Source organism: Carica papaya, chromosome 2 (assembly GCF_054855325.1).
Source record: "Carica papaya isolate Zhongbai chromosome 2, ASM5485532v1, whole genome shotgun sequence".
In the NCBI taxonomy this organism is placed as follows: Eukaryota; Viridiplantae; Streptophyta; class Magnoliopsida; order Brassicales; family Caricaceae; genus Carica; species Carica papaya.
In genome coordinates, this window is record NC_142310.1 from 6,127,332 (window position 1) to 6,232,928 (window position 105,597).

The 105,597-nt window shown below is 36.4% G+C and overlaps 9 protein-coding genes and 3 pseudogenes across 25 annotated transcripts; 3 read left to right on the plus strand and 9 right to left on the minus strand.

The window, feature by feature from the left end:
• Window positions 1–15,482: 15,482 nt before the first annotated feature.
• Window positions 15,483–20,300, plus strand: PPL1 (PsbP-like protein 1). 3 transcript variants are annotated; one of them, XR_015816876.1, is made up of 10 exons: window positions 15,483–15,676; window positions 15,760–15,871; window positions 16,611–16,691; window positions 16,869–16,951; window positions 17,078–17,200; window positions 17,299–17,370; window positions 17,643–17,739; window positions 18,132–18,318; window positions 19,651–19,932; window positions 20,055–20,300. XR_015816876.1 is itself a non-coding variant. In XM_022054878.2 (8 exons), the coding sequence occupies exons 1-8, from the start codon at window positions 15,614–15,616 to the stop codon at window positions 18,233–18,235; spliced, it is 735 nt and encodes a 244-aa protein (XP_021910570.2). In that variant the 5' UTR covers window positions 15,483–15,613; the 3' UTR covers window positions 18,236–18,488. The 3 variants fall into 3 exon arrangements, 1 of the variants encoding a protein (XP_021910570.2); XR_015816877.1 differs by lacking the exons at window positions 19,651–19,932; window positions 20,055–20,300 and adding an exon at window positions 18,611–19,451; XM_022054878.2 differs by lacking the exons at window positions 19,651–19,932; window positions 20,055–20,300 and having other exon boundaries at window positions 18,132–18,488.
• Window positions 18,588–20,048, minus strand: LOC110824033 (ankyrin repeat-containing protein BDA1-like). The gene is made up of 2 exons (XM_022054540.2): window positions 19,439–20,048; window positions 18,588–19,328 (listed from the first exon to the last, which is right to left on the minus strand). Exons 1-2 carry the CDS (start codon window positions 20,033–20,035, stop codon window positions 18,588–18,590), a joined length of 1,338 nt encoding a protein of 445 aa, XP_021910232.2. The 5' UTR covers window positions 20,036–20,048.
• A 292-nt stretch (window positions 20,301–20,592) lies between the features above and the next one.
• On the minus strand, window positions 20,593–22,669 carry RPL23AB (ribosomal protein L23AB). The gene is made up of 4 exons (XM_022054879.2): window positions 22,562–22,669; window positions 22,228–22,269; window positions 21,058–21,421; window positions 20,593–20,874 (listed from the first exon to the last, which is right to left on the minus strand). Exons 2-4 carry the CDS (start codon window positions 22,238–22,240, stop codon window positions 20,790–20,792), a joined length of 462 nt encoding a protein of 153 aa, XP_021910571.1. The 5' UTR covers window positions 22,241–22,269; window positions 22,562–22,669; the 3' UTR covers window positions 20,593–20,789.
• A 16,112-nt stretch (window positions 22,670–38,781) lies between these two features.
• On the plus strand, window positions 38,782–39,532 carry LOC148268699 (LOB domain-containing protein 23 pseudogene; annotated as a pseudogene).
• Window positions 39,533–39,558: 26 nt separating this feature from the next.
• Window positions 39,559–50,443, minus strand: LOC110824292 (pentatricopeptide repeat-containing protein At1g03100, mitochondrial-like; annotated as a pseudogene). The gene is made up of 6 exons (XR_015816878.1): window positions 49,865–50,443; window positions 40,995–43,338; window positions 40,793–40,852; window positions 40,473–40,513; window positions 39,884–40,313; window positions 39,559–39,779 (listed from the first exon to the last, which is right to left on the minus strand). The product of XR_015816878.1 is annotated as a pentatricopeptide repeat-containing protein At1g03100, mitochondrial-like (transcript).
• Window positions 50,444–51,144: 701 nt separating this feature from the next.
• Window positions 51,145–53,659, minus strand: LOC110824290 (mitochondrial ATP-independent inner membrane protease subunit 1a pseudogene; annotated as a pseudogene). Of its 5 annotated transcripts, none has more exons than XR_015816879.1 (3): window positions 53,545–53,659; window positions 53,210–53,251; window positions 51,145–51,807 (listed from the first exon to the last, which is right to left on the minus strand). The product of XR_015816879.1 is annotated as a mitochondrial ATP-independent inner membrane protease subunit 1a pseudogene, transcript variant X1 (transcript). The 5 variants fall into 5 exon arrangements; XR_015816883.1 differs by having other exon boundaries at window positions 51,145–51,814; window positions 53,545–53,646; XR_015816880.1 differs by having other exon boundaries at window positions 53,497–53,581.
• Window positions 53,660–54,390: 731 nt separating this feature from the next.
• LOC110824289 (uncharacterized) lies at window positions 54,391–57,086 on the minus strand. Of its 2 annotated transcripts, none has more exons than XM_022054876.2 (2): window positions 56,375–57,080; window positions 54,391–54,707 (listed from the first exon to the last, which is right to left on the minus strand). In XM_022054876.2, exon 1 carries the CDS (start codon window positions 56,759–56,761, stop codon window positions 56,384–56,386), a length of 378 nt encoding a protein of 125 aa, XP_021910568.1. In that variant the 5' UTR covers window positions 56,762–57,080; the 3' UTR covers window positions 54,391–54,707; window positions 56,375–56,383. The 2 variants fall into 2 exon arrangements, with proteins under 2 accessions (XP_021910568.1, XP_088069075.1); XM_088212949.1 differs by lacking the exon at window positions 54,391–54,707 and adding an exon at window positions 55,523–55,678 and having other exon boundaries at window positions 56,375–57,086.
• A 1,283-nt stretch (window positions 57,087–58,369) lies between these two features.
• On the plus strand, window positions 58,370–59,120 carry LOC110823911 (LOB domain-containing protein 23-like). Its single transcript, XM_022054408.2, has 2 exons — window positions 58,370–58,522; window positions 58,788–59,120. The coding sequence occupies exons 1-2, from the start codon at window positions 58,370–58,372 to the stop codon at window positions 59,118–59,120; spliced, it is 486 nt and encodes a 161-aa protein (XP_021910100.2).
• On the minus strand, window positions 58,524–67,182 carry LOC110823912 (Pentatricopeptide repeat (PPR) superfamily protein). Of its 2 annotated transcripts, none has more exons than XM_088212954.1 (5): window positions 66,653–67,182; window positions 60,362–62,889; window positions 60,059–60,099; window positions 59,472–59,901; window positions 58,524–59,367 (listed from the first exon to the last, which is right to left on the minus strand). In XM_088212954.1, the coding sequence occupies exon 2, from the start codon at window positions 62,861–62,863 to the stop codon at window positions 60,548–60,550; it is 2,316 nt and encodes a 771-aa protein (XP_088069080.1). In that variant the 5' UTR covers window positions 62,864–62,889; window positions 66,653–67,182; the 3' UTR covers window positions 58,524–59,367; window positions 59,472–59,901; window positions 60,059–60,099; window positions 60,362–60,547. The 2 variants fall into 2 exon arrangements, with proteins under 2 accessions (XP_088069080.1, XP_088069079.1); XM_088212953.1 differs by having other exon boundaries at window positions 66,665–67,181.
• Window positions 67,183–68,482: 1,300 nt separating this feature from the next.
• LOC110806646 (Pentatricopeptide repeat (PPR) superfamily protein) lies at window positions 68,483–76,025 on the minus strand. 5 transcript variants are annotated; one of them, XM_088212958.1, is made up of 5 exons: window positions 75,888–76,017; window positions 75,153–75,219; window positions 74,668–75,018; window positions 71,283–73,183; window positions 68,483–68,591 (listed from the first exon to the last, which is right to left on the minus strand). In XM_088212958.1, exons 3-4 carry the CDS (start codon window positions 74,968–74,970, stop codon window positions 71,930–71,932), a joined length of 1,557 nt encoding a protein of 518 aa, XP_088069084.1. In that variant the 5' UTR covers window positions 74,971–75,018; window positions 75,153–75,219; window positions 75,888–76,017; the 3' UTR covers window positions 68,483–68,591; window positions 71,283–71,929. The 5 variants fall into 5 exon arrangements, with proteins under 5 accessions (XP_088069084.1, XP_088069085.1, XP_088069082.1 ...); XM_088212959.1 differs by lacking the exon at window positions 75,153–75,219 and having other exon boundaries at window positions 75,888–76,025; XM_088212956.1 differs by lacking the exon at window positions 75,888–76,017 and having other exon boundaries at window positions 75,215–75,373.
• A 54-nt stretch (window positions 76,026–76,079) lies between these two features.
• MKP1 (mitogen-activated protein kinase phosphatase 1) lies at window positions 76,080–80,773 on the minus strand. 3 transcript variants are annotated; one of them, XM_088212952.1, is made up of 4 exons: window positions 80,587–80,773; window positions 77,396–80,083; window positions 76,592–76,766; window positions 76,080–76,283 (listed from the first exon to the last, which is right to left on the minus strand). In XM_088212952.1, exons 2-3 carry the CDS (start codon window positions 79,817–79,819, stop codon window positions 76,710–76,712), a joined length of 2,481 nt encoding a protein of 826 aa, XP_088069078.1. In that variant the 5' UTR covers window positions 79,820–80,083; window positions 80,587–80,773; the 3' UTR covers window positions 76,080–76,283; window positions 76,592–76,709. The 3 variants fall into 3 exon arrangements, with proteins under 3 accessions (XP_088069078.1, XP_088069077.1, XP_088069076.1); XM_088212951.1 differs by having other exon boundaries at window positions 77,396–80,118; XM_088212950.1 differs by having other exon boundaries at window positions 77,396–80,208.
• A 2,942-nt stretch (window positions 80,774–83,715) lies between these two features.
• On the minus strand, window positions 83,716–105,184 carry HEXO1 (beta-hexosaminidase 1). Its single transcript, XM_088212960.1, has 15 exons — window positions 104,527–105,184; window positions 104,353–104,436; window positions 104,193–104,228; window positions 103,450–103,561; window positions 103,276–103,346; window positions 103,004–103,134; window positions 102,248–102,264; window positions 101,942–101,990; window positions 101,110–101,210; window positions 86,930–86,989; window positions 85,925–85,958; window positions 84,996–85,094; window positions 84,861–84,920; window positions 84,498–84,748; window positions 83,716–84,102 (listed from the first exon to the last, which is right to left on the minus strand). The coding sequence occupies exons 1-15, from the start codon at window positions 104,893–104,895 to the stop codon at window positions 83,927–83,929; spliced, it is 1,650 nt and encodes a 549-aa protein (XP_088069086.1). The 5' UTR covers window positions 104,896–105,184; the 3' UTR covers window positions 83,716–83,926.
• Window positions 105,185–105,597: the final 413 nt, after the last annotated feature.

Below are 105,597 nucleotides of genomic sequence, written 5' to 3' on the forward strand. Positions count from 1 at the left end.
ATAGTAATTCACATTAAATATTTTAAATGACCAACAATAATCAACCTTTACCTTTTTTACTTATTTACTGGTACTGCTGGAGGTCCATAGGGGTTCTCACTACATGTAGACCAAGTATCTATTCTATTAATCAACCAACCATCCTCATAACCCATCTGGTAATGGATGTCAAACACACTACCGCTTTAATACCCGTCTGGTAATGAGCATAAACAAATAACTCCCAACCCCTACCAGTATGGGATTCTTCAGAGTAATGTCCACGATAGAGTTTACCCTATGTAACATGTTTGTCCACCATTTTCCATGACACCCAGTAAGCCCTTTTAATTTTTAACAACGTTGCATACACAGACAAGTTCCCATTAGCATCTAGCCACCAAATACATGTAACACTTACATTTCATAATTACAGAAAAATAAAACGGTCATTTAATAGGCGACATATATTAAGACTCAATTATTCAAAAAAATGTAATTAAGACATTCATTTCAAACTGAATTAATGGATAATGATGGAAATGGTTGAGTAAACTAAATAAACAAGAAAAATAATTAAAATCAATAAATTAATATACACGAAGTAATAATAGAAAATTAAAGCAATATAATAACAAATAGGCAACATAGATGAGATAGAGGCAATTATACACTGATATATTACTGCCTCAATTGGTGGCCTGTATTTAATTAATAAAGGGGTTGCCAACATTTATAATTTTTTGTTTATTATTTATTTATCTTTAATTTAATCATAATAGGAGAAAATGTGAGGAATTCTTATCCCAAGTCAGTGTTTGGAACATCGTCTTTTCTATTACGCTTTCTGGCGATTTTTGGTTATCGAATTTCTCAGATTTTTCTGCGAAGACAGGAAATATACATCAAATATCATGGAAATATGCAAAAACGAATGGCCAAAAAGGGTTAAAATTATCTCATAAGCTAATTTAGGGTTGACGCACAACGACACCGCCATGCTCCAACGCCGGTTCCATTGTCTATAGCGGCTCCTCCTCTCGGTCAGGCCCTTTTCGACCGGTTCTGGGTAAAAACCTGCTCAATTCGGGGTTAGGTGATCTTTGTTGGTGGAAAAAAGAGGAGAACCGAAACTTACCGGCGATTCTAGTGCGACAGCTCCACCGCTTCTTCCTCGCGGTTGCGTCCTTCCTTTAGTTGCCCTGTAGCAAAAACTTGTTATATAGCCTAAGGTCGAGAAATGAAAGGAAACAGGAAAAGGATTCGGACTCACCAGAGGGGTTTTTTTAATTTCGGGTGTGGCGACTCAATTGAGATTTGCCCTTCGTTTATGGCTTTCCCTTTGGTTTTTCAGTGTCAATAAGGGTTTTGGGTGTTTAGAATGGAAAAAACGGAACGAACGAGTGAAAAAATCACTTACTAGCATCGGTTTGGGTCTTCAATGCGGCGGTAATGATGGCCGATCTTTTTCTCTAGTGACTGGTTCACTTTCCGGCTGCCCTTCTTCTTCTCTAATGATCTCTAGCAGCTAGGGTTTTGGGGAGTCCGGGTAGAGAGGTTTAAATACCTCTCCGTGTACAGTCTGGGTCGTCCATTCGGGCTTGCGTAGACCGATCTCAACCGTTGGATCTCACCTATTTAGGAAGTAAGTCAGGACCATCCAATTGAAAGTACATGGGTCGTTCGATCACACATAATGGGAAAACAAATCTGGGTCATTCGTGCACACAAGTAAATGTAGAGGTTCGGAACTTAAAAAAAAATAAATTCATAAATTAAATGTAGAAGTGATTAATAGAGTTATATTTATATTCTTTACATAATAATTTTGAATGCTCAATAGATTTACGAGAATGTCTCTTATAAAAGATAAACGAAAATTAAAGAAATAAAACAAAAAGCGAATAATTAAGTATCTTAGGATAACCTTCACTAACACTTGAAGGGAGTCCAGATAATGAACTACTCAACCCTCTTGCTGATTGGGATTTAGATCTTGATCCTCTTGATCTGAAATAGTTAATGAAAGGATGAGTTATACTAGTCTAGTAAGAATATTACACTAATCATATATACAAAAAATTGAAGATTGGTCAAAAAAATCAGAAAAATAACTAATAAAGTCCTTACTTTATTTAAATACATTTAAAACTTAAAGAAATTTGTTTAATACTTACCATAACGAGTTTTTCAAAGACAATATATAAAGACCCATATCCGTATCACTTTTCACTTTCACGCATAAGAGAATGAGAAACAATAGTTTTTCTTTCTTACCTGCTTACTGGTAACTCTGGGGGTCTATAGGGGTATTCTCCCTACTCGTGAACCCAATATCCAATTTTACAATTGACTGGCATACCCCGTCCAGTAATGGGTGCCAAAAATTTTATTGCTTCGATACCCCATTCAGTATGAAGGTGAACTATATCTCCCAAACCGTTCTAGTAAGAGACTTCCCAATCCAATCCGACTGAGATAATGTTACGGTAGGGTTCCCTATGTACTGGGCTCGTCTGCCATTTCCCTAGGTAACCATCAAGTCTTTCACATACAAATTTTCATCAACAAACAATCAACAAACTCATACTAATATCTTATATCACATTCACATATCAATTAAATTACATTCATGTTAACGGTATATAACCAAAATAACCAGATAAGTTGATAATATTATTTAACTATAAATTAAAACATGTACTTTATAAAAATCAAGTAAGTAGGACAGTATAAAAAAATAAACAGAAAATCAAGATAATTGTGAACTAACTAGTTTTGACTCCACTATTAACCTGTAATTATTTTTGAAGTTTTCTAATGTTTTATAAAAATATAAAATTATGCATCGTTAAACCTCAATTTATCGTAACAGAGAATAAGGTGAAGGATTTTTACTCATATTGGTGTTTCGAGACGTCGAACTGTCTATTACGCCTCTTAATGGGCATTGAGTTCTCTGAATTTTTCCTATAGAATTTAAAACACTTGTCACATACCTAAAAATACCCTAAAAAATTCAAAATCGGTGTCCAAAATACATTCCAGCCAATTTTGGGGTTTCGACACGGTGGTGGTTCACCTCGGCCTGGCTTGTTTTGGCTGATTTTAGCTAGTTTTGGTGTATCCCTGTAGAAAAAACACGTTAAGGGCCTCGGTTGGCCAGGAAATCACAAAAAAACTTATCCTACCGGTGGGGGAGACCTCTGGGTATGGCGGCTCCGCTAGTCCTCATTCGCAGCTGAGGTTCTTTCTTCGGCTACCCTGCACAGAAAAGAACGGTGAACACAATAATAAAAAAATACATGAAACAGAAATAAAAAAGGGGCTCATTGGAGGGATTTTGGAGTTTTAGATACGACGGCTCCGTCGGACTTTGCCCGCGATTTTCGGCTCACCATCCCTCCTGCTCTAATTTAGCCATAGGAGTACTCGGAATCAAATTTCGAGTGGGTATGGGGAATTTTTTCTTTTTTTGGCAGTTAGCAATGGCTCTGGTGCGGCAGCAGCTAGCAGTTAACCTCCTTCTCCAGCGTCTAGTTCTTCTTCTCCGACGAGGGCTGGTGGTTAGGGTTCAAGTTCCTGTTTGATGTAAAGTATTTATAACCATCCCCCATTGATCTGAACCATCCATCGCGATCAATCTTGTCCATCTGATCGCACCTAAGGAGGAAATGAACCTAAACTGTTCATCGCGATTGATCTCGACCGTTCGATCGTGCCTAAGGGAGAAACGAATCCAAGTCATCTACACGCGCAGGATCGATCCTAAACCGTCCAATCGTGGGGCACGCGGATTGCTAGCGTGGCCTCCCGCGTGGCACCAACATCAATGCGTCTTGCCACGTAGCGTGATATGGTTCGTCGAGATTGCTGATTGGACGGTCCTACATAACCGAACTTTTTTTATTTGAACTTTAACCCCCTATTTTTAATTTTTCTTATAAAAACATTCCCATAACCCAAATTTTTACCCTTTTTTTTAAATTATTTTTAATCTCGTCCTTAATTCACTTTTTCTCAAAATTTTACTTAAATAAAAATAAAATAAATAAATTAATTACTTTAAATTAATAATTAAAAGATAAAAATTTTATCTCGGGTCATTCTTTGGACCCTGTATTATAACTCTATCTCCCTTAAGAAAATTTGATCCCTCAAATTGGTCACTCTCTTACTCAGTCAAACAGCTTGGGGTAGTGGGCCCTAAAGGTTGATTCCAGTTCCCAAGTGGCCTCTTCCTGCGTATGGTTTTACCATGAATGGTATTCTCGATTGTAGAGTACTCTACTCTTCCAGTCTACAATGCTTACCAGTACCTCCTCATAGGATAGATCCTCCTTGAGTAAAAGAGGCTCGTGGGATAGGTTTTGTGAGGGATCTAGGTTGTACTTGCGTAACATAGATCCATGAAACACATTATAAACCCTAGATTCTTCAGGCCTTGTATTACAACTCTATCTCCCTTAAGAAAATTTGATCCATCAAATTGGTCACTCTCTCACTCAGTCAAACAGCTTGGAGTACTGGGCCCTGAAGCTTGATTCCAGTTCCCAAGTGACCTCTTCTTGCGTATGGTTTTACTATGAATGGAATTTCTCGATTACAGAGTACTCTATTCTTTCAGTCTATAATGCTTACCAGTACCTCCTCATAGGATAGATCCTCATTAAGTAAAAAAGGCTCGTGGGATAGGTTTTGTGAGGGATATGGATTGTACTAGCGTAACATAGATATGTGGAACACATTATAAACCCTATATAGCTCTGGAGGTAGTGCTAGTCTGTAGGCAGTTGTACCAATCCAGTCTAAGATTTTAAATGGTCCGATGAAGGAGAAATTCAATTTTCCCATCTTATCAAACCTACTGATCCCTTTGAAATGAGTTATCTTAAGAAACACTCGGTCACCTTTCTCAAGTTTTAAATCCCTCCTTCAGGAGTCCGCATAACTTTTACGTCTGCTTTGAGCTATCTAAATGTTCTTCCTGATCTTAACTATCTTGGTTGTAGTCTTCTCTACAAGATCTGGGCCAAATAATTTTCTATCACCCATATCTTCTTAACAGATCGGTGATCTGCATGGGTGGTCATACAATGCCTCGTATGGAGCTATTCCAATACTTATCTTGTAGTTGTTATTATAGGTGAACTCTATCAGAGGTAGGTGATCATCCTAATGGCCCCCAAAGTCTATAACACAAGCTTGGAGTATATTATTTAGTGTGTGAATCATCCACTCTGATTATCCATCAATTTGAGGGTAGAATGCTGTGTTAAGGGATAGTTTTGTTCCCATGATTTGCTGAAAACTAGACCAAAATCAAGAAGTGAACCTGGGGTCTTTGTCGGATACCACTGACACTGAAACTCCATGTAACCTTACTATCTCTCATATATATATTCTTACTAACTTATCCAAGGGGTCGATCATCTTAATAGCTAAAAAGTGAGAAGACTTGGTTAGTCGGTTGACAATTATCCAAATGACATTATATCCTGAGCGTGCCTTAGGCAACCCTATTACGAAATCCGGTGTGATATGTTTCCACTTCCACTCTGAGATCGGTAATGGCTGAAGTAACCCGTCTAGGCATTGATACTTTGCCTTAACATGTTGGCATACTAGACACTTGAAAATAAAGTTAGTTATCTTTTTTTCATCCCACTCCACCAAATTCGGAGTTGTATGCTTTGATACATTTTAATACTTCCAGAATGTATGGCGAACTTGGAGCTGTGAGCGTCTATCATGATGTTCCTTTTTAGTTCACTGCCATCTAGAACACACACCCTATCTTGAAACCTGAGTAATCCATCGGCAGAGACTCAAAATTCTGAATATACTCCCTGTTCTGCATCTTTCTTAATGGCAGCTATGGTACAATCGGTTAATTGGACTTCTCTTATTATTTGGATCAATTCGAGTTGGACAGTCAAGTGGGTCAAGCGAATAACTCTCTTTAAGTCTTGAAGTCATATTTATTGTGCGGCCCCTATTAACCTGTATTCAGAAACCATTATGTGAGCTAACATACCTGCACTTTTTTCGCTGAGCGTGTCAGCTACTACATTGCTCTTACCCAAGTGATACAACATATTACAATCATAATTCTTGAGGAGCTCTATCCAACACCTCTAACGCATGTTCAGATCCTTCTGAGTGAATATGTGCTTCAAGCTCTTATGGTGAGTAAAAATTTCAAAAATCTCCCTATATAGGTAGTGGTGCTATATTTTCAAGGAATGGATAATGGTAGCAAGTTCCAAGTCGTGGGTGGGGTAATTTTTCTCATGACTCTTCAACTACCTGAACCCACAGACTATGATCTTGTCATGCTACATCAGAACACAACCTAACCACAGGTAGGAGGCATCACTGTACACTGTATATCAACTTGTCCCACTCGGTAAGGCCAACATGGGTGCAATAGTCAACCACTTTTTGAGTTCTGTGAAGCTCCTTTTGTAGTCCATATTCTATTCAAACTTAAGATTTTTCTTTGTGAGTCGGGTCAAGGGAGCGACTAGGCTGAAAAATCCTCCTACAAACCTGCGGTAATAACCTATCATTCCTATAAAACTACGAATCTCCTTAATCGAAGTTAATTTCTCTCATTAAAGTACTATCTCAACTTTTTTGGGATTCACTGATACTCCATCCCTTGATATAATGTATCTTAGAAATGTAGTATGCTCGAGTCAGAACCCACATTTACTCAATTTTGCATATAGTTTCTTCTCCCTGAGAACTTATAAAATCTAATTTAGATTTTGAGCGTGTTCCTATCTACTTTTTGAATAGACCAAAATATCATCGATAAACACAATGACAAACCGATCCAAAAATTGTCTGAAAATCCTGTTCATCAAGTCCATAAAAATAGATGGTGTTTTAGTTAGTTTAAAGGGCATGACTAGGAATTCATAATATTTGTACCTGATTCCGAAAGTTGTCTTGGGAATGTCTTCTGCCTTGATCTTTATATGGTGATAACCTGAACGCAAATCTATTTTGGAGAAGACCTGAACATCCTGCAACTAGTAAAAAAGGTCATCAATTTTGGAGAGGGGGTATTTGTTATTGATTGTAACTCGGTTCAATCTTCTGTAGTCAATACACAATCATAACGTCTCATCCATTTTTCTTGCAAATGTGACTCCAGCACCCCAAAGAGATACGCTATGTCGGATGAATCCACTATCTTACAATTCATTGATCTGTTTTCTTCGTTCTTCCATCTCAACACGGCTCATGCAGTAAGGGGCAACAGAGATAGCTTGGGTGTCAAACTGAAGATCTATGGTGAACTCAACTTCCATATTTATTGGTAGTCCGGGTAGTTTGTTAGGATAAATTCGGAAAGTCTCGAACTACTGAAAATTACCATGAAAAAATAACATTTAAAATTTTCATTAACCTGTAAATGGTTCTTTGTTAAAAGGGTTGAATACAAATTTTTTGTGAAAATAATATACAGTGGTTTGGTATGTAGCTAACCAGTTCATTTTCAAGATTACATCAAAGTCTGTCGTGTCAATCTCTATCAGATCCATACTCAATTTCCTGCTTGTTATGTATAGGATACAAACTTTGTATATAACATTTCCTAGTATTATCCTACTTCTAGAAGTAGATACAAACAATATAAAATTAAGTCTTTCGGTGATACATTTAAGTTTTATGTAAAAGTGTATGATACAAACGAATGTGAAGTACCAGTATCAATCAAAATATATACAAGATGATTACAGATAGTGTACGTACTCTGTATCACATCCGGGTTGGCTTCAGCATCCTGCTGAGTTAGGTTGTAAGTTCTGCCCTATATAGGAGGTCTGACTTGCTTCTAATTCTGCGGGCACTCTCTCGTGTAATGTTGGGTACTTTCACATATACAACAAGTATTATTGAGACGATAGCAAAGTTGGTCCCCATGATCTTTGCCACAATGCTGGCAAGTTCTACCACGTCCTGTTACCGGAGCCTAAGGAGGAGCCTAAGTCACTAGCCTAGACCTCTTATTCTGCTGAACTGGTGTAGTGGGTGCTGGTCTACGATGTGAAATCAAGGGTTTAGGATTCTCCACTGCTGGAGGAAAGATGAAAAGGTTCCTTTCCACTAACTGTGCCTTGGCCAGAACGGCTGAGTAGGTATTAAGCTCAAATACGTATAGCTGTTGTCTAATCTTAGGACGAATGCCTCACTCGAACTTCTTTATCTTCCTGCTTTCATCCATCATTCTTTTAGGAGAATATTGGCCCAACTCTACGAACCTTCGAGCATACTTTGACACAGTCATCCCACACTTAACTAGGTGTGTAAACTCTATCTCCTTCAAATGTTAGAGGTGTTCTAGGAGATACTTTACATTAAAGGCCATCAGAAACTGTTCCCAAGTGACTGGATCGAACAGGGTGGCTTGCTTGAGCTGCCACCAGCGGCCTGCCTGTCCCACAAGCATGTAGGTGACAAGTACAACCTTCTATTCGAGAACCACCCCAAGAGTCGCCAAAGCCTTCTCTGTCTCAACTAACCAATACTCAGTCTCTTCAAAATAGGATGAACCTACAAAGATAGATGGGTTTAGTCTTTGTATATTTCAATGTAGCCTGGGTCCATCATGAGTAGAACTGGATCCTGTGGAAGAGGAACTGGATTGTGTTGGAGAGGGACCGAGTGGCCCTATGTTGGTGCCAGATGATATGGTGGAGCACCAAATTGTACTGTAGCGGTACTGGATGATGCGGTAGATGCATCAGATTGTACTGTGGTGGTGCCGGATAGTACGGTGGAGGAGCAAGGTTGTACCGGGGTGGCTCCGAATCTTTCCGCTGCAAGGGTGGCTCAAATTATGGCAGCGGGGGAGGGTCAGACAGCTCCCTCCTTTCCTCCCAGGCCTGCTGAACAGAGATGAATCTCTCTAACACATCAAAGAGCCAGTCAACATCCTCTTAAAGTGAGCCATCCCAGACTGCTCGATTTAGTGGGGGTCTTCCTCTCCTCATTTTCTTGTACCTATATTTAACAAGAAAAGATTGAATGATAGTTTGTATTTGGTATTTTTAAGTCTTTGTGCAAGGAATATTTTCGAGGAATGCGACTCTAATACCAACTGTAGAGGCCTAGAACTTAAAGAAAAATAAATTCATAAATTAAATACAAAAGAGATTAATAGAGTTAGGGTTTACATTCTTTACATAATAATTTTAAATGCCCAATAGGGCTATAAGAATGTCTCTTCTAAAAGACAAATGGAAATTAAAGAAATAAAATGAAAAGCGAATAACTAAGTATCATAAGACAACCTTCACTAGCACTTAAAGGAAGTCCAGATAATGAACTACTCATAACCCTCTTATTGATCAGAATCTGAATATTGGTCATTTTGATCTAAAATAGTTAATGAAAGGGTGAGCTACATTAACCCAGTAAAAATATCATACTAATTACAGATACGGAAAACTGAATATTGATAAAAAAATCAGAAAAATAATTAATGGAGTCATTACTTTATTTAAATACATTTAAAACTTGAAGACCCATATCCATATAACTTTTCACTTTCATGTATATGAAAACGAGAAGCAATAGCTTTCCTTTCTTACCTACTTATTGATACCCTTGGGGGTCCATAAGGGTGTTCTTCCTACTCGTGAATCCAATATCCAATTTTATAATTAACTAGTTGTCCCCATACCCCGTCCGGTAATGAGCGCCAAATATTTTATCACCTTGATATCCTGTCCGATATGAAGGTGAACCATATCTCCAAAATTTTTCTGATAAGGGACTTATCAGCCCCGTCTGACTGAGGTAACATTCATTGTAGGGTTCCCTATATACCGGGCTCATCCGCCCTTTTTCTAAGTAATCAGTAAGTCTTTCATATACAGATTTTTATCAACAAACAACCAATAAACTCATACCAATATCTCATATCATATTCATATATCAATTAAACTACATTCATGCTGATGATATATAACCAAAATAACTAAATAAGTTGATAAAACTATTGAACTATAAATTCATAATATATACTATATGAAAATCAAACAAGTAAGACAGTACAAGAAAATAAATAGGAAATCAAGACAATTGTGAACTAACCGGTTCTGACTCCACTAGTAATCTGTAATTATTTTTAGGACTTTTTAATTTTTTACAAAAATACAAAATCATACATCGTTAAGCCTCAATTTACTGTAACAGAGAATATGGTGAGGGACTCTTACTCGGATCGGTGTTTTGAGATGTCGAACTGTCTACTATGCCTCCTAACGGGTATTGGGTTCCCTGAATTTTTTCTATAAAATTCAAAACACTCGTCACATACTTAAAAATATCCAAAAAAATTCAAAATCGATGTCCAAAACTCATTCCGACTAATTTTGGGGTTTCGGCACGAGGGCGCCGCCGTGCTCTTGCATCAACTTCGTAGCCCATGGCAGCGGTTCGCATCAACCTAGCCTGTTTTTGGTCGGTTTTGACCGTATTCCTACAAAAAAATACGTTAGGGGCCTCGATTGGCTAGGAAATCACAAAAAACCAAACCTATCAGCGGGGGGGGGGGGGGGGGGGGGGGGGGGGGGTGACCTCAGGATATGGCTGCTTTGTCAGTCCTCCTTCACGACTAAGCTTCTTTCTTCAGCTACCATGCACAAAAAAGGACAATGAACACAATGATCGAAAAATTACGTGAAACGAGAATCGAATAAAGGCTCATCGGAGAAATTTTGGAGTTTTAGCCACAACAACTCCGCCGGACTTTCTCCGCAATTTCAGCTCATCCGCTGTCCCTTTTGCTCTGATTTGGCCACAAGCGCACTCGAAATCAAATTCTGAGCTGGTAAGGAGAATTTTTCCCTTTTTTAGCGGTCGGTGGTGGTTCTGGTGCAGCGGCAGTTGGCGGTCGGCCTCCTTATCTAGAGTCTGGTTCTTTTTCTCCGGCGGGGACTAGCGGTTAGGATTCAGGTTTTCGTGTGATACGAAGTATTTATAACCATCCTGCATTAATCTAAGCCATCCATCATGATCGATCTCGTTCGTTCGATTGCACCTAAGGAAGAAATGAATATAGACCGTTCATTGCGATTAATCTTAACCGTTCAATTGCACTTAAAGAGAAAATGAATTCGGACCGTTCATGTACGCGAGATCGATCCTAAGTCGTTCGATCGCGGAGCACGCGGATTGCCAGCGTGGCTTCTCGCGTGGCACCGACGTCAGCACGTCTTGCCACGTGGCGCACTCCGGTTCGTCAGAACTGCTGACTAGGCAGTCATACGTGGTCGAACTTTCTTTATTTGCACTTTAACTCCCTGTTTCTATTTTTTTTTTCAAAAACATCACCAGAACCTAAATTTTCACCATTTTTTTCCAAAATTATTTTCAGTCTCGTCCCCTGATTCATTTTTTTTTTCAAAATTCTACTTAGATAAAAATAAAATAAATTAATAAATAATTTTTAAATTAATAATTAAAAAATAAAAATTTTGTCTTGGGTCATTCTTTCGATCCAGATATTACAGTAAATCTAGGTCGTTGAATTGATTGGCACGCGGATTACCCGCGTGGAATGCTTACTGACATGTCTTCCATGCGGTGCACGACGACTAGTCATGCTGCTGACGTGGGTCCTATATGACCATTTTTTTTTTAATTTTGCACTTTAGCCCCAGTTTTCAAAATTTCATTTTAAACGGGTCATTTCTTATTTTCAGTATGACTAATTCTTTTTAAATTATTTTCAAATACATTCAAAATGCATATTTGTTCAAAAATTCTAAAAAAAAATTAAAACTAAAAATTTCTAAAATTATTATTAATATAAATTTTATCGTCCCGAGCTTAAATCCTGACTCCAGGTGTTACAATTTATATATTTATTATTTTAATTTTTAGTATTAAAAATTAAAGACTAAATAAGATATTATTCAATGCTCACTCATAATTTAAACTCATGGTTAATAATTTTTTTTATGAGACATATACTATCATAATATTTGATCATATACTCTTTTAAATATAATTTGTAATTATGATTAACAAAAATATTAAAGATTTGAATGATAAGAATTGTGATATCTTACTATGTGAAGATAACAAAAAATAATAATTTAAGCAATGTAGATTCTACCACATTATTTCATACAAAACAAAAATGTATTAACATATAAACTTACTAATTACTAATAAATTGAATTGAAAAAAGAAATAAATGTTTTGGATTAAAAAAGAGATTGTTGGGTCAATAACGCATGACGTTGCAGCGTTGCAATTTCTAAGTATTTCCAAAAATAATAAATAGAAAATTAATCCATTTTTTCTTTACAATTTTTAACAATCTTGATAAATTAGCCTGAGTTTTATATGTTTTTATTATCGTATTTTTTTATTTCTTTTTCAAAGATTTTGATATTTACATTATTAAGTATTTCAAAAATGATAAACAGAAAATTCACCAAAATTATTTTAAAATTTATTTATTTTTTACAATTTTTAACAATCTTATAAATTAAGTCTAAGTTTTACATTTTTTAACACAATTTAATCATTACATTTTATATACATTTCAAAGATCAAATTTACACATATTTTATGGTTTAAAAAATTAAACTAATTAAATAACCATTGGATATTTTAAAAAATAACTCATTTTAAATTTGAAGATAATTAAAAAATTCAAAAAAAAAAATAGTTCATATTTGTTAGAAATCGAGTCAAACTAGATCTGAAAAATAATAAGTAAACTCGTACTGAATTAAAGAGTATAAACACGAAAGTATACATGAATTCATAACGAAAAAAATCTTTGTATCATGCAGTAGATTTTTCAAATCAACATGTAATTGTAAATGTGGTAGTTTGAAAATATATCCGAGTTAATTATGATGTTTGATATATTTAATTTAGCATTTATATATGTTTGGAAATATATAATAAAGTTAAGAATATAGTTTAAAGTTAGATGAAAAAATGATAGATAATGATGAATGAGTTAGAATAAGCATGAAAATACATGAAAAAATGTGAGAACCTTTTAAATGAAGTTGTATAATGAAAAATGATAATTTTTAGATAAAATAATATAACAGAAAGTGACAATTTTTAGATGAAATGACATGTGAAAATTGATAACCTTTTAAATGAAATGACATGTGAAAATTAGTAACATTTTAAATGAAGTGACATGTGAAAAGTGGTAACTTTTTAGATGAAATGACATGATGAAAGGTGACAACTTTTGAATAAAGTGACATGATAGAATAGTGACAACCTTTCTCTCGTGAGTTCTCACTCCTATAAATAGGGGATGAGAGAAGGGAGAAAGAAATATTTGAGATAAGAGAAAAATAGTAAGAAGCATATATGTAAAAGAAGAAGAGAAAGTACAAAATATGTGATTTTTAAGAGTATTTTGATATTTTAAATAAAAATTTTGGAAAAACTCTACTAAATTAGTGAAAGTAAAAAAAGAGTAAGAAAACTCACGATCAAAAGGAGGTTATAAACTATTAAAAATATAAGCTTTTTCTTAAGTTTTGAAGTTCAGTTTCTCTTTAATTTTTGTTATTAGTTTTTTAGTATTGTATTGATATTTTTGAGTCAAGAAAGTGACAAAAAATCATCTTGAAACTCTGTCGAATTTTTAAGAGAAAATAACGTAAATAAAACCGGAACTCTGCTGAAATTAAGATTACGACTGCTAAGAAGTTAAGGTAAGTGGATATTATGTATTCATAGTTTGTGTAGTTTTGAAGTATTTTACGTATTTTCAGTATAAAAATGTGCAAATATTTAATTTATTTTTCGTATTTACTAAGTAAATATTCATTAAAATTTTACTTTGATATAAGTATTATTTGGTTTTGTATTTTTGAAATGTGATTTTGATATATATGCATAACTTATTATGAAAAGAAGTTGTTCTGGAAGTACCTGCATTATGTTAGACTTCAATATGGGCATACATAATGTTTCGTGTTTGCGTGTATTAGCAAAGTGATAAGTGTGTACCTATATATAACTGTTCTGTATTTGGGTGTATGAGAAAATAATCTTATCCGTGTGCCCTAACTATTTCGTGTTCGGGGGTAGCAATGTTTTAAGGTACTAATGTATGTCATTTCGTGTTTGGTTACATGGGCAATCAATGATAAGTATCTGTGTCTACAGATAATGTATGATAACTAATTGATTCTCCATAATAGTAATAAAGTATACAACGAAACAATTGTAAATATGTTTTTTGATTTATGCATTCGTCTTTTGATTCATATATATTTAAAAAAAATTATATGATATATATTTTGTTGTGTGGAAAAAAATTATATATTGCATGCACTACACTGTAATTTTATAATATCATTTATTAGATATTTTATCTCACCCCCCTCTATCACTCTCCAAATATTCTGTAGCGGTGATTCAGCAGAAAATTTTAAAACTAGATTCTAAAATTAAGGTTATTGTTTCGTACTTTTATTTAATAATATAAGTAAGAAAATTTAGAGTCTCATACATATATTTATGCTTTACATTTAAGGGATATAATGCATCTGCGACTCTGTTATGATTAATAAAGTTAAGTTATTTTACTTAACTTGAATATATGTGATTTAAGTAAGTATACTTCAGTCATTATCCTATAAAACGGGGTATGGTTCATGACAGTAAAACACTGATTTTCACTGCTGACGGAATATTATTGACTTTTATTATTTTCTATTTTACCAATAATAAAATGAGAAAATATAAATATGGTATCTGTACATGTTATAAGTTTATATTTAAATCCGATGCATTAAAACTCATAATCGTTTAACCGTAATTGATCACTTTTAAACGAGTCAAATAAACTAATAGTCTGTTATGCGCACTGAGACTCACATTAAGTTTATTTATTAATAAAAATCTAATAATATTTATATAAAATAAGTTATTTTTAAATTCTTTTTTATTTTTTTAATTATGTTAAATTTAAAAATGGATTTTTTTTATATCTCTAAACATAACTTAGTTATTTTCGTTTTCTCATTTATGATATAAATAGATATTTAACTTTTGAGAATTAAATTGTAACAAAAAATATTAGGAAAAAAATTTCAGCAAGTTCAAATTTCAGGAACTAATTTTTTAATTTACTTTTTTTTATTATACATATTTAGCACAAAATAATAAAAATTAATGGACATTAAAAAATAATAATAAAGAAATATTTTTTAAATATTATTTATAACAATTTTATAAAATCATTTTATTTATATTTTAATTATTATAAAAATGTAACTTTTCTCTACTTTTTATTTCTAAAAACATGTATACGTATATATGTGTGTGTGAGAAAAAAGATTTAGGAAAATATTTCTCAAAACTAACTTGGATTTTGCCAAGGGGTTTCATCCTCCATTCAAAAAAATAAAGAAAATATTATATGATAAAATAATTATTTATCAATTTTAAAAAATAATTATTTCTCTTCAAATGGATAAACAGAAGGAAAAAGATAAACTGCTGATCGATATCAGCTCTCCACCACAGAGCTCATACGCATACACCACTCTGTTTTCCTATACTCTTCCTTCGTTTTCACCTTCACTAGCTGCCATTAAAGACACAAACAACGCAAATGGCTTCTCTGCAACGCACGCCTTCAGCTAATCAAACACTTCTGCTCAACTCCTTCCCGCGGGTTATCTCTCAATCTCTCAATTTCTCTGTGTACATGTTTGCATTTCTCATATGTATTTGTGATGTGCGGATTTGATGTATCAGGTGGGAGGGCAACAAAGACATGGTGGATTTCTTCCTTGCAGTAAAAGAAGCATTTCGTTTCTTGTACGAGCTGAGCAATCATCACCTCCTTCAACTACTTCTCATTTTCAAGGTTACCGTCTCAATTGGATAATGATAGTTCTGCGCATTGCTTGTATATTCTATTCATAATGATATTGCAATCGGCTTGATTCTTTCTCCATTGTTTTCTTTAATTACATTGAACAGAGAAGCAAGTTATTAGTTAACTTATCGTTGTGCACAACATAATGTGTAGGAAGAGTTAGAGTTTTGGAAATTGTAAGAATTTCTTTTTGAAGTGAGCTGGAATATGACTACTCTTCTTTAGGTTTAGCGAGATAAATTAGTTTTCCATTTTGTTTGTTGAGTCAAGGGGTCCTTCTCTATATTTTCTTTTTGAAGTTCTTTTTCTCCCAAACATTTCAATCTGAGAGTCAAATTCCTAATCTGGAATTGACCTGCTAAATTACATTGTCTCCACATGCGGATTTTATTTTGCAATATAACTTAAACATGTACTCAACAGTTTTAGAAATTATGAGATCACAAATGAATCATTCCTGAAGATACTACGTTAGTTTATATGATTACTCACCTGCCCAGATGTTGAAATATGTAAAATGTCCATGGAGTACTTAACCTCATAATATTAGCCACCTTTTCTACTAGATGTTACCGTCTGCTTACATGCATACTGTGTGATCGTGTTTCGCTTTCTTTGTCTATCAACGCAGTGAATGATAATATTTGCTCCTAGTTTTCATGTGACTAGATGAAAAGCTGACATTGAGTAACTCATCTTCTTTCAACCTGCTTTATTTTTGTTGCAGATAGGTGTGGGAGACGTCAAATGATATCTCTTGGTGTCATTGCCCCTTGGATCTCAGTGGTTAACCAAACTCCTGTCTCATGTAAGTAATAGTTTTGCCGCATATAAAGGGAGCAAGGCGTTTTACCTGAGTTTCAATACCCTAGTTTGATTATGTGGTCAAGTTACAATAAAAGCAAACTGCCACCTGCTAAGCATACGGTGAATTTGTTTCTTGGATTATGGTTGCTGATATCCTAAGAGGATTGATATGGTTCAGTTGCTGCAGAAACTAAGAAGGGATTTCTGTCAGTGATGGACAAAAAGGATGGCTATTCATTTCTATATCCATTTGGGTGGCAGGTAATGTTGCTATATTCTAGTTCCATTTTTGATTTCGTTACCTGTAATTTTCCAGTAGTCAATGGATAAACATTATAAAAAATGAGTTGTTATAATATTAACAGTTTTGCTTCTTGAAAAGGTCAGGAAGTAATCATTGAAGGTCAAGACAAGGTTTTCAAAGATGTCATCGAACCTCTAGAAAGTGTCAGTGTAAATATGATCCCCACTAGCAAAGGGAGTATTCAAGAATTTGGACCTCCTCAACAGGTTTGCCTTCAGATCCAGTGACATAGAAATGAGGACTTCGAATTTTTCCATGTTCTTCATATGTTTGCTACATATTACTCATGATTCAATGATCACAGGTTGCTGAAACATTAATTAAGAAGGTTCTCGCCCCTCCAACCCAGAAAACAAAGCTAATTGAGGTGTCGGAGGTTTGTAATTTTCTCCAAAACTTGATTAATTAAAGCACATCCTGGTGGTGATTGACTTCAAGATACAGAATGTACTGGCTACAGGTTTCGTAATTAGTCACTATTAATACTATATTCAGCAATCTTTAGATTTTGTAATAGCAAGTAGTTCTATCAAAATTCACCAGTTTCCAATTTCCTTATTGTTGTATGAAAAGCCAGCTCTCTTGTTCTTTCAAAATCAATTGCAGTCTGTATTGTTAATCAATTTATTTCTTTTACGCATGCTACAGCATGAAGATGATGGGAAAACTTATTATACATTTGAATTTGTTGCCCAAGCTCCCAACTACACTCGCCACGCTCTAAGCACAATATCTATTGGCAATGGTATGAATCTAATCCGAGATATGCTGTTGGGAGGTGCTATGAGCCTATAGGTCATTGCTCATGGTGCCTGCTCCATTATTTAGTTCCATGGCTAGTGCCTCTTTGTACCATTTCGGAGCCAGTAGTTAGGCCATACATTGAGAAGATTTATGTGTTGATTAGGCATAGTTTGAGCTACATCATCAATTATTTCGACTTTGGATCAGATCAGCCTACTTTCCTCTCTGCAAAATCGCATAATGATAAAAAAAAGTTGGTTAATTATTTGGATTTCAAATGATAGATACCAGAGAGGACTATAACAGTAGAAAATATGCATTAAACTTCATTTGTCATATAATTCTGGTATATGATTCTGCTTTTTCATTGAGATTAGCATTGTGTTTTGGCAGGTAAATTCTATACTTTGACAACTGGGGCTAATGAAAGAAGGTGGGAAAAGATGAAAGATAAACTGCACACTGTCATCGACTCCTTCAAGATTTTCAATGTTTGACTTGCTTAATCAATTTTTTGGTTCATTAGATTAGGGACAACCAAGTTCTAAATTGAAGGCACCATTTTGAAATTTCCAGATTTGTAAGTGGCCTGTTTCTCTGTCCATTGTGTCTCTCATTTTCCTTTTCCTTCTTTTACTCTAACAAGAGAATCTCTGTGAAATCATACTCCATTATTCCATGGAGCATTCTTGTTCTTTTTTTGTTTTTCAATATGACAAAGATCAATAGTGAGTTTATAATTGTTTTAAATTATAATCTGTTAATTTATAATCACACTCCTGCATGTTACACTTGACAAAACTCATTCAAACTACTTCCCAATTATAACTTTAATTTTTCAAAACTTATTCAATCTGAAACTTTGTAAGCAGAGTACAATACCTGGTTCTTACCCATCCTCTGCTCAAGACGCTGGAGTGGTCCAGTTAACTGGAGGAATGGAAGAGTAATTCCAAAGCAACCTAAAAGCAGATATGAAGGAATAAAAAGCCAACCAGTCTCGGATATGACTGTGATAGATACAGTATAGGATACAGACAATAATGATAGAGCCGAAAGTAGTAGTCTACTGTAGAGACTGGTAGGAAGCAGGATTGCTGTAAACAATATCGACACCCAGAGAGCAAACGAGTTCGAAAGCCAGAGATATGGAAACCAACCAGCCATGACTACGCTCCCCGGACTATGCAGTAAGGTAGTGTTATTCTCCGGAGACGGAGTGCTGGAAATAGCTGGATTATTACCTTGCCATACACCTCCGGGAGGGCTAAGAGCTGTTTGATATGTAGCTGTTATAATCAGAGCTGCCACTACGAGTAGCGCACTGCGTTTCTCACTTGATATATTGTTTCTCTTCCGGGTTAAGACTGTGGCCACGGACTCAGTAGGTGAAATTTTTGATCTAAAATACTCAGCCTGTCTTGAAACTTTAGGAAGATTAAGACCACCAGCCTTGCGAACCATAAACCTAATTTCTCTGCTATTCTCTTGGCCTCCGCTTTGGCTTTGCAAAATGTCCATAGCTGTCAAGCCTCTTCGATTCTTGATGTTTCTATTAACAGCTCTGCAACCTAGTAGGACGCTTAGCAACTATGTGATACACAGGAAATATAAGTTTTATTCAGTCTCTAAACCAGTATGTTTAGAAAATTATATACTGTGAATACAGATGTAATGATTTATAAATTCAGAAAACATGCCTGTTGTTGATTACGTTCTGCTGCAAGATGCAAAGCAGTGTTGCCATCATTGTTCTGCCAATTCACAACTTCATGTTCCATATATTTAGCACCTTTACGAGCAGTCCTTTGGATCCATCCAACGAGAACTTCAAGAGCTTCCAACCTATTGTTTACCACGGCAACGTGTAAGGCAGTCTCATTTCTAACAGTAACTTCCTTGATTGATTCAGGACAAGCAACAAGAAAATCAGACAAAAGTTCAGTGTCTCCTTCTCCAGTTACATGGTGCAAAGGAGTTATGCCCTTCTTCCCTTTGACACGAACAAGACATTGATTGATTTTCAAGAGTTGAAGAACCATATGGAACTGCCTATTTTGCAAAGCAAGATGCATTGGAGTAAATCCACTTGGACTAAGCTTTCTGGCAAACGATGGTTTTAAGTTGATAACTTCCAGTGCAAATTCCACATGCCCTGCAGATGCAGCTATGTGTAGCGGAGTGTCAATAAAAGGTATCTGATCAATTCTCTCCAGAAGATATCCATTCTCTTCAAGTAATCCATATAATTCATCAGTATTCCCTTGTTGAGAAGCACGTATTAATCTTTGATCCATATTGAAATCAATGATGCAGGAAAGCAAGCAAAAGCTCAACATAAGAACCGAAATGCTGAGAATTTGCAGGCGTTGCAAACTATGCACTGGGTGCCGGCCATTAGATTTTAGTAGATGGAAACTTCCCGGTCTAAAACTGGGTTTCCCACCATATGCATATTAATAATTTGAATATGTAGAGTGAGCATTTTCAAGACAGAAAATTGCAAAGGCTTCATTTAATTTTAAGATAAAAAAATATATTCATCCTTGTAATTATCAATGAGCCCTTACATTTTGTTCTTACCGATCTACAAATATGAACACGTAACCACTGTTGCATCTTATACACACCTATTATTGATATCCACAAAGCTCAATTTCAACAGCTAATACTATTTTCCGTGACACATTAATTTCCTCAAATGAGATCGACCCAAATTACCACCATCTCAATCAAGTTTATAAACTGCTTCTGCAGTACTCTTTGCAATCCTATGCTAGATTTAAGGGTGTTACCAATAGTGTTCCAATAGAAAAACAATGGCAGAACGTATAAACTCCACAACTAATGAATGTACTGGGAAGACAAGACTTGAAACCATTCATAAAAAATCTTGGATAATGTAAATAATAAAACAAAAGTAGGAAAAGAAAAGGTTCTCAATACAAACTACTGAAAACTTGAACACCCAAGGGTGAATCATTCCTAACAGAACTGTCTTGGTATAGATGACATTAATTTGTTCATGAAAAGTAACAGCAAAATTTTAACTTAGATGATTCCAATTTTGTTGGCCACATCCAAAGCATCGTAATCAGGAGTCAACCTAACATAAGCTTTCTTGGTTCCATCAGGCCTGCATAAAAACGAGTTTGATTAAACTTCACCTGATAAAACATTTTAAAGTTCCAGCTGGGAAAATAAAATTAAACAAGCAGAGAAAGTAACCAATAATCTGTTACCAGTCATGAAGCTATCATTTTAATATAATACAAGTTATTGCATAAACTCAGAATGGTTGTTGTGGTTCTCAGCTTACCTGATCAGAGTATTCACCTTCTTGGTCTGAATGTCATACATCTTCTTCACTGCATCCTTAATCTTCTTCTTGTCAGCACGGATGTCAACAATGAAAACTAGGGTGTTATTATCCTCAATCTTCTTCATTGCAGACTCAGTAGTCAAAGGGTATTTGAGAATTTGGTAATGGTCCAACTTATTCCTGCCAGGAGCACTGATACGAGGGTACTTTGGGTTCCTTTCCTTTGTCAATGTCTTCGGCCTGTGAAAAGTGACCTTAGTCCTGATCTTCTTAGCTTTCTTCTTGAATGTTGGGCCTGATTTCACAACCTTGGCAGCTTTCACTGCTTGTGCCTTTGGGTCGGCCTTTTTCGTACCGTCAGCTGCAAGGGGCAAAGGAGTAAGTCTTCTAAGACAAGAAATATAAAAATATGTGGATACCATTCAACATTATGCTTCAAATCTACTCTTCTATATTCTAATTGCAAAAGGAACAAATACAGAAACAATCCACAAGATAGAGGTACAGCAAAGGTACATGACAGAAAACACTTTGCAGGAGCAGGTCTACATAAACATACTTCACATTACAATAAAAAAAAGAAAAAACTTATTAATGCCATAATCTCAAGGCATTATAGAACAAATTAGCTAGAAGAGAAAGACATCAATCAATTCTTACTGACCAAATAAAGCTTCAAGCAACAATTCAATATTTAAACTTACTGTTAACATTTCCTTTTGAAAAATCCATATCACTAGATCAATCTCTAATTTCACATATTAAAATAAGAAGTCCTGGGTATGATACACATCTCTTCATCAAATTAATACTGTTTGTAATAGCAAATGGCAATAAGGATAAAAGTAACATGAAAGGTAGCTCATAAAATATGGAGTATACTCCATTTTCATCTTTCATTGCAGAATAAAAACTAAAGAATATATTTTAATAGGTTGATGGCTAACAACACTAATGAATATCCCATTTATATGTATATAGATATAAAGATTATATGTTTGCATATATAATTCACGTTCAAGATTTTAACTAAAACTACTAGTAGTAAATACACATACTTTACAACAAAATATGAAAGTTAGAAACCAACAGATGCAGTTAAATCGTAAGCCACATTAGAAAAGCAAAAGCAATCTGTAACAACAAATAAAAAATGAAGAATCTTACCCTTTGGAGCCATCTCAACCCTGCCTCACGAAAAACCCTTACCTGGTAAATAACCAAAAACGAAAAGCGCAAATGAACAACTTAAGTTAAAAACCGACAGAAAACCAAAAAAGATAATGAGGTCATTGAACACCCAGTAACTTCAGTTCATTTGGACCTAGAAACACACTGAGAAAAACATTGAAAATATACATACAAGCCTAAACAAGAACTACAAATCTCGTAATTAGGTCATGCTACAAACAAGATTATTACTTGACCAAGAGACAGATTTACATTAACGGACCAGCAGAGGAAAACAGTGGCTGCCAAGAGAACAGCGAGAAATACTGACCTGGAGAGCTGCGGCTGGTGAATTAGGGTTTTGCTGCCAAGCGAAGATGATAAATGCTCTTTCTTATAGGCCCCAAATTACGAATAGCTTGTTTCGGGTCGGGCTTAATTTTACAATTAGGACCAAATTTGGGCCTCCAAATCGGACCTTGATTGGATCAGGTCAAAGTTGAAACTAATGAAGTTCTTTTATTTCATTTTCCAATATTAGCAATAACGTCATTTTAATTAATTTTCAAAGTTTTTTATTCAAATAATTACAGTTTTTCTTAATTATTGTATCTGTATGTCATTTTACACATAAAAATATTTTCAATTTTTTATTTTTTTAAATTTATTATATTTCATTCAAAAAAATTAATTAACAATGAAAAAGTAATAATAAAATTGATCATGATGTTTAAACATTTTTAAAATATTATCTTTTATATTTTCTAAAAAATTATTTTTTATATTTATTATATCATTTTTATATAATTTTATAAATATATAAACTTTTTTTGAACAATAAATATATATAAATGCACAACTCAATACCAATTTAAAACTGATACTTTATCCTTTATAAGAGTTATCGAATTTAAATCAAACTGGCATTCTTTAGTGTTGGCAATAAGAGATTGTGTAATGATGTATGTGTATATATCAAATAATTATAAAATATATGTAGTTATACTTATAAAAAATCTTGTGCTAATACAAATATTATAAAGATCATATCATTGCATGTAGACTCTATACACTGATTATAAAAATTATAAAGATTATAACGATTATAAATTTTACTTCATGGTGATATCAAATTGAGTTTAGTAAGAATATTTGTAATAACCGGGTTCAAAGTTTGGTTTGAGATAATATTTCTCATTTACAAAATATATATAAATAATCAAAATATTTATTTTAATTTTAATTTTGTTAAATTTTTGAGAAAAAATAAGTTATGGACGAAATTAAAAGCAATTTTGGGTAAAATATGTGAAATTGAGAATAAGAGATGTGTTTTTGAAAAAATTTGAAAACATGAGATAAAATCACAAAAAATAAAAGTTTGGTCACATGAGACGGTCCAGTCAACAGCCACGGCGAATTAGAGCATGCCACGTGGCAAATACGCTAACATCGGCACCACGCGGGCGATCTGTATGCATGCTTTACGATCTGATGGTCTGGTTCACATCACGTGCGCACGGACGACCCAGATGCATTTTCTCTTCAGGCGCCATCGAATGGATGGGGTAGCGTCAGTGGTCGGGGAAAGAACCAAATACCAGAGAAGGAGGCCAACCACCATCGCCACCATACTGGAGCCACCACTGATGCCAAAACGGGTGTTTTGTTTTCCATTCCCACTCGGAATTCAATCATGAGCCTCCCTATACCCATATCGGAGATAAATGATCGACGAGTGAGCCAAAAACTGCCGAATAAGCTTGGTCGAGCTGCTGCTGCCAAAATTCAAAACCCTCTCTGATAAACCCTTCCTGTTTTCCATTTCATGTAATTTTTTGACCACCGTGTTCATCATCTTTTTTTGGTGCAGGTTAATCGAAGAAGAATCCCAGCCATGAAGGAGAATCAGCAGAGTCGCTGCACACGGACACCCCCCTGCTGGTAAGTTTCAATTTTTTTGCATTTTTCGATCAACCGAGGCTTCCTAACCCAGTCAACCCCCTAGGACATTTATTTACTATTTTCAGTTATTTATTTTGTTTCTTTTTACGAATTGCTTTAAAAGATGTATTTTCATAACCTTATTAGGCATCCATATTTACTGTATAAGGAATGAAACCCTAATTATTGTTTGCTTCCACATTTAAAGTATGAATACATTTCCTTTAAGTTCAGGGCCTTTACAGTTGATATCAGAGCCGCGTTCCTCAGAACTATTCCTTACATAGAGATATAAAAACACTGGAATGCAACCCAACACTCAACCCTCTCTTATAAAATACAGGTACAAGGATATGAGGAGAGGAAGACTCCCACTAAACCGAGCAGCCCGAGATGGGTCGCTTTTAGAGAATGTCAATCGACTCTTTGAGATGCTAGAGATACTTATCTTTAGCTAGCAACTCGGGAAGAAATGAAGGAGCTGCCTGATCCTCAATTCCTATCACATTTTGAGTCACCCCTATAATGAGAAGATCCAGTGCCACCCTGATACATCCCTATTCATCCACCATATCATTCGATACCGCAACAGTACAATCCAGTGCTCCCACCGTACAACCAGGTGCCACCACAATGTCGCTCGACCCCTCTCCAGCATAATTTAGTCCATTTTCCACGTGACTTAGTTCCACCCTTGATGGACCCATGTTACATTGAGAGGTATAAGAGACTAAACTCATCTACCTTTGTAGGGGTATCCTCCTTCGAAGAGACTAAGTATTGGTTATCAAAGATAGAGAAGGCCTTCGTAACTCTTAAGGTGGTTCCCGAACAGAAGGTTGTACTTACCACCTACATGCTCGTGGGTGAGGCAGGTCACTAGTGGTAGTTAAAACAGGCCACCCTGTCCGTTCTAATCACTTAGAACAGTTCTTGGTAGCCTTCAATGCAGAGTACCTTTTAGAGCATCTTCGGCATTTGAAAGGAATGAAGTTTACACACCTGGTCTAGGGCAATATGACAGTATTAGAGTATATCCGAAGGTTCCTAGAATTGAGTTGGTATTCCCCTGAGAGTTTGATGGATGAAGGCAAAAAGGCATATAAGTTTGAGTGGGGCCTCCATCTTGAGATAAGACAATAGTTGTATGTGTTTGAGCTCAACACTTATTCAGTAGTTCTGGCCAAGACACAACTAGTAGAGAGAAACCTTCGTATCTTCTCTTCAGCAGTAGGCAATTTCAGACCCCCGGTTTCACATTGCAGACCAGCATCTACTGCACCAGTTCAACAGAAAAAAAGACTTAGGCTTGTGGCTCAAGCTCCTTCTCAAGCTCCAGCAATTGGACGTGGTAGGATTCGTCAGCACTGTGGCAAGGATCATGGAGACTGACCCTGTTATCGCCTCTACAATATATGCCGCATATCTGAAAGTGCCTAACACTATGCGAGAAAGTGCCCATGAAATCATAATCAAGCCAAACCTCCTATCCAAGGCAGAGCTTACACTCTCACCCAGCAGGATGCTGAAGCCAACTATGATATAAAGCAAAATTAAGAAAGAAATTTGCATTCAAGAGATCACTGTAGTTCGAGAATTTTGTCCCTTACCGCATGAGTCGAGTAGAGATGGAAGAGCTGAGAAAAAAATAGAAGAATTGCATGATAGTGGGTTCATCCGACACAGTATATATCCTTTGAGTGCTGGAGTTATGTTTACAAGGAAAATGAATGGGTCTCTAAGGTTGTATATTGACTACAGAAAATTGAACAGAGTCATAATAAAAAATAAGTACCCCTTCCCTCAGATTGGTAATCTTTTTTATCAGTTATAGGGTGCTCAAATTTTCTTCAAGATAGACTTGCGTTCTGGTTAGCATCAGGTAAGGATCAGGGCAGAGGACATTCCCAAGACAGCCTTCACAATTAGGTATGAGCACTATGAGTTCCTAGTCATGCCATTTGGACTAACAAATACGCCAACCATTTTTATGAACTTGATGAACAGGGTTTTTAGGCAATTCCTGAATCAGTTCGTTATCATACTCATTGATGATATCCTGGTCTATTCAAAGAACAGAAAGGAACACGCTCATCACATGACTTATGTTTTACAAGTTCTTAGGGAAAAGAAGCTGGATGCAAAATTAAGCAAGTGTGAATTTTGGCATGAACAGACTACCTTTCTAGGGCATATAATATCAAAGGATAGGGTGTCAATGAATCTTGATAAAGTTGAGGCAATATTCGGTTGAAAAAAATTGACTTCGGTTAAGGAGATTCGTAACTTTCTAGGAATGACAGAATATTACAGCATATTTGTAGAAGGATTTTCTAGTCTTGCCGCTCCATTGACCCGACTTATAAAGTAGAACGTCAAGTTTAAGTGGAACAATGATTGCAAAAGGAGCTTTACAGAACTCAAGAAGCGGTTGACTACTGCACCCATGTTGGCTTTACTGAGTGGGATAGGTGGATATACGGTGTATAGTGATGCCTCTTACTTGAGGTTGAGTTGTGTTCTAATGCAGTATGAGAATGTTATAGCCTATGGGTCTAGGCAGTTGAAGAGTCATGAGAATAATTACCCTACCAGTGACTTGGAACTCACCACTGTTATTCACACCCTGAAGATATAGTGCCATTACTTGTATGGGGAGACTTTTGATATTTATATAGAACATAAAAATTTGAAATATATATTCACTCAAAAAGATCTCAACATGCGTCAAAGGCGTTAGATAGAGCTCCTCAATGACTACAATTGCAAGATTTTGTATCACCCGAGCAAGAGCAATGTGGTAGCCGACACGCTCAGCAGAAACAGTACAGGTATGTAAGCGTACTTAATGGTTTCCGAATGCAGAGTAATAGGGTTGCACAATAAATACGGCTTTAGGACTTGAAGAGGGTTACATGTCTTACCCATCTAACTATCAAACTCGAACTGATTTAAAGAATAAAGAAAGCTTAATTGACCGATTCTACTCTAGCAGCTCTTAGGAATAATATAGAATAGAGAGTTAATCTAAAACTTTGAGTATCTGCCGATGGGTTACTTAGGTTCCAGGATAGGATGTGTATTCCAAATGATAGTGAATTAAAAAGGGATATCATATCAGAGACCCATAACTCAAAGTTCACCATGTATCTTAGAAGTATTAAGATGTACCAAAGTATGCGATCCTATTTTTGGTGGAGCAGGATGAAGAAAAATTATCGATTTCGTCTCCAAGTGCCTTATATGTCAACAGATTAAGGCAAAAGATCAACATCCAAGCGGACTACTTCAGCCATTACCGATCCCGGAGTGAAAATTGGAACATATCACCATAGATTTTGTGATTGGGTTGACTAAGACACGTTCAGGACATGATGCTATTTGAGTAATTATCGACCGGATCACCAAGTTCTCTCACTTCTTGGTTGTTAAAATGACCGACCCGTTAGACAAGTTAGGAAGAATTTATATATGAGAGATAGTCAGGTTACATGGAATTCTGGTGACAGTGATATCCGACAGAGACTTCAGGTTCACTTTTCAGTTTTGGTTTAGTTTTCAACAAGTAATGGGAATGAAACTATCCATCAGCACCGTATTCCACCCTTAAACTGATAGATAATTAGAACGGACAATTCGCATACTTGAGGGTATACTCTGAGCTTGTGTTCTAAATTTTGGAGGCCATTGAGATGATTACCTACCATTGATAGAATTCGCTTACAATAACAGATACCAAATAAGTATCGACACGGTCCTGTATAAGGCATTGTATGGCTGACCCTATAGGTTGCCGATCTATTGGGAAGAGGTGGGTGATAAAAAATTATTTGGCCTAGATCTTGTAGAGGAGATCGCAACCAAGATAGTTAAGATTAAGAAGAACATTTAGACAGCTCAGAGTAGACAAAAGAGTTATGCAGACATCCGGATGAGAGATTTGAAATTTGAAAAAAGCGATCGGGTATTTCTTAAAGTCACCCCTTTCAAGGGGATCAGCAAGTTTAGCAAGATGGGGAAATTAAATCCCCAGTTTGGACCGTTTGAAATCTTGGATAGGATTGGTACGTCCGCCTACAGACTAGCACTACCTCCAGAGCTATCTAGAGTGTATAATGTATTTCGCATGTCTATGCTATGCAAGTACAATCTGGACTCCTTATATATCTTATCTCACGAACCCCTCTCACTTCAGGAAGATCTATCCTATGAAGAGGTACCAGTAGGCATTGTGGACTGGAAGAGCAGAGTACTTTGCAACAGATGGTCCAATGATAGAATCACACATAGGAAGAGACCACTTGGGAATTATAATCGGACTTCAGAGCTTTGTACCCCCAACTATTTGACTAAGTAAGAGGGTGACAAATTTAAAGGACCAAATTTTTTCTTAAGGAGGGGAGAGTTTTAATGCCCGGACCCAGAATTTGGCTTAAGATAATTTTTCTCATTTATAAAAGATATATAAATAATTAAAATATTTATTTTAATTTAAGTTTTATTAAATTTTTGATAAAAAATAAATTAGAGACGAAATTGAAAGTAATTTTAGAAAAAATGAGTGAAATTGAGAATAAGATAGATGTTTTTGAAATGAAATTTAAAAGCAAGGGATAAAATTGTAAAAAAAAGTTTGGCAATATGGGACGGTCCAGTCAAAAGCCACGGCGAACTAGAGCATGCTGCATGGCAAATACGCTGACATTGACACTATGCAGGAGGCCACACGAGCGATCCGTGTGCTTGGCAATCCGACGGTCCAGATCACATCTCGTGCACACGAACGGCCCAGATGCATTTCCTCTTCACGTGTGATCAGACGGATGGGGTTGATCACAATGGACGACCCAGATTTGTCCACTAATCAGCCTAAATAAAAAATCATCAAACAATCCTCCTCACTCCACATCGATTAAAACGAGCGGTTTGGATTGACTGGAGAGGAGTATTTAAACTCCTCTTCGCATGGAATCAAAATCCTAGCTGACAGAGGGGTGACCGAAGAAGAAGAAGAATGGCGGCTGGAAAAAGAATCAGATGCCGAAGAAGAAGGCCGACCACCATTGTCTACGCACCGGAGCCACCACTGATGCCAAAACAAATATATTTTTCCCTTATCCTTTAGAATTCAATCCCGAGCCTCTCTATACCCATATTAGCTAAAGAAAAAAATGGGTGAGCCAAAAATTACGAGCAAAGCTCGACTGAGTCGCCACAGCCAAAACTCGAACCCTCTCTGATGACCCCCTTCTCGTTTCCCGTTTCACATGATTTTTTAACCATCATGTTCACCGTATTTTTTTGGTGCAGGTTAGCCGAAGAAGAACTCTAGCCGCGAAGGAGAACTGGTGGAGACACTGCACCCGAAGACCTCCTCGTCGGTAGGTTTCAATTTTTTTGCATTTTTCGGCCAACCAAGGCTTCCAAACCCATTTTTTCGTAGGTTTACATGTAAAACTGGCCAAAATTAGCCAAAATCGACCAGATTGAGGCTAACCGCCCCCGTAGGCGATGGGACCAGTACCGGAACACAACGGCGTTGCTGTGCCGGAACTCTAAAATTTGCCAGAAATGTTTTAAAATACCTATTCTAGCCTTTTGATGTATTTTTGTATACTTGACGGGTGTTTTAATTTTCACATAAAAAATCTAAAAAACTCAATGACTGCTAGGAGGCGCAGTAGATAGTATGATGTTTCAAACACTAATCTGAGACAAAGATAGCTCACTCCATTCCCTGTTACGGTAAATTAATGCTTAATAATCAATAATACTATCTTTTGTGAAAATTAAAAAATCTTAAGAATAATTACAGGTAACTAATGGAGACAGAACCAGTCAGTTCATATTTGCCCTAGTTTATTATTTATTTTTTCTGTATTGCTTAAAATGCTCACTATTATGTTGTGTGTACTAAATTAATAATTTTAATTGCTTTCTCAGTTATTTGGTTTATTTTACTGCATATCTCCCATTTATTGGTTTGTTTTGCAATAAATATCTCAATTATATTTCTTGATATAAGTATTGTCTATTTGCATGACTTACTATTGATCTGTAAATATAAGATGTTGGTATATAACTGGTAATCAATTTGTGGTGTGATTCTATGTAAGAAAAGCTTACTTGGTATCTTGGAAAAGGGTGGACAGACCCAATACATAGGGAATACGGTGGACATTACCTCAGTTGGAAGGGGACTAATAAGTCCCATACCAGAAGGGTTTGGAAGACATAGTTCACCCACATACCGGATGGTGTATCGAGGCGATAGTGTGTTTGGTGCCCATTACCGGACGGGGTATATTGGATGACCGAGTTAATTGACAAATCTGATATTGGGTTCATGAGTAGGGAAATATCCCTATGGACCCCTAAAGGTTATAGTAAGTAGGTAAAAAAGAAAATTGTCGTTGTTGCTCACTTGTAAATGAAATTATAATATTATCTTGTAATTGTCTTTATAGGTTGATTTTAGAAAACTCGTAACGGTAAGTAAGGAATAAACGATTTTTTTTATGTTAAATGAATTTATTAAAATTAAGGGCTTCCTTAGTTATTTTATGTTTTTTATCAACCTTCAGTTTTCTATCAGTGGTTAGTGTGATATTTTTATTGGGGTAGTGTAGCTCACTCTCCTATTAATCATTTCAGATCAAGAAGACCAAGATGCAGATTCAAAAGGAAGGTAGTGAGTAGGTTTTCCTCCTGGACCCCATCAAGTGCTAATGAAGGTTAATCCCCTAGAACATTTATTTACTATTTTTAATTATTTATTTTGTTTTTCTACGAATCACTATAAAATGGATATTCTCGTAACCCTATTGGGATCATAATTACTGTGTAAAGAATATAAATCATAATTATTGTTTGCTTCCGTATTTAAAGTATAAATTTATTTTATTTAAGTTTCAAGCCTCTACAATATTTTAATTAGTATTTTTAAATTTTATTTAGTATTGTATTTACTCATATAGGAGAATTTTCAAATTAGAGATAATAGGTTAAAATTAGTATTTTGTATTTATAATTGTTGTGTATATCTTTCAATAAATTCATTTTAAAGGGCAATTGGCAATGATTAGAATCAAATAGGAGTTTTGATTTTTTGAAAACACTACCAAATTTAAGCTAAAAAATTGATTGAGTTAAAGGAATATAAAATTCTAATTAATTTTTTTTGAAAAATATTCAATAAAAATAAGTTATAAAGAGTTCAAATATTTTATAAAATTCATTTTCAGTATTTTATTTAATTTTTATTATATAATTAAATTATAGTTATTTTCAAATTATATCATGTTAATAAATAAATAAATATGTTTATAAAATAACCTGGTGGTCCTTCCCATAATTTTTAAGCACACCAATTTTGCACGTGAAAAGAATTAAGATAATTATGGATTCATTAAATTTCAATGATGATCATCACTCAAAAATGGCGACTAACAAAAAATAAAGGGTAGACTATAATATCTTTGAAGACCCTAAACTGTCTTCTTCTTCTCTAAGTCGTTGCTCCTAAACCATCGAAACCCTAAATCGCCAATCTTAATATGCTACTCTCTCTCGATGTCGCCTTAACAGAAAAAGTGGATGCACTACCTTGTTCGAAAATAAACCGGTCCACGAAGAAGGTTAAGATAAGGCCGGAAAAAAATCACTCTCCATTTCCTGTTGAGCAAAAGAGTATGGAGGAAGGGATGACGGACAGAGCGATGGAAGTAGAAGAGATGCTGCCCGACCTGAAAGCGAGCTGAAAATAGTGGAACGACGCGACTCGTGCTGGGGCTGACCACCTCGCGTCGATGGTAGCCGAACAGGGCCTAGTCCCAATGCTAATGGGAGGAGATGCAAAATCACAGGCGGTGGAACATTCTAGTGCGACCCGCCCTGCGTGTTCGAATGAGACCCAGCCACTCACGATCCAAGGGCTGTTTGTGGAGGATGAGCCGATGGTGGAGGCAACGATGGTTGTCAGTAAGCTGACAACAACGGTGGCTCTCTTCTGTCCTGGTGTAACTCGACTGGCAGCCCCAACCTTGCTCCAATATGGTGTGAAAAATTTGGGTGTGGGACATATGTATATTGTGGATACTATGACTGGGGATGTGACTTATGGAATGGGCAGAGAGGCGGTAAATTTTAGGCAACTTACAGGCGAGAAACCGCAAATTATGCACCTTGAGGAATCGCCTTCGCTGCAGAAAACACCGAATGTAAAACTCTCCTTTGGAGATAAACTCATCAATAGTCATCAGGTTGCTAACGATTGAGAAGAAATTGAGATCACGGACAAGGATGTTAGTTTTGGCATAGAGAATGGAATACTGAGAATCAATTTTTCAAATAAGGTGCATAACCTCCTAGCACATAATATGAAACTTACAGTGATTACTCGACTACTTGGGAAGCCGATTGGGTATAAAGCACTATAGGCAAAACTTCATAGCTTGTGGAAGCCCATTGATCGATTACACCTAATTGACCTCGATAATGATTACTATATAGTCAAGTTCCACTTGACAGAGGACTACCTGCATGTTCTGACGAATGGCTCATGGGTTATATATGGCCATTACCTCACAGTGCAGCCTTGGTCCCCCAGTTTCTCTACTGTTAACCCTAATGTAACTAATATGGTGGCCTGGGTGTGTTTTCCTGGCATCCCCATCCATTATTATCATAATAGCATGCTCAGAGCTATCTCTAGAGTGATAGGGAAGGTATTTCACATTGACTATAATATTAAATCCACAGAACGAGGCAAGTTTGCTCGATTGACGGTTGGAATTAACCTGACCAAACCACTCATTTCTAAGTTCAAGCTGGATGGGCGCCTACAGAGAGTGGAATATGAGGGTTTGCCTCTATATGTTTCAATTACAGAGTTTATGGGCACCTTAAAGGCCAATGCAAGAAAAATACTGAGACAAAGATTGAGTTAGGCAATAGTGGAAGCACAGGCCCCAGGAAACAGGATAATGTGGCGGTGCTAGATGAAAACTATGCTCCCTGGATGCAAGTCCAACATAAAGGGAGGAAAGTTGAAAGTAAAGGCTCCTACCAGGCAAAGGACCAGATATCCCAAAAGGGAATAATAAAAATGGGTCAAGATTTAGTATGATTGTGAACATGGAGGAAGCCCTAGAAGGACCAAACTGGCTGGTGGTTAAAACCCCTAAAACTGGGGGTCTCAAGTGAGAGACAATCCCCAAGGAGCAAAGGGAAAGTGTTGCCCACAATTGGATGTATGATGCCCATGACTAATATGGTTGGAGAATTTAGCGGGATAAAAGTACACATCAGTCCCCTGTGGCGCAGGAATGACTCATAATTAGAAGTTTGTAATAAGTCAGGGTACTACACTGGAACCTTCACAGAATATCGTTGTAATAATTAAAGATAGGGCAGACCAAGATCACAAACTCAATCTATCCTCCTCCCATAGCTCCATGCCACCAACAATCTCATTGAGAGATCGCATCAGGCCAGCAGTCAAACCTCCTTATAGACTTGGTATCAGTAAAGACATAAAAATTAATAAAACTTTTAAAAAACAAGGTAAGGCTAAGAAAGGCGATGAAACAACTACGTCCACTGATTTCACTGCGATCAACCTTCTTCTATCCAAAATTTAAGAGCTTGTCAATAAGGATGTAAGCCTCGTTTCGAGCGTTGTCGATGCCCTTCAGAAGGAGCAAACATAGTCCCTCTCCTGAGCATCGGTTCCTCTTTCCCTTACCCTTACCCTATGGATTTGTTCATTTCTTATATAGAATTGTCAAGGCATTGCAAAAACTAGTCTCTGGCACACCTTAAAGTCATTTGTTAATATCCACAACCCTGCCTTGGTTGCGTTATTAGAGCTTAGGATGATAGGCAAGAAAGCAGATAAAATGATCAAGAGCTTGGGCTTCGACTACTCCCATAGAGTTGAGGAGGTTGTTTTTTCAGGGGGCATTTGGATGATGTGGAGAGAGTCTGTACTGTGGACTACAACCATCGTCAGTTTATCCATTACAGGATACGTAGGAATGATGGTCGGAAAGATTTTTTTCTCTATATTGTTTATGGGAGCTCAAATCTCCATAAATGAAAAGACCTTTGAGAGGAGCTCACCATTATCGGGCATAACTTGGATCGCCCTTGACTCCTTGTTGGGGATTTTAATGCCATCCTAGAGTTGGATGACCGAAGTGGGGGGTGGCTAAACGGTTTAAAGGTTGCACTCTTTTTAACTAGTTTATTGATGTTAATTCTTTGTAATAGCTTGATTATATAGGGACGAACTTTACATGGCGACGTGGGACCCCTTTTTCAACAGCTTGATAGAGCTATTTGTAACCAGAGATGGTTCAATTACTTCTCGAAGGGCATCGTTCACCACCTTTCAAAAGTGCAATTTAATCATAGGCCTATCCTAATTATCCCTTACACCTATCACTCTCACAATAAGGACCTTAAAATTTTTCATTTTTTAACTGCATGGCTATCCCACCACGATTTTCCTAACTTGGTTAGGAGAAATTAACAAAACTATCTTCTTATCCAGAAGAACATTAATAACTTCAGCGAGACTGTGCAGGACTAGAATAGAAATGTGTTTGACCATATTACTAAGAGAAAACGTATCCTCTTGGTAAGATTGGATGGGATCCAACAGGCATTGGAGAGACACCACTCTGTTTGGCTTCAAGAGCTGGAAAATTCCTTGAAAGAGGAATTAGAGTGGGTGTTACTGCAAGAAGAGATGCTCTGAAAACAAAAATCTCGATGTAATTAGATTTCTATAGGGGACAGAAATACTAAATACTTTCATGCCCAAACCATCTCTAAAAGAAAAAATAATGGCCTTCACATTCTTTGAGAACCTTTATACGACCGAAGAGGGACCCATACCACAAGACCCTGTTAAAGGCTTGTTCTTGAAGTTAACAGCGACTATGGTCGCTCAGTTGGACTCTGAGATTACGAACCATGAAATTTACGACGCTTTATTTAGCATGCACCCATTGAAGGCCCCCGGAGTGGATGACCTTCATGTGGCGTTCTTCTGGAACCAATGTGAGATTTTAGGTGAGTCAATATGTGCAATGAGCAAGGGTATCTTCCATGGCAAACAACTACCTACTGAGATCAACAAGACCCTTATTATCCTCATCCCTAAAGTTGCTAAACCAGAGATTATTAAATAATTTCGTCCGATAAGCTTATTAACAGTGTTATATAAAATTGTTACTAAACTCATTACCAATAGACTCAAATACCTAATACTTTTTTTGGTTGACCCTACCCAAATTAGCTTCATAGCCGGCAGGAATATCACGGATAACATTGTTATTTCCCAAGAAGTGGTCCACTCTATACGACATCTGCGGGGGGAAAGATAAGTGGATGACCATTAAGGTGGACTTAGAAAAAGCTTATGATAACATACGTTGGGAATATGTGGAGGATACTCTACTTGATATTGGTCTCCCTCCTAACCTTATCAGAATCATCATGCAGTGTATCTCCTCTTGTTTCGTGCAATTATTGTGGAATGCTTGTCTCACCCATGAGTTCCGGCCTATTAAAGGCATTCGACAAGAGGATCCACTTTCACCCTACATATTTGTGTTATACATGGAACAGCTATCTCATTGCATCAACCCTGGGTAAGAAATAGTACGTGAAAACCGATCTACCTTAGTAAGAAAGGTCCTGTCTTCTTACACCTCTTATTTACAGATGACTTAGTACTCCTTAGGAAAGCCACTGTGGACCAGACTCAGGTTATAAAGGAAGTCTTAGAGGATTTCTATGCCAGCTCGGGCCACAAGGTAAGTGTAACCAAAACATTTACTTTTTTTTCTCGTAATGTTACCATGAATGAGGCTAGTCATCTTAGCAAGATATTTGGGTTTTAAGTCTCTAATAATCTTGGTAAGTATTTAGGAGTTCCCTTGCTACATGAAAGAGTAAACAAAGATACTTATCATTACATCCTTGAGAAAATTAACCAAAAACTATCTAGTTGGGATGTTCACCTTCTTTCCTTTGCAGGACATTTAACTTTGACCAAGTCTGTCCTCATGATTATCCCTACTTATGCTATGCAGACCATGACCTTGCCTAAATCCCTATGTGATCAGATTGAAGCGGTGGTCAGGAAGTTTATCTGGGGTCAGGGGAGTGACAACTGAAAAATCAGCCTTGTCAGTTGGATTGACATGTGCATGCCTTACAACGCTGGAGGAGCGAACTTTGGTCTATCCACAAGCAAAACCAAACTTTCTTAATAAAATTAGGTTTTTCTATAGTTGCAAAGCCCGATTTACTATGGGTCCAGGTCCTCACCCACAAGTACAGATGGTTTGGCTTATCGCAGAATTACAAGCCGATAGGACCAATCTCCCATCTTTGGCGCAACCTTAACTATCTTTGGAAAGACCTTCGTATGGGCATCAAATGGTCAATTGGATCGGGAAAATGTTCAATTTTGGGAAGACTGCTGGTTAGGGGACCTGGGGCTGCTTAAGTTTTTGGCTTTTACACTTATTGCTGAACACGATCTCCATAGAGGTGTCAGGGATTATGTGGTGTCGTCCGGCTAATGGAACTGAGAGGCCCTACGCCGGTGTTGTCAATGGACACATTGCTCCAAATGGTTGCAGTACCGACCCCTAGAGATGACAATATCTCAGACTTCTACTTTTGTGGTATGACGAACTCTAGGTGTTTCTTGGTTAGCTTGGCTTACGCCCCCTTGGAGAGTAATCATTAGCACCCGGAGGATAGAAATTAGAGAGACAATTAGCATTGGCTAGGTGCTCAACGGGTGCGTATGTTCCTCTGGTTGACTGCTAAGAGGAAGATCTTAACGAATTGGGAGAGATACCGACATCACATGTCCTCTACTACAGAGTGCAGTAGGTGTGACGACCCTATTGAGAATATGGATCATGTCCTCCATAATTGCAGCATAGCTAAACTGCTGTGGTTGAAGATCATACCTGCTGAAGCCCATTCAACTTTTTTCTGTGGTACTGTTGACGAGTGATTCGTGCTGAACCTCAAAAACAACTAGCCCTCGTGCAAGACAGTTCAGAATTGGAGAGTGACATTTGACCTTACTTACTGGAGCTTGTGGAACCATAAAAATAAGTTTGTTTTCCAAGAAAGTAAGAGTACTATCGATGAGCTTGTTAAGGATGTGTCCCTCATGATTGATTATACTCTTATGGCTAATAATATGAATATTTACTTTTTTTCAGCTATGGTGCACAGGTCAGAAGAACTTATAGCTTGGCAAAAACCTCCCAGGGGTTGGTGAAAGGTGAACACTGATGGTGTTTATCGTGCAGCTACTAACCTCGCTTGTTGTGGTGGACTTATTAGGAATGAGGATGATGCTTGCTTGAGAAGCTTCAACAGGAAGATTGACATATGTTCTATACTTCAGGCCTAGCTTTGGGGTGCTCTCGATGGCCTTCAACTCACTTGGCATGCTGGGTTCCGTAATATTATCCTAAAAATAGATAGTGTCTTGGCGGTACAGTTACTTCTAAGGAGGATTACGACACTAATACGCATGTCTTCCTTGTTTGTGAGATCAAACACTAGTTATTGCAGGACTGCTAGGTCAAAGTCCAACATATCTATCACAAAAGAAATAGATGCGTTGATTAGTTGTCAAATACTGGCTTCTCTCTAATGATGGGCCTCCAGTCTCTTATTCAGGTGTCGAATGATCTCAAACAGCTCTTTATTGACAATATCATGGGTGTCTCCGGGTCCCGAATGTACATGATGATTTCTTAATTTTCTTTTGAGTTTTGTGTGTTCTCGTAAAAAAAAATAATAATAATAATGGCGACTAACAATCTTTTTAATATGTATCATGTTTTCCTCTAATTAATGCAAGATATTTTTGTAAATACAACTTTAACTTTATACTTTATAAAAAAATATTTTATTTATTATTTAATTATTTAATAAATATATCATTTTAATACAATGCTAAAATATCTTGTAAATATAATATATATATATATATATAAATCTCCTCCTAAATATTCAACAACGTCGGCCCTTCAGTCTAAATAGTCATACGCTCATATGTGTGTGTTTGTTTTATTCTTTAATAATTTTTCCAAAATTTTTCTTTTAATTTTTAATTTATAAAGTAAATTTAAAATTAAAAAGGTGTAAAATAAATATTTCTTGCAATTTTGATGAAGATCTCCCATAAATATGTGTGTGTGTATATATATATATATGTACGTCCTTTGACTTTGGAAAACATCGGTGATTAATTCTTCTAATCATCCCCTTAAATATAGGGAACTAAATTAATAAACCAAAAAAAAAAGAGAAATTAATTTTGAGTATTAGAAATAATTCATTGCAAATTTCTTTCCAAATAACAGAATTTTAAAAAATATAGCCGTTGTAAATTTTCTCTAAACCTAAAATAGGGTCTTTCAAATCCAACCAATATAAAATGAAAGAGATTTCAAAATCGAAAATATATGATACAGTATATCTATTAGATTTTTCCTTCTATTTTTTCTGTCTCCAGAAAGATTGAGAGTTTGATTTTTATCAAGATTTTTGGAAGACATGGCTTCTGGTCGTTGTGCAGCTTGTAAATATTTGAGAAGAAGATGTCCTCAAGATTGTATTTTCTCTCCTTATTTTCCTTCAAATAATCCTCAAAGATTTGCTTTTGTCCACAAAATTTATGGTGCCAGCAATGTTGCAAAGATGCTTCAGGTAAACAAATATATCAAACATACGCATATATGAAAATAAATTTACATTGTAACATTTTTTTTCGCATGCTTAAATAAAAAATATGGATCAAACACAGATAATAACTCAATATAATACGAAAAATAAAGCAACTACGATTTCAAGCCAAATGTCCAGGTAAATGAATTACCTTCGCAAAAGTGGAACAAAGTCACGAATTTGGACCTCCACGTAAACTGAGAAGAGACTGATCGATTATTTGCGAATTCCTTTGTTTTGTATGCAGCAACTCCCAAGTCATCTAAGAGGTCAAGCAGCAGATTCATTGTATTTTGAGGCACAATGTAGGATTGAAGATCCTGTGTACGGTTGTGTTGGGATCATCTCTGTATTACATAACCAGATCCAGAAGGCAGAGAATCAGCTTGCCAGGACTCAGGCTGAGATTGCTGTGTACAGCTCCCGTGCAAATCCACTTCAACTTCCTCAACAACAACAATTTGAAGCAAACCCAATTTTCATCAACAGTTCCTGGACGAAGCTAGAACAATATGGCACTGGCACTAGTAGTTTTGCAGCTGCTAATTTCAACTATCAATCTCCATATGGGTTTAATTAGATTTTCTTGCATGACACGAGAAAAGATTAGCTGCTTTTGTAAGATAAGGTGTTCGAATAAGATTTGAGCGTATTAACCTATTGTTGTCAGTTCCTCTACAATAGATAATTTGTTTTTGCTCTTCAAACATACGGTAATTAACAGTAAAATTAACCAATTTAATTACATTGTTAGCTTCTTTCTTGGCGAGGAAGGCATCTGTTAAACCCATCTTTGAAGGCGGAGAAGCCTCCAACAGCGCTGAATCCTAAAGCATACACACAAGAACCGAGTAAGGCAACATAATCACCATGGATCCGTACTCCTATCGTAGCATGTTTAATTAATCTAAAACAGTTTTAAATTAGTTACCTCTTGATCACTTAAGGATCTAGATAAATCATTAATCACCATGAATTTAATCATGGATTTCACATAACCTCCATCGCTGCTGCTGTATTTCATAAGTCATCAAGAGAGTACAAGAAAGATGATCGGTGCCTCGCAGATCAGCCACACATCCATAACTGTTTGGCAGCTGCCCATCAATGACCTTTGTTGCAGTTATAGCATATTACTTGCACCAGCGGCAGCTGTTCAGTACTGGCAATCTCATTGTCAGTCAACAAGAGAAGAAAAAGTCGCGGAGTTTGGCACATAAGGATTCAAGAGTATGTCTTTTTTTTATTTGTCTACAAGTAATCTTCCTTCATTTTTCCAAGGCTTTGGTAAAGATTCCCTGTGCTGCCACAATCACCGTTGTCAGGTTCCTGAGGAGCTCGGTGTTTATTTTATCATTGACCTTTTTCAAAAAAAAAAAAATTCATTATGAAATGAAATTCCAATAGGTTAATCAATAAGAATTCTAGCAAACAAATATAAGAGAATGTTAAGAATTCCAGTAAACAAATATTAAGAGAATAAAAATAATAAAATACTAATCACAGAAATTAAAAAGTACCTCATCATTTTTTTTTGAGGTTCTTCTATTCCAGATAGCCTCTGAAAATTAAAGAAAGACAAAAGGGTAGCATTAAGTGATTATTCAATGCCTATTAAAAGAAATATTGAGTTACTAGTTAAAGAACAGCAGATACAACATCAAATATAGTTCGTGTTAAACTTTGGCTGAGGCCAGAGAGTAAACAGATAACATGCATTCAGTCAAACATTAGGCTAATTAATATTAGGGGTACAAACCAAATACATTAAGGCGTTACTACTAGGTTTAAACGATCCGGTATGAGAAAATGAGGGAAGGTGGTAAACAGGATAACGTACCTAGCTAGTGATGATGACGACCAACATATCAGAGCAGCTGCTGCTCAAGACACGTGCAGTCTACAACGAGAGAAGGCAGAGTGCAAGGAGAACAGATGGCATTTTTCAGTACTTCAAAAAAACTCAAATGTGACAAAAGAAGAAAAGATATGGATAGAGTATAGCAAGCTGATTCTAGAAAACTCAGCACAAACAAACCCACTTCTTTAAGGCTAATGCTGCTTCCCTCTTTTTCAGCTGTGGTTCTGTCTGGAATTTGGGCGCCTTCCCCTTGTAGAGGGTTTTATGGTACTTCAAGAAGAGGGTTCGATACTTGTATTTATCAACGAACATCTTCCCTTTCTCCATCATGTCTACAACTTCATTAGCTCGAATGAAAAATCCACCCCTGACGAACGTATAAAGCACAGAGTCAAGGAGTTCTTGGTCAAATTTCATTGAGGTTGCAGAGGCAAAAGATTTCATTTCCCCCCATAATTCTGTTACCTCGACATATTTACCCCCAATAGCAGCATAGCCGGTCACCATAGAATGGAAAGTCTGAGCATTTGGGGCATGCCCTAGAGCCCTCATCTTCTTTAGGGCCTTCTCTGCATCTTGCATCAACCTCTTCTTGCAGAAAAAATGAATCACATTGTTCCAATCATGAACTCCGCAATCTAGCTCTGCCTGTCTTTGATTTCGTGCAAGAGTTTTGCCATTAAACCCACTTCACCATTCCCTGCACACCCCTCCACTAACATCTTAAATTCTTCATATCCAGCTCTCGGAATTTTTCCCTCTTTCATTTCTCTGAACAAATGAAGAGCACCATCGGTATCTTTTTGAAGCACACGGGATTTCATCAAAGCCTCGTAACAGCTTGAATCTAGCTGGATCCCTGCCTTCTGAGCATCCCGTAAAAGTGATGTAACCTCAGCTGGTCGATTCGCTTCACAATATGCTTTTAAGAGGGAGGAATATACGGAAGAACCAGTCCTTACACCAGCAAAACACATTTCGTCAAGAAGGTCATGTGCCTGATCTAGCCACCCCATTGACATACATGCATTGATAACATGAACCGGCGTTGAATCATCATGAGAGACTGGGGAATCTTATTTCTCCGCCTTAATAAGGAACTCAACTAAATTCTTGATCTTGCCAGCTTCCAGAAAAGCCATAACTAATTTCACATAAATTATCCCGGTCGGCTGCAGAATACCACGTTCTGATGTAATCAGTTCAACTTGTGTCCGTAACTTATCCAACAACGTATCCAACATTTTTTTTGCCTCAGTGTCCAAGCTTATGGAATTTTTGTCTCTACAGAACTCTTCATATGGTATTAAACCATCTGATGTTTTCTGATTCAAGCTATGCACAATAGCCTTTCCAGGGGGAAGTTCATTGCTGACAGTTACAAAGTTAAGTATAGCTGTACCAAGGGAATTTCGTGCTACTTTTGCTATCCTAAGCATTTCCAACACCATGTTAGAAGCAGAATCAAGGTCCCCAAATTTCAGATGGCAATTAAGCAAGCAATTATAGAACTGTCTAAACTGGATATCAGTCAGGTTACAAGCTTCATCAAAATGTCTCTGAAGATTCTTTAATTCTCCTCGTCGCCCATTTCTCTCATATATCTGTGCCATTATGATCAACGGGTTTGCATCAGCTCTGACACCAGTTCGAGGCATCATTTCAAGGAGCTGCTCAGCTTTTCTGGTTGTGCCAAACAGCAGGCACCCAGCCAAAACAATGTTTAAAGCAGTCGTACTAGGTTTCATGGCAATTAAAGGTGCATTACTCTTTTTACATGGATCCACTCTGCCATCTTGGAAGAAGTAGCCTATCTCAAGAATCAACTCAGCAGCAAGGTAAGCTCCTGGTCCTGTGAATGACATATGAGCCAATATTGCGGACCAGGCTGTCACAGAGGGATATTGCTCCATCTCTACCAACTTTCTTAAAACAGTGGATGCAGGCACGGGTAGACTGCATTTGGAAAGAACAAGAGAGAGATAAATAAGGGTCTCCTTCCCCAGCAAGTTCTGTTTACCCTCCTCAAAAGCACGTTCAACCAACATGTAAGCCTTCTCAAGCCACTGAACATCAAGGCTCTGGAGAACCCTGTTAGAACATTGTTCACAACAGATTTTCAAGGAAAGCCATCCATTCCCATATGCTGTTCAAACAGCTTCCATGTTAGCATCATATCTACCTCCATTAATAGCATCTTGAATTTCCATGTTCAGTTTAGCCCGGTCGCGAGCTTGGACCAAAATGGTCCCAGCCATGGCTGAAAAATATTGCATTTGATGAATAACTCTCCTCCAGACTCCTAAGCCAAAAGTGATCTTATTTAAATTTACTGATGAGAAGCCAGTGATCTCATACATCATATTATTTCCAAGATCCTGAATTTGCCACCTGGAGACTCGAGCACTGAGTAAGGGAAACAACATTGAGGGGCAAATGGATGGTGCACAATGCCTTATTATCCTCATAGGTATCATTTTCTTCATCAAATAACAGCAAAATGCTGAGTCGAAAAGTGTCAAAATCTGATATTATAAGAGCACTACTTAAGAAAACAAACAGATAAATAAACACCCATAAGTTAAAATGGTACAACAATATCATCATTCAATAGGTTTTTCCCACATGCTAGACTTTCTACTTGAAAAACATAGAATATAGTTTGATGTTCAGTCAAATTTTTGGTTGCTGCAAAAGAATAAGCAGGTCCTGTGCATGCAGTCAAAAACTAAGATCATAAACTAAGAGTAAAAATGAGACTAAATACGGTAATGAATCAGTACCATGTTGTCTCAAAAGATCCAACATGACATAATGAGGAAGGTGGTGAAGGGGTACATTTCCATGCCAAAACCCAATGCAACGGACTCCAGGAAAAATAAATTCATAAAATACTTGAATGAGCTGCCACTTATCCAACTAGAAATGAGGTCAGACGCTAAATCATGCATTGGCCAATGCAAAAATAAATAATCCTCTTAAGCAATATGCAAAAAGAGAAAGTAGCAGATAAACAATACATGCAGTATTAATTTCATAACCATATCAACATAATCCTCGAGTAATATATAAAAGGAGAAAGTAGCAGAAAAACAAATACATGCAGTATTAATTTCATAACCACTTCAACATTATCCTTATCCTGAAAATGCCCCAATTCCGACCCCATCTCAAGTAAGCAAATATAAACTAGTCAATACAAAACATTGAGATTTTTGCAATTCCAAATACCAAAAAAGAAAAAAAAAACAATTAGACTGCATATTATCTCTGAAACTGGATTGTAAAAAAATCCGGACAGCAAGGATAACTCCCAAATAATCAAAAAAAAAATGTTCATTTTCACAACTCAATGATCCAGAAATATTAAACTCTCGCAACCCAAAAGTACAAAATGCAATACCACCGTGTAGGCAGTAATCATGCATGTAAAGAATACCAAGACAAAAGGGAAAGATATAAACCATAGGCTCATATTTCCTCTCATGTTAACTCATATCCAAACCATAACTTCATCTGTTAAATATTTACATCATTGATCACAATATATTTTGAATGGGCAGTAAACTTAAGTATTAGAATATATAGTTAGGGATATAATTGTAATTATGTACAAAGTTAGTGTTAAATTTGTAATTTACTTTTCTTGTATAAATACCCTGTTGTTATTCATCAATAAAATCATCTTCTCATTTCCAGACACCTGAGCTCTCCTCTTCTCTCAGTTCTGCAATTTCTTCTCTTCTCTTCTCTTCAACCATTAATTTCCAATTTATACAGAAATTAAATAGTGATTATTATCAAAATCAACATGGTGTCAGAGCAGACATGTTTTTTTCTTCTAAATCGCTGTTTGTAAGATTGATTTTGAAGCCGTAGAATCTGTTCGTCGGTCGCCAACAGTTATGGATGTTGTTCTAGCTTCAGAATTGTCAAAGCAAGAAGAATCCGTGTCGAGTCCATATTATCTTCATCCGAACGAGAATCTAGGAAGCTATCTCACCACTAATATCCTTACAGGTAAGAACTATCATTCATGGTCTCGTTCTGTAAGATTAGCATTGAATTACAAGAATAAGGAAGGCTTCATGGAAGAGATGTAATACTCTCGTTCTATCATGGATTATAAGGTTTGCATCTCCCTCAATAGCTCAAAGTATCATGTGCATTGACTCTACTAAGGATCTTTGGAAGGATTTATCTGACCGGTATGCACAAAGTGATTTGATTAGAATTTTAAATTTATCTGATAAAATCAACTCTCTGAAACAAGAAAATAATTCAGTCACTGAATATTTTATTTAGCTAAAAATTTTGTGGGACGAATTGTCCAACATGCGGCCTGCTTGTGAATGTCAGTTGGAATGTGTAAGTAGAAAATATTATGAAGAAGACAGAATTATAAAATTTCCCAAAGGATTGACTGAATCCTTTAATGTTGTTAGATCACAAATACTGCTTATGGAACCATTACCATCCTTGAACAAGGTATTTGCCCTGGTAATTCAGCATAAAAACAGCCTCGATATTGGAGTATGCTCACAACAGTATGAGTCAAACATTTTTTATACCAATAAAATTTCTAAATCTCAACAAAATGCAGTGAATATTTACAATTCAGGAAATTTGAGGAAAACTAGTGGAATCAATAATAAGCGGCCTACTTGTATTCACTGTGAGTTTATTGGTCACACAGTAGATAAATATTACAAAAAACATGGATATCCACCAGGCTATAAACCAATACAGAAAAGTGTCTCCAACATCAATCAAGTCAGTTCTCATGCACTGGATACAAATTCAAAGTCCAGAAATTCACAAGTGAGGCTTAATTCTCAGGGTCAAATTTCAGAGAGCATGTCTTTCCTTTTTATTAAAGAACAATGCCAGCAACTATTAGCTTTGATTCAACCTCAAGCACTTGCACCAAACAGAAATCCAGCACCACTTAATACACTTTCTACAAATTTTCAGACTTCACCAGGTATTGCCTCTACCTTACCCTTCCATACTTCACTGAATGAATGGATAATTGATTTAGGAGCTACGGACCATGTAGTTACTTCAGTAGAAATGTTTACTTTGTGTAGACCGGTGACCAATATGTTTGTAAAATTACCTAACTCTCAACCAGTTCTTATTACCCATATAAGTGATGTATATATTTTGCCTATGTTAACCCTTCATAATGCACTATACACACCGAACTTTACCCTCAATTTAATTTCTGTAAGCAGATTGTTAGCCAATTCCTCATATTGCTTAACCTTTCAAGATCTTTTTTGTGAAATACAGGATGCACAAACCAAAGAGAGGATTGGTTTAGCTAAAGAGAGGCAAGAATTGTATTACCTTGAGACAGCAAATACAAAACCAGCAAACACTGTCAATGTTATAAAGTCGTGTTCCTTTGGTTGGTCCTTTGCAAACTCTAGTTCTTTTCATTGTAATAATGTTGTTAACACTCATAACCTTTGGCATTATCGTCTTGGTCACCCTTCCACACCAAGACTTCATATAATTCATCAATTAGATAAATCAATTTCTTCTTGTACTTCCTTTGTTTGTGACATTTGTCATCTTACTAAATAAAGAAGACTTTCATTTCATGTGAGTAAATCTTGCTTTGATATTGTACATATTGATATTTGGGGTCCTTTATCTGTTTCTTCTTTATATGGTCATCGTTATTTTCTCACTATTGTTGATGATAAGAGTCGGTACACATGGTTGTATCCTATAAAGGCAAAAGGAAAAGTCAGAACAATCATTATTCAATTTTTTGCATATGTTGAAACCCAACACAATGTAAAGATCAAATGTGCTCGTATTGATAATGGTCAAGAGTTTAAGATGAATGATTTCTTTGCCGCTAAAAGAGTGGTACACTAATTTTCTTACTCATATACACCACAGCAGAATGGTGTGGTTGAAAGAAAACATCAACATATTTTAAATATGACAAAATCTTTGATGTTTCAGGCTCATCTACCAAAACAATTTTGGGTTGATTGTGTGCTACACACAACTTATTTGATCAACCTGTTGCCACCTCCAGTCATCAACAATAAGTCTCTTTTTGAAATTTTATTTCATTCAATCCCGAAATATGAACATTTGAAAGTGTTTGGATGTTTATGTTACACATCCAACCTTAGTCCTGACAAGTCTAAGTTTGATCATAAATCCGTTAAATGTATTTTTCTTGGTTTTCCTTCCCACGTAAAGGGGTATAGAGTATTTGATCCACAATCTAAAAAGATCTTTGTTTCCCTGGATGTCTATTTTGTTGAGCATAATTTTCCTTTTTTCTCTTCTGTCAATAACAGTTCAAATAATTTTGTGCTTCCTTGTGCTGATGAATTGATAGCATAAAACAGAGACTTAATTCAAGCTGCGCGAGATCAAGGTAATGCAATCTCAAGCCACTCCAGCGAGCCAACTTCTTCTGGTAACGTTTCCTTACCTTCCTCAGCTGATACTTTTATTCATTCTGCATCTTTACCATTAGATGTTCCCGAAATAAAGCCTACTTGTTCACAAAATTCCAGCCCCACAGAATCCATGCATGATGAACCTAATCCTTTTCAAACAAGGCGACCTACTAAACACACAAAGCAACCATTTTATTTACATGATTACTATCTATATAGTCTTAGATCTTACATCAATTCCATTTCTATCCCATATTGTATTTCACATATACTCTCTTACAACAACTTGGACCTAGTACAAAAGCGTTTTGTTTTTACTATATCCCAAGATGTAGAACCTAACTCCTACAACCAAACAGTTCAATTTACATTCTGGAAAGATGTTATGCTAGCTGAAATTAGGGCCCTGGAAGAGAATAAGACTTGGGAATTAGTTGATTTACCTCATGGTAAGAAACTCATTGGTTGCAAGTGGGTATATAAGATAAAAAGAAAAGCTGATGGCCCGATTGATAGATATAAGGTCATGTTGGTTGCTAAAGGTTATACTTAGCAATCTGGTATTGATTTTTTAGATAATTTTTCTCCAGTTGCAAAGTTAACGATCATTTGTACTATGTTGGCTGTGGCTGCGGTTAAAAGATGACATTTACATCAACTTGATATTAATAATGCGTTTCTTCATGGTGATTTACATGAAGAAGTGTACATAACTCTACCTCCTAGCTTTCATGGTTCGGGTAATAAGGTATGCAGGCTTACTAAAAGTCTCTATGGTCTTAAACATGAAGAAGTGTACATAACTCTACCTCCTAGCTTTCATGGTTCGGGTAATGCGTTTCTTCATGGTGATTTACATGAAGAAGTGTACATAACTCTACCTCCTAGCTTTCATGGTTCGGGTAATAAGGTATGCAGGCTTACTAAAAGTCTCTATGGTCTTAAACAAGCAAGTAGGCAATGGCATTTCAAGTTGACTGACGCCTTAAGAAAATTTGGTTTTGTGCAATCCAATTCAGATTCTTCATTATTTCTTCAGTGTTCAGAATTTAATTTTATTGCTCTTCTTGTATATGTTGATGAAGTGATATTGGTAAGTGATTGCATGGTTGAAATTCATATGGTGGAGGATTTTCTTCATAATGAGTTCAAAATTAAAGATCTTGGTGAACTCAAATATTTCCTAGAACTTGAGGTCATTCGTTCTTCTGAAGGTATTAATGTGAATCAAAGAAAATATACTTTGGATTTACTTCGAGATATTGGTTTCTTAGGTTGTAAACCGGTCTCATCGCCCATGGCTTCACCAACAAAGTTAGTTCAACATGATGGTTCCCCTATTGTTGATGTTACCTCATACAGGAAGCTTGTTGGTAAACTTTTGTATCTCACCAACACTCGGTCTGATATTAGTTATTCAGTTCAATAACTCTTACAGTTTCTTAATGCCCCTATTAAGATTCATTTGCAAGCTGCACATCGGGTATTGAGGTATTTGAAGGGAACACCAGGACACAGAATCTTTTATTCAGCTAACTTCAGTGCATCTTAAGGTCTTCAGCAATTCTGATTAAGCTTCTTGTGCAGATTTTCGTAAATCTTTTACGGGATTTTGTATATTTTTTGGTGATTCTCTTGTTTCTTGAAAAACTAAAAAACAATTCACTGTTTCTCGGTCTTCTTCTAAGACTGAATATTGAGCTTTAGCCATGGTTACTTGTGAGATATAATGTTTATCTTTTCTACTTACTGAACTGCGTATTACTTCTCCAACTACTAGTTTATATTGTGATAACTTGTCAGCTATTAAAATTGCAGAAAATCCTGTATTTCATGAGCTCATCAAGCATATTGAAATCGATTGTCATATTATTGGACAAAAAATTTCAGAAGTTCTCATTCGCTTTTTACCGATTTCTTCTTCATATCAACTTGCAAATTGTTTCTGAAATGCGCTTCCCTCTTCTAAGTTTCAGAACCTTATTGTCAAGTTTAGTATACAGAATTTGTATACTCCAGTTTGAGGGGGGCTATTAGAATATATAGTTAAAGATATAATTGTAATTATGTACAAAGTTAGTGTTAAATTTGTCATTTATTTTTCTTGTATAAATACCCTCTTGCTATTCATCAATAAAATCATCTCCTCATTTCCAGACACCCGAGCTCTCCTCTTCTCTCAGTTCTGCAATTTCTTCTCTTCTCTTGAACTACTAATTTCCAGTTTATACAGAGATTAAATGGTGATTATTATCAAAATCAACATTAAGCACCAACACATATTTCATATCAAATTCAGTCTTCAAAAGAAATAAAGGAGCATCATAATCCAAGGCCAGAGAAGTACTGATATTATTCTAACTCCGGTAGACTCAAAGCAAATTACCACAAATAAACACTAAATATTAAACTCGATTAATTATTGAAATTCAAAACTCGATTAATTATGAAATTCCATCTGAGAAGCAAAAGGTGAAGTAAACTAAACTGAAGAAACATATTCATATAACTTAATCAAATGAGTCAAACAAAAGTATTTCTATTATCTCCTATTCAAACAGCCACTATATAGAATGAATTCAATACAGAGAACTAAGAGGCTTACATGGAAAATTACCTAGGTGGAATACCGACTTGCTGTCGAGGTACCTTCAAATCAGCTTCAAGGTCTTGTGCATCCTGTTTCCTCACCGATTCTTCCTTTTCTCCGTTAATTTTTTCGAACTCTTCTTTTTCTCAACTCTTTTCCCCTCTAGTCTCAGTCAATATCTCAGCCTCTCGCCTGGCTCTCCGTCTCTCTTTCTTCTCCCTCTGTACCAGCTCTTGGGTCTCTCTCTCATTTACTGCAAACCAGGCCCCTTATGTTTTTTCTCAATCTCCCTTCCTACTTGCTCTTGTTCCTCACAGCGAATATCCCTCCGTTATCCCCTCTCCATTCTTTCTCTCTTTCTCTACTTCACTCTCAAAAAACCCCTCCTTCTCAAATCACTTCTCTTTTGGCTTGCCATCTTCCTCTTTTTTCGTCCAAAAACGAAAACCCTTTGCATCTGTACGTTTCTCCTCTTTGTCGTTCACCGGACACAGGCGGAAGAGATCAGAGAAACGGCCAAAACGTCGACGTTTGGAAGGAAGAAAACTGGTTCATGGGCTGGGATTTTTGGGTTTGTTTTTGGGTATTAAAGTAGGCTTATGGGCTTTGAGCTGAATAAAAAAATCAATCAGGAATATTAAAGACCATATTACATTGTACATTAATAACAAATTGAAGAAAACAGAGTAGGATTATCAAGATTATAGCTGAGAAGATAATAAAAAGGAGAGAAAAAAACTACTGCAACAAAGCTTCTTAAACATCTTTAACAGTTTTGAATTATAATCTCTCACTTTTGGTGCATATCTAACAATGACTTCATATTGTTGTTATTAGCTTCCACATGGTGGTATATATGTGTGTATTGGTGCATATATGAAGTTTTTGAATCCATCATGAATATTAAACACTTCCGGCTGTTCTGATCGCAGAGGACCGAGCGAAGGGAACAGCTTCGATTTCAGCACAAGACTCTGCAACTCTACGGTTAAACTGTTGTGAAATCCAGTTCTCGAGCTGCAATAAATGCAGAATCAACTCTTTTTCCCTGCTAAACTGTCCTTGCTTGAGAGCCTCTGTCAGCGTCTCGACGCTCTCCCAATCAATACATGCTTGAATGTTTAATAACATTTACTTGCATATATTCCAACCAAAAAGGGCCAAATATTGTTAAATTTAACATGTAATACCATACTTAACAGCATTAACCGCTAATTAAAGAGAGTAATTAAATTCAAAAAATTTCAAAAATACAGAAATTAATTTGATAAAAAATTAATACAAAAACTAATTTTAATAAAAATCAATAGTACAAAGATTAAATTATTATTTTAGCATATTTGAGAAAAGTAGAAACTCTACAACAGTCACTGAATGAAAAATGGGGGGAAAGAAATGGAGAGAAAAAAAAAAAAAGTCAGAAAGAAACAATGGAGAAATTGTGATTATCCTATTTACAAGGATCCAAAGTGTTCAGGTGGCCAGATCCTCCAAAACACTTTGGCTTGAAGAAGGGAATAAGGAACAGGTCCAAAATTTCTGGAATCGTGAGAATTGTAAATGTAGTCTCCCTGTATCCAAACATGGCCTTTAGGAACCACAACAGTAGTCTCACCTCCATCACTGTTTTGATTGTAGGTGATATGATCACCCTCCATACTAATCACGCGCTTCGTAATTATCCTGGTAGGAAGCTCAGGAGATCTTACGAGCACAATATCTCCAGGGCCCACTTTTCCAAGTGCAGTTGATATCCGCTCCGCCAAGACTAGATCCCCCCACACGTTTAGGGTGGGCACCATGCTGGGACCATAAGTGAGAGCAGCAGTACATACATAAGTGTTGGTCACATGGAGCCAACAAAATAATTTTCCTACCCATAAACTCTTTTCAAAGCCTTCCTTTACCAAACTGCTCCATGCTCTCAGATTCCTCACACCCATATCTCTATCTACTTTGTTTGCTTGCACCTGGAAACCGGAAATTTAAGATCAAATTTTAAGAACTGTTAACAACGCCTTACTTCTAACACTAATCCCAAACATTAAGACATACATGCTTCCCATGCAACCCAGTAAATCAACACAAACTCTACTTCATGGAATTGTTTCAATAAGGTTTCCTACAGACACTTTTCATACTCATATTTGGAAAGCAACCAAGCCCATTTAAAATATGTTTGGCCATTCAATATCATCCCTATATTGTTTGATCTACTGAAAGAAAATCCATGATCTTCATTTCATCCATCATCTAAATTGATGTATATTACAAACTGCAAAGTCAGGAAGGTTAAGAGAAAAAGAAAAGAAAGGGAGAAACAAGGTATGCTGTCCTAGCAAATCATCAAAAACCCGATATGTCTATGTTCTCTCCACACTGTTCAAAACTTCATTACTACCGCTTTCTCTTCACTCTATTCTCTCTTCCACCCAAATACTACAGCCGAATTTTCCCCGGTTCTCTCTCCCTCTCTCCATTTCCCTTACACAAGAACCCCAGAACCTGAAATTCTTTCCCCTCCTGATCTCTCTATTTTTCTCACTTCTTTCACAGAATACCTAGTGTCACAACACGGGTGACAAGGCGTGGCAAAAGACACCACAAAAAAGAAATGTTGAAATAATTTCAAATTTTAGTTATCACTAATCCATTTAGGGTGGGGCTAGAAACCAAAATACTTACTGATCCCATGTGGAAATGTCTAAGGCACCCACCTAGTAGCATAGTTTCATTGATTTTGATTAAAATTTTCTAATATTTTTTCTGAGTGTAAAGGATCATGGAACTAACTAAAGCTCTTGTATACGAGTTAGGTTGAACCACAACAAAAACACAAAGACCATAACTACATGAATAAGGTTAATGCCACGGTAGCTTCAAGCAACAATTCAATATTTAAACTAACTGTTAACATTTGCTTTTGCAAAATCCATATCACTAGATCAATCTCGAATTTCACATATTAAAATAAGAAGTCCTGGGTATGATACACATCTCTTCATCAAATTGATACTGTTTGTAATAGCAAATGGCAATAAGGATAAAAGAAAAACATGAAAGGTAGCTCATAAAATACGGAGTATACTCCATTTTCATCTTTTATTGCAGAATAAAAACTAAAGAATATATTTTGATAGGTTGATAGCTAACCACACTAATGAATATCCCATTTATATGTATATAGATATAAAGATTATATTTTTGCATATAATTCACGTTCAAGATTTAAACTAAAACAACTAGTACTAAATACACATACTTTACAACAAAATATGAAAGTTAGAAACCAACAGATGCAGTTAAATCGTAAGCCACATTAGAAAAGCAAAAGCAATTTGTAACAATAAAATAAAAAATGAAGAATCTTACCCTTTGGAGCCATCTCAACCCTGCCTCACGAAAATCCCTAACCTGGTAAATAACCAAAAACCAAAAGCGCAAATGAACAACTTAAGTTAAAAACCGACAGAAAACCAGAAAAAGATAATGAAGTCATTGAACACCCAGTAGCTTCAGTTCATTTGGATCTAGAAACACACTGAGAAAAACATTGAAAATATACATACAAGCCTAAACAAGAACTACAAATCTCGTAATTAGGTCATGCTACAAACAAGATTATTACTTGACCAAGAGACAGATTTACATTAACGGACCAGCAGAAGAAAACAGTGGCAGCCAAGAGAACAGCGAGAAATACTGACCAGGAGAGCTGCTGCTGGTGAATTAGGGTTTTGCCGCCAAGCGAAGGTGATAAATGCTCCTTCTTATAGGCCCCAAATTACGAATAGCTTGTTTCGGGTCGGGCTTAATTTTACAATTAGGACGCAATTTGGGCCTGCAAATCGGACCATGATTGGATCAGGTCAAAGTTGAAACTAATGAAGTTCTTTTATTTCATTTTTCAATATTAGCAATAACGTCATTTTAATTAATTTTCAAAGTTTTTTATTCAAATAATTACAGTTTTTCTTAATTATTGAAGTTGTACGTCGTTTTACACATAAAAATATTTTCAAATTTTTATTTTTTTAAATTTATTATACTTCATTCAGAAAAATTAATTAACAATGAAAAAGTAATAATAAAATTGATGTATTTAAATATTTTTAAAATATTATCTTTTATATTTTTTAAAAAATTACTTTTTATATTTATTATTAAATAATTATTATATCTTTTTTATATAATTTTATAAATATATATAAATTTTTTTTGAATAATAAATATATATAAATGCACAACTCAATACTAATTTAAAACTGATAGTTTATCTCTTATAAGAATTACCGAATTTAAATCAAACTGGCATTCTTTAGTGTTGGCAATAAGAAATTATGTAATGATGTGTGTATATATCAAGTAATTATAAAATATATGTAGTTATACTTATAAAAAATCGGGTGCTAATACAAAGATTATAAAGATCATATCGATGCACGTAGATTCTATACACTTGCTGCAAAACCATGAATTATAGGATTGCTGTCAAAATTATGGTGAAGAAACTGCTAAAAGGCTGGAAAATAATTTTCTTGAAACAATGGAAATAAGTAGCAAAAAGAATCTGCTTATATAAATTTGAAAAGAAATCTTTTCTCATTACAGTATCTTCTGCACAAACAAATAGGCAAAGTACATATAATTCAGACAGTTCCCTAAGTTCATATCAATCAAATAACAATTTGGGTACACAGAATAGGGGGTGAAAAAAAAATTATCATATCAGATCATGATATATTTCATATAACATCAATAGATTGCGGGTTAATATATCAAGAAGATTTTGAAACCTCTCTCTGTTCTTCCTCAATGAAGACTGCCTCCGAATTAATAAAACCTTCCAACTGTTCCAGCTTTCCGGGCCCTATGTAAAGTGAAAGATATAATGATTGAAAATCAATACAGATCTCACCTCAGAACTCAGATAATGCGAGCAATCAAGTAAAGATTTACCATTTAAAACATTCAAGGAAGTAAGCTTCTAACCAAGATTGAGAAATATGACATAGTTTATGTCCAGTTGAATGGCAAAAACAATCATTTCACAAGAAATTTATCGAAGCAGCAATTATAAATGATACAAGAGACTTCTGTTGTGTGTTGGAAACAGTTTCAGTGTACCTAGATTTTTCTCGTTGATTAATGTATAAGGCTACAGGAGAGGAACCCAGGAAAAATCGAAGCTGGATGGAACTTCAAAAGTGAGTTCAAAGTAATGCATTTAAGAACTGATAAAGATTCTGTATGCAGTCAAACCATTTGTTTTGTTCCGAAGAAGAGCCTGGTGAGTGTAACAACAGTAAAATAAAATATGTTGTCTAAGAACTCAACAAAAGACTTCCTACTTTCTGGAATTAGAACTCTTTTGACTCAACAATAAACAGCTTGGCCCAACTTGGTACCAGCCATAGCCAGTTCTGCCACGGAAAATCTTCAGTAGTTGTGTGCAGAATTCACAAAAAGAAACTCTGCATGGCCATGAATTTCAAATACAAAGATTAGCCATAACATGTGATGAAAAAATTTTCAAGTGACCTGTCGCTACGCTGATCCCATGACAGTTTGATTTTCTAATTGATCTAACTAGCTAAAGCTGAAGGAGCAATAAACTTTTTTGTGATAGCCTAAAGAACTTGTGCCTCCTCCCCTCCCCCTCCCCCTTCCTCTCCCCCCTCAAAAAATGGAAAGGATTATCGAATTTGAATAGCAAGTAAACTTGCTCTTGCATTTACCTTTTGGAAGAAATTGAATGCTGATTTTTTATGATCATCTTCTGACTTCTCCACCTTGATGATTTGTCTATATAAAGGTCAAAATGGCAGAAGTGCAAAGTTGCTGAGAAAATGGAGAGGAAGAAAACAAAGTTCAACAAAATGATGAATCTTCTTCTCTCATTTATGAATTTTCGCAATTGGCTATCTGGTAGAAGATACAAGAACTGAATCCAAAAAACAAAATGATCTTAAAATTTCATAAGTAGTTCATTGGATTAAGATAGTTACTTCCCAAAAAAATGTGACCAAAAGCTAACATCTGGAATATGATTGAACCTGAGTTATGCTCCTTGGATTTATTAGCAGTTCCGGTCAAAGAACTCTTAACGGCCTACCACGAAAAGCTGAATCATTTTCTTCTTGCTTAACCGTCTATACTTATATTCTGAATTAATCAGTGTGGAAGTAGAAGCCTAAATCAAATTTCTCTAAGATGATAGATTCCATTATATATCAACAAGCAAACAGGGTAGTTCTGAAAACCAACCAGTTTCTTCTTATTAATATTCCTCAAAAACTTTACAGTAACATCCAATACAATGGAGCAAACAAAAATATACATGTATTTCGACCAGAATTTACCACTCTTGAACTCATTTGCAAGCAAACCAGTTGCTAAAATTACCCAAATCAGCTTTTCTGAAAACAACTTTCAGTAACTCATAAACAAAAATCAACATTCATAAATGCCCACCAACAGAAATTAACAAAAAAAAAAAAGAAAAAAGGAAGAGAAGATGAAAGAACAAAGACCCACCAATCAGAATCACCACCAGCCATAAACAACCTGCGAGTACCTATCCTTGAGCCACCGGAAACTCTTCCTGAAAGATCCTTTGACCTTCCCCTCAACACTGTACATTTTATAGCTAGCAACCCTCTTCTTCCTCTGAAACTCCGGGTCAGCAAAGCTCCAAGATTTGGAAAAAGACCCAGAACCAGAAGCGGCGTCTTTTCCTTTCTTGAACTTAAAATCCTTGGTGTTGAAGTTGTTATTATTAGCCATCTGGGTCTGCGCATAAGATGCACTGTAGCACCTTAGATCATAAGAAGTGTGGGGCGGCGGTCTCGGCGGCCCGTAGTAGCTCTCAATCTGCATATTGTTTCCGTTACCATATGACCTCGATCTGTTGTAATCCTCCATGGACTGTTCTGGCAGAACAGCAGAGATTGATAAGATTGGTTTGATTCTTTGTTGGGAGAGTTTTTCTTTTTCTTGAGTTGAGGATTATGACAGGCGAGGAAGATGAGAAATGATGGGGATATGGGGTCCCATGAAGCACGTCAAAACAAAAGGTTGAAGATGGAGTGAGGCTGGTTATAATTGATATCTAGGAAAATAAGGAAGAAAAAAAGAGAGAGAAATTATTCTGAGTGGCGTGTTTAGCGGGGAATCATGTTGTCTACTGCAATTATAAATATGTCTGATGGGGTTTTTGTTTATTGGGATTGACTGGTTCATAGTCTTGAGAGCAGACATTTGAGGACCATGAATATTTAAAAGCTTAAATTTTACTTTCATGGTGATATCAGGTTGAGTTTGGTGAGTATATTTTAATTAATATTTTTTAATTTTATTTAGTATTATATTTATTCATATAGGGGAATATGTATATTGATGATTGTATAAAAGTTAGTACTTTGTATTTATAGTTGTTGTGTGTATCTTTCAATAAATTCATTTTAAAGTACAATTGACAATTATTAGAATCAAATGCAGAGTTTTGATTTTTTGAAAACACTACCAAATTTGAGCTAAAAAAATTGATTGGGTTAAAGGAATATAAAATTCTAATTACTTTTTTTAAAAAAAAAAATATTCAATGAAAATAAGTTATAAAGATTTCAAATATGTTTATAAAATTTAAAATTAAATATTTTTAAACGTAAAAATAAATAACTTTAAGCAGACTAACTTTACACGTGAAAAGAATTAAAATAATTATAAATTAATTAAATTTCAATGATGATCATCACTCAATAATGGCGACTAACAATCTTTTTAATATCTATTATGTTTTACTCTAATTAATACAAAATATTTTTGTAAAAACAGCTTTAACTTTATACTTTATAGAAAAATATTTTATTTATTATTTAATTATTTAATAAATATATCATTTTAATACACTTGTAAATATAATATATATATATATGTATATAAATCTCCTCCTAAACCTGACTTGTGCGTTCAACAACGTCGGCCCTTCAGTCTAAATAGTCATACGCTCATATGTCTGCGTTTGTTTTATTCTTTAATAATTTTTCCAAAATTTTTCTTTTAAGTTTTTAATTTACAAAATAAATTTAAAATTAAAAAGGTGTAATAAATTTTAGAACAATAAATATTTCTTGCAATTTTGATGAAGATCTCCCATAAATATGTGTGTGTGTATATATATATATATGTACGTCCTTTGACTTTGGAAAACATCGGTGATTAATTCTTCTAATCATCCCCTTAAATATAGGGAACTAAATTAATAAACCAAAAAAAAAAAGAGAAATTAATTTTGAGTATTAGAAATAATTCATTGCAAATTTCTTTCCAAATAACAGAATTTTAAAAAATATAGCCGTTGTAAATTTTCTCTAAACCTAAAATAGGGTCTTTCAAATCCAACCAATATAAAATGAAGGAGATTTCAAAATCGAAAATATATGACACAGTATATCTATTAGATTTTTCCTTCTATTTTTTCTGTCTCCAGAAAGATTGAGAGTTTGATTTTTATCAAGATTTTTGGAAGACATGGCTTCTGGTCGTTGTGCAGCTTGTAAATATTTGAGAAGAAGATGTCCTCAAGATTGTATTTTCTCTCCTTATTTTCCTTCAAATAATCCTCAAAGATTTGCTTTTGTCCACAAAATTTATGGTGCCAGCAATGTTGCAAAGATGCTTCAGGTAAACAAATATATCAAACATATGCATATATGAAAATAAATTTACATTGTAACATTTTTTTCTGCATGCTTAAATAAAAAATATGGATCAAACACAGATAATAACTCAATATAATACGAAAAATAAAGCAACTACGATTTCAAGCCAAATGTCCAGGTAAATGAATTACCTTCACAAAAGTGGAACAAAGTCACGAATTTGGACCTCCACGTAAACTGAGAAGAGACTGATCGATTATTTGCGAATTCCTTTGTTTTGTATGCAGCAACTGCCAAGTCATCTAAGAGGTCAAGCAGTAGATTCATTGTATTTTGAGGCACAATGTAGGATTGAAGATCCTGTGTACGGCTGTGTTGGGATCATCTCTGTATTACATAACCAGATCCAGAAGGCAGAGAATCAGCTTGCCAGGACTCAGGCTGAGATTGCTGTGTACAGCTCCCGTGCAAATCCACTTCAACTTCCTCAACAACAACAATTTGAAGCAAACCCAATTTTCATCAACAGTTCCTGGCCGAAGCTAGAACAATATGGCACTGGCACTAGTAGTTTTGCAGCTGCTAATTTCAACTATCAATCTCCATATGGGTTTAATTAGATTTTCTTGCATGACACGAGAAAAGATTAGCTGCTTTTGTAAAATAAGGTGTTCGAATAAGATTTGAGCGTATTAACCTATTGTTGTCAGTTCCTCTACAATAGATAATTTGTTTTTGCTCTTCAAACATACGGTAATTAACAGTAAAATTAACCAATTTAATTACATTGTTAGCTTCTTTCTTGGCGAGGAAGGCATCTGTTAAACCCGTCTTTGAAGGCAGAGAAGCCTCCAACAGCGCTGAATCCTAAAGCATACACACAAGAACCGAGTAAGGCAACATAATCACCATGGATCCGTACTCCTATCGTAGCATGTTTAATTAATCTAAAACAGTTTTAAATTAGTTACCTCTTGATCACTTAAGGATCTAGATAAATCATTAATCACCATGAATTTAATCATGGATTTCACATAACCTCCATCGCTGCTGCTGTACTTCATAAGTCATCAAGAGAGTACAAGAAAGACGATCGGTGCCTCGCAGATCAGCCACACATCCATAACTGTTTGGCAGCTGCCCATCAATGACCTTTGTTGCAGTTATAGCATATTACTTGCACCAGCGGCAGCTGTTCAGTACTGGCAATCTCATTGTCAGTCAACAAGAGAAGAAAAAGTCGCGGAGTTTGGCACATAAGGATTCAAGAGTATGTCTTTTTTTTATTTGTCTACAAGTAATCTTCCTTCATTTTTCCAAGGCTTTGGTAAAGATTCCCTGTGCTGCCACAATCACCGTTGTCAGGTTCCTGAGGAGCTCGGTGTTTATTTTATCATTGACCTTTTTCAAAAAAAAAAATTCATTATGAAATGAAATTCCAATAGGTTAATCATTAAGAATTCTAGTAAACAAATCTAAGAGAATGTTAAGAATTCCAGTAAACAAATATTAAGAGAATAAAAATAATAAAATACTAATCACAGAAAGTAAAAAGTACCTCATCATTTTTTTCTGAGGTTCTTCCATTCCAGATAGCCTCTGAAAATTAAAGAAAGACAAAAGAGTAGCATTAAGTGATTATTCAATGCCTATTAACAGAAATATGGAGTTACTACTTAAAGAACAGCAGATACAACATCAAATATAGAAAAAGGCCAGAGAGTAAACAGATAACATGCATTCAGTCAAACATTAGGCTAATTAATATTAGGGGTACAAACCAAATACAGTAAGGCGTTACTACTAGGTTTAAAAGATCCGGTATTAGAAAATGAGGGAAGGTGCTAAACAGATAATGTACCTAGCTAGTGATGATGACGACCAACATATCAGAGCAGCTGCTGCACAAGACACGTGCAGTATACAATGAGAGAACGCAAAGTGCAAGGAGAACAGACGGTATTTTTCAGTACTCCAAAAAAACTCAAATGTGACAAAAGAAGATAAGATATGAATAGAGTATAGCAAGCTGATTCTAGAAAACTCCTCAGCACAAACCAACCCACTTCTTGAATGCTAATGCTGCTTCCCTCTTTTTCAGCTGTGGTTCTGTCTGGAATTTGGGCGCCTTCCCCTTGTAGAGGGTTTTATGGTACTTCAAGAAGAGGGTTCGATACTTGTATTTATCAACGAACATCTTCCCTTTCTCCATCATGTCCACAACTTCATTAGCTCGAATGAAAAATCCACCCCTGACGAACGTATAAAGCACAGAGTCAAGGAGTTCTTGGTCAAATTTCATTGAGGTTGCAGAGGCAAAAGATTTCATTTCGCCCCACAATTCTGTTACCTCGACATATTTACCCCCAATAGCAGCATAGCCGGTCACCATAGAATGGAAAGTCTGAGCATTTGGGGCATGCCCTAGAGCCCTCATCTTCTTTAGGGCCTTCTCTGCATCTTGCATCAACCTCTTCTTGCAGAAAAAATGAATCACATTGTTCCAATCATGAACTCCGCAATCTAAGCTCTGCCTGTCTTTAATTTCGTGCAAGAGTTTTGCCATTAAACCCACTTCACCATTCCCTGCACACCCTTCCACTAACATCTTAAATTCTTCATGTCCAGCTCTAGGAATTTTTCCCTCTTTCATTTCTCTGAACAAATGAAGAGCACCATCTGCATCTTTTTGAAGCACACGGGATTTCATCAAAGCCTCGTAACAGCTTGAATCTAGCTGGATCCCTGCCTTCTGAGCATCCCGTAAAAGTAATGTAACCTCAGCCGGTCGATTCGCTTCACAATATGCTTTTAAGAGGGAGGAATATACCGAAGAACCAGTCCTTACACCAGCTAAACAAATTTCATCAAGAAGGTCATGTGCCTGATCTAGCCACCCCATTGAAATACATGCATTGATAACATGAACCAGCATTGAATCATCATGAGAGACTGGGGAATCTTCTTTCTCCGCTTTAATAAGGAACTCAGCTAAATTCTTGATCTTGCCAGCTTCCAGAAAAGCCTTAACTAATTTCACATAAATTATCCCGGTCGGCTGCAGAATACCACGTTCTGATGTAATCAGTTCAACTTGTATCTGTAACTTATCCAACAACGTACCTAACATTTTTTTTGCCTCCACGTCCAAGCTTATGAAATTTTTGTCTCTACGGAACTCTTCATATGGTATTAAACCATCTGATGTTTTCTGATTCAAGCTATGCATAAAAGCCTTTCTAGGGGGAAGTTTATTGTTGACAGTTACAAAGTTAAGTGTAGCTGTACCAAGGGAATTTCGTGCTACATTTGCTTTCCTAAGCATTTTCAACACCATGTTAGAAGCAGAATCAAGGTCCCCAAATTTCAGATGGCAATTAAGCAAGCAATTATAGAACTGTCTAAACTGGATATCAGTCAGGTTACAAGCTTCATCAACATGTCTCTGAAGATTCTTTAATTCTCCTCTTCGCCCATTTCTCTCATATATCTGTGCCATTATGATCAACAGGTTTGCATCAGCTCTGACACCAATTCGAGGCATCATGTCAAGGAGCTGCTCAGCTTTTCTGGTTGTTCCAAACAGCAGGCACCCAGCCAAAACAATGTTTAAAGCAGTCGTACTAGGTTTCATGGCAATTAAAGGTGCATTACTCTTTTTACGTGGATCCACTCTGCCATCTTGGAAGAAGTAGCCTATCTCAAGAATCAACTCAGCAGCAAGGTAAGCTCCTGGTCCTGTGAATGACATATGAGCCAATATTGCGGACCAGGCTGTCACAGGAGGATATTGCTCCATCTCTACCAACTTTCTTAAAACAGTGGATGAAGGAACGGGTAGACTGCATTTGGAAAGAGCAAGAGAGAGATAAAGAAGGGCCTCCTTCTCCAGCAAGTTCTGTTTACCCTCCTCAAAAGCACGTTCAACCAACATGTAAGCCTTCTCAAGCCACTGAACATCAAGGCTCTGGGAGAACCCTGTTAGAACATTGTTCACAACAGATTTTCGAGGAAAGCCATCCATTCCCATATGCTGTTCAAACAGCTTCCATGTAGCATCATATCTACCTCCATTAATAGCATCTTGAATTTCCATGTTCAGTTTAGCCGGGTCGCGAGCTTGGACCAAAATGGTCCCAGCCACGGCTGAAAAAGATTGCATTTGATGAATAACTCTCCTCCAGACTCCTAAGCCAAAAGTGATCTTATTTAAATTTACTGATGAGAAGCCAGTGATCTCATACATCATATTATTTCCAAGATCCTGAATTTGCCACCTGGAGACTCGAGCACTGAGTAAGGGAAACAACATTGAGGGGCAAATGGGTGGTGCGCGATGCCTTATTATCCTCATAGGTATCATTTTCTTCACCAAATAACAGCAAAATGCTGAGTCGAAAACAAACAGATAAATAAACACCCATAAGTTAAAATGGTACAACAATATCATCATTCAATAGGTTTTCCCCAAATGCTAGACTTTCTACTTGAAAAACATAGAATATAGTTTGATGTTCAGTCAAATTTTTGGTTGCCGCAAAAGAATAAGTAGGTCCTGTGCATGCAGTCAAAAACTAAGATCATAAACTAAGAGTAAAAATGAGACTAAATACGGTAATGAATCAGTACCATGTTGTCTCAAAAGATCCAACATGACATAATGAGGGAGGTGGTGAAGGGGTACATTTCCGTGCCACAACCCAATGCAACGGACTCCAGGAAAAATAAATTCATAAAATACTTGAATGAGCTGCCACTTATCCAACTAGAAATGAGGTCAGACGCTAAATCATGCATTGGCCAATGCAAAAATAAATAATCCTCTTAAGCAATATGCAAAAAGAGAAAGTAGCAGATAAACAATACATGCAGTATTAACTTCATAACCATATCAACATTATCCTCGAGTAATATGTAAAAGCAGAAAGTAGCAGAAAAACAAATAAATGCAGTATTAACTTCATAACCACGTCAACATTATCTTTATCCTGAAAATGCCCCAATTCCGACCCCATCTCAAGTAAGCAAATATAAACTAGTCAATACAAAACATTGAGATTTTTGCAATTCCAAATACCAAAAAAGAAAAAAAAAAAAATTAGACTGCCTATTATCTCTGAGACTGGATTGTAAAAAAATCTGGACAGCAAGGATAACTCCCAAATTGTAACACCCAAATTTAATTTTAATGTAATTTAAAATTAATTTATAAATGTAATTTTTTAATTTTAATTTAGTGTAAAAATGGACAAAATTTGATGGAGGATGAAATTGAAAACGATTTTGGGAAACATTAGTAAAAATTTGGGTTCTGTGAGTATTTTTGAAAGAAAAATCGGAAACCGATGGTCAAAATGCAATTTAGAAAACTTGTGTCATGTAGGATGCCCGATCAGCAGCCCCAGCGAAGCAGAACGCGCCGCGTGGCAACGGACGCTGATAGGGTGCCACGCGGGCGATCCACATGTCCGCGATCTAACTGCTCAGATTTGTTCCCGCACGCACAGACGGCCTGGATGTGTTCCCTTCCCAAACACGATCAGACGGCTTAGATTAGATCGTGATGAACTGTCCATATTCACTCCCTATTTAATTGCAATCGGACAATGCAGATCAAACGCGATAGACGGTCCAGATCAGATGGGGACGGATATAAATAATCCTCTTTACACTAAACTCTAACTCTAGCTGCCAGATGCCCTCGCCGGAGAAGAAAACCCGGCCGCCCAGAAGGAGAGCCGCCGCCATCCGCCGCTACGTTGGAGCTACTTCCGACCGCCAAAAGAGGTAAAAATTTATCATTTTGCTTGAAATTCAATTTTAAACACCCCCATGGCCAAATAAGAGCAAAAGGACCGACTGATTGGCTAGAAAACGCGGGCAAAGCCCGATAGCGCCGCCACAGAGAATTTCACAAAATGCCTCCAATGAGGCCCTTTCCGATTCCCATTCTGCGTAATTTTTCCACCGTTGTGATCACCGTTTCCTTCTCTATAGGTTAACCGGAGCAAAACACCCAACTGCAACATGAGTCAGAGGAGCTGCTGCACCGGAAAGTCCAGCCTCTAGTGAGTTTCGATTTTTTATATTTTTTCAGTCAATCGAGACCCCTTAACGTATTTTCTTGTAGGGATTGATGCAAAATCGGCCAAAAAGAACCGACCCGAAGCGGACTGTCACCGTGAGTGGCGGCGCCGTCGCCGGAGCATGGCGGAGCCACTATGCCAGAATTCCGAAATTGGTTAAAATTGGGTCATGAGACTGATTTTGGGTTTTTTGGGACCTTTGTAGGTACTTATAGCGCGTTTTAATTTAAAAAAAAAAAACATTTAGGGAATTCGGGGACAGTCAGTAGGCGCAGTCAATAATTTAGCTTTTTGGGCATCAAATTGAGTAAAAATCTCTCACCTTATTCTCTGTTATAAAATTAAAGTCTAATTAACGATAAATACGGTATTTTGTTACAATTTAGAAAATGTTCATAATTAATTACAGATTACTAATAGAGATAGAACCGAAAATTATCTATTATTGTTCTGTTGATTGTTTTTATAGTTTAAATGCATGATAGTACCTTATTGATTGATTTTATAATTTTAAATGCGTGTATTGTTTATTTTATGTGTTTACAGCTGAATTGGAAAAAATTGAGGTTAAAGGTAAACAAAAAAATGTGTAATTAAGTGAATGGATGAAACGGCAGCCTTACTGAATATTCTGAGAGATGGTGGACAGATCGGATACATAGGAAACCCTACCGCGAACGTTGTCTCATACCGGACGGAGTATCGAGATTTGGTAATTTGACACTCATACCAGACAGGGTATGAGGACGGCCCGCTTCACCCTCATACCGGACGGGGTATTGAGGTTTAGTAATTTGGTGTTCATACCGGACGAGATATGGAGACGGTTCCTTAATTAAGAATATTAAAAGAAATGGTTCACGCGTAATGGGGACATCCCTATGAACCCCCATAGATACCAGCAGGTTGATAAAAATGGATAGTTATTGTTTTGGTTATTTGAATATGAAAGTATAATATGTAATATGTTGCCGATTACATATGAAATTATGATATGTATAATGTTTTGTTTCTATAGGTTATTTTTGTAAATCTCGTTATGGTAAGTGAACGGTAACTAGTTTTATTGTCAATAAATGAATTTGTTTAATTAAGAACTCCATTAGTTGTTTTGATTTTCTACCAACCTTCATTTCTGTGTCGGTGAGTGGCGTGATATTCTTACTGAATTAGTGTACCTCATTTCTTATTTAACTATTTCATATCAAAAGAACTAGCATCCGGAACCCGATTCACAAGAAGGTTGCGAATAGAATGATAATTTTATTTAATTTTTGTTTATTTCCTTAATTTTTTTATTTCTTTCCAAATGATAATTCTTTTATCACTATTTGATACTTTAAGTTATTGTATAAGAAATATAAAACTTAACTATTTATTCTGCTTCCACACTTAATTCGTAATTTATTTTTTTTAAAATTTTTGGAATCGTTACACAAATAATCATAAAAAAAATGTTCATTTTCGCAACTCAATGATCCAGAAATATTAAACTCTCGCAACCCAAAAGTACAAAATGCAAAATCACCACATAGGCAGTAATCATGCATGTAAAGAATACCAAGACGAAAGGGAAAGATATAAACCACAGACTCACATTTCTTCTCATGTTAACTCATATCCAAACCATAACTTCATCTGTTAAATATTTACATCATTGATCACAATACATTCTGAATGGACAGTACACTTTATATTTCAAAAAAAAAAAAAATGGACAGTACACTTGAGCACCAACACATATTTCATGTCAAATTCAGTCTTCAAAAGAAATGAAGGAGCATCATAATCCAAGGCCAGAGAAATACTGATATTATTCTAACTCCGGTAGACTCAAAGCAAATTACCACAAATAAACACTAAATATTAAATTTGATTAATTCTTGAAATCCAAAACTCGATTAATTATGAAATTCCATCTGAGAAGCAAAAGGTGAAGTAAACTAAACTGAAGAAACATATTCATATAACTTAATCAAATGAGTCAAACAAAAGTATTTTTATTATCTCCTATTCAAACAGCCACCATATAGAATGAATTCAATACAGAGAACTAAGAGGCTTACATGGAAAATTACCTAGGTGGAATACCGACTTGCTGTCGAGGTACCTTCAAATCAGCTTCAAGGCCTTGTGCATCCTGTTTCCTCACCGATTCTTCCTTTTCTCCGTTAATTTTTTCGAACTCTTCTTTTTCTTTCACTCTTTTCCCCTCTAGTCTCAGTCAATATCTCAGCCTCTCGCCTGGCTCTCCGTCTCTCTTTCTTCTCCCTCTGTACCAGCTCTTGGGTCTCTCTCTCATTTACTGCAAACCAGGCCCCTTATGTTTTTTTCTCAATCTCCCTTCCTACTTGCTCTTGTTCCTCACAGCGAATATCCCTCCGTTATCCCCTCTCTATTCTTTCTCTCTTTCTCTACTTCACTCTCAAAAAACCCCTCCTTCTCAAATCACTTCTCTTTTGGCTTGCCATCCTCCTCTTTTTTCGTCCAAAAATGAAAACCCTTTGCATCTGTACGTTTCTCCTCTTTGTCGTTCACCGGACACAGGCGGAAGAGATCAGAGAAACGGCCAAAACGTCGACGTTTGGAAGGAAGAGAACTGGTTCATGGGCTGGGATTTTTGGGTTTGTTTTTGGGCATTAAAGTAGGCTTATGGGCTTTGGGCTGAATAAAAAATCAATCATGAATGTTAAAGACCATATTAAATTGTCCATTAATAACAAATTGAATAAAACAGAGTAGGATTATCAAGATTATAGCTGAGAAGATAATAAAAAGGAGAGAAGAAAACTACTGCAACAAAGCTTCTTAAACATCTTTAATAGCATTGAATTATAATCTCTCACTTTTGGTGCATATCTAACAATGACTTTATATTGTTGTTATTAGCTTCCACATGTTGGTATATATGTGTGTTTTGGTGCATATATGAAGTTTTTGAATCAATCATGAATATTAAAGACTTCCGGCTGTTCTGATAGCAGAGAACCGAGCCAAGGGAACAGCTTCAATTTCAGCACAAGACTCTGCAACTCTACGGTTAAACTCTTGTGAAATCAAGTTCTCGAGCTGCAATAAGTGCATAATCAACTCTTTTTCCCTGCTGAACTGTCCTTGCTTGAGAGCCTCTGTCAATGCTCTTTTTCCCTGCTAACATTTACCTCCATGTATTCCCACCAAAAATGCCAAATACCATTAAATTTAACATGTAATATCATATTAACAGCATTAACCACCGCTAGTTAAAGAGAAGAATTAAATTCAAAAATTTTCTAAAATACAGAAATTAATTTGATAAAAAATTAATACAGAAACTAATTTTAATAAAAATTAATAGTACATAGATTAAATTATTATTTTAGCATATTTGAGAAAAGTAGAAACTCTACAACAGAGTCACTGAATGAAAAATGGGGGGAAAGAGATTGAAAAAAAAAAAAAAGAAGTCAGAAAGAAACAATGGAGAAATTGTGATTATCATATTTACAAGGATCCAAAGTGTTCAGGTGGCCAGATCCTCCAAAACACTTTGGCTTGAAGAGGGAATAAGGAACAGGTCCAAAATTTCTGGAATCGTGAGAATTGTAAATGTAGTCCCCCTGTATCCAAACATGGCCTTTAGGAACCACAACAGTAGTCTAACCTCCATCACTGTTTTGATTGTAGGTGATACGATCACCCTCCATACTAATCACGCGCTTTGTAATTATCCTGGTAGGAAGCTCGGGAGATCTTACGAGCACAATATCTCCAGGGCCCACTTTTCCAAGTGCAGTCGATATCCGCTCCGCCAAGACTAGATCGCCCCACACGTTTAGGGTGGGCACCATGCTGGGACCATAAGTGAGAGCAGCAGTACATACATAAGTGTTGGTCACATGGAGCCAACAAAATAATTTTCCTACCCATAAACTCTTTTCAAAGCCTTCCTTTACCAAACTGCTCCATGCTCTCAGATTCCTCACACCCATATCTCTATCTACTTTGTTTGCTTGCACCTGGAAACTGGAAATTTAAGATCCAATTTTAAGAACTGCTAACAATGCCTTACTTCTAACACTAATCCCAAACATTAAGACATACATGCTTCCCATGCAACCCAGTAAATCAACACAAACTCTACTTCATGGAATTGTTTCAATAAGGTTTCCTACAGACACTTTTCATGCTCATATTTGGAAAGCAACCAAATCCATTTAAAATATGTTTGGCCATTCAATATCATCCCTATATTGTTTGATCTACTGAAAGAAAATCCATGATCTTCATTTCATCCATCATCTAAATTGATGTATATTACAAACTGCAAAGTCATGAAGGTGAAGAGAAAAAGAAAAGAAAGGGAGAAACAAGGTATGCTGTCCTAGCAAATCATCAAAAACCCGATATGTCTATGTTCTCTCCACAATGTTCAAAACTTCATTACTACCACTTTCTCTTCACTCTATTCTCTCTTCCACCCAAATACTACAGCCGAATTTTCCCCGGTTCTCTCTCACTCTCTCTATTTCCCTTACACCCCAGAACCTGAAATTCTTTCCCCTCCTGATCTCTCTATTTTTCTCACTTCCTTCACAGAATACCTAGTGTCACAACACGGGTGACAAGGCGTGGCAAAAGGCACCACAAAAAAGAAATGTTGAAATAATTTCAAATTTTAGTTATCACTAATCCATTTAGGGTGGGCCTAGAAACCAAAATACTTACTGATCCCATGTGGAAATGTCTAAGGCACCCCACCTAGTAGTATAGTTTCATTGATTTTGATTAAAGTTTTCTAATATTTTTTCTGAGTGTAAAGGATCATAGAACTAACTAAAGCTCTTGTATACGAGTTAGGTTGAACCACAACAAAAACACAAAAACCATAACTACATGAATAAGGTTAATGCCACGGTAGTAACTAAAGACAGAGAGACAACATATAATTTTGAAGCAAACTAATAATTGTTAGGCACATCTTTTCAACCTCCAAACTTAGTCAAACAATAGTGAACATCAAGGCACTCAATGCATCTACGTCAGCCAGCTTCAAATAACGCACATAAGATTTTTTTTAAAGAAAAGACAATTAAAAAGCCGAAAAAGGACCATGCCTAAGTTTATCAATTTACTATAAAACTGAAAAATGAACGTTGTTAAAGAAAAATAAGCAATGATGCATAAAATAGCATATCTAAAAGAAAAATTTGCTGAGCATGATACTAGACTTAATAGGTAAAAAATCTCCAAACGAATTAATGCAGTCACGTACAACTCCAATCAAGAAAACAATATCATTTTAATGAAGCCCATGTAGACAAATTAAGTGAAAAATGTCATCAAGAATGAGGAATCACCATGGCATTACGAAATTAAAAACTAAAGAAACATAGGAAAAGGCAAAAGCAAATCAAACTACTTAAACTAAAAGACAAAGGAATGAGCCAGACATAAACATAAGAATGAAAGATGAATGCAATCTTATAACCTGAAAGCAAAAAACAAGAAACATAAAGTTAAGAAAGTAAAAGGATGTAACTAGGTAGCAATTCCATTCAATCGCTAGTGTGAAACATCACATTCGCGTTCATATTCAAATGCACAAACAGAAACTAAATCCAATTACCGTCCAAAACCCGAGAGCTCAGCCTTGTATCTCTATTTTCAATTCCAGCCTCTAATTTCTTCTTTCTCCCCTCTGAAATCCACTCAACCTCCTCTCTATTTGATATGCCTTCCTAATCTCCTTCTGCTCTACTCTTCTTCGTAAAAAAAAAAAAACCGCCGTTTTATCCTCCTCTACTTTTTTCCTTCTCTCTCTCTCTCTCTCTCCTCCGGTCTGCTTCTTCCTTACAAAGCCGAAATGCCACCCCTTCTTTAGTTCTGCTACTCTCTCATTTTAAAGTCTTTTAATCCCCTCCAAATCGACTCGCTCTCGAAAACCTTAAAAGCCCTCTGTCATACTTTCCTCGGCTCACTCTCCCTAAGCTCCCATTTTCCCTCTCAAGCTCGTCTTCCCTCTCTCCCTTTAATCGCCTTTGTTTTCTTGCCTCCTCCACCCTCTCAAATCGCGTCCCTACTCTCTCATCTCCCCGAAACCGAAGGCCCCTTCTACAGCCATGCGTTCACGACTCTCTTCTTTTCTCATGTAACGGCTTCTGCTCTCAGCCCAGCGGTTTTCGCGCGTGGCTCGTTTCTTTGTTGCTCATGTACCCTGTCTCTCCTTGTCGTCTTCGCAAGCCCCTTCACTCACGCCTGCTCAGCCCTCTCTCGCTCTCCCTCCGTGCCGTTCTGCAGCTTTGTTGTTTAAGTTTTGGTCATTCTTTGAAGCAGAAGAAAGACCCAAATGAAACGATACCGTTTCCGAGAGAAGGTGCACCTGTCACCCCTTCAAAGGAATTTTGTGTTTGGAAACGGAACGGGTTGTGATTTTTTGTTTGTGGGGTTTGGGTCATGTGATGAGCTTTTGGATTAAATGAAAAAGAGTTGACTTGAGGGAAGATGTTAAAATACAAAAGATATTTAGGTCTTCTTCTATCTATAATTTATTCCTACCCAGTAATATTATGCAAGTAATATCATAGATTACAAATGAAAATAAGTAAAATTACATAATTTTTTTATAACTATTTAAAAATCTTTACATATGCACCATATCACTTGTTATAACATAGTCATGCAAAAATTAAGATGTAATAACCAGAATGCATTTACTTGAAGCATCTTCACAAGATTGCTGGCGCCGTAGATTTTGTGGACAAAAGCAAATCTTTAGGATTACTGGAAGCAAAATAAGGAGAGAGAATGCAATCTTGAGGGCACCTTCTTCTCAAATACTTGCAAGCTGCACCACAATCATAACTCATTTGAGAAGAAGCTTTCTCACTGTGTTTTTAGCACACAGAGACCCACATGAATAATTAGCAGCAATTTACTTTCTCCCACATTTATATAATTTGGAATTTAAGGCTTAAGCAAATGCAAATAGCCATATCTGACTGCAGTTCGTGAATTACGGGTTGAAATGTCCAACGGCAGCTCGTAGCAAAGGTGCATTTCATCCTCTTCTGCAATTTTGTTGGAGCAGGAATCCAAGGACATAAGAATTAGGTATCACTAAAAGCTCAAAAGATTGTTGATTCCCCATTTAACAGAACCAATCTTGAAGAACATCTACCAGGTTGAACCGCGAGCCTCAGCAATAAAATTTGCCCCTAAATGTTCTATATATTCTTGAAAATAACTGGAGGGCTAGCTCCTTCATATTCTACCTCTTGAAAGTAACCCTTGAAAACAGAAGCAATAGAATTCAACTTCAATGGCAAAGAAGTTAAATCATTCTCCAACAAATTTACCCTCTACTAAGGCGTACAACAGACTTCACTTACACACATTTTGCTTGTTAGTTTTATGAGCTTATGTGTTTCTTCATCCAAATGAACATTGTCCTTCTTCATCCGCTCAGTAACTACGAGTGGCATTTTGCCAGCTTTGGCATAAGTCCTTAGGAGTGAATTGTATACCTCAATGCTTACATGGCCAGCCTTCCGAAGAATAACCAAAAGCTTCTCTGCTTCTTTGTAATTGCCTTGATCCTCAAGTTTATTAAATACTTCTCTAATCAACTTTACATTTGGATCCCATTTCTTCACAGAACCAACAGCTTTCTTAAAGCAATCCATTACTTTTTCCGCTTGCTCATTTTTCAAATAACCCCATGTAAGAATTTCCCAAGTTGTGTAACAAGGGATTATGCCTTTTTGCACTATCCGATGGTAAAAATTTTCAGCCATTTCCATCTGGTCTCTGTTTATGTAAGCTGCAAGAATTATGTTTGGAATCCTAGCATCCCCAGTTCCAGAAACAGACTCCCATTCATTGTACAGACTTTCAGCTTCTTCAAATTCCCCAAGTTTCACAAGCGAAGATATCATGCATGTATACTCAACATCATTCATTTTGCGGAAGCATGATTTCATCTTCTTCCAGATTCGACGAACCCCTTCCTTATCTCTAATGTTTGTATGCAAACTAATAAGAGATGAATAAGCAACTCTATTTTTTCGAGAAGCCCTCTTCTCCATCTCCTTCAGTGTAAAGGCTGCCTTTTCAAGTTGTTGCTTTTTTATGTACAAGTTGGTTAAGGCACTGTATGTTACCCAGTCTGGATCTAGTTTGGCCTTCTTTAGCTCAAGAAAAACTTTTTCTGCAGTGTCCACATCATTTTGCATGGTACAGACTGTTAACCATAAGTTATAGGTAACAGTATCTGGTGAAGTGTTTCTCTTTAATTCCTGAATTACTCCTTGAACCTTCTCTAGCTGCCCGTTTGAAATGAACAATGATAGCATATGGTTGTATGGCAGGGGACATTTCAGGAAACCACACTCTGACATTTTTTGCACTAGAGCCTCAGCTTTAACAGACAATTTGTTCTGGACATACGTATGAAGAAGAGCTGTACAAGTGGGTGCACCTCTCATACGATCAGGAAGATCTTCAAAAAATTTTTCCGCACTGTTCAAACCACGGACTTTTGCAATCAAGTCCAAGTGGACAGCAAAATCGCCAGGCAGAAGCTTCATATCTTGCTGAAGTGTCATCCATTCACATATCTGCATGCATAATGAAATTGATTTTACAAAACATAAGGCAGAATATGCAATAAAATTTCTCATCAGCTCAAACCCACAAAAAATATATTGACAGTTGCTGGAATAAAAAATCATCTAGTAATCTCTAACCTATAAGGAGAAAAGTAACCTCAACATGCAACAAAGAAATTTTGCAATCAGGACTATTTACATGATCAAACCAAGACTAATGTGACCGAACAGAAATCAAGTGATGACAGAAACAGACAGTGATGACACTTGAATCTTAAAATATATTCTGACAGAAGAAAGGGAAGAACTTATGCTGCCCAAGTATTTCCCAAGACCAAGCAGAGAGGTATTACACATTTCACACTTCTAATTCATGGTTGCATCGGTTGGTGGTATAAGTACTAGCTATACCTTTCAGTTTTGTGCACTATTTTCGGAATGCTATAATGTAACAGATAATGCTCACGGTTTGAGATCTACTATCATGGTTTTTTGCAAAACTGCATATTAAACACAGTGATTGAGATTATCAAAAAACACAACGATTAAACTTTTAACACACCGTAGAGGAAGCTACTAGTTAAAAATATGTCCTCCAACAGTCATTTCCTAGGAACTCTTAATAAAAAAAATACACAATGCATTTTATCAACATCAACCGTGCAGTAGGTCTTGTACTCATTCAGAACAAGAATGAGGCACAAACTAAATTCTGAAGCTCAAGCAAAAACCCTCACAAACTACCATACTAGGGGACATTTCATGTTCACTACATATGAGCCCTGCTAGTTATGAATGCAACGCTGATCCTTACAGATCCGTACCTATTTTCTAGTAGGAGACTGAGGTAGAAATTTCTTCCACTTTGCAGTTCGGCATTTGAAATAAAGTACTTGCTTTTGGCAAATTCCTCATCCTTGTTGCCAATTTCTATAAATTATGAAAGACAAAACCACAAAGTAAAGACAAGTAGTTGATATTTACTATCTAATTGCATGAGCATGATTGACTCCTCACAAAACCTTGTAATCTCATTAAAATATCTCTAAGCAAATCAAAGTTGACTCTCTACAATAAAAAAATTATGCAGCAAATTCGAACTTTTTGGTGCAGAAAACAAACATTTTAACAAAATGCTTGAAAATCTTTGTCATCGTTGTAATGCTCCACTCTTACATCGAAAAAAAATATGTTTTTGAACATCATATACCGGTTCAAGTCACACACTAACAACTGCTTGAGCTTAGGCCAGGGCTTGGTATGTGAGGAACACTGGAACTACCATAGAGAGTAGAGAGCAAAATGTATTCCTTAAGCAGAACCAATTCAATTCAGAATAAACAACTTCAAACTCGAAAACCCACATGATAAATCATGAATAAAAATTTGGAAAGAAAGAGACCAGTCAGTTTCATTCCTTTCATAATTAAATTTTTAAAACAGTAAAAAGTATAGTAGATGGAACAAGTAAACTGCTAGAAGATAACTGAGACCTCAAGTGCGTGCTTGTAGCGCTTGAGCTTACGAAGCTCCCTTACGATCCGATTGAGCTCGTACTTGCGCACCGTGTGCCCCTCCTCTTTCCATTTCCGTATAGCAATGACGGCACTGCGTTTCGGGAATACAAGGCTCAACAACCTCCGCCCCAGTGTGTCCCGCCCTTTTGTTCCGCTTCTTAAGCCATCATTAACTCCCCCACCTTTTAACACCGATTCTCCCACTGCATCCGCCGCCGTTGCCGTTGTGAAAAAGCGCGCAGCGGACATAACGGTTGTCTTAACTGACCGGAGCAGCATCTTCGCTTGAGATATCACTGCGTGGGCTTGATAAATGTTGGTTTCTGGCTGTAATAAATAAGTTTGATGCTCAATCAAAACGTTGGTCTCAGCAAAAGAACAAACAGGTAGAGTGCATGCAGTCAAACATTAAACGAACAAATCAAAAAGTAAATGAACGAGTACTGGGAATGATTCATTACTGGATTTTAAAATGTTCAAGCTGACCAAATGAGGGAAATGGTGAAGAGATTATGTTAGGTACCTAGCCTGTCATTAGTACCGAGGCATCAGAGAAGATAGAGAGGACATGGGGGATATGGATATAATATATGAGAGTAGACAGAGAGAGTGTTTTGTATTTTAAATTTATTGTTTTATATTGAAGTACTAGTTTTTAAAGAAATAAATTTCCTCTTGTAAAAGATATTTTCTTTTAATTATATAGAATATAAATTCGATAAAATAATGAGAATTTATTAAATACACAAAAATGAAATTTTGACTACCACTTCGTTTTCAGTAAAAAAATTATTAGATTAAATTTTTATTTTATTATATCTACTTCAAATAAAAAAATATAATCTTCATATAATGAACAATTTGTTTAAATATATTATATGATTCGTTAAAATTAAAATTAAAAATATAATCCTCATATAATATATAATTCGTTCAAATTAAATTCAATTTAATAAACACACTAATTAATAAAATTTTTAATTTAATTCAATATTTTAATATTCTACTATTTGATAAAAATCCTAAAAAAATGTGAAAGATAAACATTGTAAATATTAAAAAGAAATATTTTTTAATTTAGCTAATATACTCAATTATCCTCTTTATTACATCATATTAAAATTAATAATATATGCATAAGGACAAGATAAATAATAAACAAATAAAAAGTTTTTAAAGCCTTATGAACTACTTACTCTTGGTTCATAAATCTCCTTTTTAAGCTTGCAAAACTTTTATCCATTACTTTAGCCTATATTTTTTCTGTGTCAATGCCTTCACCAGAAATCCAGCGGTTCATTCAACAACCGACACGGTAAGGGCTTAGATAAAATTGCCTTTAAGAACTTCAGGGGAAAGGAAAAGAAAAGCATTTTGAGAAGGAAACAAAGGAAATTTCAGGGTATCTATTTTTCTTTCCTGACAAAAAGTCTACACAATCCTTTCGGTAAATTCTCAATATACAAGAAGAACATCAACATTCAACATTCCTTCTGTTTCAAGGAATTACTCTTTTCTTGGTTATGAAGGTGTTACGATTCTGTACAACCTGGTAAACAGCTTTCAAGGAACCAACTTCGACAAGCTGCCTCCTGCCAACATAAAATATAAGATGAAGAACTTAGACGATAGACAAAATTTAATAGACAAAACAAGGTCTCGAATTACTGATCTCTACCACTAGCAAATGGAGACCTATGAACATGTTGCAAGCAATTCAATAAGATGCCCACTAACCAGACACCCTTCAACAGCATCTTTAAACTTTATAACTAACATATTCTAGTAGTGTTAAACATAAATAACGACACATTTGGATCACAACAAAAACGAAGACATAACAGAGTAAAGAAGAACCACTATTGAGTTAGAGAAATTACCAGAAAAGAGAGTTTAGTACCTTAAAAATACTTCCAGGGAGACTTTTTAATGTCTGAGTAAATTTACAGTTGACCCGCTTATTAAATGGAAGGTAATCAAACTATAAATTGCAAAATCTCCACTTAGAGGCAGCAAAACTACAATGTATTTAACAATGCAAGAAAATCCATTGATTCCTCATCTTCCTTAACAACCTGCTCAAATTCAGAATTCAAAATCAATCAGAATGTGCTCCTGCACCTTAAACCAGAACAATGGAACAAGATTAAACCAAAAGAAATTGAATGTGCAATCGCCTATTCCCAAATCTAAAATTGCATGGCAAGCCATCATTAATGTTTGACATTCAATCTTGACCATTATGCATTTGTCACTTTATACATTTGTAAAAAATTATTTTATCCAATTTGCACGCATTCCATGGACAAGCATCCTTGTAGACGGAATCAACTTCACACCTCCAGCTCAAACATCAACGTATAATCCCTGGAGTCCTCAATCCAGTTTATAGTTACAAAAATGTAATTGCATGAGCAAGGAAGTTTTCAGTCACACATTTTGAAAGGATCTGCAATTTATAGTTTCACCAAACTCACATTGGTATTACTTCCATATTTCTTCTCCCATATATAAATCAGAACTATTACATGGATCCAACTGAAATAGTCTGTCACTCAATTACTTAATAAAGACTTTGCTTTTTCTCCAGGTCTTTGACTGCTTAAAGAGAAACCAATTAAATCATGCAGGACATACAATGAATCTATATTCAGATAGCCAACAAATATTTAAGCGTACAAGAGTCCAAACATTAATAACATACCTCAACAGGGGTATCTTTTGGCAGACCCATGTGCCCCAGAATATCATAACCTACTTGCTTCCAGTCAATCTCCTCTTCATCGTCTAACTCTCTGTGGCTATCTAACTTAACCCTGTCATTTTGAAAAGACCTTCCCACCCAAACGTGTAGAATGGAATCCTCATTTTGGCTTACACCAGGCCTTGGAGAGAAGATTGCAATGGCAGATTTGGAATCCAGATCACTCCTACTAAATTTTGTAATATTTTCCATATTGGGCCAGCGACATACTAAAGGATACATATGGTCACACCTTTTTGAAACACTACCCTCCCTATAATTTGAGGCTTCAGAATCGAGACCTTTTGAAGGAAAATTTTTCCATGGTTCACAGAAGTTATTGACAGAAGCAGCTTCCTTATCACGTGAATCAGTATCAGCTACTCTACCAGTAGATAACTTCAATTTAGGCTCCTTGGAATCAAATACAATTTCTATACTATCTTCCTGACATAAGGTGTAAGCGCTATCATTTGTCTGAATACCATCCTTTTGACTATCACAAACACTTGACGTAGCCTTTGAGACTCTAGTATTATCAGCCATCCCTGGCAGCTTTAGAGACTTTGACAAGCTACCCCGACGCTCTGCAAGAGAGGGCGAAGCTTTTTTAATTGCTAATGGGAACTGAGAATATGACTGTGATGAGGAATCAACACAATGATATTGTGGACCATTTGTTATGGAAGAAGAAGTTTTTGATGAACTGAGAGACAGGTTAGAAAGGTTTGTCAAGGTTGAAGACGCAGGACGAAAGGTTGAAGGAGCGGAAGGAGAACCGAGTGTTGATTCTAAAGAACACTTTGAACTGGTGCTTGAATCAGATGAGATGGAATCTGGAGAAAGATATGGAGAGGAAGAAGATGACGATGATGAAGGTGATGATGAATGCACTATCATCATAGAATCAGAATAAACCCTGGAGAGCACTATCTTGGGTGCACACACAAACTCCTTTAAAACACCAGAGGCAAACTTACGCCTGAGTGCACTCCAACTGCTTTCTCTAACAGGCAGGTGTGTTTCATGTTCATTATCTGATGATGCAAATGGGGGTACAAAACCCCCCATAATAGCTTTCTGGAAAATTTCAAAATCAACATTGTAGATGTCCAGTTTCCTCTCACCTGGACGAATCTTAGGTGTTGCTTCCCCAAAATCCACCCTATTTCCAGATTTATCCATCAAAGGTAAAAGGTTAGTAAAAGCATCCCAAAAATAAACAGGTTCTTCCCCTTCCTTGACTATGAAAATTGGCACCTGTACTTTCTCGTACCGAACAATCTGACAGACAGCTCCTCTTGCATCCCTTTCCATAATAGATTCACAATTCCTACCAATCCAAATATATATTGCAGAAGGTACGTGAACAATAAATGCACCTCTTGAATCTAGAGCAGATGGAGAAGGATCATTCAACATTTTTGGGACTAGATGCAAAGGATCATAGGGAGAGTGAGGTGCAATTCTATACATCCTTAGTAAAGAACTGGGGCTGAGTGGAAATGCATGAACCCTCTTCTGACACTGTAACAACTGGCAAGCAAAGCCCATATTTGGATCAGCAATACCTCTTGCTGCCTTCACATCTTGAAATGCATCATCAAAACTTCGTCCTTCTCTCCACATCAGATATGCTATTACCAATGAAGTAGATCGAGACACGCCCTGGCAACAATGGACTAAAACTCTTCCACCTTGTTCTCTAACATCTTCAAAATAATCAAAAACATCATAAAGAATACTGGTAATATCCTCAGATGGACTGTCCTGTAACCACAGGGTTCTGTACACAAAATCGGACTTGAAGTACTCAGGACATACAAAACCGACACAGTTTAAAACATGGGTAATGCCATTCCGCTTTAGAATATCTTTATCCCTAGCAACAGCATCTCCACCAAGATATACATGTTCGGCCACCTTTGAGCATTCCTTATCGAAGAATGCAATCCTGTCCTTCTTCCCACCATTCTTGTCTGGGTTTCGCTGAATTGATGACAAATCAAGCTTTGATCTTTCACCACTCTTGTTCCCACTCGGGGTTGGTGGCTGTGGCCACTCACCAAGATCATCAGAACCTGCTTTGGGCCATTCATCCAAGCTTCTTCGGGCAATAGATAGTGGTTGTAAAGGTGGCAAACAAGACCTTGCTTTGCAGTTCTGTTGTGCCCGTGGAGTTAAAGGAACAGGAAGTCTACGATTTTGACCATCATTGTTGCCGATATTACCACTTGGATCTGACAAGTCTTTCTCTTCAGTCTCTGGGTTTTGAAGCGAAGTACGAGATGAGGACCATGAGGCTGAGCGCCAGAACATTTTCCTGGAGCCAGGAAGCTGGCAAGGAGCCCGAGGATTACTGGCTGCATCCTCTTTTCCCACCATGCCCACTTTGAATTATCAACAAAAATCAAGAGGCAAACACAGAAAACTAATCAAACCCTATTTTGCCACCATGACCAGTTCAAAAACCACCACGCCCACTTCAATAAATCAGAAAAGAAACTTGACCCAGGACCAGAAATCAACTTAAATCTCAACTTTCCACCAACACCCTATCAATTTCACCAAATCCAGACTCTTGGATGGAAAAGCTGCTCCTCCACCACGCAGACTAACACAAACTCTGTACAGAGTTTCAAGGAAAGCCTGTAAACCGAATAAAATATAAATTTCTGGCTTTCCTGCATTGAATTGTTAACAAGACGGGATTGACCAGAGCAGTGAGAAACCAAACACACATCAGATCAACATAAGTTTGCATAAACTGTTAACTGCAGCCACGAAATTAACCAGAAATCAAACCGACTATCTAATCAAAATAAGTAATCTAAAACCAATATTCTACTAGTTTAAAGCGAATCCATAATTTTAAGCAAGGAAATCTAGTGTGAAGAAGCTCAAAAATTCGAACACCACAAGTCATCAGGTACAGATAGTCCATGAAGCGAAAAAACAGAAAGACAAAAACCCTTTAGCTTTGTTGCATGGAAGTAGAACTTTAAGCCGAAACTAAAAGAAAATTAAACGAATTCACAAGAAAGACAAAAATAGCAAGTGATTATCTGATCTCCTAGGGTTTCCAATTTCCAGATGTAATATCAAAATGAAACAACACAGGAAATAATGGAATGGGAGAAATAAGAACTCACAGGGTAGTAACCAGAAGATAGCAATGAAGGCGAACACTTCCTACAGAGAGAGAGAGAGAGAGAGAGAGAGAGAGAAAGAGAGAGAGGTGGAAGAAGAAGAGGGCTAAAGGCAGAGGAAGAAGAGAAAGAGAGAAAGAAAGAGAGAGGCAGTAGCAGTCTTTTTCTGTGAACGGTTTTATTTCTCTCTTTGCTTTATTGACTGAGAGAGAGAGAAAGAGAGAGAAAGAGAGAGAGAGAGAGAGAGAGAGAGAGAGAGAGAGAGAGAGTTGGTGTGAAATCTTAAAAACTAAAATTAAAAAAAAAATAAAGATAATTAAGTTTTTATTCAATAAACTTATTTTATTTCCTTTTTTTTCTTAAATTTTACTCGGAAATAAATTTATTTAAATATTTTAATTTAATTTATATATTAGAAAATTGGATAACTTAAATTATTTATGTTAGGGCTTTCCAATAATTATTTTTATTAAATTTATATTTTTTTATAAATATAATTAATGGTAAAGTAAATATAATAGATATGGGAATTTAATTTTCAGTCTTAACTTCTAGATGACTCATGAATACATACATATATAAAAAATATAGATAACATGGTAATGGCATAACTTTCACGATAGTGACAAATTTTAATGCATATCTTGTGTATTCATATATACATATATATACATATATAAGTAATATTGGAAAGCCATAGAGCATTTTTTGGAAATAACTTGTTTATTAAGGATACTTATACATATTATATAGGAGATAAAATTTCTAAATATAATTCACATATATTTTAAATATAATATATATATATATATAATAATTACTTATTTAAAATTTTAAAATTAAACATAGAATTTAAATTTTAGTTTACTATAAATTATACAATACATAATTTTTAAACATATAAATAAATTTTATAATATATAATAATTATTTTTTGATATGTATTTAGTTTAATACCAATTACTATAAACTTCATTTTTTGTAGTTGGATAATTATGGATGAAATGGTCAGATTTTACGGTCACGAGTATAATAAATTATAATCCAAATATTGCAAATTAAGTATTCTACTGAATTTAATCCCCCCCCCAAAAAAAACCCTAAAAATAGAAAATTTTACATATTTGGATTAGACATGGTTTGGTGAGTCATTAAGAGAAAAATATTTTTCTTTCTTACGTCTCTTTATTTTTTGGATCAATAGAAAAAGGTAGCATTAAATTACAAGTGTGAATTTATTTATTGCTTACCATTAAGGATGGTCACATTCATCACATGTACTTCTGTTCCTACCCTTCTCTCATACCATATTGTTATTTATTATATATACATATTTTTAAAATATCGTATTTAATAATTTAAAAACTTATCAATTCTTTTTACATTACATTGAAATAGTGATTAATTTTACAAACTTATTTGAACATAGATATATTTTATAAGTTTCGGATTTTTTTTTATCTTTACGTTTTAAAAGAGACAGAATTTCAAATCTAATAGATAAATCGTGACGGTGTTAACATTGAATAATTTATAATTAATTTAATTATTTTATAATAAATAAAAATATTTAAAAACCACCCATCATATATTAAAATTAATTTTTTTTTAATCAAAATTTTAAAAAGGTAATCCCCATTTCAAGAAATTTAATGCAAAAAATAAATTAAAATTTTCTACGTTATAATTATGTGACGAATAGATTTGGTCATGAAAAAAACAAAGGAGCTAACGAGGGAAGAAAAGGCTAACCACTCTTGAAATTTTCAACCATTTTATGTCCGTCCCTACTCGGTAGAAAAGAATCTTACATTGGAATTTCACAATTTAATATATAATTAGGCTTTTTTAATTAATTAAATTGAAGTGATTAAGATAATTAAATATAAATAAGAAAAATTAATTATAGATGTGACATGAAAATTGCATAATCACAAAGTGACATGATGTTATCCCCCATGATGCTGCACAGTGAAGAAATTACACAAGTCTATGCAGAAACTGACAAGATTGTATTATTGATAATTAAGTATTGTGTTGAATTATTAAAGAATATTTATTTTTAGTTGATTAAGTTATTATAATGCAAAAGCAGCAAAGGATACATATATATTATATGTGGGCTCTCTCCATATGGACAGAAAGAGGGAATATATATATATATATATATAGAAACTGGTAGACAAATATAGTAAACCAGTAATGACTGTAACTTTCTGTTATTAACTTAAATTAAATTCTACATTAGTTTTTAAAATTTTTTTAACCAACTATTATATTTTTTTTTATTAAAAAGAGTCGAGTTTTAAGGCTGTAAATTAATTATGGAACTGAAAACTTTTATATTTCAAAGAGAAAAATTTACTAGATCAATAACACCATGTTACAAATTCACTAAAATAATAGTATTTATGGTTTACTTAAAATTAAGCAAAATTTGACACTCGAGAACAAGTAAAGAAAAAAAATATAAAAAAAAGAAATAATAATACACAATCTATTAAACCCAGAAGAATATATATATATATATATACATATATATATATAGATATAAAAGAAGTCAACATTATAATAAGTGAAATCAAGGGCACATGACTCTCAAACACCCAATTTGCAGGGGTCCCCCTACTACCCCTACTCCTCTTTGATAATCACCAAAGGTGGGTGGTTAAAGATGTTTCATGAGCAACTTTTGTTTTCATTACTCTAACAAGCAAAACAAGTAAGACAACATTGCACATGTACAAATAAAGTAGACTAAAAGGCAAAGTCTTATAGGTCAATATTGGCCCACCTCAGCAACTTTTACAGGCACACCGTCCTAATTTCTATATCTTGGAGTACTATTACTAGTAGACCCCCAAAATTTTGACCTGTTCTTTACCCTTTGATCATTTGGGGAGGGACCCGTGATGAATGAGGTTTTTGTTCAGCAAGTATAATCATAAACAGAAAAGTCAAATTTAAAGCGCAATATTCAAGCAATTGGTAATGGAGGATTTGGCCTATGTTGCCATCAATTTCTCTCACGGGTCATTGCAGGGTTTCCTAGATTATCTATCTCTAATCATGTCAGATGATCCACAGCTTCTTTGGGTATTGAAAATAAAATAAGGAGAGATAAGACCGAAATGTGTTGAAGGTTTCATGATCAATGCAAAATCACAGCAGAAGAGAATTTAACATGCATCTCAATTCGAAACCAAATTTCAAATCATCTACGTCCATAAATTAGGATTATTTTTAGAAATCTTGACTGTTAAAGACACTGAAGATTTCCAAACACTTACATATACAGGAACGGAGAAATGCAGCTCGGGATTCTTTAGCTGGGAAAGAAGAATTATTGCTCATAGCATGATCCAGGGCCAACCGGAGGTCTTCTTGCATAAAAATTTGTGACAGGTGCAGCTTGAACTCCACGCTGATTCAGAAGGCATCTAAAGTAATGTAACCGCGGTAATGCAGTCAATGTGATATTTCCTGTCGATATGGATTCCCTAGGGCTCCACAAGCGCTCTACAGGAAAGGGAAAATGGGGCGGAATAGAACAGTTAGCGGCAAAACTTGGGTGAGGTAAAATATGCATACTTAGTATCGCTAGCAATTAAAACTAAGTGACATCAAACTAGTGGTTGCTTGCCCTCCAAATGTAAGGCATCCAAAAACTGTACTTGAAGCAAAGAATATCTAGCAGGACAATTTGTTAGTGTTAGGAAACTAAACTTGTTGCAAACAGGCAGTTCCCATGAAATGTGTCTCTCAAATTCCAATATAAGGTTCAGAACTACTCAAGATCATATCTAACATAATACGTACCCAAATCAGTTGCAGAAAGAACCACAAATTCCCCGAATGTTCAACAATATTTTGGATTTTACTGATTTCACTTGGTTGAAAGGTAAACGAGATACCTGCAGCTGCTGCTGCTCGAGGCCATATTGTCTGCTGAACATCTGAGGTGTCAATTGTCTCACCCCACATGCAAACTTCCCCTCCAATCACAAGCTCTTGCTGTGAAGTGTTTTTTATCCCTTCAAGTGGCTCAGCGGTATAAACTTTATCCCATGGTGTATCTAGATGGTCAAGATACCAAAATCCTTGATTGCTATAAATGCATCTGAGACCTTTTGCCACAACCTTTGGACAAACCCCGTCACCCAACCTATGTCACAATATACAAAGGGAAAAGTAATTTTAAGACCATTTGACTCGACAACATTAAAATTAAAAAAATAAGAAAATAAAAAAAAAGAAGCAGAGCAACACAGACTCACCAGTTATGCACCACAGTCTTTGGATTGAGTTTTGTTGCAAATACATTGAAGGTTTCTTCCCTAGGATGAAATACTCTGTCAGTTGCGTGCTTCTGTTTTGGGTGAAAGACAGCAATAAATATTGGTAAATCATACCAGTTGACTGGTGTCCAGTTTTTTGAAATAGCTATTTCTTGAGCTCTAAGTACAAAATATTGGTAGGCATCCTCGGCACTCATGTTCCGATCCTGAAGCCTACATTTTGATCAATCAAATATAAGCAAAATAGAAACTTTTCTTGACTAAGGCATTAAAACATGATATTTAGTAGTTGCAATGAATAACTAAAAAGTTATCGGAAAGCAATCGTACGCGCTTGAATTGAAATGAAAGCGATAACTAATCTCTTTACATGAATCCAAGGTTGAATTGCCACAGGGATAGCTTTATACTATTACAGTATTCTTTAATACTATAAAATAGTATGCATATTAGTAAACAAAATTAATAAATTTATCACAAGAAGCTATTTACTTTAAGTTACCTCATGCATCAATTAAATTATTAGACCTATTACTTAATCCAAAATTTATAGAAAAGGAGTAGACAAATCAAACAGTATTATCTTGTCCAATTTCTAATAAGCAGGCCAAGGAAACATCACAACACATCGTTCCAACTGCCAAAGCCAGTGAGCTAACTAACTACTTTATGCTTTGCCAGATCCATATGTCATATAGACTGCAAGAAATTAAGTAACAGAAACCAAGTAAAACCCAATAAATGAAAGTAACCAAACAACGAAAAAGACACATTTTATTACATACATCTAAGCACTTGCAGTTAAATATAATAACCCACTCCAGAATGAAGCTTAACCATGATAGAATTTGAACAACAATTATCTAATTGATGGGAAAGAAACTCGATAAGGTACTATATTAGTTAAATGCTCTGCTTTGTCCTCCAAGATGGACAAATATAGACATGTGATGCCAGACATTTATTGATCCAAATAGCTGTTTGCTTCAGAATTTTCAGACAATAGTTAATGAGAATTACTAAAAAAAAGAGCTAGGACATACCACTGCTTCACATGTGGAGTAGAGCTCCAGCAACCTATCAAAAAGTAAACCATTTGGTGGTAATCAACAAAATAAGTCATGCAAGCAGCAAGTAACATGAAAAGGAGATTTACAAGAGGAAACTTATATAGACACTTTACCGTCAGGAAAAAGTGTGAATCACAAAATCAATTAGTACTTTAATTCAATCGACATGAGCTCAAAAGTTGTCAGCAGCTATGACAGCTTCTAACTCATTGATTTATGCATACATTTACTCAACTTATTTTATCAACTTATTCAATAGAGTCACTACTTATTAGTTCCTCAATCTTCAAGTGAAAATATATAAACTATGAGGTATTTAATGAAGTTACTGAAGTAGAAAAGGTGTAAATAATTTTCAATAATGTCAATATTGCTATATCTCATTGTCATCTGCTGAGATGTATATGTCCGAAAAATACCACCCAATACTAGTCTTGTTGTCTAGCTGTCATAATTTGGTAAGTAAACAAAGAAAGTTTTGAACAACTTTTTAGCCAGGTTATCTTTTTCCATACCTATGCTACATTCTTCTCTCTTTTTCCCCAACACTCCCTAAATATTAAGAACCTCTGCATCACATAAGCAAGGCCTTCTAGAGGTCCATACAGCTATTTCCATCACTAAAACATAATAAAAGCCACAATTCCTTCTTTCCTTGCATCTAGCCATTCCTTTCCTAAAGGGAGTCGATATGCATCCAATATGATGAAATAATGAATGACGTCACCTCAAGCAGGATAAAATTACTAGCAGCTTAGATCCCTAGTTAAAAAAACTTTAGTTCTATGAAGCACAGTTACCAACATATATTTTTAATAGGACACCAACAGTAAAGCTCATAATTTATAGCAATCATTTGAATAATAATTTGCAAATAAAGTTTCCCTTTAGTTTTTAGAATTCAAAAGCTTATTATATTTGTCAATGAAAAGGTAAGAAAACTTTCACCAGCTAACAGAAAGCAATTTATAAACTTACTGGTATTGACCTCATCACCACCTAGGTGGAAAAGCTCAAATGGGAAAATCTTTCTCATGTCTGCAAAAAGCACAAAGTTAAATAATATTTATCCTGGGAGAAAAGATATAACACACCATGGCCACCCATAATATGTTCAGGAAAATTGTGAAAAAACAATAATGGAAAAAATCCACTAACAAGATATTCAGCAATTAAAGAGAAACATAGTTCCATTCCTAAAAGCCAAGAAGTAATGTCCTAGGAGAAATACAATGAGGTATAGACATCACCCATATCCAAATAATTATAGGGGCAGTGTCGTTAAGAAGGTGGATGAAGGACAGAATATGTCAATCAGCTCAGCACACAAGGATAAAGATCTGCTGGTTAACTTTTAGATCCTAATTGATTGAATTCCAATAGCTCCATTGGCAAAAATCAAACTTTTAGGCCAATAAATCAAGTAACATTGACTAGAGACGAAAAACAATTTCAAAAGCTTAAATTGATAGCAAAATGCATATTACTAATTTTTATTATTTTCTTACCAACTCCCTTAGAAAACATGATGTAAGTCATGTTTACTATGAAGTCAACCGAAGGAAAGACAAGGAGGCATGATGTAAGTAGGAAAAGCAGTAGAAAGGAAAATTGATGGACTCCATACAGTTCAAAAGCCCAACTATGAGCAAAGGAAGGGTGAGTAATAGTACTCAAAGGAGGCCTAATGTTTTCAAGATTCAAACCCAGGACTTTAGCTTTGATACTAAGCCAAAGAATTTAAAGGCGTTCAACTTATTATTATATATTATATTCAAATGGTAACTGTCAAGAATAGTTTTTTTATATTTTATTGAATACCACAATATAATATATATGGGTTTTCTATGATAGAAAATGAAGTAGATAAAACTTACATATGGTGTATTTTATCCTTATACCATTTAATCTAATTTACACTTTATTTAACACTGCCTTCAAGATAGAGAATAGATATTGTTCATGCTCAATTTACTAATAAGAGTTTAAAATATTGGATTGCTCAAACCTTTAATCAATACATCCACTAGTTGTGAATTGGCAGATATGTATACAGTACATATTAGACTACTATCAAGTTTTTCTTTGATGAAGTGTCTACCGATCTCAATATGTTTGTTCCAGTCGTATTGTGTTGGCTTGTGTGTAATATTTATGATTGACTTGTTGTCACAGTATGGGCGAATAGAACTTTTCTACTTGATTCTTATATCTTCTAAAATTCTTCTTATTAATAATAGTTCATATATTCATTGAATCATCGTATGGAATTTCAATTCTGTACTTGATTTAGCAACTATGTTTTGCTTCTTACTTCTCCAAGTAATTAGGTTGCCCTAAGAAGGTACAATATTCTATGTTAGATCTTTTGTCTACAACTAACCCTACATAATTTGCATCTGTAACTGCATTTTATTTGGCCTGTGTATGAACGGATTTATAACACTCACTACATAAGTGATATTTGGTCTAATGTAAGATAGGTAAATCAATCTCCCAACTAATCTTTAGTATATTTCTTCATCTATTGGCACATTTTCTTTTGCTATTCCTAATTTATAATTAAGGTTAATAGGAGTACCAATTGGTTAATATGCTAATTTATCAGTATCTCTCAACAGGTCATGAATGTATTTCTATTGAGAAATAAAGATCTAGAATTGAGTAGGGGACTTCAATTTCAAAGAAATATTTCAACTTACCTAATTTCTTGATTTTAAATTCTCTTGCCATGTATTATTTTACTGTTAATTTTTCTTTTTCATCATCTCATATTACAATAATGTCACCAACGTAATAGGAGAGTCTTGAGACCCAGTTGCAACCGGAGAAAAATAAGCAGAGTAGCACAAGATCTGCAGGGGAGCAGAAGGAGAAAAATGGAACAGAGTGGAGAGGATCACAACCCATAAGGGTTTACACGCGTCAGAGCAGAGAAACAAGTCGGTTTCCCACCCAGAAGGTGTGAAAGCTACCTGGTAGACATCCATGGAATCCTAGGAGACACGTGTCATGATTGTTGGAAGGGTATTTAAACCTCTCAAAACCTTAATTCTTAGAACCCGACTCTTCTTCCACATGCATTCAATGAACATCGAGTTTCTTGCATCCTTCCAACTTTTATGGTGGATAGTAGATGCTCTAGGAAGATTGTTCATGCATCATTTCATGTATTTAAGCTTTCCATTGTACTTGAATATGGCAAGTAATCTATCAGAAGTATTTTTATAAACTTTCAGCCTCTCTTTCTCTCTTGCACTTTTCCTCAGTATTCTTCTTTCTTACCTCTCTAATGTCTTCTTTTCCCTCCTCTTTTTGTCTCAACATCCTATTTTTGCTCTCTATCTAACTCATATCTTTCTTGTAATTTTCTAAATTAACCGCGAGTACATGTCTCAACATCCTATTTTTGTCTTAACAGAGAACTGTAACTTTCCTTGTCTTTGAGTACTTGATAAATAGAATGTGGTCTCCTTAAATCTGCTTAAATCTCAGGTTTATTATTCCCTTTGCAAACCTACCAAACCATGCTTTTGGCGATTGCTTGAGTTTAAATAGTATTTTTTTTTTTCAGTTTACATACCTTATATAGTCTTACTTTTTTATTAGAACGTAGTGAAATATTCATGTAAAATTCTTTTCTAGGTCTCTATGTAGGAAGATATGTTTCACATCAAATTATTGTAGTTGTCAATTAAAGTGAGTAGTTAATGACAATAAGATCCGCATAGTGTTCATCTTAGCTAAAGGTGTGAATATCTTCTGGTAGTCTATCTTATAAGTCTATGTATAGTCTTTTACTACTAGTTTTACTTTATATCTCTAGATTGTCTCATTTGTGTATACCCCTTTGAGGATGGTCTGACTTAATAGGACCAGCCCAGATAATTATTTCCTGTAAAATTATAGACTGTCTGCATTAACTGAAATTCACTGGTGATGTTCCCCATGTGGAAATGTGTTTCAGTATTTTGGGATGTTACTTTCGACATCCTTTAAGAATTTTATGTACAATTTGTAACACCTTAATTTTATTTTTATTATTATTATTAGAATTATTATCATTTTATTTTATTTTATTTTTATTTATTTATTTATTTAAGTAATAATATAAATGTTTTAATTTAGTTTAATTTAATTTAATGGAAATAAAAATAATAATAATGATAAAAATGGGTAAAATTATTTTTGGGGTTTAATTGAAAACAATTTTGAGAAAAATTGGTGAAAATTCGGATTATGGAGGTGTTTTTGAAAAAAAAAATCGAAAACCGGAGGTCAAAACGCAATTTAGAAAAATTGCGCCACGTCCGCAGCCACGTCAGCAGCCCGGTCAATGGCTCCGGCCAACCAGGACACGCCGCGTGGCAGAGACGCTGACACGGGAAGGCCACGCAGAACGGGACACGTGGGCGAACCGCGTGTGCGCGATCGGACGGCTGAGATCTGTTCCCGCGCGCGCGGACAGCTCAGATTGCACGCGTGCGAACGGCTCAGATTAAAAGGGGAATGTTATAAATAATCTCATTCACACCCAACCCCAAACCTTACCCGCCAGAGCCCTCGCCGGAGAAGACAGTCCAGCCACCAGAGGAACCGACCGCCGCCAAACGAGGTAAATTTTCTCCCCTTAGCTCGGATTTCGATGCTGAACCCCCCTGTGTCCAAATCAAAGCCAAACCACCGGCCAATTGACCGGAAAACGCCGTCGAAGCCCAGCGGCGCTGCTGCGGGTTTTCTAGATTTTTGCCTCCGATGAGACCTTTTCCGATTCCCGTTCGATGTAATTTTTACACCACTGTGACCACCGTCCTTTCCTTTACAGGTTGATCGGAGCAAAATGCCAAATCGCGACTCGCGCCGAAGGAGCCGCCGCACCCGAGAGCTTCGCCGCCGGTAAGTCTCGATTTTTTTAGTTTTTTCGGCCCACCAAGGGCCTTACGTGTGTTTTATCACAGGAACCAATGCAAGTTTGGCCGAATTCGGCCGAAAGCGGCGCCACCGCCGCCGTGCCGGAATTTCGAAATTGGCCGAGGAGGCCCTGGGTCTGATTTAGAGTTTTTTTGGGACATGTGCAGGTACCGGAAGTGTGTTTCAGTTCCTAGAAAAAAATTTAGGGAATCTAGAGACTGCCCGTACGCACAGTGAAAAACAAATTTTAGACTTCGAATCAAGTAAGGATCTCTCTCCCTATTTCTTATCACGGCATTAAAGCTTAATAAATAATAAAACGGTATTTTATGAATTAATAGATATGTATAATTGATTAAGGTTGCTAATGGAGCCTGAATCTGATATATTTTCGGTCAGCTGCTGTTTTAGTTATTTTATAGTTTTAAAGGCATTATGGTGTTTGATCTATTTATTTTATGGTTTTGAATGCATGAATCACTGTTTAGTTTACTACTGTTTGATTTTGTGAATCCGATGATATGCCTGCATTGTTGTATGTTCGTTACTGTTTTAAATATTCATGATTATGTGAGAAACAGAAAATTAAGAAAAGAATATAAAATGTATGTGAATTGATAAATGGATAAGTCGACAATCTCACTAGATATCCTGGGAGATGGTGGACGGACCGGTTCTATAGGGAACCCTACCGGGAACGTTATCTCTCATATCGGACGGGGTATGGAGACTTTAAATGTTTTGGCGCTCATACTGGACGGGATATGGGGACGGCCCGCTTCACCCTCATGCCGGACAGGGTATTGAGGTTTATGGTTTTGGCGCCCATACCGGACGGGGTATGCAGACGGCTCTGAAGTTAAGTTATTAAGGTGAATGGTTCACGTGTAGCGGAGACCCCTATGGATCCCCATGAATACTGGTAGGCTGGTAAAAGAGGAAATTTGTTGTCTGATTATTGAAATATTAAAAGTATAACATATGTTATGTTACAGAGTGCGTATGATTTCATGATATTATAATGTTATTATTTTCATAAGTTGTTTTCATGAATCTCACTGAGGTAAGTGGACAGTAAAGGGTTTTATTATTAATAAATGAGTTTGTTATAAATTATGCTCTATTGGTCATTTTTGTTTTCTACCAACCTTTACTTCTGTGACAGTGAGATAATGTGACATCTTTACTGAGCTAGTGTAACTCATTCTTTACTTAACCATTTCAGATCAGCAAGACTTGGTTCCCGAGCCCGTTCCGCAGGAATACGGCGAGTAGATGCCTAAAAATTTTATAGTTTTCCTTATAGTATTCATTTCTAATATTTATTTTAGTTAGCTTATTCTTTCATACGTTTAATACGTTTTGGTTATTGTGTAAACGATGTTAATCACAATATTTTATTTCGCTTCCTCATTTAGAATTTTATATATACGTTTCCTTTTAATTTCCGGGGCCGTTACAGTTGGTATCAGAGCCGCGTTCCTCGGACTCGTCCCTTACACAATAATATTTAGACAAATATCAACCGATTAATCGTTACTCAACCCTTCCTTATGAAATGCTTATGCAGAGAGATGAGGAGAGGAAGACCCCCACTAAACCGAGCAGCTCGGGATGATTCACTTCGGAAAGATGTGGACAGAATATTTGAAATACTAGAAATGATCATTGCTGCCCAGCCAGGCCGAAAGGAGAGAAGGGAGTTACCCGACCCTCCCCCACTACCACAGGTTGAGCCACCGTTACAGTGAGCGGATCCCAAGCCACCCCGGCACGAGCCTGCTCCTCCACAGTACCCCCCGGCACCGCCGCCGCAGTATAATCCGGTGCCCCAACCACAGTACTACCCGGCACCGCCACAATACAATCTAGTGCCCCCATTATATCAGCAGGTGCCACCACAGGATCCCTCAGTCTATCCTCAGCCCGGCTCAGTCCCTCTTCCACGGGACCCAGCTCCTTCCCTGATTGACCCAGGCTACGTAAAGAGGTACAGGAGACTGAACCCTTCCACTTTTGCAGGGGAATCCTCTTTCGAAGATGCCCAGTACTGGTTGGCGGAGACAGAGAAGGCTTTCAAGACATTAGGAGTGGTTCCCAAGCAGAGGGTTACCCTTACTTCCTACATGCTGGTGGGGGAAGCAGGTCGTTGGTGGGAGCTCAAGCAGACCACCCTGCCTACACCAATCACTTGGGAGCAATTTTTAGCAGCCTTTCATGCGGAGTACCTCCCCGAGCACATCCGACATCTAAAGAAGATGGAGTTTGTCCAGCTGGTCCAGGGAAACATGACGGTATCGGAATATGCTCGTAAGTTCCTAGAGCTGGGCCGATACTCCCCTGAGACATTAATAGATGAGGGCAGGAAGGTTAGGAGGTTCCAGTGGGGCCTCCGCCTAGAGATCAAGCTGCACTTATTGGTACTAGAGCTCAAGACATATTCAGCCGCTCTGGCAAAGGCGCAGATCGTGGAGAGGAGTTTCAACACCCTTCCTCAGTCAGCAGGGAGTCATAGACCCTCAGCTCCACCCCGCAGACCAGCACCTACTACGTTTGTCCAACAAAATAAGAGGCCCAGACCAGCGATCCAGACTCCCCCTTAGGCTCCAGGGGCAGCACGTGGCAAGATCTGTCAGTACTACGGCAGGGATCACGGGGACCGACCATGCTATCGCCTCAACAACACCTGTCGCATATGTGGTAGTGCCCAGCACTATGCGAGAGAGTGCCCGAGGAACCTGAACCAAGGAAGACCTCCTATTCAGGGCAGAGTTTACAACCTCACACAGCAGGATGCCGATGCCGACCCGGACGTAGTACAGGGTATGTACACTATCTGTAACCATATTGCTTATATTTTATTTGACACTGGTGCATCGGATTCATTTGTTTCACGTGTTTTTGCATCCAAACTTAATGTATCACCTGATAAACTTGATTCAATGTTATTTGTGTTTACTGCTGGTGGTGAAACAATATTAGGGGAAGTTATCTACAGGGTTTGTACCGTGGAGATAGCAAATAAGAAACTGAGTGTAGACCTAATTGGGTTAGACATGGAGAATTTTGATGTAATTTTAGGGATGGATTGGCTAGCGACGTATCATGCCACCATAGATTGCTTTAACAAGAAGGTTATATTTAATCCTCCTAATGAGGAGTCATTTACAAATTAATAAAATCATTTGATACTTATTACTTGATGGCAAATTTTTTTAATTTTCAAGTACTTTAACCTGGCTATTTTCTCTAACTAGGCAAACCCAAGAAGGAAATTTGTATTCAAGAGATTTCGGTAGTCCGAGACTTTCCAGATGTGTTTTCGGACGAACTACCCGAACTACCAGTGGACAGGGAAGTTGAGTTCACTATAGACCTACAACCAGGTACCCAGCCCATTTCGGTTGCTCCTTACTGCATGAGCCGCGTTGATATGAAAGATGTGAGAAAACAGATCACTGAATTACAAGACAGTGGTTTTATTAGACACAGAGTGTCTCCTTAGGGTGCCGGAGTCACTTTCGTTAGGAAGGGAGATGGAACGTTCAGGCTGTGTATTGATTACAGAGGATTGAATAAGGTCACAATCAAGAACAAATATCCCCTTCCCAGAATTGATGACATCTCCGATCAGTTGCAGGGTGCGCAGGTCTTCTCCAAAATAGACCTGCGATCAGGTTACCATCAGGTGAAAATAAGAACAGAAGACATCCCCAAAACGGCCTTTCAAACCCGGTACGGATACTATAAGTTCCTGGTCATGCCATTTGGGCTAACCAACGCCCGACCATCTTTATGGATCTGATGAACAGGGTTTTCAGAGAATTCTTGGATCAATTTGTTATCGTATTCATCAATGACATCTTGGTCTGCTCAAAAAACAGAGAAGAGCATGCTCACCATCTACCCCAAGTTTTACAGGTTCTAAAAAAAAAGAAGGTATATGCAAAGTTGAGTAAGTGTGGATTCTGGCTTGAGCAGACCGCCTTCCTAGGGCACATCATATCGAAAGAAGGAGTATCAGTGAATCCCGAAAAGGTTTAAGCGGTACTTGACTGAGAGAAATTGACATCAGTTAAGAAAATCCGTAACTTCCTAGGAACAGCAGGTTATTACCGCAGGTTCGTTGAAGGATTCTCTAGTCTAGCAGCTCCCCTTACCCGACTCACAAAGAAGAATGTCAAATTTGAGTGGAATGAGGACTGTGAGAGAAGTTTTTCAGAATTAAAGGAGCGGCTGACCACTGCACCCATGCTGGCTTTACTGAGTGGATCGGAGGGATATACAGTTTATAGTGATGCCTCCTATCTAGGCCTGGGTTGTGTCCCTACTGCAGCATGGTAAGGTCATAACCTATGGGTCCAGACAGTTAAAAAATCATGAGAAGAATTATCCCACCCATGACTTGGAACTTGTTGCAATCATACACGCCTTGAAAACCTGCCGCCATTATTTATACGGAGAGACCTTTCAGATCTATACCGATCATAAGAGTTTGAAACACATAATCACTCAAAAGGATCTCAACATGCGTCAGAGAAGGTGGATGGAACTCCTTAAGAACTATGATTGTGATATCTTGTATCATCCGGGTAAGGGCAACGTGGTGACAGATGCTCTCAGCAGCAAAAGTGCAGGTATCTTAGCCCATTTGATGATTTAAGAACGCAGGCAGATTGGAGCCACACAACAGGTTCGACTTCAGGACCTAATGAGAGTCGCATGTTTGGGCTGTCTGACCGTCCAGCCCGAGTTGATACAGAGAATAAAGGAAACCCAGTCAGTTGACCCCGCTCTAGTAGCCCGCAAGAATGATGCAAAACAGGGAGTGAGCTCAGAATTCTGAGTCTCTGCCGATGAGTTACCCCGATTTTAGGATAGGGTGTGTGTCCCAGACGACAGCGAGTTAAAGAGAGAGATCATGACAGAGTCCCATAGCTCGAAGTTGGCCATGCATCCCGAAAGCACCAAAATGTACCAAAGCATGCGACCCTAGTTTTGGTGGAATGGGATGAAGAGGGACATAGCTGACTTTGTATCTAAATGTTTAGTATGTCAGCGGGTCAAGGCAGAGCATCAACGTCCAGGCTGGTTACTTCAGCCTTTACCGATCCCGGAGTGGAAGTGGAAACATATCACCATGGACTTCGTAACGAGATTACCCAAGGCATGTTCAGGACATGACGCCATCTGGGTAATCGTTAACCGGCTTACCAAGTCTTCCCACTTCCTAACCATCAGGATAACTGATCCCTTAGACAAGTTGGCAACAATGTATATCCGGAAAATAGTCAGATTGCATGGAGTTCCAGTGACAGTGGTATCCGACAGGGACCCCAGGTTCACTTCTCGGTTTTGGAGTAGCTTTCAGCAGGCCATGGGAACAAAGTTGTCTCTCAATACTGCCTTCCATCCTCAGACTGATGGACAGTCAGAAAGGACAATCCGGGGCCATTGGGACGACTATCTACCCCTGATAGAATTTGCCTACAACAACAGCTACCAAGCGAGCATTAGTATGGCTCCGTATTAGGCATTATATGGCGCCCATGCAAATCGCCGATTTGTTGGGAAGAAGTGGGCGACAGAAAATTGTTTGACCCGAAATTGGTGGAGGAGACCACGTCTAAAATAGTTAAAATCAGAAAGAACATTCAGACGGCTCAGAGCAGGCAGAAGAGTTATGCGGACACCCGGATGAGAGATTTAGTGTTTGAGAAAAGCGACCGGGTGTTCCTTAAGGTCACTCCTTTCAAGGCAATTAGTAGATTCGGCAGGAGAGGAAAACTGAACCCCCGATTTATTGAACCATTTGAAGTTTTGGATAGGATTGGTACTGCCGCCTACAGACTAGCACTGTCTCCAAAGCTCTCCAATGTCTACAATGTGTTCCATGTGTTCATGTTATGTAAGTACAATCCGGACCCCTCTCATGTCTTGACTCATGAACCACTTCCACTCCAAGAGGACTTGTCTTATGAGGAAGTACCAGTCAGTATCACGGACCGAAAGAGTAAAATACTCCGCAACCAGGAAATATCATTTGTAAAGGTCGTGTGGCAGAACCACACGCCAAGGGAGGCTACCTGGGAGTTAGAATCAAACTTTAGAGCCCAGTATCCCCATTTGTTCGACCAGGAGTAAGAGACAAATTTGGGGGACCAAATTTCTTTAAAGAGGAGAGAGTTGTAACACCCTAATTTTATTTTTATTATTATTATTGGAATTATGATAATTTTATTTTATTTTAATTTTTCTTTTACTTATTTATTTAAGTAATAATATAAATATTTTAATTTAATTTAATTTAATTTAACAGAAATAAAAATAATAATAATGATAAAAATGGGTAAAATTATTTTTGAGGTTTAATTGAAAACAATTTTAGGAAAAATGAGTGAAAATTTGGATTCTGATGTGTTTTTGAAAAGAAAATCGAAAACCGAATGTCAAAACACAATTTAGAAAAATTATGCCACGTCCGCAGCCACGTCAGCAGCCCGGTCAGCGGCTCTAGCCAACCAGGACACGCCGCGTGGCAGAGACGCTGACGCAGGAAGGCCACGCGGAACGGGCCACATGGGCAATCCGCGTGCACGCGATCGGACGGCTGAGATCCGTTCCCCCGCAAGCGGACGGCCCAGATTGAATCACGCACGGACGGCCCAGATCGCATCACGATGGACGGCCCAGATTCATTTCCAATTTAATCATGATCGGACGGTTCATATTAAATCGTGATGGACGGCTCAGATTAAAAGGGGAAGGTTATAAATAATCTCATATACACCCAACCCCAAACCCTGGCCGCCAGAGCCCTCGCCGGAGAAGACAGCCCAGCCACTAGAGGAACCGACCGCCGCCACCTGCCGCCGCCACCTGCCGCCGCACCGGAGCACTTTCCGACTGCCAAACGAGGTAAAATTTCTCTCCTTGGCTCGGATTTCGATACCGAACCCCCCTGTGGCCAAATCGGAGCCAAACCACCGACCGATTGGCCGAAAAACACCGCCGAAGCCCAGCGGCACCGCTGCGGATTTTCTCGATTTTTGCCTCCGATGAGGCCCTTCCCGATTCATGTTCGATGTAATTTTTACACCACTGTGACCACCATCCTTTCCTCTACAGGTTGACCGGAGCAAAACGCCAAATTGCGACTCGCGCCGGAGGAGCCGCCGCACCCGAGAGCTCCGCCGCCAGTATGTCTCAGTTTTTTGAGTTTTTTCGGCCCACCGAGGACCTTACGTGTATTTTATCATAGGAACCAATGCAAGTTTGGCCGAATTCGGCCGAAAGCGGCCGAAAACGGCCAACCTGAGGCGGATCGCCGTCGCCGGAGCACAGCGGAGCCGCCGTGCCGGAATCCCGAAATTGGCCGAGGGAGCCCTGGGTCTGATTTGGAGTTTTTTGGGGACATGTGCAGATACCAGAAGTGTGTTTTAGTTCCCGAAAAAAAATTCAGAAAATCTAAAGACTACCCGTAGGCAAAGTGAAAAACCGATTTTAGATTTCGAATCAAGTAAGAATCTCTCACCCTATTTCCTATCACGGCATTAAAGCTTAATAAATGATAAAACGGTATTTTATGAATTAATAGATATGTATAATTGATTAGGGTTGCTAATGGAGCCCAAATCTGATATATTTTCGGTCAGTTGCTGCTTTAGTTATTTTACAGTTTTAAAGGTATTATGGTGTCTGATCTATTTATTTTATGGTTTTAAATGCATGAATCACTGTTTACTTCACTACTGCTTGATTTTGTGAATCTGATGATATGCCTGCATTGTTGGATGCTCGTTACTGGTTTAAATATTCATGATTATGTGAGAAACAGAAAATTAAGAAAAGAATAGAAAATGCATGTGAATTGATAACTGGATAAGTCGACAGCCTCACTAGATGTCCTGGGAGATGGTGGACGGACCGGCTCCATAGGGAACCCTACCGGGAACGTTATCTCTCATACCGGACGGGGTATGGAGACTTTAAATGTTTTGGCGCTCATACCGAATGAGGTATGGGGACGGCCCGCTTCACCCTCATGCCGGACGGGGTATTGAGGTTTATGATTTTGGTGTCCATACCGGACGGGGTATGGAGACGGCTCTGGAGTTAATTTATTAAAGTGAATGGTTCACGTGTAGCGGGGGCCCCTATGGATCCCCATGGATACTGGTAGGCTGGTAAAAGAGGAAATTTATTACCTGATAATTGAAATATTAAAAGTATCACATGTGTTATGTTACAGAGTGCGTATGATTCATGATATTATAATGTTATTGTTTTCATAAGTTATTTTCATGAATCTCACCGAAATAAGTAGACAGTAAAGGGTTTTATTATTGATAAATGAGTTTGTCATAAATTATGCTCCATTGGTCATTTTTGTTTTCTACCAACCTTTACTTCTGTGATAGTGAGATAATGTGACATCTTTACTGCGATAGTGTAACTCATTCCTTACTTAACCATTTCAGATCAGGAGGATTTGGTTTCCGAACCCGTTCCGCAGGAAAACGGCGAGTAGATGCTTAAAGATTTTATAGTTTTCCTTATAGTATTCATTTCTAGTATTTATTTTAGTTAACTTATTTTTTCATACGTTTAATACGTTTTGGTTATTGTATAAGAAATGTTAATCGTAATATTTTATTTCACTTCCGCACTTAAAATTTTATATATACGTTTCCTTTTAATTTCCGGAGTCGTTACACAATTAATACTAAAAAAGAAATTATAGAAAAGATTTTACCAGGAGGATGCATGTCTATGTGCGCCCGGCCATGAGAGCCGCTTGGAATAGACAAACTGGTTGTGATGTGGATAGACAGAGCTTGTTGTGATGTATAGACAATCTGGAACTAGTAGGAGGAAGGATTGCAATGTGCAGTCAAGCAAGGCTTACTCCCAGTCGGTTGTCCTAGGAGTAGTGGAAGATACAACAACTCCCAGATAGATGCTAACAGATGTAGTGGAAGAGAGTGGTGGCTGTGTTAGGTAAACATATTTGGAATAATTTATTTCAAAAAAAAAAACATATTTGGAATAATGGAGCGGACAGTCTTGTAAGCAATGCACAAAGAGATTCAGACAGACAGATTTGCAACTATGTTGGGGCAGCACGGAGAGGAGCAGTGCGGCTAGATTTCCACAACGAAGGGATGCGCAAATGGTGGCAATGCAGCTGCGTTGGACCGGTTCTAGTTGTGTGATTGCAGCATGGCTGTGGTTGGGCTGTGCACGAACAGAGATTAGCTGCACAGTTGGGTCATAGTTGAGGAGCTAGATCCGGTGATGAAGGTTGGTCTTGGTGTAGATGGCCACTCTAAGATGGCTGCTAAGGTGGTGGCAAACAATAAAGGTTGGCCTCCTTTAAGGTTTCTTATTTCAGAATGAAGGTCAAATACGAATTGCAAAAGAATTTATGGTTTCTTAACTTAAGCCTCTGATATCATATCAAGAATGGTTGATTTCTATTTTATTGAACATTACACCCTTATATATACAAGTTCTATGATACAAAAAGAAATGGATAATTACACTTAATTACATAAGGTGTACTTTTACCCTTATACCATTTAGTCAAATTTACACTTTCTTTAACAATAACATACAACCCTACTTCACAACAACAGAAGTAACTAACTCCTAAGGTTTCAATGGATAAATCAAAAACTTGAGAGAATCACTAAAAGAACGAACACCCTATCATTTGTTTTTTTATTTTGCACCACCATTTGGTTGAGTCAATAAGCACATGAAATAAAGCAAGAATGCAGCATGTAGGTGTGCACATACTTATGGTGAATATTCTTGCTTAAATACATACAGTATGATTCTGAGTAGAAGAAGGGTTCATGTACTGAAATCAAATTTCCACATGGTTTTCCATATCTTCATACCAAAAATCACCTCTGAGTACAGTTAATTTATATTGTCACATAAAGGTAACGGTGTTTCAATTCGTGCACCATTCTTGTTAACTTGCACTCCTTACTTATGATTTCTTGCCATATTAGGTCAGGTAGAGGCTAGAGCTCCAGTTACAGATTTACTAAGAAGAATAAAGTAAAAACTATTGGAGAGAAACTTCAAATCATCATGCTAAAAACTTAAGAATTCAACAGGAATCGAAAAACTGCGATTCTGTGAAACATGATTTCTAAAAATTTCGGGGTCTTAATTATCAATCAAATTAAAAACCAATTCACAGATCTCATAACATAAATATGAAAAACAATTACCTGTTAGAACGCCGGAAATCACATCAAAAGTAAAATTTTTTGCAACATCAAGAGGCTCTCTACAAGAAGGAGAAGGCCAGAGATCAGGATATCCAGTCCCCCTGCAGAAAAAGTAGATAACAATTTTAAATTCCACACAGCAAAAAATAGTTACGATAGATCAATTAAGAGAACAACTAGTCATGTAATGAGATACAAAGTGAGAAATATGTACATCTTCCCATATTTCCAATTCACAATCAACCTTCCATTCTCAAACCTTTAGACAATTGCAGCACACGCAAAGAAACATATGAATTTGGAAATAAATTCTAGAACTTAGAATTTCTACTTATTTGGCCACTTACAAGCTAAGGCTCTTTTTCGTACATGTTTCATTTTCAAAATTCATGACTTTGAAAAAAAATTGTTTTAATGTTTTCTAGAAACTTATTATTATTTATACTTGAGTATTACATAAATCCATAATATGGTACGTAAGTTTTTATGGACAAACATAAATGAATATATGAAATTAAAGCTCAACAAGTATTTTCATATGCTACATGAGGCCAAAAATTCCCACCAGAAGATGCAAAAACCATTTGAAACTTACTCTAAAGAAGTGAAAAAGATGTGCATATTCACTCACCATACTTTCCTTGAAAGATGCATTTAAATGAACAGGTTAAAGTTATCAAAGGCCAAAAATTAACTCTTTTCCTCATAAAGTTAGGAAATATGAATTCAGCAAATCCCATGTTATTGAAATGAGTTTTTGAGAAAGAAATACTCAAAAAAATAGCCAGGTTTCAGCATACATCTATTAGAGTTAAGAATGAGAACAGTTTACCATGATTCAGCATGGCCAGGGACATCAACTTCTGCCATAACATTGATGCCTGCCATAAACCATGAAAAGGCATTTCGGGGAAGTAAGTGAAATGTACAAAGAGTTCATGCTCGTCTGCCTGGGACCCTTCATCTAAGTCAATCATAGAGTAACTTTTTGTTGCCCATTGAGAGAACATATTCACCCGATTTACCGTTTAATTACAAAATAGCAAATTTCTTATGTACAGATTAGATATTTTTCTTGAAAGTGTTGGTTATAAATCAAATAATGAATCTCTGACGAATATCTAAAGACAAAACGCACCTCTCGCTTTGGCAAACCTTCATATTGATAGTTGATACATGAAAAATAAAAAAGAAGACAACTATGACATTTAGAAGAGGATGGAAGAAAAAAACAGCAAAAAGATAATAAAGATAAAAAAAATATACAGTTAACCTACATCACCGTGGAATGTTTATTCATGAAAACAAAAAAAAAAAAAGAGAAGATATATGAGAATGTGGAAGAGATTGGAAAAATTAAACAGCAAAAAGATAATAAAGATTAAAAAATATATAGTTGACCTACACTATTGGGGAACATTTACCATTTTTCAGTTAGAAAACTAAAAATATTCAGATTATACACCTTATGTTTGCTGAAAAAATTTACTCATTATTTTCTCATCCTATTCAAGAAGTAGGTCTAACGGCATTTTATCATTCGATACATATTTTTTCTTTTTATTCTAAAGCTGTTTGAAACCAGCATGATCATTTATGGACCTTTGGACATTTTGTGTCAATTTTCTACACAATCAAACAACCGAAAAGCCTGTCAAATGGAGCCAAAATCTTGCTTATATTCATCCAGTGAAAATCAGTTAATTGAAAAATTACACAGAAAAATCAAGGAATCTCAATTATATAGAAATTCAAGATAGAATAATATTACAATTTGACAGAGAGGTAAAACCTTCTCCTTTAAAGAAATAGGTGAAAAACCCAGATAAAATTTTGGATAAGGAGTTTAAAAGCCCAACTGATTTTGATATTGAACAAGTTTGACAACTCTCACCTGACAATTTCATATGCGTCTTCGACTGTATACCGCTCCCACTTTGAATATGCACCTTTCCACAGATTTGGATATGTAGGTACTTCTAGAGGAAATGACTCCTCATCTATAATGTGCCAATGAAGGACATTCTACTAAATGTAATTCTCAACAAAAGAATTACATGTAGAATAATCGGAAAGCAGAAAACAATGCAGAATCAGGTGAGCATTCAAATGAACTTCAGCTCCAAAATACAACACAAACAAAAGATAACTGGTAGAATTCCTTACGAATTTAGCATATGACATTGATTCAATTATCTGCTTAATAACATCAATTGGCAAATAGTGTCGTGATGTATCTGCAAAAAAGGCAAATATAATCGATAGTAGGTTCTTCAATCATATTATTATATAAGGAAATGTAAATTGATTCTATGACCCAACCAAAAGATTGAGGCTTACCAAGCATAAGCCCGCGAAATGCAAAACTTGGTTTGTCCTGGATGTACCATGGTGCTTTGTATATCAAAACAGATTTAGTTATGTAATCAAAGGTACACAATTGGCTGAATGTCTGGAACAGCACAGAGGATTAGTAAGTATGGATTTATGGCTGCAAGAAATCACAAGCTTCACAATCCTTTCAAACAATTGTTTAAAGAGAAAAACAATGAACTGTGTTTGCACCTAAAGCAATCACATGAAACTTCAAGATGCAAATTTCTGAATACAAACCTATATAGGTAAAATAACGTGTAACAAAAATGAATTGGTGATTGTCGTAGGTAATCAAACTAATGTATTACGTCTCAAAATGCACAAAACTTGCCAGTACACTCCACTTTCCATTGGCTAAACAGAGAGACACTAAATAATCTATGTCACAGCACATTGTTATTGCCCCTAGAATAACATGTTCCAGAGGTTCAAAGCACGTACCACTAATGCATAAAACATGCAACCTGTCTTTCCTTTTTCACATTTTAAGTTGCGCTTGAACTCTCTTGCTTATGTTTACTGTCATACATGCAACAAGATTCTACGATCCTTCAGAAACCCCCATTCCCCCAGATCCCTCCTTGCCATCCCCACATGATGGACACGTTATTTTTTAGCAAACCAACTAACAAGTGGGAACAATAAACACAACTATGAATAAACGGATAAACACAATTTGACAAGAACCCAAAGGTAGTCATACAGACCTCCAATCCTCTTATTGCACCATAAACAGTGTTTGCCTGCAATAAAGTGAAAATCAACATCACCGAGACTTAACCACATAAAATGGAACTGAGTACGCACCAAATCATCCTTGACTACGCTATAAAAGCTAAAAAAGCGTCTCAAATTCTCAACAAAAACCTCGATAGTCGCCTCCCCTAAAATCGCCTTCTGATCATTCTTCGCGACCAACAGTGTATAACTCTCATCGACTCCCAATTGCAGCTACACGAAAAATCCAATTTCCAATCAAAAGAAAAAAAAAGGAGAATCACATTCAAAATAACTTTTTTTCTCCACTAACACCCAACTGACCTCTTCACTGCCCGAGTGAACTACAATCTTCAATTTTGTAATATCATAAGCCGATCCCCTTCTACCCTTGAGATTCTTAAATGCGGAGAGCCAATCCGTATGCTTGAATATAATCCTAACATACCTCTCAAATGCAGCTCTGACAATGGGAGAACCACCTCCGTTACCGGCGACGGAGAGAGTGAGGGCGGGGTCAACGGAGAGTGTATTGTTTCCGGAACTGAACTCCGCTGGCAGCGGCCATATGTAGGCCAGAGAATCGTCGAGGAGGTCAGATGAAGATGAAATGAACCATGAAGAGCGCAAAACTGCGAGTGCGATCAAAAGGATTTTGATGACTGCGAGTGACCTTGAGGAAGATGGCCACATTGATACGGGGTTTTGATCTCTTAGGTGGATAAACAGATAGAAGAAATATATTAAGCGGTATGAAGGAGCGGGAGAACTGAAAAAGATGAGGGGAATTTGAAGGAACAAATCACCGAAAATTGGACAAGAACAAGATATGCCTTTAAATGAAGATGAAATCCACTCAGAGAACAGTGAAAAATTACTGAGCAGTTTTTTCCCGGTACAATCCAAGTCCAGACATGAATTCAAACAGTTCGAATATCGGGTCCGGACCTTACCTTATTTCATTTTGACTCGATCCTGTTAGAAATGGATAAATATCTTCACGTTTAAATATTATTTTGAAACACGAACAATTATCGTCATCGACAAGTCACAGAAAATCATTAGTTATAATTGCAATTATTAAGAGAAGAACAATTATTATTATTGCAAAATCTTACCTTTAACTCAATATATCGTATAAAGCCATCATAAAATTATACAATCTTAACCTTTAACCATCCTTATAGAATTGAATAATAGGTGGTTCTCGATTTTTAAGTTTAACTTTGAAATTTTGTTTTTCATAAATAACTTAAATTTATTATAAATAATAAACAAACTACTAAATTTATTGTGTTATAATTTAATTTATGGAGTTATAAAAGTTTTGATGTGCAAAAAATTTAATTAATCATAATATGATTGATTATTTTTAATATGATGTTAGTTCTAATG

Bases quoted from the DNA above. Each gene is read 5' to 3' on its own strand.
- PPL1 (XM_022054878.2), top strand. From the start codon at position 15,614: ATGGCTTCTCTGCAACGCACGCCTTCAGCTAATCAAACACTTCTGCTC. The intron at 16,692-16,868 runs GTAAGTAATAGT...GATATGGTTCAG, and splicing joins TAACCAAACTCCTGTCTCAT to TTGCTGCAGAAACTAAGAAG. The intron at 16,952-17,077 runs GTAATGTTGCTA...TGAAAAGGTCAG, and splicing joins TATATCCATTTGGGTGGCAG to GAAGTAATCATTGAAGGTCA.
- LOC110824033 (XM_022054540.2), bottom strand. From the start codon at position 20,035: ATGGATCAAAGATTAATACGTGCTTCTCAACAAGGGAATACTGATGAA. The intron at 19,329-19,438 runs GCATGTTTTCTG...TGTATCACATAG, and splicing joins CAGAACGTAATCAACAACAG to TTGCTAAGCGTCCTACTAGG.
- RPL23AB (XM_022054879.2), bottom strand. The intron at 20,875-21,057 runs GTAAGCTGAGAA...GTTTTTATGCAG, and splicing joins AAGGTGAATACTCTGATCAG to GCCTGATGGAACCAAGAAAG.
- LOC110824289 (XM_022054876.2), bottom strand. From the start codon at position 56,761: ATGGAGGATTACAACAGATCGAGGTCATATGGTAACGGAAACAATATG.
- LOC110823911 (XM_022054408.2), top strand. From the start codon at position 58,370: ATGGCTTCTGGTCGTTGTGCAGCTTGTAAATATTTGAGAAGAAGATGT. The intron at 58,523-58,787 runs GTAAACAAATAT...TTTTGTATGCAG, and splicing joins ATGTTGCAAAGATGCTTCAG to CAACTGCCAAGTCATCTAAG.
- LOC110823912 (XM_088212954.1), bottom strand. From the start codon at position 62,863: ATGATACCTATGAGGATAATAAGGCATCGCGCACCACCCATTTGCCCC.
- LOC110806646 (XM_088212959.1), bottom strand. From the start codon at position 74,970: ATGCTGCTCCGGTCAGTTAAGACAACCGTTATGTCCGCTGCGCGCTTT. The intron at 73,184-74,667 runs GTCTCAGTTATC...TTATGCATGCAG, and splicing joins GCTACAAGCACGCACTTGAG to ATATGTGAATGGATGACACT.
- MKP1 (XM_088212952.1), bottom strand. From the start codon at position 79,819: ATGGTGGGAAAAGAGGATGCAGCCAGTAATCCTCGGGCTCCTTGCCAG. The intron at 76,767-77,395 runs GTATGTTATTAA...GAATTTGAGCAG, and splicing joins CAAAAGATACCCCTGTTGAG to GTTGTTAAGGAAGATGAGGA.
- HEXO1 (XM_088212960.1), bottom strand. From the start codon at position 104,895: ATGTGGCCATCTTCCTCAAGGTCACTCGCAGTCATCAAAATCCTTTTG. The intron at 104,437-104,526 runs GTCAGTTGGGTG...TTTTTCGTGTAG, and splicing joins TTCACTCGGGCAGTGAAGAG to CTGCAATTGGGAGTCGATGA. The intron at 85,959-86,929 runs GTAAGTTTATAA...ACTTTTTGATAG, and splicing joins TGGTGATGAGGTCAATACCA to GTTGCTGGAGCTCTACTCCA.